This window comes from Leucoraja erinacea, chromosome 28 (genome assembly GCF_028641065.1).
Source record: "Leucoraja erinacea ecotype New England chromosome 28, Leri_hhj_1, whole genome shotgun sequence".
NCBI lineage: Eukaryota > Metazoa > Chordata > Chondrichthyes > Rajiformes > Rajidae > Leucoraja > Leucoraja erinaceus.
The window spans coordinates 15399633-15517177 of record NC_073404.1 but is presented as its reverse complement, the minus strand read 5'-3'; the positions used below and the strand labels follow the sequence as shown (position 1 = coordinate 15517177).

The 117545-nt window shown below is 41.4% G+C and overlaps 2 protein-coding genes across 2 annotated transcripts; one reads left to right on the top strand and one right to left on the bottom strand.

Annotated features, from left to right (window-relative positions):
- Positions 1-12423: 12423 nt before the first annotated feature.
- On the bottom strand, positions 12424-47954 carry eif4h (eukaryotic translation initiation factor 4h). The gene is given in 7 exon segments (XM_055657849.1): positions 12424-13467; positions 16103-16258; positions 20699-20759; positions 20762-20797; positions 33331-33395; positions 36270-36448; positions 47748-47954. Coding segments are annotated over 7 exon segments (702 nt in total). The 5' UTR covers positions 47813-47954; the 3' UTR covers positions 12424-13327.
- Positions 47955-48587: 633 nt separating this feature from the next.
- Positions 48588-113019, top strand: mybbp1a (MYB binding protein (P160) 1a). The gene is given in 28 exon segments (XM_055657847.1): positions 48588-48851; positions 50689-50784; positions 53634-53717; positions 55758-55832; positions 56552-56659; positions 58865-59055; positions 60400-60567; positions 62111-62228; positions 65437-65726; positions 67247-67357; positions 69044-69169; positions 69387-69593; positions 71780-71888; positions 72588-72684; positions 74936-75087; positions 76014-76115; positions 76647-76829; positions 78111-78284; positions 79596-79753; positions 81991-82125; positions 84503-84599; positions 88945-89076; positions 93319-93387; positions 103169-103282; positions 105703-105804; positions 108110-108225; positions 112404-112458; positions 112460-113019. Coding segments are annotated over 28 exon segments (3918 nt in total). The 5' UTR covers positions 48588-48602; the 3' UTR covers positions 112760-113019.
- Positions 113020-117545: the final 4526 nt, after the last annotated feature.

Below are 117545 nucleotides of genomic sequence, written 5' to 3'. Positions count from 1 at the left end.
CAGATAGGTTTAGGCAGACTGAGCGGAGGTGTTCAGCAAAATGATCGCTGAGCCTGCACTTGGTCTCTCCGGAGGGGAGGGGGAGCAAGAGCGGAGCAGCGGGGTATCGAGGAGATCCTAGAGGGCCTACTCTATGATGGAAGAGGGGATCCCCCGTTGGGAGTAGGGGATAGAGTCTCTACAGGAAGCAGGATGGGAAGAAGCGTAATCTAGATAGCTGTGGGGGTCAGTGGGTTTATAATGAATGTCAGTCGATAGTCTTTCTCATGTGATGGAGATGGTGAGATGTAGAGACGGTCCAAGTAAATTTGAGTGCAGGATGGAAATTAGTAATACAGCTAATGAAGTCAGTGAGTTCTGCATGGGTTCAGGAGGTAGCACTGATGCAGTTGGCAATGTAGATGAGATAGAATTCGGGGATTGGGCCAGTGTACTCCTGGAACAGGGATTGTTCGACGTACCCTATAAAGAAGCATAGGGATGCCTATGGCTACGCCTTGGATTTGGAGGAAGTGGAAGGAGTCGAAGGAGAAGTTGTTAAGGGTAAGGACAGCTCTGCTCGGCGGTGGAGTGTTGGTAGAGGGAAATTGGCTGATTCTGCAGTCGAGGAGGGCGTTAAGACCTTCCAGGTGGGGGATTGGGGTGTAGAGTGATAGTACAGATGAGGGAGTGGGGACTTGGAAAATGGAAGTCTTTGAAGAGACGAAGGGCATGTGAAGTGTCTTGGACATAAGTAGGGTGGGATTGGACCAGGGGGGATTGGATGGAGTTGAGGTATGTGGAATATAAATCAGTGGGACAGGAACAAGCAGAAACAATGGGTCTGCTAGGGCAGTTCAGTTTATGGAATTTGAGGAGTAAATCCCCCGTGCTGGGCTGGGTATCGATAAGATTGGAGGCTGTGGAAGGCAGACAGCCAGAAGTGATTAAATCAGAAATGGTCTGTGAGATTGTGGCCTTGTGATCATCTGTTGGATCGTGGTCCAAGGATAAGTAGGAGGAGGTGTCTGAGAGTTGGCGCCTTGCCTCAGTGCAGTAGAGGTCAGCTCGCCACCACGGCACCTCCCTTGTCGGTGATCTTGATGATAATTTCAGAGTTGCTGCAGAGGAAGGCTTGTATGTTCAGAGGGGGAGAGGTTATAGTAGGTAAGGGAAGTGGAAAAGTTGAGATGGTTGATGTCATGCAGGCAGTTAGAAATAAAAAGGTCTATTGATGGTAGTAGGCCGACCGGTGGAGTCCAAGAGGAGGGGACCAGTGGAGACGGGAGAAGGGGTCATCACTGGGTCGTGAGGACTCCTTCTCATAGACAAAGGCATGGAATTGGAAGCGAGGGAAGAAAAGCTCTTCGTCATGGTGGACACGGGACTCGTTCAGGTGGGGACGGAAGGGAACAAAGGTGGGGCCTCATTTGAGACAATCCTTCTGCCCTGACAATGTCAGAGAATGAAGTGTTGCCATGCAATTATAATTGGCATGACATAAAATTATGGTTGTTCTCTTTGGAACAGCGAAGGCTGATTTGATTATTGTCCAGAAAACTATGAGACGACATAAAACAGGACCCATTCCCTTAGCACAGGAGGGCACAGGCTGAAGTTAATTGTTCGAAGATTACGGGGAGCTGAGAAAAATGATTTCACAGAAGTGATGGGGTCTGGGACTCATTGCCTGAAAGGGTGGTGGGGGCAGTGATCCTCGCCGCTAATTAAAAGTAACTGGATCAGCATCCAAAGAACCAAAAACCTGCTGGACTTTGGATGAAGAGGCAAGAAATGGGATTAACAAAAGGCCATGTGGTATGGACCATGGACCAAATGGTTTTGTTCTTTATTGTTAATTTATTTGGATCTATATTCCTACCAGTGAAACATTCCGGCAGTTAAACAGGTCCAATGGGTAAATAATAACAGTTTGTTGTTCACGCGAAGAATAGGAGAATAGAGAATGGAAGATTAGAGAACCAGTGTACAGTAAATGAACCCTTTGTGGTCAGAGTGACTAAAAGAATTACACATCAGAAAATCTAAAAGTTGTTATATCAACAGACTTATTCTGAAAACTAGGCTTCTAAATGTAATGTAATAACCCTTATTGTTTCTAAAATTAAACAAAAAAACAATTTACTTAATGGAAAGCCCACTTGTTTACGGAACAATCTTTAAACCAACAGGTCAGTAACTAATATGTCAGTAGTTTCCAGGCTCACCACAACATGAATAGACATGCACATCTTTACGTAATGCAGGCCTTCAAAGACTTCAACCAATCTTTGTTGAACGTAGGGGTGCAGTGGGTGTAGCCATGTGGACATAAATATGGGGGGCAGATGGCTCTTTAGTTTGTTTAAACAAAATGAGTTCCATAACAAGGAAGGCAAAAGAGACAGCAGATGCTGTAATCTTGAGCTGAAGCCCGCTGAGTTACTCCAGCAGTTTGATTTTAGTTTGTTCTCATGGCAAGGAATACCAGCCTCCAGTAAAAACAAAATTTGGCTAGCTTCCCTACATTTATAAAAAAACTGCAGTTTTATTTTCGATTTGAAAGACTTGACTTGTTCAGTCAACTGAACATTTCTGATCTTTCAATCTTGATGTTTGACCAAGTTTCGTCAATGTTCAGGCGCACCACTTGCAAAATCAATTAACATTCGACCAGTGCCTTTTATGTCCTTTCAAGACATCCTGAAGCAGTCCAAGGCCACAAAGGGCAGCCTCCATCATGATGTAGGAGTAGAACAATAAGACTGTAAACATGAAAACATACCGTGAAACATGAAAACATACATTTAGACACACTAAAAATAACAAAAAAGTTGAGAAAGCACACGAGCTGCTGGCAAGGCTGCCCCTCGCGGCGCCACCCGGTGGAATTTTGCATACAATCCGGTAAAATCATATGGCAGACCTCACCTAGGCAGTATACAAGTGCACAAGTTCTCCCCTTAACTGCATGGGTTGTCACTGAGGGCTCCAGTTACATCTGAATGACGTGCAGATTGGAAGGATAATTAGCCGGTGTAAGCATCAGCAGCAAGCATTTGGGAATGTGGTGAGAATAAAATGAGATTAATGTAAATGGGTGCTTGGCATGGGCCTTGAATTGATTTACGAGGATGTTACCAGGACTAGAAGGTCTGAGTTTTAGGCAGAGGTTGAGCAGGCTGGGACTCTATTCCTTGAAGCGCAGGAGGATGAGGGGTGATCTTATAGAGGTGTATAAGATCATGAGAGGAATAGATCGGGTAGATGCACAGTCTCTTGCCCAGAGTAGGTGAATCGAGGACCAGAGGACATAGGTTTAAGGTGGGGAAAAGATTTAATAGGAATCTGAGGGGTATCTTTTTCACACAAAGGGTGGTGGATGTATTGAACAAGCTGCCAGAGGAGGTAGGGACTATCCCAACATTTAAGGAGCAGTTAGACAGGTACATGGATAGGACAGGTTTGGAAGGATATGGACCAAATGCTGGCAGGTGGGACTAGTGTAGCTGAAACATGTTGGCCGGTGTGGTCGTTGGGCCGAAGAGCCTGTTTCCACACTGTTTTACTCTATGACTATAATCAAGGTTCGTATTTGTGGCTCCATAAGATTAATAAAACCTTCAGATTCCATTGTGTAGTCTTACTGTTCTGCATTGTTCTGGTCTGAAACACCGAAACATTCATTAGTACTTTGGACTTTAATTGTTTTCCAATGGACGATTTGATGAGAATGTTAGGTTTATAAATGGGAGGATGGGCCTGGCTTAAAGACATTAAGCCTCTGAGAACAATTCAAGATTAGTAAGAATGACTCTTGAAAAATGAAGGCAATGAGGAGTAACACTCATTACTTTGCAATGCTTCAGGCTGATGGCAACTGAACATTCAGTTGGAGGTAGACAAAAATGCTGGAGAAACTCAGCAGGTGAGGCAGCATCTACGGAGCGAAGGAATAGGTGACGTTTCGGGTTGAGACCCTTCTTCAGACTGATGTTGAATAATTGTTTTTGAGTTTGCCCTTGTTTCAATGTCTGGCTGTAACTGAAAACAAACTGTCGACTTCAAATTCCATTGATGAGAACAAAAGTGTCTGTCCATTTTAAGCTAAGTAACTTCCTGGAAATCATTTTCAGATGCGGTATTGCTATCTTGTAAAGGTTAATGCAATTGTGGTTGAAATGACCGTGCAAGTAGTTTGCAATTAGTTTATTTGAGATGGTTATTGCATTGTACTTCCATGGTGTGAATATTCCTGCGATTCTATTTAAAAGCCCACACCTGAATATTGTATGTTTATTGCTTTGTGCTGGCAAATACTACATTCATGAGGCATTATGCATGGAATGTACTTTGCACAATATTCAGCAAACATCCTCATGCCTAAATTGAGGTTTAAAGTTGTGGGTAATAATCCTGGCAATATGGTATTGGATGGCGTAGAGTCAGAACCTTTTTTCCCAGTGAGGAAATGTCAAAGACTAGAGGGCACAGCTTTAAGGTGAGAGGGGCAAAGTTTAAAGAAAATGTGCAGGGTGTATTTTTTTTACAAAGAGTGTGATGAGTGCCTGGAACGCATTGCTAAAGGTGGTGTTTAAGAGGCTTTTAGATAGACCCATACATGTGTATAGGTATAGATCATGCGATAAGATTAGTTTATCTTGGCATCATGTTCGGCACAAATACTGTGGGCTGACAGGCTTGTTTCTGTGCGATACTGTTTCATGTTCTATGAACGCAGAGCCCATGTAGTGACACCATTTAGATGGTCCTGTCATGCATAGGGGTTTTGGGATAAAAGTCCAGTCTTAATCAGTTTTGCTTGTAACAAACTATTTGAAGTGCAATAAAACCTCGGTGTTCAACGTGAGCAGTGTGCAGAGGACGATATGAGTGTGTGACTATGAAGGGAGGTTTATTTTTGATTGTCTCTTTAAATAACAATATTTTCAAGTCTTCAACATTAGTAAAAAACAGTTCTTTGAGTCGTCAGTGACTTATTTTGAGTGTTTAGTTTAGTTTAGAGATACAGCATGGAAACAGGCTCTTCGGCCTACTGCGTCCAAACTGACCATCGATCACCTGTTCACACTAGTTCTATATTATCCCACTTCCTTATCCACTCCCTATGCATTGTGGGCAATTTAAAATGGCCAATGAAACCTGCACAGGATGTTGGAGGAAACCGGAGCAACTGGAGGAAAGCCATGGGATCAGAGGGAGAGCATGCAAACTCCACACAGACAGCACCTGAGGTCAGGATCGAACGGGCCTCTGGTGCTGTGAGGCAGTGATTAATTTTGAGAGTTGCCTCTTGATGCAGCTCTCAATTACAGATATCATTTGGATGAGTTTGATGGTGGAAAAACAGTGCAAGCAAACATGAAAATCTCATCTAAAAATGAAGACATTATATTACCATCTGCCACTAAGACACCTGGGAACATGCACTAGATTGCTTCACACCATGCTGGGGATTAGCAAAACTGATATGGATGCGCAGATCTGAGGCTGATCAATAATTGTGAGCTTAGATTGTATGCAATGCAGCAGAATAAGGTCGTCTGGGACAAATCGTGGTGACGACAATGATCAGAACAAGGAAAGGGCAGGTCGTGTGTCTGGGGCAGAGAGTACTTCCTTGTTCAGGAAGTACCTTGTGAGAGTTGGTGATAGCATTCAAGAGGACGTAAAGTTACACAAAAAAGCTGGAGAAACTCAGCGGGTGCAGCAGCATCTATGGAGCAAAGGAAATAGGCAACGTTTCGGGCCGAAACCCTTCTTCAGACTGATCGGGGACGGGGGTGGGTGGGGACAAGAAAGGGCAAAGGAGGAGTAGCCAGAAGGCTGGGGGATGGGAGGAGACAGCAGGGGGGCTGAGGAAGGGGAGGAGACAGCAAGGACTAACAAAATTGGGAGAATTCGATGTTCATGCCCCCGGGGTGCAGACTCCCCAAACGGAATATGAGGTGCTGTTCCTCCAATTTCCGGTGCTGCTCGCTGTGGCCATGGAGGAGACCCAGGACAGAGAGGTCGGAGACGGAGTGGGAGGGGGAGTTGAAGTGCTGAGCCACCGGGAGGTCAGCTTGGTTATTGCGGACCGAGCGGAGGTGTTCGGCGAAACGATCGCCCAACCTCCGCTTGGTCTCACTGATATAGATCTGCTGACATCTAGAGCAGCGGACGCAATAGATGAGGCTGGAAGAGATGCAGGTAAACCTCTGTCGCACCTGGAACGATTGCTTGCGTAAAGATGTTTTAAAAAAAGACAAAGACAAATAAAGCAGAACCTTGTCAATTGATCATTGATAATATGCATATTTTCACCACACATAACACTTTGCAGATGATCAGCTTAGATCATCAATTGAGAAAGATAATCAGATAAGTTCTCAACATTCTGACTAACACAATAAAGCTAATGGTTTCAAATTTTAAAAGTGTTTTCAAACAAGGCTTATCATTAGTCAAAGCAAATTAAGGTACAATACCACTGAATGGCTATGTTTCTCTATGTTACCCTCAGCTCAAGACAGGATATAAACAATCACTTCCAGTCAGTGACAAATCATTTAATAACATAGAAACATAGAAATTAGGTGCAGGAGTAGGCCATTCGGCATCTTCGAGCCTGCACCGCCATTCAATATGATCATGGCTGATCATCCAACTCAGTATCCCTACCTGCCTTCTCTCCATACCCCCTGATCCCCTTAGCCTCAAGGACCACATCTAACTCCCTCTTAAATATAGCCAATGAACTGGCCTCAACTACCCTCTGTGGCAGAGAGTTCCAAGCAGTAGAAAAATGTTGCTGCTGTTGAGTGAGGTACAAGTGTCGGCTACAGCTGGGTTATGATGCAAACCACAGAAAGGTTATTAAAACAGAGTGAGACCTTGATACAGAACCCTTTCTGAATATCTAAACGTGAGAGATACAGTAGATCCTCACTGAAGTTGCAACGCAGTTACATGGATTAATCCAGTGGTAACCTGACCTACGGCAGATCATCCAAATGTTGTTCCTCTCCAACCATGAATATATGTGAAACACCTCCAAAATCTCCACTTTTTGGAATAGGTAACATTTAAATAAAGGCTAGAAATAGTGCCAATGCTGTACAAAGACGGCATGGAAATGATTTGCTTATTGCTCTGTCAACCAAGCTTGCTGAGCAAACTGCTGTACGTAGAATATAGAACAGCAACAGGCCCTTTGGCCCACAATGTCAATGCCTAGCATGATGCAATCTTGCTGTAAGTGACTAAGATTGAATTCAAGCACCTATTTTGTTTTGTAACTTTCTTCCACTCATTGCAGTTCTCTGTAGAAAATACTCCTGTAGGAACAAGTTGTTAACGTTTTGTCAATCTTTAAAAAGTTATGATAAAATGTACTTGTATATACAGTGCCCTCCATAATGTTTGGGACAAAGACCCATCATTTATTTATTTGCCTCTGTACTCCACAACACTCTTCAGGAGTCAGGTGTGGATTTGTCAATGACCACTGTCCACAGAAGACTTTATGAACAGAATTACAGAGTCTGCACTGCACAGCCGCAAAAATAGGATGGCAGGGTTACAGTTTGCCAAGAAGTACTTAAAAGAGCAACCACAGTTCTGGAAAAAAAGGTCTTGTGGACAGATGAGACGAAGATTAACTTATGTCAGAGTGATGGCAAGAGCAAAGTGATGGAGGAGAGACGGAACTGCCCAAAATCCAAAGCATACCACCTCATCTGTGAAACACGGTGATGGGGATGTTATGTCCTGGGCATGTATGGCTGCTGAAGGTACTGACTCACTTATCTTCATTGATGATACAACTGCTGATGATAGTAGCATAATGAATTCTGCACTGTATAGACTCATCCTATCTGCTCAAGTTCAAACAAATGCCTCAAAACTCATTGGCCGGCAGTTCATTCTGCAGCAAGACAATGATTACAAACATTGCTGAAGCAACAAAGGGGTTTTTCAAAGATAAAAAATGGTCAATTCTTGAGTGGCCAAGTCAATCACCCGATCTGAACCCAATTGCGCAAACCTTTTATATGATGAAGAGAAAACTGAAGAGTACTAGCCCCCAAAACAAGCATAAACTAAAGATGGCTGTAATACAGACCTGGCAGAGCATCACCAGAGAAGACACCCAGCAACTGATGATGTCCATGAATCACAGACTTCAAGCAGTCATTACATGCAAAGGATATATTATATACTAAACATGACTACTTTCATTTACATGACATTGCTATGTCCCAAACATTATGATGCCCTGAAATGGGGGGACTATGTATAAACACTGCTGTAATTTCTACATGGTGAAATCAAAATGTATAAAAATGGCCTTTATTAAAATCTGACAATGTGCACTTTAACCACATGTGATTTTTTTTCTATTACAAATCTCAAATTGTGGAGTACAGAGGCAAATAAATAAATGATGGGTCTTTGTCCCTGCACATTATGGAGGGCACTGTAGACTATGCTCTCGGTCATACACTTTCTCTTGCTGATTCAATGCTGAAGTAGTGTTGTGGCAATAATATTCAAAAGCAAAATACTGTAGAGGTTTTAAATCTGAAATAATGGCAGAACAACATGCTGAAAATACTAAGCGGGTAAGATAGGATGTGAGAAGGGAGAAACATGGTTAATGTTTCAAGGCAGACCCAATGTGTTTAGGCTTGGGGTAAGGGGATTGAAACTGCGCATAATACAAAGCCTTCCATACAATATCAGCTTTTTGCAGTATAACCAGTAGCTCCCCTTCAGTATGACTTATGTCAATGGGGAAAAATAAGTGTGGCAGTGCAAGATACTTCCACAATGTTGTTGTGCGCAGAGATCAATGAAAGAATGAAATAACGGGTTGATTGACACGAGTTGGTAGGAGAGAGAACTCGAACAGCACAACACAGGAACAGGTCCTTCCGTCCACGTTGCCCGTGTCAAATGACAAATGTACATAATCCGTTGTAGAAAATAAAACATCCTGATCTCTGCACACCTTTCTTTCACTCTCCCCACGCGCCTGCCATCCAGTTCTTTTCCTGTGCTCCATTTCCTCCTTCAATTCATCACCCACCCCACACCCTCTGGGTCACCTATTCCATCCCTCACCTGTTCCCATCAGCCTAATATCCCTCCCTCTAGTTCTATATTTGACTCCTCATCTTCTTTTCAGATCGCATCCTACATCTACAGCCCTTTGAATTATCCATCTACTATCTCCAGCCTTTGTGACTATGCATCTCCACCCTTGGTCCCCTACGCCTGTCTCACGTGCTGATCAATTCAGATTCAATTTTAATTGTCATTGTCAGTGTACAGTACAGTGACAACGAAATGCATTACAACGAAACCATTACAACGAAATGCATTACAACGAAATCTACAACGAAATGCAATCCTTCCCTCCCTTGAATCTGCCTATTACTTGTGAGCTCTTGACCCACCTCTTCCCCTCACCTTTTTCTACCAGCTATCTTCCCCTATTCTACAGACCTGAGAAGGATCCCAACACAAAATTTTGTCTGTCCATTTCTCTCCACATATTCTGCCTGACCCGCTGAGTTCCTCCAGTACCTTGATTTTTTGAAAGCTGACCATGATTGGTGCCTAGCTTCTGTTAAAGTACACCACATGTGTCAGGACCCATGCTATGAAAACAACTATGCCCATAGTGATAACCTTCTTAGCTTCACCTTTCTCAGCTTCAAGTAGCCAGTCTACAGTTCAAATAACGTCCCAAAAGAGCAAGATGAATCCAAATAGATAATTACTGCCTCATCAATTCATTCTCAATCATCAGCAAATTGATGGAAACTGTAAAGTGGCAATTATTCACCATTAATTTCCCCATAGATGCTCAGTTTGCTTTTTACCAAAATCACTTTGTTCAAGATTACATCGCAACCTTGATCAAAACATAGACCAAAGAGGTGAATTTGATCAGGAAAGTGCGACTGAGCTTGGATTAAGGTAGCATCGAGGCAGCAAGGATCCCTGGTGAAACTGAAGTTGATGGGCAAGGGTAAAAAAAACTCCGATAACTGGAGTCACACCTTGCAAAAAGGAAGATGGCTGTGGTATTTGGAGGTCAATCGTTCTGTCCAGGACATTGCTGCAAGAGTTCCTCAAACAGTATCTGAGGCCCAAACATCTTTAGTGTTTCATCGTAGATCTTCCTTCCATTGTGCTTGTAGATGAAAACACAATGTTGCCCGCAGCCCGATTTGGACAGCATTCACGCCAGGACCGATTAGTTGAAAGTAACATTCATGCCACAGGCACTGACCACACCCAATAAACATTACCAACACGAATATCCCCACCATCACCATCATTTGCATCACAAGTAAGCACAAACTCTGCCTCACGGGGCTACAAAAGGAAGTCAGAAACTAGGTAACTGGAAGTGAGTGACTCACCTCTTGATACCGCAACTAAACATGCAAAAGGTCATATATTATGCCAATACCAAGGAGCAATGAAAGCAGATTACTTTGCCATGGTTCTGTCCTCTAGAGTGTTGGTGTGTGATCATCGTTGTGGCAAGTCTCGCCCTTCTTCACTTTACTGATACTATCTGATCTATTCCCAGCAATTTTTAGATTTCTAACCATATAACATATAACAATTACAGCACGGAAACAGGCCATCTCGGCCCTACAAGTCCGTGCCGAACAAATTTTTTTTCCCCTTAGTCCCACCTGCCTGCACTCCTACCATAACCCTCCATTCACTTCTCATCCATATTCCTGTCCAATTTATTTTTAAATGATACCAATGAACCTGCCTCCACCACTTACACTGTAAGCTCATTCCACACCGCTACCATTCTCTGAGTAAAGAAGTTCCCCCTCATATTACCCCTAAACGTCTGTCCCTTAATTCTGAAGTCATGTCCTCTTGTTTGAATCCTCCCTATTCTCAAAGGGAAAAGCTTGTCCACACCAACTCTGTCTATCCCTCTCATCATTTTAAAGACCTCTATCATGTCCCCCCTTAACCTTCTGCGCTCCAGAGGATAAAGACCTAACTTATTCAACCTATCTCTGTAACTTAGTTGTTGAAACCCAGGCAACATTCTAGTAAATCTCCTCTGTACTCTCTCTATTTTGTTGACATCCTTCCTATAATTGGGCGACCAAAAATGTACACCATACTCCAGATTTGGTCTCACCAATGCCTTGTACAATTTTAACATTACATCCCAGCTTCTATACTCAATGCTCTGATTTATAAAGGCTAGCATACCAAAAGCTTTCTTTACCACCCTATCTATATGAGATTCCACCTTCAAGGAACTATGCACGGTTATACCCAGATCCCTCTAGATTGGTGGTCTTTTGCCTTTATGTTAATACAAAAGTGAAATTGCTTCATTTCGCACTCTGGAGCATAGGAATTGAAAAGTTCTCTTATTTTCAACAGGTACAATTATATTTTGACACTCTCAATTTATACACTCTCTTTTAGGATTCCTCATCTGGTTCAATCAATGATGCTGGCATAAGCAAGAGCTAGCCAAGAATACCAAAGTATAACTGAAGTTGTGTGCAATGGCTTTCTCCCACATTTTTGGCCCCTGCTTAGCCAAATTAGATCATTCGCTTGAGTCCACCATTCGATCACGTCTGATCTAATTTTCTCTCTCAACCCATTCTCCTGCTTTCACCCCATGACAACCTTGCTAATCAAGAACCTATTGATCTCTACTTTAAAAATAGCCAATGATTTGGCCTCCACTGCCATGAATTTCATAGAGTCACATCCCTCTAGCTAAAGAAATTCCTCCTCATACCCATTCTAAATGTATGTCCTTTAATTATGAGGCTGTGCTGTCTGGTCCTAACCTCTCCCATTGCTAGAAGCATCCTCATCACATCCACTCTGTCTAGACCTTTCATTATTCGGTCGGTTTCTGTGAGATCTTTCTAAATTCCAGCGAGTACAGACCCAGAGCCATCAAACACTCCTCACACATCAACCCAATCATCCCCAGGATCAGTCTCGCAAATCTCCTCTGGATCCTCTCCAATGCCAGCACATCCTCCCTCAGAAATGGTGCCCAAAACTACTCACAGTATTCCAAATGTGGTCTGACCAGCATCTTATAAAGGCTCAGCATTACATTCTGGCTTTTCTAGTCTAGTCCTCTCGCAATGAATTCTAACATTGCATTTTTCTTCCTTACTACTGACTCAACCTACAGATTGATGAAAGACCCAAGGGTATAAAACTTTCCCTCTGGGAAATTCATAGGCACTATCTCACTTGACAATCACAGTTGGATTTAATGGTAAATAGGGAACCCATTGGCAGACAGGGTTATTGAAGATTTTTCTTTTATTTAAAAGGTCATTCACAAAAAATATATATTTTTTTCATATATTATGAAGTAATATGTAAAATTTTGGGAACCCATTTATCAATTGTGAAGTTACCTATGAGACCATCAATAATTTAGGGTGGTTTTCCATGTTCTGTGAAACTCATAACCTCCAGCATTCCAAAGATACTGTTCATTATGATATCTGTTGGATGTATGCTCTTCTGGGTTAATCGATAAATGGGATTCACTTACGGGACAACAAAAGGCCACACAGTGTGCTAAAAAGCACACTTTTTAATTGTCATTTGCCTGCTGAACGGAACCCGAGCGGAGAGTACATGGGTACATAAACACATCTTGAAACCTTGAGTAGTCAAGAACTGTGAGTGAGTCTTCAAAAGGAACTGGCCCCTGAAAAAATGACACTGGATGTGCTTCTTGATGTCTTTGCATGCAAGTTGTGCCCTATCTTGCTGTATATTTAACCATGCAGAGTCCCGAGTGCCTTTCAAATCAAATCTCTCCGCAATATCCAAAATCCCCAAACATATAAAATGTGTATTTATAATATAAATGTGTTTACTGTATACTTATGTAAATAATATATAAACGAAACATATGTGTAGGCACAGATTTATCTGAGACCATTACAAGCAGTTTGGACAAAGTTAGTTGATGAGAGCTGATGGTACAACATTGTTCTTATGAACCAGTGGTGTTTCTGGTCTTCAGAAACTCAAGACAGCAACATTTGCACGTACCTTCAGAAAATCTATTTCAAGCTCCTTTTTTTTAGATGGAGCAACTGCCATTAACAGAAAGCAAATTGTTCAAAGCAGAAAGTTGGTACGAGGCAGGTGTTAAACTACAGATAAGCTGGCGGGTTTGTTTTTAAAACCAAAGTCAGTGATGTGCGGACAAGTGGAAGAGAAGACAAAAGGAAATCCATGGAATGTTAGGAATGGAAGCTGCTGTGCCTACTTTCCACAAAGTCCGGCCTTGCTAAGGTCCCTCCTGCCCAGATTTTTCCTCCCGAGGCCTGGCTCCACCAAATATGGCTGAATTTGGATTGGCGACTTGGTTGAGGGGAGCAGCTACTGTGCGTGGTTTAAGTTGTAGCCTGGGTCTTTGTGCCCTCTCCTCTGTAAAACATAAGATGAAAAGAAAACGACATCTCTTTAATGTCGAGCACAAAAGATAGGAAATAAATTGAGTGGTTGCTAATAAACATGGCAGGAAAAAACTCTGCCATATTTGCAACATTTATCTCATCAATTTACCCACATCAGAGAAGTTTTACTGTAAATGGAAACAATACGATCAACTGGACAAATGACGTTTCTAATCGGGACCCTTCCTCAGACTACTGGGGAGGGAAATGGAAAAGAGAGAGAAGTGATGGAAGGACAAAGCCTGGTAAATGAATGCAAATATACGTGAGAGGAGTGGGAATGGTGGATTGATTGGCTGACGCTGAGGTGAATGACAAAGACTAGAGGTGAAAGGCAGACAAAAGGATGTCAGATCAGAAGAGAATAGGAGGAGTTAAACGTAAAGCCAAAGGGAGGGTTATGGGTAGAAAGGGACGGGGCGGGAGGAGGGGGGAGGTGGCGAAAGAAGGATAGATGGAGTTAAATGTAAAGCCAAAGGGAGGGTTATGGGCAGAAGGGGATGGGGGTGGGAGTGTGAAAGAGGGGGAATTAAGGAGTTTGAGGGGGATTCTGGGATGGGAGATGAGCATATGAAGGAGGGGAAAGGAGCAGGGTATCTGGGATGGCGAGAGAAATGTGTGCACAACAAGGTGGAGGTGTGGCAGGGGAAAGAGAGTGGGTATGGAGGGGGCTATGTCTTGCTCCAAATATATAGAGCCCTCAGGAGTCAGCATCTAGAATGGTGTCCAGAGATCTAGCCCAGATAAAGAATGACACATTTGCAGCTGAGGGAATGTTCGCTTGGTTGATTCCTATGATGGCAGCTTTAGGTAGAGATTAAACAGATTGGGCCTTTACTCCACCGAGTTCAGAAAACTTAGAAGCGACTTCATTGACATGCACAACATTCTTAAGTGGCTTGGCAGGAGAGCTATGGAGCTGATGTTTTCCCTGCTAGGATGTCTAGAAATGCTGTTATCTATAAATCTATTAATTCCAAGACGGGTGTGTTAAAACAGTGTGGTGCTTTCTGCTGGTGGTCATTTCACAAACCTCTTGCTGTAGAATTGAGTTTTAAATCATTGCCTTTTATGGCAACGGACAGAGTGCTCCAAAAATGCAAATTTGTGCATCTACTTGTACTTAAAAGGATTTGTGCAACACATATACTGCTGTAAATTGTAGAATTATTATAGAGTTATAGCTGTGTAAAGGTGGCTGACAATTAGATTAGTAGCATTGGAGTTGGATGATTAATCTCCAACTTTTTTCTTTGGTGCTACATATTACTTCAATCATTGGTGCATTTCCCCTCTGATCCCCCACTGACCAGTTTCACCAGGGTTATTCTTATCGAGTCCACACGAAAGATTAGAATTTGTTCAGCCAGAGATAAACACACTTCTTGGCATCTGCATACAATGGTGTCTGTCTTGCGCTTCTTGTGCTTCTTGTGCGTGGTGGTGGAAAGATTGGTGAAAACAGGGCCGAGACATGAATGCTCTTTCCATGACCCTGTTTCACCAGGGTGTTTTGATGCCACACTTGATGTTAAGGGCAGTAATTCTCAACTCATCACTGGAATTCAACTTTTAGAAATAGGTTGTAATGAGGACTGGATCTGAATACACACATTGGGTATTGGGAAGCAAGCTTCTGGAAAGTGGCACTAGTGGTGCCGTCCGCAACACATTCCATCACTTTGCTGAAGTTTAAGAATAGACTGATTGGGTATCAATTAGGCAGATGGGATTTGGTGTCTGTGACCTGGACAAAGCTGGGCAATGTTCCAGAATGCTGAGAAGATGCCTTTGTTGTGACGGTACAGATTGACCAGAGGTGCAGCTGACTGTTGATTGCCAATTTTCAACGCATTCTGCACACTGTCTGGACCCAAAGAATGCCCTTTCCAATGGTCTCAGATGTTTCTTAAAACAAGAATGGGTTCTGTGACATCAGAGCAAGTTCAGCATCGTTGACAATTCATCGCTTTGTCTTTAGCACTTACACATTTAATTATCAAGAGGCATGAAGATGATCTTAGAGCCCCTGTCTCCTTCTGTTCAACTGCCCACCACGATTCATGAGTAGATTTGGTGGTGCTGCAGAGCTGTGATCTGATCTGTTGGTTATGATATAGCTTAGCTCTTCCATACAATTGAAACTGGGGATACTTTCAATAGAAGAGAGATTAAAAGAAGGGTGAAATTATTTTATTTTTTAAATATGATTTTTTTTAAATACTGACTTTATATTAAAAAAAAATAATAATTTCACCCTTATTTTAATCTCTGTTCTATGAAAGTATCCCCAGTACTGACTTCTGATGACAGGCCAAATAAAATTAATTAGGCTTTAACTTTCTCCACCCAAGTAAGCAAGGGGCAGCCACGGGCAAAACTAAAATGGGCGAGGCAAAGGAGATCTTGGTAGAGATTTGGAGACGATGGCTTTGTGGATGGAAATTAGATGATAATTTGGGAACAAAAACATTTATTTGTCTAGGTTGGTTAAAAATCATTCTTCACAGGCATATTCAGAATATTTCTGAATACTGAGCAAATAGGAAACAAAATGTAAATATAAATCATGTATCAAATACAAGAAAACAAATAATAATTTGTACCTTCTGTTGCCTCTCTGAACTCCATACCAGAACCACGAGGAAGTCCTTCTCTGAAGCGACCTCCACCTCCTTGCCTATCCGCGGGGCGACCACCTCTGACTTTGGTTCCTCCAAATCCACCCATCGAGCGATCACTGTAGTCCTCATCTCTGAAACCTAGTTACAAAACAAGACACCAAATAAATCAAAGGTTTTCAAACAAGATCTTAACAACAACATCTCAGCACAGTCACATATTCTGATATGCAGAATTGACATTACAGTTATAATGGGTGACTTCAATCTACATATAGATTGGGTGAATCAAATTGGCAAGGGTGCTGAGGAAGAAAATTTCTTGGAATGTATGCGGGATAGTTTTCTAAACCAACATGTAGTGGAACCAACGAGAGAGCAGGCTATTCTAGACTGGGTATTGAGTAATGAGGAAGGGGTAGTTAGCAGTCTTGTTGTGCGTGGCCCCTTGGGCAAGAGTGACCATAATATGGTTGAGTTCTTCACTAGGATGGAGAGTGACATTGTTAATTCAGAAACAAGGGTCCTGAACTTAAAGAAAGGTAACTTTGAGGGTATGAGGCGTGAATTGGCCAAGATAGACTGGCAATTGATTCTTAAAGGGTTGACGGTGGATATGCAATGGAAGGCATTTAAAGACTGCATTGATGAACTACAACAATTGTTCATCCCAATTTGGCAAAAGAATAAATCAGGGAAGGTAGTGCATCCGTGGATAACAAGGGAAATCAGGGATAGTATCAAAGCAAAAGATGAAGCATACAAATTAGCCAGAAAAAACAGCCTACCAGAGGACTGGGAGAAATTCAGAGTCCAGCAGAGGAGGACAAAGGGCTTAATTAGGAAAGGGAAATAGATTATGAAAGAAAACTGGCAGGGAACATAAAAACTGAGTGCAAACGTTTTTATAGATATGTGAAGAGAAAAAGATTAGTTAAAACAAATGTAGGTCCCTTGCAGTCAGAAACAGGTGAATTGGTCATGGGGAACAAGGACATGGCAGACCAATTGAATAACTACTTTGGTTCCATCTTCACTAAGGAAAACATAAATAATCTGCTGGAAATAGCAGGGGACCGGGGGTCAAATGAGATGGAGGAACTGAGTGAAATCCAGGTTAGCCGGGAAGTGGTGTTAGGTAAATTGAATGGATTAAAGGCCGATAAATCCCCAGGGCCAGATAGGCTGCATCCCAGAGTACTTAAGGAAGTAGCCCCAGAAATAGTGGATGCATTAGTGATAATTTTTCAAAACTCTTTAGATTCTGGAGTAGTTCCTGAGGATTGGAGGGTAGCTAATGTAACCCCACTTTTTAAAAAGGGAGGGAGAGAGAAAACGGGGAATTACAGACCAGTTAGTCTAACATCGGTAGTGGGGAAAACTGCTAGATTCAGTTATTAAAGATGGGATAGCAGCACATTTGGAAAGTGGTGAATTCATTGGACAAAGTCAGCATGGATTTATGAAAGGTAAATCATGTCTGACGAATCTTATAGAATTTTTCGAGGATGTAACTAGTAGAGTGGATAAGGGAGAACCAGTGGATGTGTTGTATCTGGACTTTCAGAAGGCTTTCGACAAGGTCCCACATAAGAGATTAGTATACAAACTTAAAGCACACGGTATTGGGGGTTCAGTATTGATGTGGCTAGAGAACTGGCTGGCAGACAGAAAGCAAAGAGTAGGAGTAAACGGGTCCTTTTCACAATGGCAGGCAGTGACTAGTGGGGTACCGCAAGGCTCAGTGCTGGGACCCCAGCTATTTACAATATATATTAATGATTTGGATGAGGGAATTGAATGCAACATCTCCAAGTTTGCGGATGACACGAAGCTGGGGGGCAGTGTTAGCTGTGAGGAAGATGCTAGGAGGCTGCAAGGTGACTTGGATAGGCTGGGTGAGTGGGCAAATGCATGGCAGATGCAGTATAATGTGGAGAAATGTGAGGTTATCCACTTTGGTGGCAAAAACAGGAAAGTAGACTATTATCTGAATGGTGGCCGATTAGGAAAAGGGGAGATGCAACGAGACCTGGGTGCCATGGTACACCAGTCATTAAAGGTAGGCCTGCAAATGCAGCAGGCAGTGAAGAAAGTGAATGGTATGTTAGCATTCATAGCAAAAGGATTTGAGTAAAAGAGCAGGGAGGTTCTACTGCAGTTGTACAGGGTCTTGGTGAGACCACACCTGGAGTATTGCGAACAGTTTTGGTCTCCTAATCTGAAGAAAGACATTCTTGCCATAGAGGGAGTACAGGGAAGGTTCGCCAGACTGATTCCTGGGATGTCAGGACTTTCATATGAAGAAAGACTGGATAGACTCGGCTTGTACTCGCTAAAATTTAGAAGATTGAGGGGGGATATTATAGAAACTTACAAAATTCTTAAAGGGTTGGACAGGCTAGATGCAGGAAGATTGTTCCCGATGTTGGGGAAGTCCAGAACAAGGGGTCACAGTTTAAGGATAAGGGTGAAATCTTTTAGGACCGAGATGAGGAAAACATTTTTCACACAGAGAGTGGTGAATCTCTGGAATTCTCTGCCACAGAAGGTAGTTGAGGCCAGTACATTGGCTATATTTAAGAGGGAGTTAGATGTGGCCTGTGTGGCTAAAGGAATCAGGGGGTATGGAGAGAAAGCAGGTACAGGATACTGAGTTGGATGGTCAGCCATGATCATATTGAATGGCGGTGCAGGCTCGGAGGGCTGAAAAGCCTACTCCAGCACCTATTTTCTATGTTTCTATGTTAAAAGTGGCGACCAGAACGAACTGGACACAGTACTTGATGCACTAGGCAGTTGCATCAAAACTCTGCTTTTATACTCTATATCTCTTGAAATAAAGAACAATGTTCCATTATTGTTATAGATATTGGGTCTAATAAGCGAGATTTAATGATCAGTATCTATCTCCACAAACACTCTGTTTCTTGCTCTTGAACGGTTGATCAGTGCACATTCGGGAAAATCTGAAAGGATACAATCTTGAAGAGCTTAAACAGCACTGCATTGCAGTACATTGCACTTTCGCAGCTATTGAAACTCTCCTTGGCTCAAGATTTGTGTGTGGGTTTAATCTGGTGTACAATGCGCCATTGAAGAGATTTAGTCGAAGCACATGGACATGGTTATGGGTTTTCTTGAGGCATGGAAATTGGATATTTAAACTACAAATTATCATGCTTGAACAATAAAAGAAATCCATAAATGCTGGAAATACTGTGAAGTATGGTGGAGTACATGCACAAATTAGCATGTTGCTGTATCATAAGTTAGTGGGAAGTCTGGATCTTTCAACCTACCTCGTGACTGACACTGGACTCTTTCTCTATGACTGTAATCCTACAAATCTGTAAAACTATATTCTGTATTTTTCTCTTTGCACTACCTGTTGTACTGGTACTTGTTTGTACTCATATAGAGTATGATCTGATTTGATTGGATATCACACAATACCAGTGCTATCCTGAAACCTTCTAGATGAAACAGAGGATCCTTTCCAACCTTGTCTATTGCATTTGGTGGTCCCAATACAGCCTCCTCTATATCAGTGAGACCAAGTGTTGATTAGATGAACAACTGAGCTTTGTCCACCAAGGCCTGCTTGAGCTCTCGGTTGCTCACCATATGAACTCCCCTTCCCCATTCTCGCACTGCCAGAGTGGGGCCACACACAAACTATAAAAACGGCACATCATATTCCGCTTAGGTAGCTGATAACCCAACGGTATGAACATTGAATTCTCCAATTTCAAGTAATAACCCCCCACACCCCCACAGTGTGCACACATTTCACTCGCTATTCTCACTACCCTGTTCCTTTCCCTTCCTCATATCCTATGCCCATCAACTGTGAGCTCATTACCCTTTTATCCCCCTCTTTCCCCTCCTGCCAACTCTTCTATCCATATTTCTTTCCTCCAGCTTTACATTTCACTCCTCTTTTTTCCTTATCCCTTCAGTGTTCATCTTGTCTACACTTAGTCTCACCGATATAGACCAGGCCACATTGGAAGCACTGAGCGCAATAGAAAAGGTTGGAAGAGATGCACGTGAACCCCTGTCTCCTTTTCACCTCCAACCTTTGTCACTATCTCCAACAATTTGCCAATCACCCTTCCTCCATTGTACCATGCTATTGCTTGCCAGACTTTGCCCCACCCCAACCTTTCCTTTCCAGTTGTCTCCCCACCCCCCCACCTTCCCTATCAGTCTGAAGAAAGGCCGTGACCCAAAACGTGGTCTATTCATTCCCGCCAGAGATGTTGCCTGATCCACTGAATTCCACCAGCACCTTTAATTTCTGCACAGTATTTGTCCCATTTGTTTGGTCCATAACATGGGGAATAACCTGAATATTTTAAAATCTAGTAATCCCACTGATGAGATGGCATATTTTGGTATCAATCATCAATGCTGCTCGTTAAAGCTGAGCACTGATTGTTCACATTTTGTGAATGTGACCCAACTATTGACATTGTTAATATGGCAACATTATTATGTTAATAATGTAATATAGTTTCATTACAAACATAAGGAATCTTAGAATGTATTAACATGCAGGAGGGAACAAATTCTCACCTCCTTTCTCTTCTGATCTCCTGAAGCCAAATCCACTCTTCTCTTGTTTTCTGCCTTCCCTTCCGCTATATCAACCCGAAGAGACCGATCGCCAAGAAGCTGTGGGAACAGTCGATAGGTTTTATCTGTGGCATCTATCATTTCTTTTTCAACAATTTATTTAGTTTAATGGCAGTCCACAGTACTAGACATGCCTTAAAGCTTACGTGATCTCACCTACATGTTCTTCCTGACATGCTATACTGATTTGTCCAATAGCTCAAACCTTTATCCATCATGATCGATAGTAGCATTTTGTTACAATATAATTTCTTTTAGATGTGCTGCTTAGTCCAGCAAACCAACATCTTTCAAAAATGCTTGGCTTTTTCAGTGGGATTCTATTTATCTACCTCATGCCCTGGGGGTGTGAATCTAGATGCACTGATGGAATAAAAGCTTCTGCTGTTTTCTTGCTATCACAATTCTCCATCAAATTCATTAGGAATGCAATTCTTAGAGGATGACAACATATGGTCTGTTGCTAATGGTGCACAAAATGATTCACAAAAACAGCTTGAATGAGATGTTAGAAAAATAGATGACTACCTGGAAAATACCCCTCTTTACTTAGATCAGCTCACGGGGATTTCTTAAATGAATAGGTGGTTTCTTATGCAAAGAATGGTGGTCATTTTACTTATTGTCAATATAGAATAACTGTAATAGATCATATCCCGGAAGGGTTAAGCAATCATTCAAAATTCTCTGCATTCTGAAAGGGGCCCAGTTGATGAGAAAACAGCAAGTGATGCATCAAATGAACAATAGGCTAACATCAGTCATCTGGAGAAATGGCTGGAGTATGTTATGAAGGAAGTCATAAGAAGACATTTAGAAAATCGCAACATGAGACAGAATCAACATAGTTTAAGAGAAAGGAAATTGCATTTGACAACTTTGTTTTATGCTCTTTGAGGATGCACTTAGCAGGTTGAATAACGGAACTCAATAGATGAAATGTACCAAAAGGCATTTGATATTGGTATTCATTTATTATCGCTGCATGTGCCAGGATTCAGTGGAAAGCTTTGTTTGCATGCTATCCAGTCAAATCATGCCATACATCAGTACAATTTAGCCAATAACAGGTAGTGCAAAAGTGCAAGCTCCATAGTAAAGTCAGTTTTGAAGATTGGGACTACACCCTTAGGTTATGAAAGTAGTCCGATAACAGTGGGGACGCAGCTGCCCCTGAATCATTATCCTTGATCACAATTTTCATACCAATTACAACATATTCAATAAATTATCAATCTCCTCATTTGTGATTTATTGCCTATTCAAGCACATAATTATTAGGTTACTTAAAAATATCTCTTCGACAATATTGTTATGCAGCATGTAGTACATTATCACCATTTTTTGTGAACATGTACATAAGTGTGACATATTTGAACACTCCCCATGTGTGCATTAATGTTAGTGCCACTAAAACATTTACAAAACCTTTGCAGGGAGATTTTGCATTGCAATGTCATGAGAGTTATTTGAGCAGGTGAACCGTATCTTTAAGTAATCTTCATGATAGAATATGTTCAAAGCCTCATTTCCTCATTATATAACCAATCTTTAACCTCTCCTTGCTCCATTCTGAGGTTCTCACCTGCTTTAAGAAGACCACTATTATCCAAAGAAAAGCAAGGTAGTGTGCCTGAATGACTATCGGCCAGTGGCTCTGACATCCACATTCATGATGTGCTTCGAGAGACTCATCATGGTGCACATTAATTCCAGCCTCCCAGAAAGCCTTGATCCACTGCAGTTTCTCTACTGTCACAACTGGTCCATGGCAGATGTCATCTCCCTGCCGCAACATTCATCACTGGAACATCTGGATAACAAGGACATCTATGTCAGACTCCTACTTATTGACTACAACTCCACATTCACCACCATAATCCCATCAAAACTCATCTCCAAATTCCTGGAACTAGGAGTCATCAACCCTTCTGCAAACTGGATCCGTGACTTTCTGACATGCTGCTGGTGATACTTGCTTCTTCCCCACTGTTATCAGATGACTGAATGGTCCTCTCATAAACAAAGACTGCAGTCTGATCTCCCAATCTACCTCATTGCAGACCATGCTCTTTTTTGTTATTCTGCACTTTCCCTGTAGTTGTAATGCTATAATGCTGTAACACTATATTGTTTGATTGTACCCAGGTACTGTATATTATAGTTTGACTGCATAGCATGCATTTTCACTGTATCTCAGTACATGTGACAATGATAAATTAATACCAATAAATAGAAAGTAATTTCACTACATTCAGAATTTTGTACTTTATTTAACTCAAGGTTTCAGTTGGTGGATGCCTTGGCATATTGCAAACAATGAAAAATCAAACTTTACTTTTGAAAGACATTCAACGTTTACATCTTTATATCAGTTACAGTTTTAATCAATTCAATCGTTAAACAAGGTATGTAAGAAATAGTGAACCACAAAATCACCTATCTTGACATTTCTCAGAAGAAATTTATGACAAACTTGTATGCTGACAATATTTTGACTGCTGTTGACAGTAATCTTGATTATTCGCCTGGACTCCAGGAGTTAATCCTGGCAAAGTACAATTTATGGTGCTAAGTGATGCATATTTCCATGAGGGTTTTATCTCCATGAGGTTCAGGATTCTGTTAATGGCCACTGTGCTCAGGATCAAAGTGCGTCTATTTCACATCAACGTACTATTTCTTGGTGCCCAAGCTATTATATGGGCTGTGGCAGCTGGGCAGCACTTTACAAAGCTCCAGCTTTTCCCACGTCAGATTTCTTTCTCTCTGCTGCTTTACTTGCAGTTAATATCACTTGTACTATATGAGCAGGATCACAAGCATATACCAACGTGTACTTTTACATATAATTAGTCATGACTAGAGGAAATAAAAGCATTTTGGTGGGTCTTTCCATGAATGTGGCTTTAAGCCTGTTTAGACAGGTGGAATTCAATGAAAATAAGCAAAAAAGTTGGAATTTTTTGTTAACGCTACGTAGACATCAATGCATATTTACAACCAGGAAAATCTTTCATTCATGTAACTCCCCCATGAGTATGTCCCGGACCTTCATTCTGCTAATTGCAAACCAATTTCCGTTGGTAGAAAACAAAGGATTATTGCATTATTAACCTACAGTACCTACTGGTGCATTTGGTCCGGCAACATGCAATCATTGTTCAACTTATATTGTGGGGAGAGGCTGTGAAGAACCTTACTTGTGAGGGATATTTTATTTAGTTTTAAGATTTGACAGGATTGGTGCAGTGACAAAGTGAAAAAATATCAGGACATATCCTTAACTCTCTCAATAGGGAGTCTCTGTTTTTTGTTAGTTAAGGCAGGACAGAAAAATTAGTTTTGCAGCATGTCCGCTCAATGAAGCGGCCATGTTGTTCAGCCCTAACTGAATGAGGTGGCAAAGTAGAGTAAGACTGCTCAGAAAGCTGAAGTTTTCTTGTCTGACATTTTCTGCATATCAGATCTTTCCAAAAAACAAAATAAGCAGTGTTAAAAGTTCTGCCTGATGGTGAGGAAATTGTTAAGTGGAAATACTCATCTGAGGCATCACTTTTATACTGGCTCTCACTGGCATGTGGGACTAGTGTAGCTGGGACATGTTGGGCCGAAGGGCCTGTTTCTACACTGTACCACTCTATCTCTATGATCTGTTTTCTCACTGTGGTGATAGCACCTTGATATATAGGACAGGAGATTTTGTGACTGCAAATGGGACTCAAGGATGGTGTGTTGCTCTATCTGCTAGGGTAAAGGATGTATCTAAATGTGTGTAGAACTTTCTCAAGGGGGAAGGATGAGCAGCCTCGAGTCATTGTGCACATTGGCCCAAATGGCATAGGTAGAAAGAGAGATGATGAAGTGCAGAGCGAATATAGGAGTTAGCAAAAGGTTAAAAAAATGAACTTTGAGGGTAATAATTTTTGGATAATTCCCAATGCCCTTGTGCTTATGAGAGGAGGAATAGGAGGCAGATGAATGCAGGGGCAGGGGCAAGAGATGGTGCAGGGGCAAGAATTCCGATATTCGGACTATTGAGATCTTATCTAGGGCAGAAGTAACCTGTACAAGAGGGACAGCTTGCACCTGAACAGAGAGCGAGCAATATCCTGGCAGGGAGATTTGTTGGTGCTACTAGGAGGTTTAAACTATATTGGCAGGGGTTGGAATCCCAAGCTGCACTGAGGCAGTTTAGAGGTTGGAAATTAATACAGACATCAAGGCATGCAGGGAGCGAGAAAAGGCAGTTGGATTAAATTGTATTCATTTCAATGCAAGAGACTTGACAAGTAAGACAGATGAACTCAGGGTTTAGGTACGTGGGACTAAGATATTATAGTCATTACAGAAATCTGGTTCAGCAAGGGACTGGACAGGCATCTTAATATTCCAGAGTACGGGTATTAATTTGATTAAGGAGAACATCGTGGCAGTAGTGTGAGATAAAATGACCCAGGGATCATCTAATCAGACTTTATGAGTAAAGCTATGAAATGAGGATGATCATTATGCTGGTATTATACTATGGGTCCCTAAATAGCCAATGGGACTTAGAAGAACAAATATGCTGGGATATTATGTAGAGTTTCAAGAATAATAGGGATATCATAGTAAGTGATTTTAACCCTCCAAATAGACACTGGCAACGTGTATTGTTCACAGTTTAAAATGGTTGTAATTTGTTGAGTATCCTCAGGCAATATCGAGAGGGTCCTACTTGGGAGAGGACAAAGGTTAACCTATTCTTGGGAAATAGGAAAGGGCACGTGTCAGTAGGGTAACACTTTGGACCAGTGGCGATTTTTCTATTAGTTTCATGATAGTATGGAAAAGGGAAATAAAACTGGTCCACAAGTTAAATTTCTAAATTGTGGAGAGGCAATTTATGACGGTATGACATGCTTGCTAAAGTAGGTTGTTTGTGGGCAAAGAGACGGCTGGCAGGTGGGAGGATTTAAAAAGTGTAATAGCAAGAATTCAATGTCTACATGTTTCTGTTAGAGTGAAGGACAAGGTTGGCAGGAGCATGAAAACGCTAGATGACCAGAGATATTGACACTCTGGTCAGATAAAAGGAGGAATGTATCAGATTCAAGTAGCTGGGATCAAATGAATACCTGGAGGAATTTAGGGAATGCAGGAATATAGTTAAGAAGGAAATTAGGAAAGCAAAAATGGGGCAAAGAAAATGAAGGCGAATACCAAGAGATTTTATAAGCATATTGAGGGAAAAAGTGTAACTAGGGAAGAATAGGCCCGCCAAACACCAAAATAGACATTATAGGTGGAATCGCAGGAGATGGGCAAGGTGCTCAATGAATATTTCTCCTCTGTCTTTACTGTAGAGAAAGATCACAAGACTAGGAAACAGGAATGTTAATGGTTATATCTTGGGGAGAGTCTATATTACAGTAAAGGAGATGATGGATGTCTTTAAAAATATGAAGGCAGATAAGTCTCATGTGCCTGATTTGGTCCAAGAACACTAGGAAACTAGAGAAGAAATTGTAGGAACTCTGGCTGAGATAAATGTATCATCGTTAGCCACAGGTGAAGTGCTGATAGACTGGAGAATGGCTAATGTTGTGCCTTTATTTAAGAAGTAAAGGTGACTGTCATAGGTCGCCTAGACATGTGACTGGACCCCCCACCTATGACAATGTCTACGACAAGCTACAACAACCTGCCACCTAGTCGACGTCAAGCTACAGCAAGCGATCGACATTAGGACATCCACCTACGACCACACAGGCGACAACCTACGACAACAGAAGTCAAGCCACGACAAGCAACAACCCTGTCAGTGAAAACTGAAGACAATTCAGTCGCTGGTGTAGTGGCCATTTGGCCTGTTTTGCATGTCATTGTGGATGGCATGTGCCTTTAAATTTTAGACTGCCCATTATAATGTGGGTGGGATTTATGACGTGTCTTTGGGCGTGTTTGCAGCTTAACTGCTTGTGCAGAAGTTTAGTTTTTAGATTCGTTTTGGAGAGACGATGGAGAAGGTTAATCCTTCGACCATGTTGACCATGTCGAGCATGTCAAGGCATGTCATTGTTACGGAGGCACGAGGAGCTTTCTAATATTTGAAGTAATGAGCTGGAGTTCGAAGAAGATTGCCGTAACAAGTCGGAAAAACCTTGGATGCATCTTACTGTTTTCTATCTACAATAAAGAAAATATTCATCAAAAGACCGTGTGTTGAAGCTTTATGAATGGAGAAGCTCTGAGGTCTCTGAGGCAGCTTGCATGCATACCGAAGATATTCCCCTTATCCATTCTCATCCAATTAGCGGCTAGGGTGCTAATTACCTGAAAGATATGAAAAATCTGCCGCTACAGCCGGTACTTGTCGTCGTTTGACGTAGGTAGTCGCCAATGGATTTCACCGAAGTCAGCACCGGCGACAACCTATATCACCTGATGACAAACTACGACAGCACCTACATCAGGAGAAGTCAAGCTACGCTTATTGGCGTCACCGACTGTCGTCAAAAAATTTTGAACATGTTGAAAATCCAGTAGCGACCAGAAAGACACTACGACTCTTTGGGCGACTGAGGACACTACTCACGACCATACAGGCGACACCCCGGTGACTATGCAGCCTAGTCACCTGTAGTTGCCTAAATAATAGCCTAAGTGGGACAGGTCCTTAAGATAGTCCACTAAGTCTAACATCTATGGTATCTCAGTTACTGAAGAAGGTTCTGAGGTAATGATATACGTGCATTTGGAAAGATGTGGGTGGTTTCTTTTGCACGGGAGATGGTGTCTTATGCAATTAATTGACTTTTTTGGAGCAGAACCGGTGCGAGCAGAGCAGTAGTCGTGGACTAAATATACCTCAGCTGAGGCCTTTGATAAGGTTTTGCATGGTAGCTGCTCTGGAAGATTAGATCCAAGGAGAGCTAGCTAAATGGGTACATAATTGGCTTGATGATACGAAGCAGCGGGTGATTGTGGAAGATTTTTTTCTCGAGTGGAGGCCTGTGACTAGTGGTGTGCCTCAGAGGTCGGTGCTGGGCCCATTGTTGTTTGCCATCTATATTACTGATTTGGATTAAGATGTGCAAGACATGGTTAATAAGTTTGCAGATTACACTAAAATAGGTGGTTTCTTTGGCAGTGAAGATGGCTATCAAGAATTACAGCAGGATCTTGATAAACTGGGTAAATGGGCCAAGGAATGGCAAATGGAGTTTAATTCCTTTAAATACACGCTGTTGCATTTTGGGAAGTCAAACCAGAGTAAGATCTTCACAGTGAACATTAGGGCCCTGGGGATGTTTGTAGATAAGAGAGTCAGAGAAGTAGAAGTACAAGTACGTAGATCCTTGAAAATGGTGTCATGTATAGACATGGTTATTAAGAAGGCTGTTAGCATGCTAGCCTTCATTAGTAAGGGCACTATTGAAGTTGGGATTTAATATTGCAGTCGTACAATCACTTTCCCAACATTGGGGGAGGTTGGTGAGAGGGAAAAATGTTATAAGAATAGGAGAGGCAACTTTCCCACACAGAACGTGATAAATGTGTATTGAAGAACTTGCCGGAGGCAGGCAATATTTTAAACGACATTTGGACAGCTACATGGATATAAAAGGTTTAGTGGGATATGTGTCAAATCGGGCAAATAGGACTTGCTTAGATGGGCATCTTGAATGGTATGGATGAATTGGTCCTGTTTCCATGCTGTGTGAGTTTATGACTATCAGGCTCTCTGTCAAGATTGCCATATTGACTCTCTGCAGAATTCCTGTCACATCAGAAAATGAAAATGAAAATCCACGTCTCTCCTGTCTTCCCCGTAACATACAACTTCCCCGTAACTTACAACTCCTTCCTGGTTCTGATGAAGGATCTTCAACCTGAAACATTAGTTCATGTCTGTTCCTCTCTCCACAGATGCTGCCTGACCTGCTGAATGTTTCCAGCACTTTGTTTTATTCTTAATACATTACTCGTGCATGAAATGATCACAGCAGCCGTATTCCTTTAGAGCCTCGCATGTTTATGCAGCAGGTTAAAACCAAAAGGCTTTTCCAGTTGGTCAGAAATTATTTGGTTATTCCAATTCTTGGAATTGTATGCCACGTTTTCTTCTGTACAACTGCTGCAAGGCAATTTTATGAGGATACTATCCTTATCAAAAACTGACAATTGTTGAGTTGTAGATTTTCAGGGTTTCACTGATAAAATATGTTGCAGAACTTCGTGCGGCAGAGTAGCGCTGCGGTAGAGTTGCTGCCTGACTGCACCAGAGGCCCAGGTTCAATCCTGACTATGAATGCTGTCTGTATGGAGTTAGTATGTTCTCCCTGTGGCCGAATGGGATTTCTCCGGGTGCTCCGATTTCCTCCCATATTCCAAAGAAATGCAGGTTTGTAGGTTAATTGGCTTCTGTAAATTGTCCCTTGTGTGTAGGATAGAACTAGTGTATCGGTGATCGTTGGTTGGCACAGACTCGGTGGGCTGCAGAGCCTGTTTTATGCAGTATCTCTAAACTAAATTTAGCTTGATGTCCACACATTTTGAACGTAGCGGACCTGGATGTATAGAGTACCCAGCTTCAGAACAAACCAAACACAAAATCTAAAGCAGAGCAGTTTCATGTTGGCATTCCAGTTTGATCAAGGTGTCTTTTCACACTCTGTTCATCTGACCCTCAAAATCAAGAGAATAACAATGGTCAAGAGGGAAATAATCATCATGCTATGGGCCATTGGGAGGACTATGGTATCTCTTTAAAGTTGTGTTTGTGCGTGCATTTGTGCATACACATGCATCTGTATAAAATGTTCAAGAGTGATCAAAGCAAGAAATCCATTCAGCAAGGAGTTATTATCAAATTGGTCTGCAAGACCGGTGCAGGCCCCGCTGGATAGAAGAAGCCCTGTGGGAAATGAATGAATTAGAACTGTTAGGATAAGAATGCTTGTGATGGTCATGGTCATTTTCAACTCTACTGACTTTATCCAGATGAATGCAATGTGCTTGGATGAGGCAATATTCTGTAATCACGTGGCTGTAAGCCCCCCCTCGGTCTCCAAAGGGCTGTACATTCCATCATGCTGCCTCCTCTGCAGATAAAAGCTCTGATGGTTGATCCCTGGTTTCCCGTGCCCTCTTCTGAAAGGAAGAAAAAAAAAAGACCTGCTTTGATGAATGCAAACAAATGTCGAATGGGATGGATAGCAAGCATTTGTTCAAAGTGTCCATAAAAGCGAGCATGCAACTTTATATAGAGATTAGGCAGTATGTGGACAAATGGAAAAGGAAGTAAGTGCAGAGATCAAAAGGGATAGGTTCATGAAAGGTGCATTGGTTGGATGGAGTTGGCTATTGAAGACAAATCAGGAGATATTGGATATATATTGAGGTCACTTTAAGCACATCAAGGAATGTGGGAGTGCAATCCTGTTGTACTCTTTCTTGCAACCTCACTGGTGTACCCAGCAAGTTTTTTCCTCCCACTCTAAGGGGAGGCTATGTCCATACACTCCTTGTAGATCCCAGAGTAATATCAAGCAATTAGCCATTAGATTGTGGGGTAATCTCTATGCACATACCAATGATTTCAACTCCTTTGGGTCCAGCAATGTTAGCCATAAATTATCATGTTTGCAATGTGCTCTTGAAATGGAATAGAAATTGAATCATGTTCATTTTCTTTGAACCAATTCAGCTTGATTGGTCTGAAAATACTGTGACTGTGTTAAACAGCTGTGAGAAATATATGATACAATAATCTCCGGCCTCCTGAGCACTGGAGGCCACCTACTGGAAACTATTCCACAGTCTTAGTATGTGAAAACTGAAATTAAAACAGACTTGAACAAAGGCGCAGGCTGCTATTTGACCATCAGACTTCCAAAAAGTATGACTTTTCTCTGCATTGACGCATTTTTGATTTGCTGATGAGGTTGAGAGTGCAGTTTTTTAAATCTGCAGAGTTAAATGAAAGATATTAGTTGATTTTTCCAATATGCAAGGTGTTAATGGTTACTGAGGTAGCACAGGTAGCTCAGATAACTTTCGGGGATTCCCAATATGCATGTATGGAACCAAAGATTCCGATCTGTAACAGTCCACCTTATTGAACATGCAACACTGAGCTTTTATTAACATAACTAATATAAAATTAAGATCATGTGCTGTTGGTAGAATTCCAATTATGAAGTTTGAAGTGAGTGAGAAGATGTGTTTCATAACATTACTAGCTTAGCCCCAATCAAATGTTATTTCTGCTTCCACAAGAGCAGTAGATCCCCTTGCAATTGTCACCTTCTTGTATGTTGAACATTTTTATCTCATCCGAAAGTACCTTTAGAAAGTCCCTTTCTTAACATCTCTCAGTACCAAGCAATTAATACTAAATTGCACTCACATTTTTCCATTAGACATTGGATTTTAGAGATACGGTGTGGAAAAAGGCACTTCAGCCATGTCCATGTCAACTAGCGATCTCCCTGTACACTAGCACGATCTCCCTGTACATTAACACACTTGGGACAATTTACAAACCTGTACGTCATTGGAGTGTGGGAGGGAACTGGAGCAACCGGAGAAAACCCACGCGGTCACAGGGAGAACGTACAAACTCCGTACAGAAAGCACCTGTAGTTAGGACTAACCATGGGTCTCTGCCACTGTAAAACAGCAACTCTACTGCTGCACCACTGTGCCACACCATCTTTTATTCCAACCAGAAAAAAAAGTTTATTTTTCTCATTCTAATTGTATTTATTTCCCTGCTTCATACCAGCTATAGGTCTCTGGGTGAAGCTAGTTACCAATGGCTATCCTTCACTGCAAATCAGATTACTACCACTTCTTTGTACTATCATTTGATATTTCTCAAAATCATCTTTGTCCTTGCTCAAAGGAAATCTCCTCTTTCTCCTGGTTACTGCCTTTTAATTCCCCACAGCAACAATGTTGCTGTAATTATGAATATGTTCATAGTTCAGAGAATCCTGTATTTGTCCATGATTAGCATTGTGATGTTAATCTCACCCACCACTCTCCCTTCTTCCCCACCGGTTCTGCCTCTTACTTCTGATTCTTTGACAGGGTTATGGAGAAACAATAATGAAGCAAACTCAAATCTCCTGTTCATTATCAATTATTTGAATATGTTGTGTGAGTTTCAGACCAGATTGTGCACTAGATTTCATGTAATCTGTATGTGAATTGGGACATAAACTCAAATCTGCGTAATTGGCTGGGTACCCTGTGCACATTTTCCCCAATAGAAAATCCAGGCCAAAAGTTTAAAGCATCTAAACATTGAAGGAAAGAACAGCTGACAAATGTTTTAATCATCATCATATAAATCGATAAGCTCATAATTTAGATGTTTAACAAACATGCAAAAGAAATGTTATTGTGTTGCTGAAATATTAGTCCAATTGTGCTAGTAAATGCAACAGCTCCGCCTTACCTGATCAATGCCTGCCTTAGCTTGTAGGCTGAGCTCTGCCTGTGATTTCCTCACTATATACCACCCCTGGTCTCCACATGGAATCCAATTATGCTGAGATTCTTGACATTTATGCAAGGAAATCTGTTCTCAGACCATATGCCAGAATAAATATGGGGCTGCAAAGGGGAAAACTAAGAATTGATTGGCTTTGAAATGATCTCTACTTATTTTCATGTTTTTTTTTTAATTATTCCATTTAAGACTTAATGTATCTTGTTTGTAAAAATCTTTGGTTTGTTTCATTATTGAAAAGATTTGAATGGCCATAAAGCAGGGATAGGGACTTTGTTCCCTGCAAGGAGACTTGTGAGAGGTTTCTTCTGTCCATTGTAAGAGGCCTCACAACTCAGCCTGGGGTCATCTCAGCCTGTAGGTCCAGGGCAAGTCAAGTTCAAGTAATGGAGAATGGTAATTGTAGGCAGCAGGCCCCAATCAAGTAAATTTGAGCAGTTAAGAGTTACTACAATAAAGAAATACTCATAAACCTAAACCTACCCAGATTGCACTTTAATGGAACTTCCTTGTCATTCTAGGAGCCCATACTAAGCTCTAATTATATTTTTAAAGTCTGCGACCGTTTTATCAATTTAAATTATATCTACTGCATAGACTTTATGCAGTGTAGTGATTTTAAAATATAGTTTTAAATATAGCTCCAGAGCCAACAATATCATGAGAGACCCCTTCCACCCCTGCAACGGATTGTTCCAGCTGCTACGGTCAGGCAAACACCTCCGTTGCCATGCGGTGAGAACGGAGAGGTTGAGAAGGAGTTTCTTCCCAGAGGCCATTCGGACTGTAAACGCCTATCTCACCAGGGACTAACTCTACTGAACGTTTTTCCTTCCATTATTTATTATGTAAAAGAATATGTGTGTTATGATTGTGTTTATAGTTTGTTTGGTTGTTTGTCTTTTGCACAAAAGTCCGCGAGCATTGCCACTTTCATTTCACTGCACATCTCGTATGTGTATGTGACAAATAAACTTGACTTGACTTGACTAGTTATAAGAAAAAATGATTGCAATTGTATTTTTCATTGGACATCCAAATGACCAAACATAAAATAGATACTCACAGCACCGTCATACGTCAAGGCTTCTTTAAGAGATTCCAGGTCGTGAAATTCTACATAGCAGAAGCCTACAAAATATTTGAGTTCAATTTTACACATTTAACTGATCACTAAACCTAGCTTGTGCTTGTAAACACAGCAAATTAACAGGTTTTAATTCAAATGCAATGGAACCACTGGTAAAAGTCATTAAAAATTATTTTTAAAATGACTTTTTGGCTGAGTCAATAGGTGTTTCAACCACCAGAGGCTTAGTGGCCATTGTTTACAGGTGCACTTCCCAGACAAAGTCACGTAATAGCAACTAGAACTGGGAATTGTTAGAGCAGGCTAATCCAATCTATTCTTTCTGTTCTTTCCCTGAGTCCCTGCTTATATCCAAGCTGGATTCCCAGAGACAATCAGATATCACCCTCCGCGCTACCTCCAAGAAGACTAACACGTTGTTAACATTTAAAAGCCATTTGGGCATGTAATTAGCTGGGAAAGGTTTAGAGGGATATGGGCCAAACTTGGGCAGGTGGGTAGATGGGGCATCATGGTCAGCATGGGTAAGTTGGACCAAACGGCCTGTTTCCGTGCTTTATGACCCTATGATTCTACGATTGACCACATTTCCTTCAATATAAACATGCTGGAGTATATTCACTTCCAAAGGAGCCAATTTCCTGCTAATTAGGGTACAGCAGCCTTCCTTGAGGATTCATTTCAGCTCTTCTGAAAATTTACCTGCCACCAGGGAATCTGCATTTACCAACTCCCGTGCCAGATGACATTGTAGAGGTGTGTTTACTCTTCAAATATTCAAACCAGCCATTACTAGTTTTAACGTATTGGCACTTACAGAGGGTCCATTACCCCTCTCACATTTACTCAAGCCTTGCCATAATGAACTAGATTGCTCCTGGATTGTCAAACTCAGAAGCACATGCCATTGATTCTGATCCTCCAACATGCTTTTCCATTTTTCCATTCCCTTCATTATTAAATCTATGCCATCCTTAAGATTCAATGCACTGCCACAAACATTACAAATTTATTTAAAATAGCCTATAATGTTATGGCCCATTTGTGTGAAAAGGCTGCATTTTTTTTAAATGGTCTGCATAAGCAGGTGCCTATTTTAGCATAGTTCTCAATCCATTAATAGTGACTTTTATTAACACATCCGTTCTTAAGTTTTAAACTGACACTTACTTTAAAATTGACATAATCTTTCCTTCTGGCCCTTAACATTAAGGAGTGTTAGTTATAATGATAAGCTCTGTAAATCTAGGTCATGTACTCTGATAGAGATAATTATATCAAAGTGAAATCATTTGTAAACTGAGGGACTTTAATCTTTAATCTCTGAATGTTGTTTTCTACCTCTCAAGTGCCTCTTTACCTTTTTTTATACAATATGATGATCAGAACTGCATGTGGTACACCAAATGTTGTCTAACCAAAATTTCTTACAAAACACCACACAGCTCCATTGACCTGGATTTCATCTTCACTTCACTTTGTGTCTTCATGGAGTTTTCAGGTTCTTCCCATGCTGTGTGATTTTCTTCCAGGTGATTTTCCTCCAACATCCCAAAGATGCGCTACTGGGTTAACTGACAATTATAAACTACCTTTAGTGCAGGAGGGTGGCAGGAGAATTGGGGTAAGATGACAATAAGGTATGGGACTGATGGGATTTATCTGAGAGCAGGCATAAAATTGAGGGTCTACTTGGCTCCTTCTATTTTATAACTATGAGAAATCTGATATGTTTAGTAAAAACCATTTTAAAATTATGTGCTCTGGAGATAAATACTAGTACTAATCTTACTTTTATTTTTACATGGCCATATGGGTCTACATCATTATATTTGACGTTTTAGAGTTGGACCCTTCAGACCTCATCTAATCTGATTTGCCCATTTATACTGACTGAATTTGCCTGCGTCAGGACTGTAAAGGTTTTGACAAAACCTGGACTTATTAGAGGCAGTTAGCATGACTTTGTGCAGGGAGGATCCAGTCTCACAAATTTGATTACGTTTGTTGAAGAGGTGACAAGACGATCGATGAGGTTAGGGCAGTGGAATTTGACTCTTTACCCCTCACCCTTGCTCTACACTTTATATGTACATGCTTTCTTAACCCCAAGAATGTTTTAATGTCCTAATGATGAGTAAGGTGTCAAACCTTACTGGGAAAGGCCCACCATCTGGAATCACAGCCATATACACAAACTTATGTGGTCCTGATGCAGAGAGCCTGTACAAAACGCATTGAGGATAATGTTGGGGAGCCCTAGCATTAACGTAACACAGGATCCTGGACCCTAATGCCTCAGCAAGATTGAGTTCCACTTCTGAATTAATTGGGCAGTTCAGCAGTGGACATCAATGACAGATTGTTATCCAAACTTGGGCAATGACCCAGGTCTTCTGGTATTTTGAATAGGTTATTGTCACTGATCAATTTAGCATTCACCAGCAAAATCCAGGCTATTATGATCTCTTTTAGTGTTGTACCATTTTTTTCCTGCACTCTGTTGCACTTTTCAAATATTTGCATGATGGTTCTCCATTAATACTTGCTAACATTGCCATACATTTTATCTTTCTAGGTACTATTGTTAATTCTTCAAATTTTTCTTCTTCCCAACTGATTACAATCGTTATATATTCTACAACCTTGACAAAAACTATTTTGACATTGAATCAAAATAATCTGAAATCAAGGTTTAAAAAGTTAATGTGAAAACTTAAAAATTATTGTTATATTCACAGGAATCTATTGGAAATCATTTGGATACTTTAAGAGATAGGAAGCAGGTGTAAGCATTGTAAATTGTGACAATTCTGAAGTTCTGAATTTGGATTTAAATAGAGGGCAGCTAAATCACATATTTAAAACTTATAATGTTTCATTTAAAATTAAAACCAAAGTTTTTTGTACTATACCTTTAAATTTGTCTGTCTCTTTGTCTCTGACTAGTCGAACACTCATCACATTCAATTCTTTAAAAATGGCATCAATATCTCCTTGCACAGTATTGAAAGGTAGATTTCCTATATAAGCTGTATATGGGGGTTCTGTTGGTAATTCCTTCTGTTTTCTGGGACCACTTACTCGAGATCTTCTGAAATAAAAAATTAGATCAAGCTTCAGTCTGGCCAGGTGACATTTATTCTGTACTCAAGTTGATCTTTCTATTTAATAAGCAATTTAAAAAATGTGGAAAAGCCATTTTCAGTTTTACCAGAATCTTGCAAATCAACTTACTTCTAATCACTCACATTTAATCGACTCTCTACCCAAAATTATACTCCGTTATTTAAATGTTATTTCAAGTCAACTATGAAATGTCTCTTATAGATATCTAAATATATATTAAAGCAACGAATTTGTTGGAAATCTAATTGTGGTCTTTGCTTCTTAGGGCATTTATGCAGTTTCAGTGCTAAACCGTGTGGGTTCGGGCAACAATGAGAATTTTAAGGTCTCACCAGTTGGTACTACATTGCCAAGCTATAAATACTTAACACAAATCTCTAGTTAACAATTTGCACTATCTTGAATTCAAAAGGAGGGTGCAGTTCCAATATAAAGAAGGCAAAGAGAAGAGTGCTGTGGTAATTTTGGCTATTGTATTTATTTTAGTGGAAGCAAAGTATCGTTGTGTGTGTGTGTGTGTGTGTGTGTGTGTGTGTGTGTGTGTGTGTGTGTGTGTGTGTGTGTGTGTGTGTGTGTGTGTGTGTGTGTGTGTGTGTGTGTGTGTGTGTGTGTGTGTGTGTGTGTGTGTGTGTGTGTGTGTGTGTGTGTGTGTGTGTGTGTGTGTGTGTCTCGGCTCACCTTTGCATCATGATTATTTAAACATTTAGTTTATGGAATATGGGCACAATTGGCAAGTACAGCAGTTATTACTCAAACCAAAATGAGTCATAGAGTCAAACAACACAGAAACAGGTGCTGCAGCCCACTGACTGTAGGTGTTTAATGGTTCACGTCGACTTCCAAGTACCCAACTATAATAACACCATTTATCAGTATTTATTTTGTTGCCTTCTGTGTTTCGGATACAAGAGCTTGCCCAGATACATCAATGTAGTGAGAGTCATTTAGGCCCTTCAGCCACCAAGTCCACGCCGACCGATCACCTGAGCATGCTAGTTCTGTTATCCCACTTATGCATTAACTCCAGGCAATATCATGGTGAATCGCCTCTGCACCCACTCCAGCGCAATAATGCCCTTCCTGTAGTGTGACAACCAGAACTATGCACAGCTCTGGCCTAACCAATATTGGATAGATTTATAGCATAACCTCCCTACTCTTTAATGCTAGGCACCCATATGCCTTTACATTTTATCTACATATAATGTCACCGTCAGAAATATTTGAACAATGACACTAAAGTTCCTCTGGTCCTCAATAGTCCCTTATATACCATCTTGTGTATACACTATCCTTATTAGTCCTCCTAAAGTGTATCACCATACACATATCAGGATTAAATTCTACCATTGCATCAAGCTCCACTTTTGTGGAAGAACTGGCAGGATAATATTACGATGTCAGTCTGAGTTGGTGATGGAGGCAAGTGGGCAAAATTAGAGCACATGATATTGGGGGTAGGGTATTGATATGGATAGAGAATTGTTTGGCAGACAGGAAACAAAGAGTAGGAATATACGGATCCCTGTAAAAATGACAGGCAGTGGCTAGCGCAGTGCCGCAAGGCTCGGTGCTGGGGCCGCAACTACAGTGCCCTCCATAATGATTGGGACAAAGACCCATAGTTTATTTATTTGCCTCTGTACTCCACAATTTGAGATTTGTAATAGAAACAAATCACATGTGGTTAAAGTGCACATTGTCAGATTTTAATAAAGGCCATTTTTATACATTTTGGTTTTACCATGTAGAAATTACAGCTGTGTTTATTCATAGTTCCCCTCATTTCAGGGCACCATTAATGTTTGGGACCCAGTAATGTCATGTAAATGAAAGTAGCCATGTTTAGTATTTTGTTGCATATCCTTGGCATGCAATGCCTGCTTGTAGTCTGTGATTCATGGACATCACCAGTTGCTGGGTGTCTTCTCTGGTGATGCTCTGCCAGGCCTGTATTGCAGCCCCCTTTAGCTTATGCTTGTTTTGAGGGCTCGTCCCTTCCGTTTTCTCACCAGCATATAAAAGGTATGCTCAATTGGGTTCAGATTGGGCGCTTGACTTGGCCACTCAAGAATTTACCATTTTTTAGCTTTGAAAAACTCCTTCGTTGCTTTAGCAGTATGTTTGGGATCATTGTCTTCCTGTCGAATGAACCGCCAGCCAATGAGGTTTGAGGCATTTGTTTGAACTTGAGCAGATAGAATATGTCTATACACTTCAGAATTTATTATGCTACTACCATCCGCAGTTGTATCATCAATGAAGATAAGTGAGCCAGTACCTTCAGCAGCCATACATGCCCACGCCATAACATCCCCACCACTGTGTTTCACAGATGAGGTGGATCTTGGGCAGGTCCTTCTCTCCTCCATACTTTGCTCTTGCCATCACTCTGACATACAGAAAGTTAATCTTTGTCTCATCTGTCCACAAGACCTTTTTCCAGAACTGTGGTTGTTCTTTTAAGTAGTTATTGGCAAACTATAACCTGGCCATCTATTTTTGCGGCTATCCAGTGGATTGTATCTTGCAATGTAGCCTCTGTATTTCTGTTCATGAAGTCTTCTGCAAACAGTGGTCATTGACAAATCCACACCTGACCCCTGAAGAGTGTTTCTGATCTGTCGGACAGGTGTTTGGGGATTTTTCTTTATTATAGAGGTAATTTTCTGTCATCAGCTGTGGAGGTCTTCCTTGGCCTGCCAATCCCTTTGCAATTAGTAACCTCACTAGTGCTCTCTTTCTTCTTAATGATGTTCCATCTGATTTTGGTAAGCCTAAGGTTTGGCTGATGTCTCTAACAGTATTATTCTTGTTTCTCATTCTCATAATGGCCTCTTTGACCTTCATTGGCACAACTTTGGTCCTCATGTTGATAAACAGCAATTAAACACACCTGAGCAATTACAATCACCTGTGAAGCCACGTGTCCCAAACATTATGGTGCCCCGAAATGGGGGGACTATGTATAAACACAGCTCTAATTTCTGCATGGTGAAACCAAAATGTATAAAAATGGCCTTTAATAAAATCTGACAATGTGCACTTTAACCACATGTGATTTTTTTCTATTACAAATCTCAAATTGTGGAGTACAGAGGCAAATAAATAAATGATGGATCTTTGTACCAAACATTATGGTGGGCACTGTATTTACAATATATATTAATGATTTAGATGTTGGAATTCACTGGATGAATTTAAAAGAGAGTTAGATAGAGCTCTTGGGGCTAGCAGAATATAGGGGTATGTGGAGAAGGCAGGCTCGGGTTACTGATTGTGGATGAACGGCCATGATCACAATGAATGGCGGTGCTGGCTTGAAGGGCCGAATGGCGTCCTCCTGCACCTATTTTCTGTTTCTATGTTAATCATTTTACTCTCTTAGAAAAAAAATATCTTGGAAAAAAATCTAGAGCTTCTTCGTATGACTGATTCTGTTCAATAAAATTTATTCTGAGAGGATACATAGCAGCAGGATTGTAAAAATACAAATGTATTTTTTAATCCATGCACTTGGCCCAAGGAAATTTAGTTCTCCCAAAACCTTCTGACCAATTCTAAAATGAAAGATACAGCAGCAAAACATCAGTAATTGCACAATGTTCTATGCATCCCAGGTGGTTATTAGTCCACTGCAGAACCAGAGTCTAGCAACCAATCTCGCTACCAAAACCTGAAAACATAATTTAATTGTGATAGTTATATGTACAGCTTTTTCTATCCCTGAGTTCTGCAACGGGGAAGATACTAAGCACTATCATAGATATAGCTTCAGTGACACTATGCAAAGTAATTATGTGAGACACTTCAATGTCCATATGGTATTCATATTAATTCTGTTCTGTACTGGTGTTTATAGTTGCAACATTCAATGTGTAGATGAAGATGATAATTTCCTGACTTTTTATGAGCACCAACTTCCTGATGATGTGAAGTTCCAAAAAGCAGTACACCACAGAGTAGATGAAACAATAAATATCATTACATGGATTGAGTGAAGAACTTATTTTGAAAGCTCCATTTGGAGATTAATTTGTTGCATCTTTCTTGAGTTTGTTGTTGGTAGAAGCTCAGTCAGTAGCAAATCAGGTGCTGAAAAGCCAAATGGAAAACATGTTCCTTTGGCGTTGTAACGAGTCCTTCTTGGTATTTTACGGACTGTTGTGGGAGTAGTCTGGATGATAAATTGCCATGTGTTTTTTTGATGGCACACACTATTATACCTTACTGGGCTGGTGCAAAGGAGGGTTCAGAGCGGCAAATGTGATGCCAATTAAGTAAGCTGCTATTTCCTTATACAATGAGTTTCTTGAGCATTTATGAAGCTGTACACATCCAGGCAGATGCAGAGAATTTCATTATACTCTTGCTGAGCACCTTGTGATGGACGCTAGAGTAGCTGTGCAGCTACAGATGAATCACTTGCTGCAGAATACCTAGTCTTTAACCTACTCTCATAACAGCCATATATATTTTGGTTGTCCAGTTAATTGATAATAAATGGTGGTTTTTAAAATGTTGACGGTGGTTAATGATAATGCCATTGAATGTCAAGAATAAATGCTTGGTTTTTCTCTTGTTGGAGATCCAGCGATTTTCTGTTGGGGGCGGGTTGTTACAGGTTCCTAAAATTGGAGAATTCAATGTTCATACGGGTGGGTTGCAAGCTGCCCAAGCAAACTATTTCCTCCAATTTGCTGTGGTCTCATTCTGGCAATGGAGGAGGCCCAGGACAGAAATGTCAGTATGGGAATGGGAAGGGGAGTTAAAATGATTAGCTACTGGGAGATCCAGTAGGCCTTGGTGGTCATTAACATTCCAACTTCTGACCCAATGATTGAAGGTCATTGAAGTGGCTGAAACGGTTGGGCCTGAGATTTGCCATGAGGAAATTTTACTGTGGTGTCCTAAAATGGAATAATCAATTTCCAACAACCACAATCATCTTCTTTCTGCATACCATAGGAGCGCTTTCCCCTTAATGCTCAATGACTTTAGTTTTACTAGAGGTCCTTGGTAACACATTCAATCAAATGCTGTTTTGATGCAGTCACTTTTACCTCACCTGCAGAATAAAACTTCTATTTCCATGTTTGGCCCAAAGTTGTCAGAAGATTCGAAGCCAAGTTGTTCCCGACAAATGTCTACTAGGTATTGATAAGCAGGTTATTATTGATTAAATACTGTTGGATGGAACTATTGATGATGCCTTCCATTATTTTGCCGATTATTGAGAGTAGATTGCAGGGGAGAGGACAAACTACCAATGGAGGACAGTGTAAAGTCTGAGGTGTAACCCCACCGGGTTCAGGAACAGTAACATTCCTACAATCACCAGGTTCTTGAATTGACCTACATAATCCGTTGTTTCTAATTGTGTTTATTCCGTAATTTCCTATTTTGCAGTCTCGTAGAATTTATGTTTCTGTATGATGCCTGAGTCGACATGCTCATAAGGCTGCTGCAAGTTTTTAATTGTACTTGTGCCTCACAGTACATGTGCATGTGAAAATAAACTCAATTTGTAAAGCTTGGAGCAGTACAATGACTGGTATAATTCATATTGTGTAATTATCAGTCACAAAACAATCACAACACAGAGTGCAGTATATATCTTTATTTTCTAACCATTAGAGAAGACACCATCCTTAGATTATATTCTATGATCTCATTGACAGTAAGCTCATTAGTTAAGTATGTACATTGAGACATTTTAACAATGCAAACTAAAGTAAAAACGTATTTAGCAGATTAACTTATTGTCAGTAATAGATTGCTTATTGAAATAAACAGGATAACTGATTTTCCAAGATATACATAATTATTGCTGTACAAGGGCCACAGGTTCATAATAATGAAATTGGAAGAGTGTAACTTATTATTTTGCAATATTTGTGAACTATATTTCATAGATTCATGTTTAAACCACCTGAATGCCCCAAAAAATTATTCAATGATAACTAACCATGTTGATATAGAAAGTCAACACCAAGCAAATATTATGTGGAAAAATTAATTTAAAATGCAATAAGTAGTTGAATCTGCATTTTTTACATTTTCTCCACGAATATATTTGATGGATGAATACAATTTTCAAGGTATTGCTAATTAATATTTACAGTGCAAGGTAATATTAAAACCTAAATCAACTGATTTAATAGTAAAACAGATTAATTTAGGTTAAATGATATTCAAATCAACAATTTAACAAATGTGAGAGAATTACTTTAAAACTTTTTAATAGTATAAATTTGAAGAAATGTACTTTCAAAATTAGTTCAGCATATTTCATGAGGTGCTTTCTTATAAAGTTTTTTTTTCTAGAGCACCGATGCAAAAACAAATAGCAACTTGTAATGTTTAGAGAGTACAGTAAAACTCTGATAATCCGGCATTTGATTGTTCAGATATCCTGATGGTCTAGAGTCTGGCACTCCTGAGTTCAGATTATGAATAGGATACCAGATAGCAAGGCCAGAGCTGGGCATCTAAGGGGTGTCCCCAGAGGGAGCTGGACTGTATGCCGAGTCATATGGGGGTCCACAGCACCAGGGGACAGCGCCGTGGGTAGGTTTGCAGTTGGGGTCAAGAGTGCTTGTCCATTCTCTGCTCCCTTTATTTATTGCTCCCTAAAATGTATTACATTACCATGTCAAATGTTTGCAAAATAAAAAGGAAGTATGTTTGGATATTATTTGGAATTATTTGGAATAATATCCAATAATGTGACACTCTGCTGGTCCGGGACCCCAAAGTCAAACAATGCCAGATTGTCAGAGTTTTACTGTACTTGCATGCACACTATAATCATCAAAATCTTTTGTGAACAAAATCTTAAGGATCACGGCATTAGTAACCATTAATGTTTATTATAACAATTGTCCATATCTTTAAACACAAAAATACTGTAAGAAATAGTGGTAGAATATCTTACTTGTCCCATGTTTCTATCCAAATTTGCTCTGCGTTGCTAGTTTATTTATTGGCTGCCTGCACAAACACTGTAAATGTCAATAATTTGTGTCACAGTATAACACTTAGTTTTTGCACCATGTTCATCAAGATTAATAATTTTGATTTAATTCACATGTGGCCATTGAATCTAATTTTTTTATTGCAGATGAATAGTCCTTCAGTTTTCTCCAATGGAGTTCCCCACCTTAACGTGTGCCAAATGAATTTAAATGCTGCGGGAATTCAAAATCCTGATTATAGGCAATATGGTTCAAACATGAAATTGGATTTTGCAGGTAAATAATTTAACTAACAATATGCAGAGAAGAATGAAAATCAATTGATTTAAAATCCACCTGCAATTTTAAAAATACCAAGTCCCCTCAACAAATATTCTTTATGTTTAACTGTTTACAATGATTGCAATTTTTTTCTACATTAGAATAGCTCCTCACTTGTTTCTAACAAATATTGAAAATGTGCCCATGTCATGCAACTGCTAAATTATTTCTTTCCAAATGATTTTCCTCAGATTTTTTTAAATTCACGATATAAAGTTATAATTGGAAAGTATTAGTGAAATATACCAATCAGATTCAGGGCTTCAAACTACATAATGTTAGTATAAAGCAAAATAAATAATTTAATATTTTAAACTCTCAGCAGGTTTTGGTATTTCTTTGGATTCGAGAACATGGTTTTGCAGAAAGATTTGTTTTTCAATTATATGCTAGACAATCTCTCCTTCTGGCCACTGTCCACTCCAAAAATACATTGATCAAGTCCAGATGACCCATGATAAAAAAGGGGATAAGAAAATGCATCTCACTGCTCAAGATGAGATAAAATCCTTTGATGTAATAATGCTGGCAATTCTGCAGAAAATGACATGAGAAAGCAGACTCTTCCGAGAAAATATATCCCAGCTGGTCCTGAGGGAACTAATATGTCAGCAGTTGCACACTGAAGCATTTAATCCTGCATAGTAATCTATTTAATTTAATTCTGTTCTTTACTAATTTGCAAAATGTTTAACTTATAACTAATTAATAAAGAACAGCTGGTCTTAAAATCTCAATTCCAATCTATCACTGCTGATTCTCATTCACGTTTAGTCACTCAAGACTTCTTGAACAATTTATGTGAACAAAGATCATGCGATAGGCAGATAGTCCAGACAGCAACTAAAGCTTTTCCAAAAATTTAAACCATCAATACACTTAAATATCTGTTTCTAATCCTTATATTTGAACGGGTAGTGTGAGAGAAGCAGGAGAGAGTTGTTAGAATATCCCCAAAAGCTGAAACAATAATATCCTCCAGAAACAATGAGCGAACACAGCAACCGTAAAATAATGATGCTTATTCATATATCTAGTCTCAATTATTTTTACAATAAAGATTCAAAGAAACAGAATATGCCAAAACAAAATAGGGAAGGAAGAAGAAAATCTGGATTAGATTCTGCTTCTGAAATATTCTGTTGTCCATGCATTTCTTTTCATGTCTATTTCATGTGATGAGTATTGTGGCTCAAAAATACTTCCCCTACTCGATGTTTAGCAAAAACATTTTGTGAGTAGAATCCTACTGATACTAATACACTCACAATGCCTTTAGAAAAATAATGCATGATTCCCTTTAGAAGTGAGAAAAGAAGCTCGTTTTCAGTTGTTGTAAATACTTGTTCGAAATTGTGCCAATTAATGTGATGACTAAAATAAGGTGTTCTAGGACAAAATTGATAGACTCTCAAGTGCTTTGTGTTTGAATCGGATCCTCAAAAAAAAAACTTCTGGCAAAAATATGAGACATTGCTGAGAATAAAGCATATTTTGGAAGAAACATGGCAGCCCAATTATCAAGCCTAACCTTTTAAAATTTGCCAATGGAATGTTTCAATAAGAATAAATAAATAATAGCCATTTTTATCTTAAATTTCTACACCATTTTTAAACTGCTGTATAAAAACAGCAGCACCTGTACTATGAAGAATTCCCAATGCTATCTATAATTCACTGTATCTATTCAAAGTAATCCTCTCAATATAATAAATATTATTCATCTGGTGACCAGCAAAGAATAGTAACTGGAGATTTAAAAGATGTCATCATTTAGAGCCTCTATACACACCAAGCACTAACACCCTAAATCCCATACCCAATTACTCTTTATAGCAGCATTCTCAGTCATTCGCTCTGAAGGATAGTGAAGTACGTGTAAATGGGTAAGTGAGAAATGTGATGTGCTTTAATAACCTTTAAATCAGCAACCACAGAAACATTGTAGAACTAGCAAAAGTTAACTCTTTTGAGGCCATGCTGACACTGCAATGGAGAAAATAAGCGTGCTCCACTGAGTGTAAAGCACAATTTTATTCAGAAATAAATATTTGCCTCACTTAAGGAGGGATGTATTTTACAATCTGAGGAATACTCAGCCTGAAATTGTAGATGTTAAAATTGTTATCCTTAAAGTTTCAACTTGCAAAATGAGCTCTCAAATTAACGTCATTAAACTGGGCTTCGGCAAGAACAGAAGTGAAAATCGGCATCAGTTTACAGAGCCATGTATTCTGGTAGTTTGGGGAGGCAAGGAACATTACAGAGATTGACAAAGTGACAGAAAGTGCTGGAGTAGCTCAGCAGGTCAGGCAGCAGCATCTCTGGGGAACATGGATAGGTGGCGTTTCAGGTCGACTCCAGTCTGAAGCCGGGTCCCGATCCGAAACATTGCCTATTCATGTTCTCGAGAGATGCTGCCTGTCCTGCTGAGTTACTCCAGCACTTTATGTCCTTTCATGTATTAACCATCATCTGCAGCTCTTTATTCTACATTACAGCCGAGAGTCAAACCTACATTAATGCACACAAGAGCAAACAGAGTCTAATCCTGTGATGGACACAAAATGCTGGAGTAATTCTGCGGGACAGGCAGCATCTCTGGAGAAAAGGAATGGGGAACATTTCGGGTCAAGACCCTTCTTCAGATATTGGGGGGGGGGGGGTGAAGGATGCTAGGCTCAGTGCTGAGGTTGCAACTATTTACAATATATATTAATGATTTAAATGATGGAATTAAAGGTAGCAAATTTGCAGATGATACAAAGCTGGGTGGCAGTGTGAACTACGAAGAGGATGATAGGAGGTTGCAGGGTGACTTGGACAGGTTGATTGAGTGGACAGATACATGACAGATGCAGTATAATGTAGATAAATGTGAGGTTATCCACTTTGGCGGCAAGAACAAGGATGCAGATTATTATCTTAATGGTGTCAGATTAGGAAAAAGGGAAGTGCAACAAGACCTGGGTATCATTGTACACCAGTCACTGAAAGTAAACGTAGACAGCAGACAGTGAAGAAAGCTAATGGCATGTTGGCCTTCATAACAAGAGGATTTGAGTATAGGAGGAAAGAGGTCCTTCTGCAGTTGTACAAGGCCCTGGTGAGACCACATCTCGAGTATTGTGTGCAGTTTCGGTCTCCTAATTTGAGGAAAGACATCCTTGCTATTGAAGCAGTGCAGCGTAGGTTTAAGAGGTTAATCCCTGGGATGGCGGGAATCTCATATGAGGAAAGATTGGAAAGACTGGGCTTGTATTCACTGGAATTTAGGAGAGGGAATCTTATAGAAAAGTATAAAAGGACTGGACAAACTAGATGCAGGAAAAATGTTCCCAATGTTGGGGGAATCCAGAACCAGGGGCCAGTCTAGGAATAAAGGGGAGGCCATTTAAAACTGAGATGAGAAAAAACGTTTTCACCCTGAGAGTTGTGAATTTGTGCAGGCCGATTCACTGAATGAATTTAAAAGAGAGTTAGATAGAGCTCTAGGGGCTACCTGAATCAAATGATATGGGGAGAAAGCAGGCACGGGTTACTGTTTGTGGATGATCAGCCATGATCACAATGAATGGCGGTGTTGGCTCGAAGGGCCAAATTGGCCCCCTCCTGCACCTATTTTCTATGTTTCTATGATATAGGGAAAAGGCAGGAACGGGGTACTGATTTCAGATGATCAGCCATGGTCATATTGAATGTCGGTGCTGGCTCGAAGGGCCGAACGGCCTACTCCTGCACCTATTTGTCTATGTTTTCTATATTATGTGACTTGCACCATCCAGCTTCAGCGCGAGTCCTGTGCGAGCCTCCTCCGGGGCCGCGACCCCGCTGCTGCTGCCGGACCCTGAGCCCTCGCCCCTCGCCCCTCGCCCCGGCGGTGAACCCAGAGAACCGACGGCCGCCTCAGATGGGACCCGCCGCCCTCCGTGATCCTTTCCCCCCTGAGCTGGCCCCCGTACCTACCCCCGGCCTCCCCCGAAGCTGCTGTATTGCTGCTGCCGCTCATCGTAACTGTCGAAATCCGCCATGTCCTGCTGCTCAGACAGACAAGACCCCGGCGCCAAGGCAACCGGGCTGCCCCGCACCGCCTCTGTCAGGCCGGCATCCCGGGCTCACCCCACGCAGGCGACCTCCTTCTCATTGAATAGCCTCTGCTCCACGACTACAACGTATTTTAGATTCACAACCTATTTTAGTGCCTTCAATCCATTTCATCCTTCATGACATTTCAATGATCTGGTTTATAGTACAGTTAGTATATAGCTTGAAATCGATATCGCAACAATTATAGACACAGAGAGACAACAAAGATTCCTGCTGGTGGCAATAGTCCTGAAAATCAAAACGTTGGAGAGGTTGGAAATGTAAAAATAAAACAGAGAACGCTGGCAGCACTCAGGTTTAGTGGAAAGGAAACCACTCAGCTGGACAGACAGCTTTAGTGGAAAGTGAATATAGTTAAAGTTTGAGGGTCGGGACCCTTCATCAGAAGATGCTGACCAAGATCTTTGATGCTGACCCACCATCAGACGACCAGCGTTCCGTCCTCTCATCCCCTGGACCAGGGTGTAAGCAGATTGACCCGCTCGTTTGCCACAATGCTGCTTGTTGTGTTGGGTATATTGGCAGGCAGCCGGGATTTTTACACACAATGTGACTACGGCAAATAGACAATTATGAGAATCAAAATCAGTGCCTCACGTACAAATCTATACAAACATAAATTGTTTTGTAAAGTTTGGCAAAGCAGAGATCAGGCGGCTCTCCGGGCAGCGCTCGGGTGGTGACCTCGCGCGAGGACCCGGCGGCAGCGTGTTGATGGAGCAGAGGCCGAGCATGGTTCTGTCTCCGTCTCCAGCACCGACACCGACACCGGCTCCGGCTCCGGCTGCAGCACCGGCTCCGGCTGCAGCTGCAGCACCGGCTCGCACAAAGCTCACGCACTCCGGGGGAGTTCTGCAAAAAAACCGAGAGTTCCTTGACTTCTTCTGGGACATCGCCAAGCCCGAGCAGGAAATACGTCTCATGGCGATCAGCGGGCTGCTCGAGTACCTGAGGAGCAGCGAGGTAAGGCCGTGGGCTTTGGGCAGGTGGAGAGACTGGACATGGGGCTTCCTGCCCGGGAGAAGTGTGGGGGTCTGGCTTGGATCGACCGTGTGGTGGAAGTGACCAGGGCCCAGCATATGCAGCAGCGAGTGCTAGATTTCATCGTCATGTAACTGATATAACTAACCCAAGTGTAACTGATAATTTATTGTATTATTGTTTATTGTTGTTGAGTTGCGTTAATCTGCTTGTAAAGTTGTACCAAGCAAGAATTCAATTGTTCCATTCCCAATGCCAATGACAATTGAACAATCTTGACTGTTGACCTCGGATCAACCCTTCAGAAGCTGGTCACCAGTTCTCCGCCCCCTGATCTAGACACTGGGCATCTTCTATGTGTCCGCAAACTCTTATAACTAAATTCGCTGATTCAGACTTGAGACTTTGCTTCACTGCATCCACCTACAGAGCTGGATCTTCCTGTCTGGCTACAGACTCTGCAAACCTGATCCAGCCTCTCCATCCCATATCAGATATATATTTGAGTCAAATTTCTGCTTCAGGGCTGAGAGTTGAGGGGAGATGGTTGGTTTAAAGAGATGAGAGGGAGTTGGTGGAGAATAGGTGAACCAGGGTGGGGGGTGGGGGGGGGGGGGGGGGAGAACGGTGGAGATGAAGAGAGAGAGTGGAAGTCGATGTGGAGATAACAAAAGACTAGATTATGGAGTTTAGAGGGAACTGCAGATGCTGGAGAATCGAAGGTTACACTAAAAAGCTGGAGAAACTCAGCGGGTGCAGCAGCATCTATGGAGCGAAGGAAATAGGCAACGTTTCGGGCCGAAACGTTGCCTATTTCCTTCGCTCCATAGATGCTGCTGCACCCGCTGAGTTTCTCCAGCTTTTTTGTGTAACACTAGATTATGGAACCTGATAAGATTTGATCCTCCCACGCAGACCTGGCTCCATCTAACCATCACTCCCCCTTCATCTGGAGCCACCTATCACTTGCCTGTTCCTGCCTCACCCCTCTCTGGCACCTCTTCATACTGGTTCCCTCCCTTCTACATTCTTAGTCCTGATGGAGGGTCTCAACCTGATATGCTGACTAGTCATGTCTCCCCTATGCTTACTTCTCTCCCTGATGTAAGCCCCAATCCTCAGTATCTGGACCATCACTTCTTTCTCTTCCTGCTTCCAGATTCAAATCCGGAGAGATCCTGACATGTCTGCAACTCTTATGCCACTATTACCCAGAATCCAGCTGTTTCATCCTTGGATTGAGTCTATCTCCTACCAAGATATGGACAATTGTGCTTATTCTGTCCCCCAACCTCACTTGCCCATTTGATTTATTTTTCTGCATCAACCATTTATTCATCTATATTTTCTTATTTCTTCGTGAATCAGTCTTTACATTCATCCAGTTCTTGTGTAATTGTCAGGTGCATCTAATAATGATCTTTGGATACCATAAGCTATGGACTATTTGTTGACCCAGCACCCAGGGGCGACATGGTGGCGTAAAGATAGAGCTACTGCCTTACAGTGCCAGAGACCCTGATTTGATCCTGACTGGTTTGATCTTGTCTGTACAGAGTTTGTACATTCTCCCTGTAACCTGCGTGAGTTTTTCCTGAGATCATCTGTTTCCTCCCACACTTCAAAGACGTACAACTTTGTAGATTAATTGGCTTGGTATAAATGTAAAATTGTCACGAGTGTGTGTAGGATAGTGTTGATGTGTGGGGATCGCTGGTAGGTGCGGACTCGGGTGGGCTGAAGGGCCTATTTCCGCGCTGTATCCACGTGAAACCAAACCAAACTATTAATTTGGAATAATACTTGACTCTGTTTGCAGGGTGACGACCTTGAATATACTATCCAACGACTTATTGAGGGCCTGGCAGCAACTCGTGAAACAGCTCGTCCTGGCTTCAGTTTGGCCCTGGCACAGGTTAGACATTGCTTAATGCAGGAAATGGGCAGAGGATAACACTAATCAGAACTGAATTTTAGTCAGTCTGAGTCTGTGCATGTGATGCTGCGGCGAACAAGATTTTCATTGTACATGTACTTCGCCAAACTTGGGCATATAATAATCAACTCCACTTGATTTGATTCTGCTCTTAGAGGCACAAGGTTGGAGACTAAATTACAGAACAATAAATTCTCATTAAGTTCCTTCTTGTATTTTATTTCTCTCTTGTTTTCATTGTTAACAGCATTTCACCAATGTGAGCTCCTTACAGACTGAGATGGGAAAATTTGTAACGAGGAATAAGGATATGACAGTAATTAAACTATTATTAGGCATATTTTTTCAGAGAATAATATGCACAAAACCAGCTAGATATACAAGAGAATCAGATGTTTAATGGGAATGAAGGAATTAGTCAAAAAATACTATTGGAGATGTTGGAGGGCTTGAAACCAAGTTAATCTAGAACCTGGTGATCTACATCCCAGAGTTTGAAACTCTGGAGGGTTTGGAGATGGTGGGTGCACTGGTTATTATCTTTGAAAGGATTGAGCAGAATCAACATGGCTGAAGAAGGGTTTCCGTCTGAAACGTCGCCTATTTCCTTCGCTCCATAGATGCTGCTGCACCCGCTGAGTTTCTCCAGCATTTTTTGTGTGCCTGAAAGGAACATTTGCTGTAGTTGTTTGAGAAAGCAACAAGTAGAAAAGATGAAGAGGGCCCAACGGATGTGGTGTATTTGGATTTTGGGAAAACCTTTGATAAGATCAACAAGCAAAGAATGGGAATAAAGTGTTCCTTTTGGTAAATCGTGGGTCCATTGTGGAAATGTTCAAAGGGAGCTAGGTGTGCTTTTTCACAGGTTATTGAAGGCCAACATCAGGTGCAGCAAATACTTAGGAATGGAAATAGAATGTGTGTTTATTACAGAGAATTTAGATATTTTTCATATATTTCATATACTACGAGGCATTTAGCCCATCACACCTGTAGAGGCTCCCTGAGCAATATTATAATTTTTTTTTCCCCCAACTAATTTTACTTTTCTCTCATGCATGCCATCCTATGCCACTGTGTATATGGATTGCACAGTGACACAGTAAAGCCACTGCCTTATGGTACCAATTGCATGGGTTCAATACCTCCCTCAGATGTTGTCTGCATGAAGTTTACACGTTCTCTCTGACTTCATGGGTTTCCCCATAGGTGCTCCAGTTTTCTCCTACATCACAAAGGTGTGCTTGTTGGTACGTTGATTGTCGGCTGTAAGTTGCCTCTGGTGTGTCAGCGAGTGGTGGAATCAAGATGAGAATGTGGGTAAATAAAATAAATAGAGATTAATGTAGGAGTAGTTCAAAATGGGTGATTCATGGTCAGTGCAGACTCTGAACGAAAGGACTGGTTTCCATTCCCCCGTACATTAGACGAGTTTCACTGGACACTTATCAATCTGCATTTCATTGGGATGCAGGGGAAAACAGAAACAACTGAGGAAACCCACTCAATCACCAGGAGAATATGCCAATTCCACATGGATAATACCCAAGATTAAAATCAAACTCCGTTTGAAGGAGTTGCGAGCAGCAGCACTCCCTGCAGCACCATTGTGCTGTTCTAGGGATAGGGAAGCCTTACTGCAATTGTCCGCACCTGGAGTTTTGGTCTCCTTGCAGGCAGAGGAGATTAGTTTAACTTGGCATGGACATTGGGAGCCGAATGGCCTGTTCCTCTGCTGTGCTGTTCTAAGTATTGTGTAAGGATGTCCTTGCATTGAGGTGCAGTGCTGACTGACTGGATTTAAGGATGAAGAGTTTGTCCAAGGAAGAGAAATTGAGTAGATGAGGTTTATATGTCTCAACATTTAGAAGAACGAGGAGAACTCCTTGAAATGAACAACATTCTTTCAGGACATGTCAAGCCAGAAATAGGCAAGTTGCTTCCCTCGAGTAATGTGTCAGAGGGTAGGGTGCACAGTCTCAGGAAAAAAAGGGTGCCCTATTTACGGCTGAATTGAGGGAAAATTCTTCACTCAAGAGGGTGGAGCATCTTTGGGATTTTCAATCCTCGGGGATTGCTGAGCTTCTGAGAATGGATGATGTGGAATCAATGGATGGTGTGGAATGACACCGAGGTAGAAGCTCAGCCATGATCTTAATAAATAGTGGAGCAGCCTTGAAGGGCTGCAGGGTCAACTCCTGCTCCTATCTGTTGTGTTGTGGCTGGAGTAGCTAAATCTGTTGCTACTCAACTGATTCATCAGCAGAGCACAGCTTGAACTGTCCCTTTTTTTGTGATGCCTCAACCTCTGTTTTGGTCTTGTATAGCTCTCCTTAAACCTACATCTTTGGCTGGAGCTTTTATTTGCCTGATTTAATTTCCCCCTTTCTCGCTTCTTGTCAATGATGTGTTTATGTAGAACACTTAAGGCATTTAATCCTATGAAAGGCTAATTCAGTAATGATTGCAGGAAGAAGCTGTAATGACTTTGAGGGCATTCAGTTAATAAGTGTATCCTGGGATTGAGTTAGCATTTAAGATAGACACAAAATGCTGAAGCAACCGAGTGGGACAGGCAGCAACTCTGAAGAGAAAGAATGGGTGATATTTTGGGTCGAGACCCTTCTTCGGACCCCTGGTTGAAATAGTTAATTACCAGTTGTGTACCCGATGGAGCAAGGTAATGCGGTATGCTGCAGCTCAGCAGAAATAACTGTTGAAATGGTGGCCGTAGTGGTTGTTGCCCACTATTTACATTCTTCTGCTATTGATGCCTTATATGAGACCTATTTAGGAGTTTTTTTTCAATTCTGATTTATCTTTAACAGGTCCTGCAATGCAAAGAGACGATCCTTCTGCGGACTATCCTGGAGCAGATCAAAAAGAAACATGATATAAACATAACCAAGAAGGTGTGTGGTTGAAGAGAATAGAGCATGTTTAAGTTTTGTGACAGTTTATTGAGTATAGAAGTCTTGGTGTAATGCGGAATTTCTGCTACCTTTAAAACAGTGTACAATCTGCGTGTTATCATTTTCTCTGCAATCAAGTATAAGAAAGAGGAGATCATGGTCGCATTATTAGGCAGACAAATATTAGATATGCAAAATAGGAGGAGAAGTTTATTTTAGGAGAAGTAAAGGAAGGGCATTTTGAAAGCTGAGGTAGATAGGTTCTTGTTTCGTAAGGGCATCTAAGGTAATGGTAAGAAAGCAGGGGAATGGGCTTAAGAGGGAAAAATAGATCGGCCATGATCGAGTGGTGGAGCAGGCACGATTGGCCGAATGGCCTAATTCTGTTCTTTATGGTCCAAGAACTTGTGGATTGATCCCAAATAAATATCAAATATCAAGTTGAACAATGAAACATGAGGATTCAGATTGCAGTAAAACTTTGAAAATCTTTTTCCAATATTCGTCATCTGGCTTACTCACTAAGTCCTCATCACCTGGAAACCACCTATCTGCTAACATGTAAGGTCAATCTTCTGCAGGGACAGTGAGTCGGGTGTGCGAACAGAGTTGGAAAAACCGAGCTTTTGGAATATGGGTAGGTTTTCATGCAGAACTGGGATCTAGAGTACTTGTATTTTTCAGTTTGTTGAATGAAACTCATCGGGTTCTGTTTCCTGGGATCCCTTTAGACTTGGTGGTGCTCAGTGCTCAGTTTCCTACTCCCTTTAAACTTGCCTGCTTCATTAAAAAAATATTATACCACTGTGTAATATGTTTAAAAACAGATGAAATATGGGTATCAAGGATGCTGTCAAAAATATCCAGTAGTCCAAAAGATCCGCTGGTCCACACCAAAACCTTGAGGGTACCTGATTTTCATAATTTTACTGTAACACATCTTTCAATGTGGGAGGACAGAGTGGTAAAGCTGTGGAATGGCTGAGAGGTGGGGAGAGCCATTTTGGTGTATTCAATGGACTGCAAGTACAATGCAATGTCCAATTTGATGTGTTGCTTGGGGAAGGTATAAACATTCAGAGCGATGATGAGAGGCTATAATAGAAAGCATATTTGAGAGAAATTGGACCTTTCATTGTGGCTGAACAGATTGAGCTTATCTAGTAAAAGTTGCCAGAAATTGTAGGACTTTGGTATGTAGAATCTTGAAAATATTTTCTTCTGACCAGTGTGCTGCTGTTTAGAGGGAAATATTTATTTAGGTTTGTGTTTAAAGTTTATTACTGTCAATTAATACAATGAAGTATTTATATATAAAATGTTTCCATCATTAACTACTTTCATTAATATTAGTGAAGTGTTTTAGCCATGACGAGGAAGGGTAGACAGTGAGAAACATTTTATCTTCGGAGAGGTGTAGAGAACAAGAGAACATAGTTTTAAGCCTATAGGTTGGAGATATGGAAGGATTTGAGGAAGCTAAAAACATTAAGTAGTGAAATAAGCATTTGAAATGCCATACGAAGGTGGCTCTGGACCGAGTGGTCCAAAATGGGTCTTCTATAAATAGACACTCAATGGCAAGCAAATATACTTTTTTTTGTAATCGAATATGCTGATAAAACAATTGAATATCAGCAATGGATGCAGAATGTAAAGTGAAGTAGATAAATAAAAATGCATGCATGCTAAAGGAAGGGAATTGAGCAGGTAACTCCTCCAGAGAACTGATACAGATCAGATGGCTACTATGCCCTCTTCCAGTGTCGCAACGTAATGTGGTTGTAAGTTTGAGTTGCAGTTATTACGGTTGTACAACCTCCTTTGCTCCATCAACAGAACATTGTATCATATCCTTTGAGAAGTGCCCAACAATTTTGCACAGAACTACTGCACTGTTAAGCTGCCAACCATCATCTGTCCTTGGTAGACAGCAAGTGATGGGTGCAGGAAGGGAAATATACAAAACACAATTTACCCTAAACCAAACAACAAGCCATTACATCACTGGGTTAACTCAAATGTGTTTTCTTATTCTAGAAATTCATCAGAAATGCTGTGTTTGGAAACTTCTTTGGTGTCCTGGCACTTTCACAATCTGGAAGACTAATAAAGGTAACTGCGACCTCTAAATGCATCTGGAAAAAAAAAATAATGTCAGTTGGTTTATGTATGAATGACAGCTTGAGGGAGGTAGCACTATGACCTTTAGGTAAATATAAGAAGTGGAAAAAAACTAGAACATTAGTAGTGGAAGCTATCATTTACCCAAATTAAAATCTGATTCAATCAGTGTGGAAAGTTGTAGACGGCATGGAAATCGTAAAGTGCATTCAGGAGATCTCTGACCAATATCTAGCAAGCTCAATCTGTGATTAAATGGGTTGTGAAGGGAGTAGTGCAATTCGGTATTTAGAATTGGGAAACAGCTGAGCAGGTGGTAGGAATGTTATTGTAACGCGTACCCGTATAAAGCTTTGTTTGCGCGTTATTCAGTTAAAGTACACTATGCAAGAGTACAAGTAACAGAGTGGAATGGTTGTAAGTAAATCCTCTTCTGGAACAGCAAGCAGAACATCGCCACACTTCAGCCTTTCCTTAACAAATGCCTATTTCTCTTTTGTACACTTCTGACTTGCTCAGGTTTTGCATACTTTCATCAAACAACTTCCCAAACAAGTGTTTATAAAAATCTATTGTGAAGTGATGTCCAATTATGACAGTCTGATTAAATGAGTAATGCTGCTTTTTATTTGGGGATTATAAAGATATATGTTCGTTTTTTGTATTTAATTTGTTCGTGGAAAACAATATTTTTTATAAATTGTTGCCAGGAGCCAGACATTCTTTTGGAGTCAATCCAACTGCTGCAAAGCCTTAGTAAATATAGGCAATACCTCCGGGATCTGCCAGCAAAAACTATTATGGACATCCTATCAGAGGTAAGGTTTTGGATTAGACTAGTTAAATGTGTTTCTAAATTCCACATCTGTTGAATATGTTTGACACACATGGCCTCATACGTTAATCAGAGAGCCATACAGAGCACCGGTTTCATCATAATTAAGTTGAATGAATATTTGGAGAAATATACTGGCTTAATAGATTGGCAAAAGGGCTTGGAATTTGTCTGTATGGGATTCTAAAAGCAATGTACTGAGGATAGTTTACAGATCATAGGCGAGAATAAAACAATACAGAATTGAAGTTTTACTTTTATGATATGTGTTGGGAGATGTAGGACTGAGAGACCATCATTTGGGAGTGTGACAAATGGTATTCTCCAAACATGCTATTGGGACCACAAGGTTCATTAATATTGTCCATAATTTAAAAAAAATTCACACTATGACACTTGTCCTTGAAAGTGGTAATGAGGCTCCTCAAACTACAGCAATCCTACTGGTGAAGGTAAACCAGTGGTATTGTTCAGTAGAGAATTCTAGGTTGTCAAATCAGGGACATTGAATGGACAATTCCATATCGTTATTTTGTGGGATTTGGAATAGATCTTGTAGGTAGCAGTGCTCATGTGTTTACCGTTGACCTCCAGGTGGTGCAGGTTTCAGGTCCTCTTGAAAGACCCTTTGGGGAGTTACTGTGTTATGGTACATACTGTATCATTGATGTTGAAGAGATTAAATGTTTAAAGTGTTGGATGGGTGCCAATCATGTATACTATTTTGTCGGGATGGTTTGATGGATCTTGAATGTTGTTGGATCTCACTCATCCAGGCAAGTACATTGCTGATGGGTTCGGAGGCAAGTCATATTCTGACCTGCTCTGCCATAAGCCTTGATGTATATGGTCTAATTAACTTGTTGATTATTGCTATTCTGTCTCCTCCATGTTTATGATGGGCTGATCAGTGAGGGGAAGAGAATGGTAGTTGGTTAGACTCTCGTGTTGAGAACGTCATTGCCCAGCATTTATGTAGTGCTGATCTTACTCGTCATTGAACAGCCTGAGCCTCAATGTTATTGCTCATAGACTGCTTCATTATCTGGAAAGTTGAGAATAGAATGCAATGCATTGTAACCATCAGCATATGTTTGTATAATGATGGAGTGAAGGACATTGTTAATGGACTAGAATACTGCCCTGGGTAGTGACATTTCAAATGGAGGATATGCTTCTCCTTAGACAGGCACAGAAGGCTGAACTAACTCAGAAGCATCTCTGGGGAAAAGGAATAGTTACTACAGCCTTAAGTGTCTGCCTTCGGTTTAAGCCAGCATCTGCAGTTCTTCCCTACACATGTTTCTCCATGTTCACATCGACTGACTGAAACAGAGTTTAGACATTTGAACTATAAGACTCAGCTGTCAGGCAGCATCCCCGGAGAACATGGATAGATGACGTTTCAGGTCGGGATCCTTCCTCAGACTATAAGAGAACAACCATAAGAGAGTTGATTGATGTGGGGAGAGAGAGCAAGAAATTGGTGTTACGAATCAGAATGGTTCAACAATGATCTGATTGAATGACGAAGCAGGCTGAAGGGGCCTATTGGTTTACTGTTCTGGTTCTGTTCTTTATGAGTTGTTAAGAGGCAAAGTAATTTATGGCAGTGAGATCTAGAAATGTAAAATAAAAATGGGCATAGCTTAAGTCATTGAGATTAACAGCAGAAATGAGGTTTAATGCGAGATCGCCAACTTGTGATTCGGGGGAAAACGCTAACATTTTCTTAAAGGTCCAGGATTTGGAGTTAAAAAAGAATAAAGATGTTAGGGTATACAACATGCACAGAAGCATTAAGAATTCGAGTATGGGGCATCATGAAGGCTATTGCAACAATGAGCTTTATTATTTGCTGTATGCATGCATTTCTTTTGGGAACCTAGTAGAAGATTTATTGGCCTTAGATACTAGACTATGCACATTTACAGTGCTCAAAAGATTAAATTTATTTTGTTACTGCTTGAAATTCAGAATGATGAGTGATATAATTGTAATATTCAAAATGATGAAGTCTGCTCCCATCCCTTGTGGATAATGAGGGCTTGGTGTAGATTTACTGCAATTAAGGTAATGGAGAGCAACTATCAAGCAATTGATATCTTGAGGAACTGCAGCGCTGACAAGAACATACTGTGCAGGGTAGTTTGTAATCGTCTTTAATTTCTGCTTTACGTTGCCATAGACCCCAGAGAATGTCTTTAAGAAGATCTTGTTTGGAGCCTTACAGGAGGACATGTCCTCTGCTTTCAGCACCCCAGCACAGCTACATTTGCTCCTGGTGGCTCTCCAACGCTTCCCAAAAGTTCTGAAACCTAAGAATCTGAAAAAGTTGCTTGGATCCTCTGCCATTTTGTCACCGGAAAATGTTGCCAAGTGAGTTCTCCATATATTTTAACAATAATGAAAGATTTCCACACACAGCCAGTTTTCAATCATGTCAACACATTTCTTCCAATTACTTGAGCTTTAAGTATATGCACTAGCCTCTTATGTAGCAGCTCTCAAATGCCTTTTGAAAATGTAAATCCATGTACAAGTTACTTTTTAGATTTGATTAGTTTATTGTCATATACATGAGGATGCAATGAAATTCTTTGTCTACATGAAGCTCGCAAAGTAAACCGTATACACACTGTAATGATAAATACGACAATAAATATAATGGCAAGTGCAAAACGGCAGAAGGGTGCAAGATTGTGATGGAAAAGAATATTTAAATAGAAGAATGGAATAATCAAATGAGTAAAGTTTTGAGTAAATATGTGACAATGCCCTCTTTCCATATACCCCAAAAATTCAATCAAATCTAAAACACATTTACCGTTTATAAAGCAGTTTGATGATATTCAGCTTCCTAAGTGATTAGCTGTTTCCTCTAAGATTATTGTCTAGCATCTTGCCAACAACAGATATCGAACAAACTGGTCTGTAGTTCCTTGCCTTATTCCTCTCTTTCGAACAAGGGCCACATTGGCTGTTTTCCAATTTACTGATACTCTTCCTTAATTCAGCACGTTCTGTGTAATTTTAACTGATAGTTCCATTCTCTCGGTGGACATTTCCTTTAAAACCTTTGGGTTTAGACTACTTGTCTTGCCATTAGCTCATCCATCTATCCATGTTTATCCCTGTGAGTTTTTCCTCTACTTTATCTCTTGTGATCTAAAAACTTTTTACAAGTTCCTCCCTGATATTTTATATTAGAATGTCTGTTATTTTGTGGAAATATTGCAATGTCCTCCACAGTGCAGACTGATGGAAAAAATTGAGTTGATGGAAAACAAAGAGATGGCAGATATGTTATAATTCACTGGCCGTACTCACTGTGGTCTTCCCCGTCGGGTTGATTGCATTAGTTGGAAACAGGGCGGAACACGTGAAGGTTGCACTTGTGGTCTTGTAACTACCCTAGCCATTGACTTCCTTTTTATTTATCTTTTATTTTTTGTTTTTCTCAATCAATTTTCTCCCTCTTGAGTTTTTATAGATTTCTGCTTTTTTTTTTGCTGTATTTTAAATCTTCCCTTAATTCTCACTGTTCCATGGAAAGCAAAGATATCACCGCTAATCTCTACACCAAGCCCACAGTAATAGTATCTGTGTGTCTCGTAAGATCTTTGCACCTGTCCATCCGAAGGTGTACGTACTATTGGCAATAATGCTCAAATCTGTCTGCATGGGTTCCATATTTTACACCAACCTTTTCTTTTGATGCAGGTTAATTGAGTTGCTGAAAGTTGCTGCTAGGTCTGTGAAGAAAGATCAAACTCTTCCACCGCTTGCTCTGGATCTGGTGCGTGTTACCTTACAGGAGGGTACATTTGAAATGTTCTGGAAGGACGTGGTGGAGAATGGCTTGCTCAAAGAGCCCTCTGGGCCCACCAGGTATGTTAAATTTATAGCATTGATGTGCAGCCAAAATGGCTGCAGCTATCAAAGGAGATGTTTGCATTTACCTTGCACCTGTTGTGAACTCCACTTCTCGACAGTTTTAGGCATTTAAATACTTTTGAAGTGCAATCAGTGTTGTAATTTAGGAAAGGCAAGATAATTTCTACACAGTTATCTCCATTATCACCATCTTTTGTATGACACCATAAATCTCTCCTGCCTTCCATACTACTTGAGACATTTCCTATTTTTTTTTGTCCCTTCCACATAGAGATAGTCAGACAGCATGGCAATGTGCCCTGCCGCCCAACTCGTCTAAACTGAACCAGGTACCTTCCTGAGCTTGTCTCATTTGCCTGCATTTGGTCCATATTACTCTAAATCTTTTCTATCCAACTTGTCCAAATGTCTCTTAAACTTTGCACTTGCCTCCACTACTTCACCTAGCAGCTTGTTGCATATTACCCACAGTCCTCTGTGTGAAAAGCTTGCGGCTCGGGTCTCTATTAAATCTTTCCCCTTTCACTTTAACTTTGTGTTCACCAGTTTTAGACAGTTTTTAGCGACAGTTTAAAAAATTAAGTTTTTTAACATAAATCTAATTTAGTTTAATATACTTTTGTGTAAAAGTTCCCATATGCCAGACTATACAGTTGATGCAAAACGCACAGGTCTGTAGATCACAAAAGCTGCAGAAGGCCGCTAACTGAGGCCCAGTTCTCTATTTAACCACTTACTTTTCGGGGACCTAAAGAGAACCAATTTTATGGGTCGAAGGTCAGTGTATTGCCTCAAATGGCACAGGCATTTGTGCTAGGTTCAATTCCTCCGTAAATTGCAATATTGTATGTTCAATGAATATCACCAGATATTCATCACAAAAACAAAGATGTGCACCTCGAAACACTGCTTTAGAGCGCATCCATGAGGTTTCCACTTTCAAACTCGACTATTCCAGCTCATTTCCACCCAATGGCAATAAACTTGAACTCTTTTGCCTACATCCCAACGTGCATGAAGTCCTGTTCATGCATTGCCCTGTTCTCATTTAACAATCTGGCAACAGCTCAGTATGAAAATTCGTACTCTTTCTGGTTAGTTTCCTTGGTCTCACATCACCCATGTCTGTAACCCATTCCTATAATTTTGTAGACATCTGGAGACACGAGGAACTGCAGATGCTGGACTCTTGCGCAATGTGTAAACTGCTGGAATAACTCAGAGGGTCAGGCAGCATCTGGAGGGAATGGATCTTTTGCCATCTATTTGCTTCTTGAATAATGGCCTGTTGCATACCCAGTTTTAACTACTCCTGCATCATTTGGCCTTTCACCTGCTATCAAGGCTCTCAGTATTGATTATCTGCTTTAACAGTATATTTTGCAGCTGCTGTTAAATGTCGCAGTTCTTTGGCGATTTCCTTTAAACAGAAATTATTTTGTGTTGTGTTTCAGTCCTGCTGTTGAATTGATTTGTTAGATCTCAATGTAACAAAGCTGTGTTCTCTTTGTAATCTCTTATATTCTCTTTTAATCAGCTACTTTTGTTTCCGGTTACTTGGTGCCTCGTTGCCGTTGCTAAGTCTGTCGCAGCTCAACCTTGTTCTCACAGGAGAAGTGATGAGGCAATATGGAGACCATGTGGTTATAGCTCAGGTATAGTCTTCTCTGTTATGATGATTAGCATCAGAATTTTTGATTTTCTGCAGCATCTCGCCATTTCTAGACTAATATTGTGGATGCAATTGAATATTGTAATAAATAAGAAGAGTGGTTCCGCTTGAACAGCATTATGTAAGGCAGGGAGGTGATCCTGCTACTTCAGGCACTTCGAATATTATTGGTCCACTCACGTTTAAAAACAGACATGTAGAGATATTTGATAGGGCTCTGGTGAGACCACATCTGGAGTATTGTGTACAGTTTTGGTCTCCTAATTTGAGGAAGGACATCCTTGTGATTGAGGCAGTGCAGCGTAGGTTCACGAGATTGGTTCCTGGGATGGCAGGACTGTCATATGCGGAAAGATTGAAAAGACTAGGCTTATATTCACTGGAGTTTAGAAGGATGAGGGGGATCTTATAGACACATATAAAATTATAAATGGACTGGACTAGCTAGATGCAAGAAAAATGTTCCCTATGTTGGGCGAGTCCAGAACCAGGGGCCACAGTCTTAGAATAAAGGGGAGGTAATTTAAGACTGAGGTGAGAAAAAACTTTTTCTCCCAGAGAGTTGTGAATTTATGGAATTCCCTGCCACAGAGGGCAGTGGAGGCCAAATCACTGGATGGATTTAAGAGAAAGTTAGATAGAGCTCTAGGGGCTAGTGGAGTCAAGGGATATGGGGAGAAGGCAGGCACGGGTTATTGATAGGGGATGATCAGCCATGATCACAATGTCAAGTCAAGTCAAGGCTCAAGGGCCGAATGGCCTCCTACACCTATTTTCTATGTTTCTATGTTGAAAGTGGCAATTCCTTCCTGCACAAGTAAAACAACCAAAGCATTTATAAACACATGTAACAGTGAAAATTTTAGTTAATAGAACTAAGAAGGAAATTATGTTTTGTACAGCAAGTCCCTGGTGAGAAAGGGCGTACATAAGTTTTGAACCTAAAATATAAACTTTTTCTCAACCTATCCGTTCACACTAAAACGTTTGGTTTATTTAAACTATTAATGTTGGAACAGTTCATATACATAAAATTACATTTTTAGCGTTAGTGTTTTATGATGGTACATCCAACTAATCCTTGAATCTTTCTGACTTGGTGGTCAATAGTCAGTACATCATCTCTACGACCTAAACTACAACTGGGCACAACCTTCTTCACCACCACCTTCAACCTGGACAGGGTCACTCTCCTTGAATCATTGGGGCCTTTGCAGGGCAGCACATGCTAAATAGGCAGTGCAAACTAAAAACTCTCTCCAACCTCCTGTGCCTAAGTGCATAATCTTCAAGGTATTTTCCAAAGAGAACACTTAGTAGCTACCTGAAATTGTTGGCAGGCTTTCTTATTTCCATCTGCTAGGCTGGTGAAGTCTGGAAAGCAGAGCACCCTGTGAAGGATTTTGGACTGTGTGTGGATTCAGAATTCTATTATAGTTCAGAGTAGTTGTCAGTTTTATTCTGTTGCGATGGCAAATCCTGGCTGTTGGATCCTTGATCATTGATTGTTGATAACAGCTTTAAAATCAAAGGCAATTAATAAAGTAAAGTCTTATGGGTCCACAGAGGCACAAAAATGTTTTCAATGTTCATTCAGGTTTTGAATTGTGTGGCTATTTAGCCACACAGTCTTGTGGCTGTACATCCATGATGGCTGAAAACCCTGGGGCGATTTGTGCTCAGGGTGAGGGAATGAGGATCCCTCCCATCTTGACTACTGTGGCTGGCATTGTGAAAGTACATAGAGGCACACATAGAAATTTCCAGCAGCTTCCCGGCCAGTCTGGTGGGGAATGGCGGTTCGGCCCTTCGAGCCTCCTCCGCCCTATTCAATATGTTCTATGTTCTGATGTGCATCTAACTCAAGTATCCTGTACCTGCCTTCTTTTTCATGTGCCCTCTGATTCCAGTTAACAGAACAAGAACCAAATCTAACTCCCTCTTGAAAATAGCCAAAATACATAAGTGGAACCTCAACTAAACCTTTGTGGCATAGAGCACATCCAGAGATTTGGTTTATTTGTGAAAAAAATGTTATTACATTCTACATTTAAAATTACATTTTTAGCGTTAGTCCTTAAGCTGTGACCCAACTTGTCCTGGACTTTTCTGACATCGGGCACAAAGAATTCCTCAGTACTCAGCCTACGTCCTAAACTACAACCCCTTAACAATTTTCTTAAGTTTCAACTATACAGGGTCACTCTCCTTGAATCTCCTAAATTCTAGAGAGTACATGCTAACCAGGCAGTCTATCCAAAAACTCTCTCCAACCTCCTAAGTGCCTAAGTGCATAATCTTCAAGGTATTTTCCAAAGAGAATCACTTGGTGAACCTACTCTGAACTCCCTCTATGGCAATAATTCCATCTCTTAGATTGGTGAAGACCAAAAGCAGAGCACGCAATGACTCCAGGACTGGTGTCACCAAGACCCTGTACAACTATAGTAGAACCTCCCTGTCAGTATACTCAAATCTGTTGCTATGAAAGCCAACATACTGTTCGCCTTGATCTTTGATGCCTGCTAGCCCTGCATGCCAAAGGCAATGAATGGTGTACCTTATGGGTCCACAGAGGCACAAAAATGCTTTCAATGTTCATTCAGGTTTTCCCTTGTGGTATTTATGGCTCATCTTTGGCTGTACATCCATGATGTAAATTGGGTTTTGTTCCAAGCAGAATGAGGATCGTTTGACCACTTAGTGGCTGCACATTGTGGTACAACTGTTAGCTTGGTTAATCTGTGTGTTGTACTTAACTGCTCATGTGGGCTGCTGTTGATCTAACTAGCGTGATCTGAACCAATTGACACAACTCAGACACAACCCCAGGAGGCTATCATGCTCTAACATTGCAGCAGCTTGTATTATCTGAGCTTATGATTCTTGTACTGTTTTTTTGAGCTGGGTTGAATCTTCAACCATTGCACCTTAAAATCTACTTATTTTGCCAAGCTTATAAGCACCAGTCCTGTGTGGATGATATGTAATCCTGTGGGGCATTGTTTGAAAGGGAATTAATTTAAAGATTTAAAAATTACTTGTGATTTTTAGATTTTGTAGCTTTGATTTGATGATGTAGAACACAGTTCTAGTTCAGTGATGGTGGACTTACTTTGGTTGCTGTGGAAGAGGGCTGTTTATTACGGGGACTTGTTCACCAACTGAAGATGATTTAATATATTTTTCAGCTCCCAAAAAGGTTCAGATTTGGACCTGAAATGACAAACTTGGTTGATTCATTCCTTGAAAGCACCCAGGATGAGGCAAAACAATTCATGGTGATAAAAGGTTTTTCGAGCCTCACTAACTATGGTCACCCCGTAATTCCCAGCTACTGGAAAGTAGTCTGTCGTTTGCAGTCCTCAGTTTTGGTGAAATACGTCGATTGGTTGAAAAACATGTTCACCAGCCCAGATTTCGACATTTGCACAGAATTCAGCACCAAGCGGCAGAAAGAGAACAAGCAGGCAATTGACAGGTGAGTTGCTTGGAACAATTTTGCAAACTGTATTGTTATGCCATTATGAAGCAAAAGATGGCATTAGATGGGCAAGGAACACCATCTGAATACACGTGATCCATGAATAAGAAAACATTTTCAATTTCATTTTGCAGTTTGTACATTGTCTAATAAGGGGTAAAGATCCAATGCAGATATCTGAAGAGTTTATGAATTTTTACAGTGTACTATTTGTTTACATATTCTGTTGTGCTGCACCAAGTAAGAATTTCATTGTTCTATCTGGAACATATGACAATAAAACACTCTTGACTCTTAACTTTGAGCCTCTTTAGAAACTTAAAATCCTCAAAACATTAGGACATTGGTTTGAGTTTTTTTTTTAATAATCCATGTTAAGACTAAGACTAGGAACAGAAAGATCCAATTTGAAGGCTCCAAGCTGTATTTTACTTCATCTCTATCACATTCTAATTGAAACATCTGAAAGCTTTTGTGCATTTGTAAGAGATTTTTTTGTTGCATCAGAAACAAGCAATTTCAATGACGGTCGATTTAACGTGAAAGTTCAGTTACAGTATCAGAATGCCCCATATCCAATGGCTAGTTTTGATAGCGTTAAGATGTCAGTGGATGGTGAATATAGTTTACGTATCGATAGAAGATATTGCCATGTCAGTTTCCAAAGCAAATCTCCCACTCTGAAGCAGTAGTCGTGTTCCTAACAGACAGCGGTGTCTGTTTGACTACTGTGGGAAGGCTACATGTAAACGTTTTTTGTTTTGATGTCTGACTTGTCTTTTGAATTAACTAGCAGTTACCCTTATTCAATAATTCCTGAAGATGTATGTATTTCTGTAACTAGCTTTTCTATCTTGAAAAATTATTTTAAACATATCTGGGGGAGAATTTCTGAAAAGCTGGATTTCTACAAGTCGGGTGTTCGTAACCTGGGGGAGCTCCTGTAACGGGTTTACATGTTCTATTTGGATTCATGCTGACTTGCACCTTTCCAGCAACTCCTGTTTGACAAGATAGGGATAGTGATTGTGTTGTGAAGACTATAAAGGAAGACAGACCACTGGGTGAGTTTTGGAAGTGCAGAGCATGATAATCTTTGAGCAAATAGGTGAAATTTGACGAATGAAAGAGCAGAAAGACAGTGAAAATTTCATCCTGTTTATCCCATTTTCTTTTTTCCACTGGTTTCAACCTAGAAGAGAGATTTACAACATTTGGTTATTTGCACCACCAAGATCTAATTTTGTAATTCTGGTGGCTAGATTAGAATTCATCAGAGAAAATGTAAATTAAAGTGTTAATCTGGGATGGGTAGAATTTGGGATGGGTGGAAAGGGATGGCAGAGTTGGGAGATACCTTGACTGTCCACTATCATGTTGTTTGGTGTCCTATGTGGTTACTCCCAGGTAGCCAACAAGTACAGAATCGATCTATCTTTAGGTAATTAGGGAAGAGTTTTGTAATGAAGAACCATGATGAGACTGTTCACACTGGCCTTATATATGGCGTTTTGCAGAACTCAGCACTCAGTGATACGACTGAGGTCATGGATTGTCGCCCGTCTGATCTCGATTGTGGACAATTGGCAAGTGAAGAAAGAGGAGGATCTGGTGATGGATATTGCCAGGTGAGTAAGGCTATATTGAGGGGAGATTGTGCCATAAAGTCTTGCAGCATTTCTTTGTAATAAATACAATTCCCAAAAGAAAATTATTACCTGTGCTGAAAATTTGAAATAAGATAGAGAATGCTGGGGATGCTCATCAGATTGGGCAACATCTGTAGAGAGAGAGAAAAAGAGTTAAAGTTTCAGATCTTTAATTTTTCATCAGAGGTAAAAAATAAAAAAGACAAAATAAATATGAAGATGCTCTTTCTTTGCAAGTCAACTTAATTAGTTAGGCCCTCACTTCTGGAGAAGCAAGGAGATATTTCTGGAGAAGTGTAGGACCTGCTGGGCTAATGCAAGACTTTTTTCTTATACATGCAATGATATAGAAACATAGTAAATAGGTGCAGGAGTAGGCCATTCGGCCCTTCGAGCTGGCTGCTCTTAAAAAGGAGGCGCAGTCGTCTTTCTTACAGTTTGGCTTTCTTCCCAACCAATTGTTCAAGCGCTTTTGATTGCAACATGCGCCTTAATTTAGTTCAACAAAGAAACTGACAAGTTACTAAAGAACTGAGTTCTTTATGATCAACATGATCATGGTTGATCATCCAACTCAGTATCCTGTACCTGCCTTCTCCCCATACCCCCTGATCCTTTTAGCCACAAGGGCCACATCTAACTCCCTCTTAAATATAGCCAATGAACTGGCCTCAACTACCTTCTGTGGCAGAAAATTCCAGAGATTCACCACTCTCTGTGTGAAAAATGTTTTCCTCATCTCGGTCCTAAAAGATTTCCCCCTTATCCTTAAACTGAGACCCTTTGTTCTGGACTTCCCCAACATCGGGAACAATCTTCCTGCATCTAGCCTATCTAACCCCTTAAGAATTTTGTAAGTTTCTATAAGATCCCCCCTTAATCTTCTAAATTCTAGCGAGTACAAACCTAGTCTATCCAGTCTTTCTTCATATGAAAGTCCTGACATCCCAGGAATCAGTCTGGTGAACCTTCTCTGTGCTCCCTCTATGGCAAGAATGTCCTTCCTCAGATTAGGAGACCAAAACTGTATGCAATACTCCAGGTGTGGTCTCACCAAGACCCTGTACAACTGCAGTAGAACCTCCCTGCTCCTATACTCAAATCCTTTTGCTATGAATGCTAACATACCATTTGCCTTCTTCACTGCCTGCTGCACCTGCATGCCTACTTTTAATGACTGGTGTACCATGACACCCAGGTCTCTTTGCAAATTGTTTTTACAATCCGAGGTAATCATGAAACCATCCGATTGTCATTAAAGATCTGGTGCACGACTATCCTGCTAGGAAGAAAGTCGTTTCACTATTCAATCTTCACCTTACAGCGCTCCCCAATTTTTGACCCCACATCCTTCCCAACCTCTGCCCTGCTCCACTTTCTGCCTCATCCCCGTTTCTTTTTTCCCACTACCTTCCCAAAACCAGCTCTTTTCCTTCGCCCGCTTCTCGAGCTCATACCTCTGCCTCTGCCTAACTTCACACTCGCGTCCCAGCTCTGCTTGCCTATCTGCCACTGAATGATTCTCCTTCTCTCACATTCCCTCTGAACCCTACAACGCACTCCTTGCTCTCCCATCTCCCATTCTTCTTCCTTTCTCATTCCCATGTGTTTTCTCCCCCTCCTTCCCAACTGTTCACATTAATACTAATTTTGCTTTGGATCTAGGTTTATTTTCTTCCATGCTTTCTTTGGAGCTAAACGTTATACATCTGATATTCCCGAGACTGAAGTCACGCTGACCATTCCTCTGGATGAAAAGACACGGGATATGATGGAAAACTCCTTCTTTTGGTAAATATTGGGATATTAATGTTGTGTATTGAGTTTGGTTTGCCACTGTGGTGCATGTTTTAAAAAGTACAGCTTTTATCACCTATATTTGGATTTCCTAAAATAGGATTAAATTGCCTTTCATCTTCTGCTGAAATTACTGATGACTGATGAAAGTGTGTTGCTAACCCTGTGGCATATTGTTTAATCGGTGTGTTTTTCTTCTTAATGTTCCTAGTCTATTGAACCACCTGAATTCCCTGCCTCCATTGGGCGACTCTGCAGAATTGGGGGACAAGAATGAGAAGCGTGTGTTCGGTGTTACAGCGGATGGGAATCTGTGGATCTACTGTTTGGTTCAATATGCAAGTGTCCTGCTGTCACAGGAAAGGTCTGTCCAAGCTGTTAAACCCTTCACGCAAATCCAGAGAAAAGCCTGGGACCGGTATGTAACACAAATTTAATTAAATTGGTCAGCAGGAAGTCATTTATCTGCGCTCCTATCCTGCCTTTATACAATTATTTCTGGATACTGTCCTTGAGTATCACTACTGGATGAATATGTTGTTATTCAGTATTACTTTGTCAATAATATTTGCTCTGCTGCTTGCATTATTCATGTTGCAGTATTCATTACATAGTTAACATAGAAGATTAGGTTATTTAGTTTGGTGTTTGTGAAAACCTGCACTATACAACTTTGTACCTGCATTCCAGAATTAGCTACGTCTAGCCAAGCTGTTTCTAGTGAAGCTACAACAATTGCATCTCATGAAATGTAGGAAGTTATACAGGCAATTGATATCAAATTAGTTATTTGGTTTATATGGGATACAGAAGATGACTTGAGAACGGGGTTCTGAGGGCAAAAAAGAATGATGAAATGTCTGGCAAGCAGGATTTATGCAGAACTCAAAATGTTTTCCAAGTATTTTAGAATCAGGAGGATAGCTAGGGAAAAGGCAGGCTTCTTCAGGGACGAACAGGAAAATCTATTTTGATGAGCAAGGGGATGTAAGTGGGATCCTAAATGAATAATTCCCATCAGTGTTCACCAGGTAGATGTGGAGGAAGAAGAGTAGGGGATATGCTGATATTCTGCAACATGTTTGTATCAGGAAGGAGGAAGTGTTAAGAATATTGGCACCCATTAAGGTGAATAAATCGCTTGGGCCTGATGGGATCTATTCCAAGATGCCATGGGAAGCAAGGGAAGAGACTGCTAGGGCCCTGGAGACATTTGCATCTTCGTTAGCATCAGATGATATATCAGAAGACTGGAGGATAACACATATTATCCCTTTATTCAAAAAGGACAATAGAGATAAGCCAGAAAACTACACACCCGTCAGCCTTGCGTCAGTGATGGGGATAGTAATGGCAGAAAATCTAAGTGACAGGATTTATTTTCATTTGGAAAGCAGGAACTGATTAGGAGGGGTCAACAGGGAAAATCCTGTCTCAAGCCTGAATATTTTATAGATAATAATAATAATAAATGTTATTTATGGGCGCCTTTCAAGAGTCTCAAGGACACCTTACAAAAATTTAAAAGATGTAATTAATAAAGTTGATAAAGGCAGGGCTACAGACATAGTGTATATGGACTTGAGCAAGCCATTTGATAAGATTCTATACGCTTGGCAATACCAGAAGGTTAAAGTACATGGGATCTTTATGCCTTTTTTCCCCCTAATACTCAGGATTACCTTGCTTCTCCTAACTGTTTATAATAGCAACATTCCCACTAACATGAAGTAAGTACCCCATTAATGGTATAATTGGCCGTCCAATTTCACCGGACCAGACTTTCTGGAAAACAAGTGGCCCAGACTTTCTAGGTCAAGTCATGAGGCTCCATTGTTGTCAAACTAGATTAAAAATTGGCTGGGTGATAGGAGGCAAAAGGTAATGGTAAAGGATTGTTTTACAGACTGAAAGTTTTTAACCAGTGGTATACTGACTGGCTATACATTTATAGCCAGACAAGTGCTGGGACATTTATTGTTCATGTACATAAATGACTTGCATGAGAATTTGGGTGATCTGATCAGTAAGTTTGCAATGACAGGAAACTTGAAGCTGTAAAAAGTGAAGAAGGTTATCAAAGTATACCGCGGAACATGAATTGGCTGGAGAATTGGGGGGGAGTGGTGGCAGATGGAATTTAATACAGAACATGGGAGGTAATGCTCTTTGATATATCAAATACTGGCTGGACGGACAATAAATGGCAGAGACCTTATGAGTGTAGATGTAAAGAGACCTTGAGGTACAAGTTCATTGTTCCTTCAATATAGTGACATTGGTGGATAGGGTAATGAAGAAGGCAAGGGGAAAATATAGTGCCCAAATTGACAAATTTCACACCTGTTGGAGCTGTTAAATCTATGTACTGCGAACTGATTCATTCTCTACAAACATTCTGTAAACAGCCAGTGCAAATGAGCTATGATTGTTCATATCAGCAAGCATTTATTTCATATCTTGGACATTTTCTCTGGGCTTTTCAGGTTTTAAGTGTGTGAAAATTATCCATATTTTGGATACCTGTACTAAGTAGATGTCCACTTTACCATGTTTGGTTATCATTGACCGTTTATTGCTCACAAGTCATTTTTTCAATCCTAGAATGCTTCAGTCTGTAGAAGATCTGCAAAAAAAATCAAAAACTGCTCGGAAACAAGAGGCCTCTGCTTTCCAGCTGCTCTTCCTGCTTGTTGGCATACAGCTCTTCAAGGTGTGTGGAGTACATGCATGGATGTGACTGAGCTCTGTAATTCCCTGATCTTTATCGTGATCCAAAAGAGAGTTTGTAATTGGTTTGTTTTTTTGCAATGTAAAGCTGCACCATCTATGCATGTATCTAGAAATGATAGTTTACAAAAAAAATAGTGGCTATATTATTTTTTTAAACATAAATGTTGTGTGCGTAAATCTTATTCTGCATCTCAGATTTTCAGGCAACTTTCCATTTGCTATTACTTTCTTTGCTGAAGCATAAAATTAATTTCAATCACTGCTCTTGGGCACCAATCTTCATGGATGATCCCATCAGTTCATCGTTTGTTGGCCTTGAAAGATATACCATGGAAAGAGGCCCTTCAGACTACAGAGTCCACGGCGACCATCGATCACATGTCCACATTAGTTCCATGTTCTATAAAAATGAGAAATTCATTTACATCATGACAGTGAGCATTTTCTGATTGCTGCATTCTTGTTCCATTGCTTTTGCTGATGAATTCCGTCATTAAATGCTTCTTTCATGTGATGAATTTAATAATGTGTATGAGCTACTTTGGCATTCTCTAAATTAAGGGCAAGCAATAAAAATAACTATTATAAACCTACATTCAGGTAAATGGAAATCCTGGCAGTAATGCTCTTGAATCCCCCTGATTCTCCTGTCTTCATCTTTTTGTTTTCCTCTCTCTAGGTTGGAGAGGATTCTCTGGCACTATTAAGTGACCTGCACAAGTGTGTGGAGGAATGGGAGCAGAAGAAAATCAAAAAGCATTCAACGCACGTAACAAGTCAGTACAGCTCATGGCAACAGCAATTGACATATTTTATTATTGTAGCCTTTAAAATTCTGGTGATAGTGCTCAGTCCTCAACTACAACAGTGAAATGAAAACTAGCAAAACTGCGTACAATCTGTCCTTTTGAAAACTCATTATGTGGGAATGGTCAGATTTGCTTCCATGTGGAGTGTTAGATGTTTAGCATTGATGCTTTCAGCAAGAACCATGACCTGCACAAAAGAAAGGAATTGAGTGGGAGTTAGGAAATGCAGAGAAGGTTCACTAGGTTGAATGGAAGGTAGTGCAGCGTGGGTTCACCAAGTTCATTCCTAGGATGAAGGGATTTGTGTATGAAAGATTGAGCGACTCCTGGAGAATAAAAGAATGAGAAATTATCTCATTTATATTTTTAAGGTTCTTCCTGTCCACCCTGTTAATCCTCTTGAAAGGATCCCCCCCCACCCAGAGGAGCAATCCAGAATTTGGGGACATTTCAGATGAGAAGGAATTTCTTCTCTGAGGGTGCACCTTTGGAATTTTAGTCTCTAGAGAGCTGTGGGGATGGTGGCAGTGAGCATACTCAAGCTGGACATTGACAGACTTGAAATACAAGGGAATTGAAGCGTATGGGGAGAGAGCAGGAAAGTGGTAATGAGGCCAATCTTAAGTTATTCATAAACCTGTTGAACGATAGAACAGGCTGGATTGGCTGATGACTAACTTTGCTCATGTTCTTAGCTCATCCAAGAGCTAAACTATTGTGTTTACTGGAGGACTGCAAGACTTTGGGCCTTGTAGTGCTTATTAACCACCACTGGATGCCACCAGAGCACTTGTATTAAATGTAATGACATATTTCGCACTATTTGAGAGGCAAACGTCTGGACACTTTTGTGTTGTAAATGTTTGTGGTAAATGGAGCTTCAAAACCTAAAGCCAATTCCCTATCAATAGTAATTTTTAACTTCTGATAAGAGACTTTTAGACATGATATTACTGCTGTGACAAAGAAATCTTGAAACACAGGTCCCTTGTTCTATAGACCTTCTTGATGCAATGATTCAGTATTTTGGTGTAACACATGGTATGAGACCTTGATCCCCAAAATATTTTAGTTGTTGAAGTAAATTATTTTGAAATTGTTCCCTGCCTCAATCAGAAATATGTAAAGATGTTCTTTCATTAATTTAGATCAGAACTGCTCTGCATCATTTCCATCTGATTTGCTTCCATGTCCCTCATAGTTTTTTTGTTAGGTCAGGTTATCACTTTTCAAATTATCTCTTGGCTTCAATGGCTCTTTACAGGTTAAATTTCCAGATTTCTACTATTCTGTCTAAAGAAATGCTTCCTCATATCAGTTCAATGTTCAGACTAGCTCAATGTGCACATTTCAAATCATGCCTACCCCCAACCTGTGTTCAAAGCTTCCACTGCAAACAAAATAATAATCATACTATTTTATTCACCTGGATTAGATCATAGTGTAATCTGCTATGCTTGAGAATGCAAGACTCTGCAACCTGTCCTCATTATTTAACCTTTTTAAGCTTGGTGTTATTCTGGAGAATCAGCAGTGCACTTCCTCCAATACCAGTTCCTCCAAAACATTGCTTCCCGAAATGTGGAACTGAACAAAGTACTCCAGACAAGGTCATTGCAGAACGCTGTACAACTGTAACTCCACATGCAACTCTTTGTATTCTATCCTGTATGGCACCAGGCTAAAGCCCAGAACATAGCGCATTGCTGAAATAATATTGGGTATCTTATCTGATAGGCTTGCAATTTCAGGGCTTCCTTTTGCAATCATAATTAAGATTGGTTTTGCAGTGGTGAACATCAGATGAAGTGCTATCCAAAGGAGAAATTACCATATTCTGTAACCAGGACTAGAACTGTTGGTAGAACTGTGGGTGGTAGAATTGCTGGGCAAAGCTGGGATAGCCAGATCGCTGTCCGGGCACAGTAGAAAGGAACTGCAGGTACTAGTATATTCTGAAGATAGACACATTGTTGGATAAAGTCAGCAGGTCAGGCAGCATCGCTAGAGAAAAAGGATGGGTGACGTTTCAGGTCAGGTTGCTTCTTCAGTGACTGCAAGGCTTCCTAAATGCAATCCTACCAAGTGACAATGGAGTTGAGAAATTAGACTGCTGTTACTTCCTATATAAAGAGAGCACTTGATAAAATGTGTTTATTTTCGCATACAGTAGGATTGTGTTGTTGTACATTTTTTTAAAACTGTGTTTTATGTTTAGGAAAGGAAGAACCAGATTGGGTTGAAGTGATGGTCGAAATCTTGCTCTCCTTTCTCTCTCAACCAAATCGTTTGATGCGGCAAGTCTCAAAAATGGTGTTTACACGAATCTGTCCCCACGTGACAAAGGAAGCACTGCAACTCATCCTAGATGTGAGTAATGTCCATTAATTCACATTATCCATGTCTTTTTTTCTTCCTTTTCTTTTCAGCTTGGTGGTGTCACTCTCCTCTTAGTCGGAAAGAAGTGGGTTCACGTTCCATTACAGAGATTTGAGCATTTTATCCAATTTGGTGCAACATTAAAACGATGAACCCTCTGGCAGTTCAGGCCAATAATATGTACCCTAGACAGTTTGGAAAAAAATCATTTAATGCATTCCACCAAATTTAAATTGACCACTTTATTTATTGGCTCTGAAATGCTTTGAGAAGTAGGAAACTTGAGAAAATCATCCCACTCACTGGGTATTGGGATTTGAAGAGTCAGGGTGTTTCTTTTAAACAATCCTTAGACTTTTTTTTAAAAGCAAAATAAATTGAGTGTGAATGTAGTATCAATGGTCTGAAACATTACACAAAACCATTGGCCTAAACATCCTGCATAGCACTAAGCTGGTATGACTTTTGGTGTTCATTGATATATTCATAGATCTGTTGAAAACCTATAGTGAGAGGCTCATTGCAAGTATATTTGGTATTAGTTTATTGTCATGTGTACTGAGATTCAGTGAAAAGCATTGCTTGTGTGCTGTCCAGTCAAATCATACTCTACATCAGTAAAATCAAGCTATACATATGTACAACAGGTGGTGCAAAATAAAAAATATCAGAGTACAGAATATAATGTTACAGCATTATAGTATTACTGCTGTAGAAAAATTGATGTTAAAAGGAAAGTGCAAGTGCATTTAGGTAGATCGGGACTATACCCTTAACATATGAGATGATATTTGGGAAGAAGCTGTCCCCAAGTATGTTGTTTGTATAGTCTTGCTGGTCGAGATGCCTCAAGGTGAAACCAAAGGAGCACTGGTCATTCATCTGAATTGGTACTAAAATCTCTTTCCCTTGGACAGGTTTTTAACCCAGAATCTGAAGAAGGTGAGGAGAGTGCCTTGATAGTAACTGAAGACTTTGAGAAATCGCAAACGAAAGCCGACTGGTCGAATGACGATGAGGTTAGACCCTCTATAGAATTACTATGTACTATTTTTAAAGCAACAATCTGTGCTGAAGTTTTTTTTGTTCAACTGGTCATGACTTGTACCAAGTACATTTTAATGTCACGTCTTGCACCTTGCTTTTAAAAATTGGTTTTGATATCGACATTAGTTTGACCCTGTTCATCAGTATTTTAACTTCTAATGATACCCATTCGCTACAGCTGTAGGCTGTATATGAGTCAATAGTGACTCTCTCCAATGCTTCCTGTTGAAGTGTAGATGTTCCCAAGACACTCGTCATAACAGAGTAAGGTGCTGAGATCCAGCTTCAATTCCTTTCAAATTGATTTTTACAAGTAGTTCCAAAGTTTTAAGTATTGCTTATTGTTCATGTTAGTTTAAAAATATAACATTAGAATTTTTTATAGAATTTATGATTGTTAAAAGTTTTTTTTTAAATCCTTAATCTGTCCGGTTTATTTTAATCCGTGTCTCTCTGAAGTTCTGAGAGTGCTGAGTTTTTGCATGTTCGATGGCTTATCCTAGATGGAGGATGAGAGCGACAGTGATGAGTCGGAGGAGGAGGAAGACAACAATGACAATGATGATGGTGCTGATGACAGTGATGAGGACAAAAGTGAAGAGGATGCTGAGGAGGAGAGGGAGGAGGCTGTAGATGAGAATTTCCGCATGGAATTGATGAAAGTCCTGCAGACAACCAACGCTATCGTAAGTTTTGATGTTGGGAAGTTGACAAGTTACAAATTTGACTTTGTCGATTGTTTTATATCTATCAATCAGCAAGGACTCTCAAACTGAAATCAGATATTAAATACACAATTGTTTTAGCGATGTCAATTTTGGGATGAATGCTTGCCAAAGGAGTGATTTCTTCACTGGCGATGAAATTCACCCACGTTGTTAACGTGCCAGTGTAGGCTTTTACTGTTCAAGGAAAAAGATGTTTGCAGATCATGTTCTCAAACCCAATGCTGAGGTCATGGTCTACCGGGCAACAGTGATTCCTGCCCTCCTGTGGGACATGGACTGCCTACGGTAGGTACATCCAAATATTAGAGCGGTGCCACTTGCACTGTCTCTGTAAAACACTCCAAATGAACAGGAAGGATAAGCAGAGCAACATCAATGTTCCCACCCCGGCTATCGTTCCCAGCTTCAAGGGACAAATTATATCAGCCACCTTGGATAGCCAGCCACGTTATTCAGGTGCCTATCACTACATTCCTGAAATGGTGATTCTTTTCTGAACTTTATCATGGCAAGAGTTTGACAGATGAACCGAGGAAATGCTTTAAGGATGTTTCATGGAAAAAGTTTAATCTCCTTCCAGGCCCATGGGAAAATCTGGCTCGAAATAAAGGAGCACTTAGTGCGGCAGGCAGAAACCCAGCACAACAACTAAAGGAGCATGACAATTCCAAAACTACCCCCCTGTCTAGTGCATCAAGCATCTCCAGCCCCATCTGTGGCAGACCCGCGCATTGGCTGCCCTGGAAGCCATGGAATGGGAGGAGAACCAAGCAGTGACTCTGAAGCAAAAACACTTGCCAATCACTGGGGAAGAATGTCTGACTTTAGTTCAAGTTATTCAACCTCCTTAAAGGCAGGCAGGTACTTGGTTAACCATTCATCCTGACGTGTTGTCTCAGAGTATGCAGTATTCCCTCAATATAGGTTGAATATGTAACCTGGAGTATGGGCTCAAATTGTGGAGCATGATTTGGACTCCCAGTCTTGACGACTATATAAAGGGAGAATACCATCAATGCCTCACCCAGACTGCATATCTGATGCTACCTGCTGAATTTTATACTTGGCAGAAATTGAGTAATCTCACAACTTGTCGAATCACAAAAGTGGAGCTGACTTTTGGTGGGAGTTGGGCTTAGAATTGTTGGTGTCCTAGCTCCTCAGTTCAACCTAAAAGTAACCTTTTGAAATTAAACTGCGGTTTTGGTCATTGCAAATGCCTTTTATGTTATTTCGCAGTCGAAGGAGGGTGAGAGCAGCAGTGACGAAGAAGCAGATGATGAAACAATGATGGCATTGGACAAGAATATCGCTGCCCTGTTCTCTGAACGCAAGAAACGACTTCAGGCCGCAAAAGACAAGAAGGAAAAAATGATGAAAGAAAAGGCACTAAGGAAAAATTTTAAAATAAAGGTATATAGGCAAAATATTTAAAATGGGTACAGCAGGAGTATAGGGGCAAAGCAGTTGTGAGTCAGATGAGGGAAATATAGTAGTTAGGGACAGTAATTTCAGTACATTGGTTAAGCAGGAGCATGGCAGGGAGCAAAGGAAGTCTGATGAATTAAATTTAATTTATTTCAATGCAAGAGGCTGATGGGTATGGGCAGATGAGCTCAGTGCGCAGATAGGAACATGGAACTGGGATGTTGTAGCTAACACAGAAATGTGGCTGAGGAAGAGGCAGGACTAGCAGCTCACTTCTTGAGGAGTGAAAGACATGGAGGTAGGAGAGGATTGGTGGTTGTATTTTTAATTAGGGAGAACCTCAAAGTGCTACTAGGATATTCCTGAGCGAATCGTCCAGTGATGTTATAAGGGTAGAACTGAGAAATATGGAGCCAGCAAGTTCCGATTAGAGTAAAGGCAAGGTTGGTAAAAGAAGGGAACTATGAATATCAAAAGATATTGAGACTCCAGTCAAGAAAAAAAACCCCATAGGACTATTGGGGGGGGGGGGGGGGGGGGGGGGGGGGGGGGTATTTTAGGGGGAAATCAGGATTTTTAGATATTCACTAGATTTATTAGCCACCACCATCTTGGGAACAGTTATGAATAAGAAACTCCATTTAATAGTCACCTACTCCTTTTCTCCATAGATGCTGCCTCACTCGCTGCATTTCTCCAGCATTTTTTGTCTACTTTTAATAGTTGGCTGCTCAGTTGAGAGGTTAACAGTAATAGTGAAGTATGCGTTCTGTCAACTAGGATGATGCCTATTTTGCCTCACCATTCGACAACACTCAGACAGAGTTACAAGTTTCCATTTGAACTTCCTGGCTCAGAATGGCCATTCCAAATCATCTTGGTGATGCACTAACTTTGAACCTGTGCTGTTTTCATCTGTAACTGTGCAGGCCACCAATAGTGTGAAATAAATTGCTTGTTATAACTGGGGATTTTCAGCTCTCCCAACTGAAGAGCTCTTTTAAGAACAAGTCACATACCATGTTCTTAAGAAAATGGGCTTTCCTACCACTGTGGCATTTATATGACTTTCGGGCCACAAGGTTTGGTTTACCTTAACTTTCCTCTGAAATGACCGTACAGTGCATGATGTTCAAGAGATGGGTGATAGGTGGTGTCCTTGTTGGTGATGCCCACGTGCTGTAAATGAACTTCAATTAGTTATGACTCGATGCACTTCATGCTGAGGCTCGGTATTCCCAATCTCCTTTGGTTTCTTCTGCAATTTCTAATAGATTTTCTTCTGATTTCCTTCAGGTCTTGGACCTCATTGAAGTCTTCCTTGCGAAGCAACCCGAGAATCCACTAATCTTCGATATCATTGAGCCTTTGATTGCAATCATTGAAGAAAACCTGAGCTCTCATTCAAATCAGCAGGAGCAAGACTACCTTCGCAAGGCCGCAGACATCTTCAAGTTAGTGATTACATGTCCTTAATCAAATTAAGGATCAGTTTGATTTTATATTTTCTTTGATTGTGTTTCCATCAATTATTCTGCCATGAAATAGCCTCTGATCCTGTGTTCTTGGCCCTGATAAGTGTGTAAAAGAAAGGAATTGTGATTGTATGCTGCTCCTATGCTGCTGATATGCAATTTAAAGTGGTCAGTGGCTGCAGAGCACAAACTCCAGCAACTCAGCAAGCTTTCTGAAATATAGTCCTAAACTTGAGGCATCAGCGACTGAAGATGTTGGAACCTTGAGCAAAAAACTGTGCTAGACAAGCTCATCGGGTCAGGCAGCATCTGTGAAAGGAAATGGACGGACCACCATGTTTCGGTCAGGACCATACTTTAGTCTCGTCCCCAAACTCATTTAACTCTGTTCCTTTATGATGAATTGATGAGCAGTTGAAGAAGTGGTCTATTCTCCCATTGTCGAAACATGTACTTTGATGAACATCTACTGGTCTTTGGAAGCGATTTAAGCATAGAAAGGATAGAACATAAAAAATAGGTGCAGGAGTAAGCCATTCGGCCCTTGGAGCCAGCACCGCCATTCGATATGATCATGGCTGATCATCCAAAATCAGTACCCCGTTCCTGCCTTCGCCCTCTATCCATTGATTCTGTTAGCCCTAAGAGCTACATCTAATTCTCTCTTGAATATATCCAGCGAATTGCCCTCCGCTGCCTTTTGTGGCAGAGAATTCCGCAGATTCACAATTCTCTGGGTGAAAAAATTTCTCCTCATCTCAGTCCTAAATGGCCTACCCCTTATTCTGAACTGTGACCACTGGTTTTGGACGCTACCCCAACATCAGGAAGCAGAAACCTGGTGTACCAAGTGTTGTTGGTCACAACAGTTTGATGTTGCAGAGTAATTGTTTTCTCTTGCAATTGATACGATGAATTCAATGGTGTTGCAACAAAACTTGTATGAAACATTGAAATTTGGTGGTGTTATACTCATGCATAATCTGTTTATCATAACACGGATTATCGAAAATCATTGGAAAGCTGAATCTTTTATTTAAAACATTCATTTTTTTAGATATACCGTAGGCATTAGTGGAGAAGCCAGCATTAGTTGCTCATTCCTAACTCTTCCAGAAGTGGTTGTGGCTAATAAAGCTAGAGGGAATCTCACAACTTATTGGAAGCAATGAGAAAAAAGCTGGAGAGTGAGGCTAATTGGACTGTTCTTAAAGTGCAAAAGATACTTGTTGCCCAAACCAGCTGCTTTATTTATACCCATGTTATTAGTGGTTGCCCACCACAGCCCCTGATGTCATGGGGTCAAAGTCATAAAGATGTACAGCATGGAAACAGGTCTTTTGGCCCAATCCATCCATGCTGACCATGCTAGGCCCATTTTCCAGTGTTTAGCCATATCCCATTCAACCAATTAAATGGGAAAGAATATGGAGTGGTTACCTGAAATTGTTAAACTTAAAGACATTTTTCCCAAGTGCTGCAATGTGTCCTTGGAGAAGATGAGGTGCTGTTCCACGAGCTTATTTTGGGCATGGTTGGAGCAATTTCAGAAGCTCAAGACAGAGGTCAGAATGGAAGTGTGGCAGAAAATTAGTGACAGCTAACTGAAAGCTCTTTCAGTTGACGGTGGCATTAGTTCATGTGATAGGAGCAGAATTAGGCCATTCGGCCCATCAATCCCTCTTAACCCCATTCTCATGCCTTCTCACCATGACCCCTGGCAACCACAATTACTGCTGCTGCCCCAGACTCCAGGGACCCAGAGTTGATTCTGACCTTGGTTAATCCATTGCTGGAGTTTGTATATTTTCCTATGACCATGTAGGTTTCCCTTGGGTGCGGTGGTTTCTTATCATATCTCAGGACGTGCTGGAAGGTTAATTGCAAGTATATTACTTGATAAAGGTAAGTAGAAAAGAAATTGAGGGTAATTAATGGGCATATGGCGAAGAATAAGTTAAGAGTATAGAAATAAGACAAAGGGGTATGGGACCGATCATTTGCTTTGCTCTAAGTCAGCATGAACCCAGTAGGATGAATGACCTCCTGTGTCAGGATAATTAATTGAAAGAATCGGGTGGGGTCCAGAGCAGATTAAATTGTCCACCTCTGCTATATTTAACTTGATCGTGTAGGTTTTATCATGTCTCCCTGTCATCTGTAAATTTCCTACAATTTAGTTAAACATCTTCACGTAGAAATCTGTTGATCTGCAGGAATCAGCTCTGCAAAGCCAAGACCTACTGCCAAAACATCTCCGAGATGAAGGAAGATTTGCACAAGTTGATGGAGCGATTGGTGTCTCGAGCCTCCAAGCAATCAGATTCTTCAGTATCACTTTACTGTTTCAGGTAGCGTGTGTTACACAACAGGGATCACAGGCAGGGTGGTCGAGGCTGCAGGGTGGCGTGGACAGGTAGTTTCACAGGCTGAAAGATGGGACTGAACTGCTTGTTTAGGATTTTGTTTGTATGTCAACATCTTTCAAAAGGGAAAAGTAACAAATGCTTTTTTGTAACTAGAAGGACTTGTATTTACATAACACCTGCCAGTATTCCAAGACATCCCAAAGTACTTCAGATTGAGCAAAGTTTTCTTTTAAGTGCAGTTCCTGCCACGGTGTAGAAAATTCGCCGGTAATATCACAGAAATGAATAAATGCCCTAAAATGCTGTTTCGTGACTTTACTTCAAGGATATAGATTGGCTCAAGAAGGATTTCAATTTCTCTGCTCTCTAAAATCATTTGCACCCATCCAGTTGAAGAAATCCTCAGTGCAGAAATAGAGGACAGACGTGCTGCTTTGGGGTGGAGTTGCACGAGTATCTGGGTAGTTCGTGAACCCTCAATCTTCTGACTAGTTATTGCTTAGTGATTACAATAAAATCGACTTCTGTCTTTACCAGAGTCAAAATTTTGTAAAAGCTCTTGCTTTGGAGCAGGTTTCATTTTAGTAAGGAACCATTTTTGTTCCAATTTCCTGTCCATTGTTTGAGAACGGAGCATTGTCCACGTACAGAAACATTTCAGAGACCAATGGGTCTTCCACTCATAAAACTCATCTTTGGATGTCCAACCTGTTGATCCACTCAAGGTCCCCCAAAGATGGATAAATGGATAACTGAGATGCCTCTTACAACAGATCTTAACTAGCAGGTTGATGTGATATGTTCCATGGTTTGGGACTTTGAGCCAGCAAGCCTCTTATATTTATGGAGCAGGGTGCCTAGTTCTCCTTGATGTCTGTGGATTCTGTAGATGGTTATCTGTTGGTCCGGGAGATGACAGACCCAGTCGATTCAGTGATCATGTGTTTGTTCTTTGCATTTGGTAGGACCTGCTGTACTTGTCATCTAGGTGGTGGGTCAAGTCAAGTCAAGTCAACTTTATTTGTCACATACACATACAAGATGTGCAGTGAAATGAAAGTAGCAATGCCTGTGGATTGTGCAAAAACTACAGAACAGAATAGAACAGAATCAGTATTTGCATGTTAGAAGATAGTTAAAAAAAAAGACACAGCACAACAGTAAATTAGTCCCTGGTGAGATAAGAGTTAGTAATCACAGCATGGGTGTTGGTTGCTATTTCCCCAGTAGACAGTGGGATTTTTGCATTGGGTGTGATGAGGGTTTGGCGGGTCTGTGTGAGCTTGGAGACTGAAATTGTGCGTAATCTTTTTCCCCTTCACAGGATCCTGCTGAATGGCAGGTGAATAATGTGGGCTTAGGCATTGTGGCAATAGGTCCCAGTCACAGTCCATGCACATCTATGTACTGTGTAGCTGCAGGACGACGAGGTGATGCACTGCACAATACACAAGCACTGTGTTCCTGTGCAGAGTGTTCTAGTTATGCTTTCTGATGCCAAATTTCCAGACCAGGCCCACACTTTTTTCTGCTTTTTGGTTGGTTTGGGTTAACTGAGTAGATTATGCGACACCTTTCCGAGATGGCAGTATTTGGGAGCCATCGGCAACTTACCTGTCGGCAGCTCGTGTTTGCCAATTTACTAGCTTGTGCTCTCAAAAATGTGTCCAGTGATCTCTCAGCAGATCACTGCATGAAAGGTGAATCTCTACCACAGATTACTGTGGGTCGCATACACATCCTGCCCCTGAAATACTTTCATTCTTTGGGAAATGTGTGAACCCATCACCTGGTTTCACCTTTTTAACATCCATGTCAGCTGTGGCTCGAGGACATCATGCTCTCGGGAATGAAGGTTATATGGGTCAAAGTCCCACTTGAAAGAGCAAATCTCCAGGCTGGCAATCCAGTGTGGTTCTGTAGGAATGTTGTTGTGCCTGAGGGTGCTTTCTTTTGATTTAAATGGTAAATACAGCCACTGCCTGCTCTTTCAGACTAAGTAAAGGCCCACACATCGTGAAAAACATTGCAAGAGGTCTCTCTGCTCAGCATTTATCCCTCGACAAACATCACTTCAGAAAAAAACTTTCTCAAGCTATTTTCAAATTGCTGTTCACAGGAGCTTGAGTTGCAACGGTGCATACACTTCAAAGATACTCTATTTGGCTGAAGGTTTATGGAGCCATTCAGCAGTTGTGAAAGGCAGTGCATTAATGCAATTGTTTACATTTTCTATCAACTATGACAGTTGTATTTCTAATAGCCAAAAGTTGGTTTATTGTCGTGATTAGAGAGTCAGGTTGAGGTGGTTTTGCATGACATGGTTATCCCTAACAATCTTATTATTTGTGCTTGGCAGTGGAGCCCTTTATCTCCTCAGAGTTCTGAAAGGAAAAGCAATCAACCCAGCAATAACTGACAAGACTGAAAAGGGGGAAAAAGCTAAAACTGGGCAGGTACGTGAATCAAATTTGTATTGCCAATCCGCTACTAGTGATACTTGTAATGTTTGCTTGAAGTGTTCATCAGATTGGCACCATTCACGCTACCAACAGCCAATAACAATCCAATAAGAGCTGTAATGATTTATGTAAAACGTGCAAGCCTAGTTGCTCATATTTAAAAATCTATACCTCTTTAGGTGAGAAATGAGAAGTGTGGGGGAAAGACACTCTAGCACCCAAAAATACATTAGAAAACCATAAGTCAGCCATTGCACAATTGAAAGAAGGCTTTCTGGCCTAATGGTACATTAATTCAAAAGCCAGGAACAATTTCCACTTCCCGTGTACAATTTCTTTTTTCCAACAGCTGCCATTTGGCTGCCTTGTCGCTCTAAGTGAACTCGTGGGCTCAGTTGCATTGAGTATATAACAGACTATACGGCCACTTGGAACATTGTGAAAGGAGCCTCACGAAGGCAAGACTCATCAAGGAGTTGATGAGACCATTTAATTCTCTTCCTTCCTTTATGCACCCGATTTAGATGAGACGCCTTTAAATTGAGGAGAATGAAGCAAAGTAAATCGCAAGATAATCCCATGTGCACAAAAAACTACTCATCTGATTTTCAAAGTGTTATAAAGTGTAGCGGCCTGGACGAAGATGAAGTAATGGGAAGGGGCTATATTTTATTGACATTGGCTGAGAGGAAAAGGATGATGAGAGGGAACTGCACATGGTTTGTACCTTAAAACCACCCTGAGTCAAAAGTTGATGAAATTTGGTGTACATTAGCTCTTGCTCCACAAGTGCAAGGACGTACAAATCAATACCCTACCAATCACTTAACAATCCAAAACTCCAAGTATACTAAAATATTACATCAAAGTTGATTGTGTAAAGTATTGGTGTTAGGGTGCGATAAATGCGCAATTTTACACATTTATTATTTTTCCCTCTTGTGCCCACTCCCTCCACTCTAGCAGACTCTCAAATTATCCCTCATTCTCTCTCTGACTGAACGCCAGTGGTGAGAGTTACTGTAGGGTCCCACAGATGTTAACATTAATTGGTTGACGGAGACACGAGACTGCAAATGCGTGCCAGGCTGCTTCTGTGGAGGGAAAATAATAGGCAATGTTATCGTCTTGAATGTACTCTGCAGCTGAACCTCCACAGTCTCTTGGGTGGAGATTTCCAAAATTCACTACACTGAAGAATATTCTTCTCTTCTCTGGATGGAGCTACTAATTATTCCCTCTCACCTTCCCATCTCCCACCACAACCTCCTTCAGGCACCCCAGCCACAGCAAAGATCAGCTGCATATCTGCCTTGTCAAGCCCTGCAGTGCTTCTCAGTAACAAAGCAAGGGGCATTGACCTGGAAGTTAATCGTTATTCCACATCTAGTTCTCAATTTCATCTCTGAAAGTATATATACAAGCCTTACTTCGTAATTTCCAACATAACACCAGTGCAGAAATTTGATGGAGCCTGTAATTTTCCTTTCACAGCTGCTTGCCTGTGCAGATGTGTTTTGTGTGTCTCAAACACAGAAATCTTCCCCCTTTTTTGTCTTGGCCATGCACGTGTGGATGAAGAGAGATTTTTCTCAAACGTCAGTGAGCATGGGTGATGTCTATAACAGCCTGAATCAGCGATGCTCTTTTTTTTGCTTTTTGGGAAATGATTCTTGTGGATTTGGGGTTTGATGGTGCAGTGTTTCACTGTGCACGTTTCCAAGAGGATAATTATTTACCGATTGTCCTTCAATCCTGCTGTTTATTCACAGCGTTCTACTTCCTTCCAATTCAGGAGATTTCAATTTGTGGTGGTACGGTATCAGATAATCTTGCACAGTGTGATTGATTCTAAACCTCACCATGCAGATCCCAATAACTGATTAGTTCCTCAGTGTAAATGAACAGTAACTGGCCACTATAGATAAACAGCATGCTCTACCTTTCAACTTAAATCTAAAGAGAAATTATTTTTATTTTCAGCACACACCGATTGAAGTGTTAATTGTTCCCATCAGCTCATTACTGAATATTGAATGGAAAAAATATTTTCGTTTATATAGTGTCTTTCGTATCCATTCCAGAATGTTCCCAGCTACTGAATTGCCTTTTCGACATGAACTCCGTTACAATGGAGGAAAAATGGCTGTGAATTCACACTCAGCAAAATTCCACAATGGATAATGACCAGGAAATATGTTTTAGTAATGTTAGTCGAGAGAGAGAGTTTAATCAGGGAAACAAGCCTTTATGTGGTTAAAAAAGCTTTTGGCACTTTGGCCTTCATCAGTCAGAGTATTGAGTACAGAAGTTGGAAGGTCATATTGCAGTTGTATAAGACGTTGGTGAGACGGCATTTAGAATATTGTGTTCTGTTCTGGGCACCATGTTATAGGAAAGATATTGCCAAGCTTGAAAAGGTTCAGAAAAGATTTACGAGGATGTTGCCAGGACTAGACGGTGTGAGCTATAGGGAGAATTTGAGTAGGCTGGGTCTCTTGTCCGTGGAGCGCAGGAGGATGAGAGGGATCTTATAGAGGTGTACAAAATCATGAGAGGAATACACCAGGTAGATGCACAGAGTCTCTTGCCAAGAGTAGGGGAATCGTGGACCAGAGGACATAGGTTCAAGGTGAGGGGGAAAAGATTTAATAGGAATCCGAGGGGTAACTTTTTCACACATGGTGGATGTATGGAACAAGCTGCCAGAGGAGGTAGTTGAGGCTGGGACTATCCCATTGTTTAAGAAACAGACATGAATAGGACAGGTTTGGAGGGATATGGTGTGGCTGGGACATTGTTGGCCAGTGTGGGCAAGTTGGGCCGAAGCGCCTGCTTCCACACTATCACTCTATGACTAATGCAGCAGATGAGATTTAACATCTTGTTCAAAAAAAGAGCTTCTGGCAGTCTGACAGTACAGTACAGAAGAATATCTTGTACTGTACTGGAGTGTTGGCCTGCTGAAGTCTGGGGTGGGACTTGAACTTTAACCTTTTGACTCGGAGACCACTACTCGCACTGTTTTGGTGCAAGCAAGCTCAGTTTCCTAAATGTGTTTGTTATGCGGTGCTGCTGGCTTACCTATAATAAGGAGTCTGCTCCAAGAAAGGCTCTGCGAACTAATGATTTGGTCTTTCTTGCCCAAGTGAAGGTTGTGACATACAGGAGTCTCCATAATTTGGCGCCATTTACAAAAAGTCCAAGGTCCAGTCCACGCGCTCGATGTATTGGAACAGCTCCCGATCCTGGTTAGCCCCAGGCTGCTGCCGAGCCTCTTCTGTCGCCCTCAACCGGCTAGGCCTGCGAACCGACGTCCCTCTCCTCACCGGCTTTATCCCCTTAAGTTCTCCTGGTAATGTCTGAAGATGGGTCCCGATCCAAAATGTCTCTTATCCATGATGCCAGAGCTGCTGAGTTGCTCCAGCACTTTGATCTCCAAAGATCTGTAGCTTACCTTTGCTGTTCCAAACAGCTTGCACACTGCAGAGTGTGGAATACCCAAGTGTGTTGCACACATGAGTGACCAGGTTTCCTTACTGGCTGCGCTTCAGTCTTTTCTCCAAATAAACATGTCATTGATGGTGAGCAATTAACTGCATGTAATTGTCATTGTCATGTAATTGTTAGTTAAAGCCCAGTTGTAAATCGGATAATGTGGTACAACATGCTCACCTGTAACGCTTGCCTCGCCATCTGTCTCAGTACAAGTGGGGGTGTGGGTAGACATGCTGAACAGGGTTCTATCATTTACTGTAGGAAGAGGGAAAGCCAGCTCACTCTTTAGGGGAGGAGCCACTGCAATACTGAGAGGGCAAGGATATTGACCATGTCAGTCAACTAAATGCAATTGGCGGCACAGTAGCGCACCGGTTAAGTTGCTGCCTTACCGCACCAGAGAGCCGGGTTCGATCCTGACTGGGAGATGTCTGATGGGAGTTTGTACATTCTCCCTGTTTCCTCCAGGTGCTCCAGTTTCCTCCCACATTCCAAAGATATGCAGGTTTGTGGCTTAATTGGCTTCTGTAAATTGTCCCTAGCGTGTTGGGCAGTGTACGGGTGATCGATGGTCAGTGCAGACTGGGTGAGCCGAGGGGCCTGTTTCCATACTGTATCTCTAAACTAAAGAAGTCAATTGGCTTGGGAAGGGGAGCAAATGGGGATGAGGCTGGAGAACTTCCTCATCCATTAATACATCAATTGATGTTGGGGGGGAAAATGCAACTTGTTTCGTCAAAAATTCAATGTAAAAATAATTATTTTTGATTTGCATTTTTCCTGGTTCTATTAGTGGACAATCTGGTGTGATCAGATTTAACCTGATGTCCATTTGTTGCAGGTTGATTCATTCGGAAACATGGATATGAAGAAAGTGACTGAACTTTATCAGGGGGCCCTGACGCTGTTTATGACCAGGCGGAAGTGTTCCCTAACCGGATCCATGTTCGGTAATCTCTTCAGTCGTTTCCCGGTAAGTGAAAAGGAGCTTGAATTTTAAGTAAAGGTGTGCTGCAAACTATGCTGTGAAAAGAATACTTGGGCTTCGTGAAATGTGTCTTCTGCTCCCTGTCCATTCCTCCCTCTAAAAGCATTGATGCCTGTGACGGGCACATGTTTGCATGACTTGCTGCTAATTTGGTGGCAGAGCGACTCACTGTTGCAGCGGCCCCTACAGCCTGTCTGTCTTTTTTTTATTTTTTGTCTAGTTAAATGTAGTAGTTTGTGTTTTTTAATAGTGTTTTTAACTGTGTATATGTGGGGGGAAGGGGGAAACCTTTAAAAATCTCTTCCCTGTACGTGAGACCCGACCTTTTTCCTGTCGGGTCTCCGTTGTCGTTGGGGCCTAGCGCCGTGGAGCGGTCTCCAGCCTGAACGACCTGGAGGCTCCAGTCACGGAGCCTGCGGAGCTGCGGACTTACCATCGTGGGGCTGGCCGGTATCGGAGCGTGGGGAGCGGTGGTGACTCGCTGCTGCGGCTCGACCACGTAGCCCAGAGGTTCCAGCTGCAGCCGCAGGTCCTGTGGACTGACGGGACATCGGGAGCGCGTGGGTCCGGGTGGAGAGACCGCTTTCCGGAGCTCCCGCAACGCGACTTCTCTAGCCCGTGTCGCGGGGTTGGAACGTCCCGGAGCGGGGCCGTACATCGCCCGACGCGGCTTTAATGGCCGTGGGACATTCCAGCACCCGCCGGGGGCTCCAACTTTGTGGCATTTAGACTGGGAGCGGGGCCGTACATCGCCCCGCGCGGCCTAAAATGGCCGTGGGACTTATCATCGCCCGCCTGGGGCTTCGACATCGGGAGAGAAATGGAGAACAGGGGAGAGAAAAGACTTTGCCTTCAATCACAGTGGGTTCACTGTGATGGATGTTTTTGTAAATTGAATTGTGTGTATGTCTGTAGAATATTGTCTTTGTTTGTATGGCTGTGGAAACAGAGTTTCGTTTGAGCCTCACTGAGGTTCAAATGACATGTAATAAATATTGAATTGAATTCATTAATGACCTAATGACCAAAACTGTGACCAGCCAATTGAACACGGGTTCAGTTTTCAGGCTTTGTTTTGATTAGCCGGTCTAGGTGCTTTATTTTGCCTGAAAAGCACACTGTTTGATTATGGAAGTAGACTGATAATTATGATATATCAATGGGAAAGCCCGCATTGTCTAATCCCATCCTAGTCTGGACCAACATGCTTTGTATGTCTGCAAGTGTCAATCAATGGAGATTGGGGCAAAAATTAGCCTGTCATCTGATTCAGGATGGGTTACCCGAACTTGGATCTTTCTACTTGATTACTTTGTAATTGGTACCTTTATTGACTCTTGCACCAAACTGAGCCTGCTCATGACCAAGCAGGGAAGATATTCATAATTCATAATGCATGCTCTCCAGTTTATGATGCAAGAATCCATTTGATCCCAACAGTTCAAGAATGTGTCCCTTCCCCATATCAATACATAGATCTTTCAACAGTTCAATGGTCCTTTATTATCACATGTATTGAGCGAGGTACAGTGAAATTTGATTTACCATACAGTCATACCAAAAAAAGCAACAAGATACAAAACTACATAAAGATTAAACATAAACAGCCACCACAGCGGCGCGTGAGAACCCCTAGGGCACACAACATAAGCTGATACCCACAGCCATCAGTCCAATGTTCAGGCCACACACACTTTCCTTCACTGTGATATGACCAGAGTTGTACCGACCGCTGTTATTCTCTCTGCAGTGCCTGTCCGCCCGAACATTCAGAAAGCCGTCCACACTCGCACCAGACTCTAGGATGTCCCCATGGCGCGATGTCCCCGCAAACACCAAGATCACTGCACTCATGGCAATCCCTCCGAGTCCCCACCAGCGCGGGCAGCACGTCCATCTTGCTTTTCGGCAACCTCACATTCTCCACTGTGATGGAAGACAAATAACCTTTATCTTCTTCCTCCTTTTGCCCCGCGGTCGGGGCGATCGAAACATCTGCAGTCGGGGCATTCGAAGCTCCCTCACTCTGTGATCGAAGCTTCTGTAACAGTGCGATCGGAGCTCCTGCGATCGGGACGGTCGAAGCTCCTGCGGTTGGAGCTCCCACAGTCGATCCCTAACAAAGGGACTGCCAGCTCCACGATGTCAAGGCCACAGTGCAGACGGAGATACAATACAGAAAAACTTGCATCTCCGTCAAGGGAAGAGATTTTAAAAGTTTCCCTCGACCCCCTCCCCTCCTTAAATACCAGTCTACTTCAAAGAGGTTCCTGCCTTGGCTGCGTAAATATTCCATGTGGTATCTGAAGTGTAAGTGCATCCCATTGTGAATCTGCTTCACACCATGCTGTCCATCTGTCCTCAGCCTGACTGTGAACATACTGTGGAGCAGATAATTTGCAGTAAATTTAGACGAACATCTTGTCAGCGGAAATTTGGTTTGTGAAGATTAGCTTGATCAGTTTCTGTAAGATGCATGGAGGACATAGAGGAAGTGTGATTGTTGCTTTCTACAAAAATATATACTGACTCCCATTGTGCAACCTTTTAATACAGTAAGACTAAGTTTTCCATTCTCCTGTTTTTTGGAGATCCTGATGGTTTAGGGTCTGGCTCACTTGATTCTGTTTCCTGGGTACCCTTTGAAATCATGGGTGTTCTAGTTCTGCACTCGTAAGCTCACCAAGGACCCTATTCCATACTTTTAAGTTTACTGATGTGTAGTATCCTGAGCCCTTTTAATTATCCAGCACCTTTTCCTGTCCTTTTCAACTCACTGGGACAATGATTCCCATGCTCTCTTTAACCTTATCTTGGTTCACTGAAATTGTTATTATATAGTCATTGACTGGTAAGGAGCAGATTCTGTTTTTACAGTCATTGACTTTGTCTGTGACGGGAAAATACACAAAAATCACATGATATGGTAATCACACCTTCACAGTATTGTTGTGAATGGCATGAAAAACAAATAAAACTGATAGGAATGAACAATTACTAAAACTGGAGAGAGAGGAAACTAGTTCTGCTTTTTGTAGGAATGAATATATGTACATATGTTGGACGTTTGAATTTAATATTATGGGAACTGGTTCGTATATAAAGGGCCTGTCCCACGAGCATGCGATGTGCATGCGGCAAGCGCGACCAAACCGGAAGCGGGGGCCGCGCGGAGGTCGAGTGATCCCCGTACAGGGCCAGTCCCACCAGCATGTGCCTGCATGCGGCGAGCGCGACCAAACCGGAAGCGGGGACCGCGCGGATGTCGAGTGAGTGACGTGAAGTTGGAGCGAAGTCCGCGGGAGGTTCGCGCGTGACGTACGGCGTCAAGACGCTGCGTACGGCGTCAAGATGCTGCGCACGCCCGTCGAGGCGGCTGCGGGCCGGCTGGCCGTTGCCGCGCGGAATTTATGAACACGGTCAGTTTTTCGGAGCCCCGCGCGATGTTGAGACCAGCTCCGCACAACTCCATATGGCTCCAGCGATCGAAGTGGGACCAGCCACGGAGGCCGTACGGCTCAAGCGACCACGTTAGGTCGCACTTGCCACATGGAGTCGCATGCTCGTGGGACAGGCCCTTAAGTATTCAGTAAACCAGGAGCCAGTGATCTCCCTTTACTAACATGTGGTACATTAAACATATATTTGCATTTTAACATTAATGTTTATATTTTGAGAATTAATAAAGATGTACAAAATCATGACTGGTTTAGTGGGGTAAACAAGGAAGTGGCTCACATCAGCAGATAGATGAAGAACCAATTAGAATACATTTATAATGTTGGCCCAAAGATATGATAGAGTTAGACTAGTGTGAAAAAACATTTCTCTCTCGGGACAATCGTGATTCGCTGCATACGCGGGTGGTGATAGTACAGTCAGGACTTTCAAAACGGAATTGGATTAAAACTTTGCAGAGTTTTGATGGAGGAGCAAGGAAATGGGATGTAATGGATTGTACTACTAAAAGCCTGTGTAGGTGGGTAGGGCCACCTTCAGTGTTACAACAATCCCATGACGGGAGCATTTTACTGAGAGCTAGCAATATGAGCCCAAGCCCGTCCAGAACTGTGCAATTACCTTCATGGTACGTTGACAGGCAGTTCCATTGCACGTTTCCAGTACAAGATCTACTTGCAACATCCTCAATATGGCTCTTTCTAGGCTGCTCATTCTGTTCTCAGACCCTGTCTTTAGTGTATTCATTGTTCTCCCCATCTATTTCAGGTCATGTGTGAACGGCTGTTGCCACTTGCCATTGTGTCCATAACTGATGGAATCCGAGAACACCAGCGGGTAAGAAATGATACATTCGGGCCCTCTCACTTTGTTGAACCGTAGCAGATTTCATTCTAATGAAGCCTTATGCAGATTTGCTCCCTGGTCAAACGATAGGAGGACAACTATTGGGAACAGTTATAGTTTCACAATCTTTCAATGTGGAAGGTGCTGTTTTACCATCACGCCCATCCCATCTCTCTAATTGTGCCTACTAATCTTCATTTTCCTGGTGGGCTTTCAAATTTATCCCTGTTGAAATGATTGTGTTTCCATCATATTATCAATTTACGAAGTAAAATAGTAAAATATCTACGTTGGCAGCTTGCCACCCTTCCCATACTGTCAAAGGCTCTTTAACACTTTATTAATTTTCCCCTTGATCACTGATCTAAAATGAGCGATCCCAGCATTACACGATGCAAGTAATTTTCTTCATCATCCATTCTCCCTTGGTCTAGTCTCTTCCCAATTACATTGGTGACGCTTCGGATGATGTGATCTCTGCCATGTGGACAGTTCTCACATCTATCCTCCTCCATCAAACTCATTTCCTCATCTTTTTCCCCCTGCACACTCTCATGGGCATGCTTTTAATGTATGTTGCCCACGGTACTTGATTTGATTCTTTGAGACTGATCAAGTGCCTTATAATGGTTTATGTTTCTTTTTTTTTGTGTTTTGGCATTACTGGCAGGGCCAGTATTATCTATCCCTAAGCACTCTTAAGAAGATGAGGGTGAACTGGCACCTTAAACAACTTCAGTCCTTCTAGTAAAAATATGCCCACAGTGGCATTGGAGAAGCGGTTCCAAGCTCTTGACCCAATGGCATATTTCCAAGTAAGGATAGTGTGCAACTTGGCAAAGCTGCACTTGGTATTGCCAAGCACCTGTTCCCCTTGTCCTAAAGTGCGCTACGTTTTTGGTGTGCACTGTAGCCGCAGTTGCAACTGATGGAGGGAATGAGGATGGTGAATTTGGAGTCAGTCTTGGATAACGTAGAATATTATTGAAGCTTCACTCATCGAGGTAGATGAAGGGTTTTATATTTTCATACATTTTATTTTCATTCCAGTTGTGGTTTGGATGATGGAGAGACATTGAGTGTTGGAGAAAACTCACTTGCCAGAGTGTACCCAGTTTTTGACACACTATTGTGAGCACAGGATTTATGTGGCTGTTGTAGTTGTTTCCATTCAAGGATGGTGAGGAGTTGACAATGGTTAAAGTAATTGTTTACGCAGGATAGGTAGTTGGTGTCACTCTTGTTGGAGCTTGGGTACTTTGTGACATGAAATTATCACTTATTAGCTCATGCCCAAATATTGGCTCAGTCTAGCTGCTTACTTTGTTGAGCCACAAATTCATTTGAACTTTGTGCGGTTATTAACAATTTTATGATGGGAGTAAGGTTATTGATTTAGCAACTGATGATGGTTGAGCTCAGGACATTGCCCTGAGGAGCTTGTGCATTGATTATCTGTGGCTGGGATGATTAAACTGTAACAACCACAGCCAATTTGCATTGTACAAGGTTTGATTCCGTTAAAAAAAAAATCATCTGATGCCATTGTTTTACCAGGGCTTTGTGATATCACACTGTGTCAAATGATGTCTTGATGTTAAAGGCAGTCAAGTTTACCTTGCTTCTAGAATTCAGTTCCTTGGTCTACTAATAAAGCCTACAGTCCTATATAGAATTAACATAAATGCTAGATGAGTGAGGAATATTTGATTGAATTTGCCACCTAGCACATTCTAGTGGTGATAACATCTGCGGCCTGGCAATCTTCAGCTGCTAATTCTTCATTTCTTGACTGGTCCTCCTGAATGTTTGTCAGTTGCCAGCTGGGTTCCTGAAAGACTGTGCTTATTGGCTTATTGGAATAAGGCATTGAGCTGCTTAAAACCTGGGATACCAGGCCTGGTCAGCATGAAACCTATTTCCCAAGGGATATCTCAGTCTGAGGAAGGATATCGAGCTGAAATGTCACCTGTTCCTTTTCTCCAGAGATGCTGCCTGACCTGTTGAGTTGCTCCATCATTTTGTGTCTATCCCAAGGGATATGATCCAGGATGCTTGGACTTGGGGTGTCAAGGCAGGGTGACCTACTTCACCACTCCAATCTGTGCATCTTATAAATCGTACTGGTTCAATAAGCCATGCACTTTCAAGTTATTGAGCTCTCTTGGACTTCCATGGTGTACGTAATTATTGCTACTATTAAAAGAGAGAGGCTTCATTGTTACATGTTCCTGAATGTAGACTGTATTTACCATAAATAGCAATCAAACATAACTGGGAGTGTTTCATTTCTTCAAAGAGGGAACCTGCCGATCAAAGCATTGTAAGAATCAAGGAGCCCAATTGTAAACATAAAAAACAGTTAATCTCATGACTAGACAAATATACCTCTTAGTGACTTTGACTTTTATAATTTCAGGCAACCAGTCTTTCCAGTTACTTTCCATGGCTCTGCAATTAAACCATCTTTCTAATTTTAATCCTAGTTCTAATGAAAGGTCAAAGACTTACAACTTTAATTAAATTTTTCACCACAGCAGCTTCTTAACCTGCTGAGCATTTGGAGCAATTTTAATTTGGAGTCGCATGAAATTAATTTCACTGTACCTTATGGTGCATGTGACTAATAAATTTGAATCTTGAACCATTAGCAGTATCGTGTTCGGTTCTGGTCACCCTACTATATGAAAGATGATGTTCAGCTCGAAAGAGTGCAAAGATTTACAAGGACGTTGCTTGGACTTGAGGGTCTAAGCTATAGGGAGAGGTTGGGCAGGATAGGACTTTATTCCTTGGAGCACAGGAGGAATGAATCCAGAGGAGGGAATCTAGAACCAGAGGACATAGATTTAAAATAAAATGGGAAAGATTTTATAAGAACCAGGGGCAATCAAGCTGCCCAAGGGCCGACACTATAATAACATTTAAAAGAGATTTGTACAGGCCAAACAACTGCCATTAGAGGAGATGGGCATCTTTGTTGGCTTGGGCAATTTGGGCCGAAGGGCCTGATTCCATGCTCTGTGACTCCATGAATGAAAGCATTGATTGAATGCAAAAAGACTAGTAATTCCTTGGAACAACTGAAGAGCCTTTTTTATTTTTGATGCAATGAATTATCTCAAAAGTATTTAGAGCATTGCCTATTTGCTTGCAGTATGATGTAAAGTTAAACCTTGCCCTTTGAAATGTGCAGCTCTCGCCTTTACGCATTTTCCTTTTTCGCTTTCGCAATTGGCAGTCATGTCATTGCCTGTCTACACCCTGAGCTTCCTAAACCCATTCATCTCTAACCTGCTGCTTAATATCAATTTCTCTTCCTTACTTTTCTCACTGGACCTACTGTCTCCATATTGGTTCAGTTCACATCAAATTTCTGTCAAGCAACTTATGAAAATATTGACAATTCTAAAAGAGCTAAATATAAGTCTATTGTAAGTGATCACACATCTAAAATTAACCCAACTTCTTTCACTTTCCACCTTAAGAAAAAGGGGTAAGCCATATAGAACAGAGACGAGGAAATGCTTTTTCTCACAGAGAGTTGCGAGTCTGGAATTCTCTGCCTCAGGAGGCCGGTTCTCTGGATACTTTCAAAAGAGAGCTAGTTAGGGCTCTTAAAGATGGCGGAGTCAGGGGATTTGGGGAGGAGGCAGGAACGGAGTACTGATTGCGGATGATCTGCCATGATCACATTGAATGGCGGTGCTGGCTCGAAGGGCCGAATGCCCGACTCCTGCATCTATTGTCTATTGTCCATTCTTGAGCATATATATGTGCATGTAGCCACACCCCACTCCAAAACTCCCTGACTAAATCTAAAGATGGGTCCCAAAAGAAAATGAAAAAAAAATAACCATATAACAATTACAGCACGGAAAAGTTGTGTTTCTCAAGTTGTGTTTCTCAACCATCTGTGATTCCTTTGTTATCCAGGTTTGTGGCTTCATTCGGCAGTGTAATCATTTTGTGCTTAATTCATTCGTGCTGAGGTTGCATAACCCAAGAGCATGCTGAGCACAGAGAACAAGAATACGGCTTTTTGCAAGTTCGTTTCATAATGTCTGACTAAATAGCCACAGTTTCCTAGGTCACCACTGTTTCCAACTCTGGATTCTTGTGGATTTTAAAGTGATGATCCTGGATGACAAAGTTCAGTCAGTGTTCAGATGTCCTTCATCCCGCTGCTGTGACAAACAGCAACAGTACACCACAGGAGGCGTGTATTGGTGTTATTTGTGTTTAACAGCATTTTGACAATGGCGCATCTTGTCGGTTCCCTCTGCTACAGTAAAGCTGAGAAGGTTGTCTCAGTCTCTGCAATTTTTTAATATTGCATCTACCTGGTACTAATCAGTTAATGCATGTCTGCTAGTGATGTGAGATGTGGGCTATTTTTACCAGCTCCCTACTACTGAGAATTACACTTTAGATATGGGGCTATAGTTCCCAGGGTAAGATTGAAGTCTCAAGCCATCTGATCATCTGTAATCTGATAGATATTGCCCCCTATCATTTCTGCCCAGTTTTAAGATGACTCTCCTACCTACTTTCTTCCACGAATGGACTTTGATGCGTTAATAAGAGGGATTATGCTTAAATTCCTGTCACTGCAACAAATCAGAGTATGTTCTAATTAGCTAACCTTGTTAACTATCAAGGGACATCAGTGCTTTAATATGTAATCATGTTGTGCCACTGTTGTACTGCAAATATATTTGCAATTGTACATCACGTCCACTAGGAGGAAACCAGGTATTCTATATCCTACAGCATGCTTTCTCTTAAATGATGTTGTTGAATCAGTCATTAAATTGAACCTGGTGCTGTACAATTTAATGCTTCTGTACTTCCTGCCCGATCATAACAGCGAGAAGGGGGCCCGGATGATGAGGTTCCTTGTTGATAGATGTCACGGCCTTGATGCAGAGGCTCATGTAGATGTTTTCAATGGTGGGGAGGCTGTGTCTGCCATGGACAGGGCCAAGTCCAATGCTATTTGCAGCCTCTTGCATTCTTGTGTGTTGGAATTGCCTTACCAGACCATGATGTAGCCAGTCGAGATACTCTACAGGATATCTACAGGAGTATTTGGAGATTTACTGAATCTCTTTAAACTTCTAAAAATGGAGTTGCTAGCATGCCTTCTTCATCATTATACTTTTGTACTCTACCCAGGACACGACATGTGCAACATTAATGCCCAGGAATTTGAAGCTGCTAACTCACTTCACTGCCAACCCACCGGTGAAAACTGGCCTTTTTTTTTGTTTATTTCCCTTTTCTGAAATCACTGATTAGTTGCTTGGTAGACACAAAAAGCTTTGGTTTAAACCAGCATCTGCAATTCCTTCCTACCCACTAGTTTCATGGTCTTGTTGACGATGAGCGGAAGTTGTTGTTTCGACTGCACTCAACCAGATGTTCAATCTCTCATCTGTATGTTGACTCATCATCACCTGTGATTTGACCAACAGCAATGGTGTCATTGGCGAAATTATAGTTGGAATTGGAGTGTTACTTCGCCTCGTAGGTGTAAAGAAAGTAGAGCTGGGGGGGTTAAGTACGCGGCCTTTAGGAGCACCTATGCTGATCGTCAGTGTGGAGGAGATGTTACTGATCCACACTGATTGAGGTCCTCCGATGTGGCCATCCCTCTTTCTACTGTCTCTCCCAACATTGTGACCCTACAGACTTAGTCACTAACTTCCAATTAGTCTGTCAAATCAATATTTGGCAGATACTTAGATCAGGTAAATTATCATTCATAATTACCTTGTGCATATGTGCATGACTGTACCTTTTATAGCCAAACTCCGATGACATAACGCTAGACACAAAATCCTGGAGTAACTCAGCGGGACAGACAGCATCTCTGGAGAGAAGGAATGGGTGACGTTTCGGGTCTGAAGAAGGGTCTCGACCCGAAACGCCACCCATTCTTTCCCTCCAGAGATGCTGCCTGTCCCGCTGAGTTACTCCAGCATTTTGTCTACCTTCGCTTTTAAACCAGTATCTGCAGTTCTTTCCTACACATCTGATGACATAAATATCTTGGTTCCATCATCACAGTTACCTAATTATTATTAACGTAAGGGTAAAAAGCTCAGTCAGATTTGCTAATTATATGCTTGGCATCCTTCCACTTCAACACAGGCATGTGAATCTGTGCAGTCATGCTGCATAATTCCTGGCTATGTACCTGTGCGTGTATACCTTTTGTAAGGTATACAAAAAGAATGCGTGCAGTTATTTGACTACGTGAGTAACCAGGAGTTAATCTGGCTCAATTGGAAACGTTCCTAAAATGTATCTAAGATGAGCTCATGAGTAATTTAGTACTTACTCCCTTTTCTGTAATTAGAACATAGATCAAAGCACAGGTTCCTTTTAACTTAACCCTTCATTTCCTTCTGGTACCTTGCTATATTTATCTTTAATTCATTCACTTAGTTTTATAGTCATGCAAAGATTAGGCATGGCAACGGGAAGATCGTGCCAGAAATCAGTCATCATTTACACCAATCCCACTTTTTATTCTCCCAATGTTCTCATCAACATCCCCAAGATTATACCACTCATTTACAACATACAGTTAACCTATCGATCCATATATCTTTGGGATGTGGAAGGTAACAAGACCACTTGGGGGAAAAAAACGCACAGTCACGGGAAGAACGTGCAAACTTCACATGAACAGCACCCGAAGGCAGGATTGAACCCTGGGTCACTGACATTGTGCAGCATTTGCTTTACCAACTGCGTCTATTTTGTAAGATACAGTGCCCTTCATAATGTTTGGAACAAAGACCCATCATTTATTTATTTGCCTCTGTACTCCACAATTTGAGATTTGTATTGGAAAGAACCATTAAAGAACAATAGTCTGGTTATAAAATGTGCTGGAATCATCTGTATTTGCAATGAAATCCACCCCAATATCTTCAATGTCCTTCACTTATTTCATGACTGTTACTGACACCTCAGGAAGACAGTTATTACGTTCAACCTATGTAGCTAAAATACCCAAAAAGCTGAGAATCAATTATTTTCTGATAACTGAATGATGCAGCTGTTATGATGTAGTAAAAGCAAGATGAAGTTGAATATTATTCCACGTATTGCTGGGCATTTTCATCAGGGTGCAAAGAAAATTTGCTGTATCACTTTGAACGGGTGAATTGAGTCCTGGATGGGAAGATAACATTAACCGAGACACACTTTTTCTTTCTTTAATTAAGCAGTGCAATTTCAAGGAAAGTAAAATTACAATAAGGACGTAAAATCAGAACATTTGCTTCATAAATGGCACCAATCTTCATCTTCATACCTCCTCTTTGTGATCTCCCAGATAGCTATTAATTTTGGTGGCATGGGGAAGTGCAAGAACAGAACAGGAATGAACGGGTTAATTTTGGGTTGGAAGGCTGTGGCCAGTGGTGTGTTGCAGGGATCATCGCTGGATCCCCAGCTATTCCATTTTGCAGGTATTACTGGGAAGATGTAATCTTGATGTGTCAAACTCACACAGGTATATAATTGCAAATGGGACATGAACTATGTCTTTAATTAAAGTCCATCATATCACAGTTGGGCATCCGTGCAAGGTTTGTTGTTTCTAACAGACTTTGGTAGCAAATTTGGAAATCCTGTGTGATGCTGAACCCACCCACATCTTTTAACCATTAAAAGAGGTGGGGCTTAATTGTTAAAATAGTTCACAGGAGTGCCTGGAGGTTACAAGCAATTGCAAGTTGCCACCAGACTATTGAGAGACATACAGTCTTTACATATTTTTTGTTTCTGTAGGATATTGACTTAAAAATAAATTTGAATTCCATCCATTCCAGTGAGATCCTTGTTGCTGAATCAAGAAGAGCACTAATTATTATACATGTTTGTTGACTTGATAATGGCGATGGCCATTTAATGCAATCAAGAAGTTATTTAACAAAATGAGTGTGCACAGTTTTGGGGATAGTGTACTTATATAAAGTGGCATGTCAAATTTTATTTGTATCCTGATCCTGATGAAAATCCCCACAATCTAGGGTATGTTTATTTAAACTTCCAATTACTTTTACTTCATCGTGTAGTAAAGTAATTACCAGAAAAAATAAATGTTTTGCAGCTTGTTGGGTATTTTAGTTTGTTATGCTGCTTGACCTGCTTTGTATTTCCAAACCTGTATAGCATTTGGGAGTGACGTTTCTTCAAGCCATTGTTTTTGTATAGTTTATGTCCATCTGAGAAGGCAGGTGCAGCCTCACTTAATTGTCTTGATAGCACTTCAGATATTGCAAAACTTTCTCAGTATAGTTATCAAATGGTACCTGTATCCTGTGTTCACCTTAGAATGGGGTTTAAATCTCCAGCCTTCTGAGGTAAGTAGAGCACCACTGATCGGCAAATACTGCCATTTTCTATTTACATTTTCAATTGGTAGCAACTGCACTAGTTGACTTTTACCCTGCCAAGGCCAAATTGTAAATAGCAACAAAGCTGGACACAAATCGCTGGATAAACGCAGCACGACGGTCAGGCAGCATTTCTGGAGAAAACGAATGGGTAACGTTTCAAGTCAGGACACTTCTAGAAGGATCCCGGCCCGAAACGGCACCTGTCCTTTTTCTCTAGAGATGCTGCCTAACCCACTGAGTTACTTTAGCACTTTGTATGGTATAAACCAGTATTTGCAGTTCTTTGTTTTTGTACTTGTTTGGTCAATAGCAACATATGTTGATACAATGTTGTGTCTCACTCAAACCACTGCCAGTTATTAATCAGTTGGTAACACTCATTTCAGTGAAACTTCCCTCCTGCAATGGGATATTGGTTTCCATCAAATAATCTATGGCTTTCTTGAACTGTGCTTCGACTGGTATGTGTGGCATGAGTGAGAGAGACGATTTATTTTAAACAGCACCATAGACTCGATGGTTCATTCACAAAGTTAGTAAATAATTGCCTGGCTTTGTCCTGCCCCCACCTCTTTTTCCATCCCCCTGCTTTTTCATCCCCCTGCTACAATGAGACTGAAGAAAGGTCTCCTATCCATGTCTTCCAAAAATGCTGCCTGACCTGCTGAGTTATTTTAACACTTTGTGTTTTGCACAACATACTAGCATCTGCCGTTCTTTGTGTCTCCAGCATATATCTCATTATCCAATTATTCTGCGCAGGGTGAAGAGCAAGAATGTATTTACAAGGAGGATAATTATATAGCAACAGAAACATACAGCAGCAAACCTGATGGAATAATCATGTGATGAGCAAAGATCAAATTGTTTCATAAGTTTAAATACAGTGCCCTCCATAATGTTTGGGACAAAGATGCATCATTTATTTATTTGCCTCTATACGCCACAATTTGAGATTTATAATTGAAAAAAAATCATGTGTGGTCATAGTGCACATTGTCAGATTTTATTAAAGGCCATTTTTATACATTTTGGTTACACTCGATGTTAGGCCGCAGTGCGGACGAAGATACGGAAGAGTCGCATCTCCGTCGAGGATAGAGATAAAAAGTTCCCCTACGCCCCACATAATACAAAACTAAAGATACACTAAAGCATACATTTAACAGCAGACTAAAAACAGCAAAAGAAGAAAAGGACGAGGATGAGACAGATCATTGGCTACCACCTAGTGGTCCTGTACTCAAGTTTTTACTCAAGCATCCTTGAGGAAGGGATGTGTGGGATTCTTTCTTTTGATGAGAGCTTTTGATGTGGTCGCTGCATTTAATCAATCTTTACCAATTTTGCAGGGTCAGGCCTGCTGTCTCGTCCTGCAGGCTCTCCAATCCCAGGATGTGAGGCAATCTTTCCCAGGCGACAAGTGGAACGAGCTCATCACTGAAGTTATTAGTCAAGTCACACAGGTAATTGAATTCCTCAAACCGTTGATTAAGCAAATAACCAAAACCAAGATGTACTCGGGTACGGTTCATCAGAATTTACTGTTGTAGCAATAGTGAATCTCATGGTTTATTTGTAAATTGACCTGCAACGTGCAGTTACTATCAGGACATGTTGCTCTCCCTGAGGCGAAGAACATTGTCATTTAACATCAGCATTATGCCCTAAGATGGTGCTGAAAATTAAATACTACACCACAGAATGAGGGGAGACACAAATGCTGGAGAAACACAGCGGGTGAGGCAGCATCTATGGAACGAAGGATAGGTGACGTTTCTGGTTGAGACCCTTCTTCAGACTGATGTGGGGGGTGGCGGGAAGAAGAAAGGAAGAGGCGGAGACAGTGGGCAGTGGGAGAGCTGGGAGGGGGAACGGAAGGAGGGAGAAAGCAAGGACTACCTGAAATTGGAGAAGCCAATGTTCATACTGCTGGGGTGTAAACTACCCAAACAAAATATGAGGTGCTGCTCCTCCAATTTGCTGTGGGACTCACTCTGGCCATGGAGGAGGCCCAGGACTGAAAGGTCGGATTCGGAATGGGAGGGGGAGTTGAAGTGCTGAGCCACCGGGAGATCAGGTTGGTTAATACGAACTGAGCGGAGGTGTTGGGCGAAGCGATCGCCAAGCCTGTGCCTGGTCTCACCGATGTAGAGCAGTTGGCACCTAGAACAGCGAGGTGTTCTACTCCACAACAAAATGAGGGGGTCATTAACCTGCCTGCCTCTCCATCGATGCTGATTCTCCGTAGATCTGCTGAAAGTATCCAGGATTTTAGGGGTTTTTTTTTGCTTTTCAATCGCTGCACTAGGAAGTCTTATTCCTTCAGATGTAATTATGGATTAAAAAAAAATTATAATTAAGATATTTTACTCTTTTCAGTTAAGTCTTTGCCTCTCTTGGACATTTGTAAATGAAATTGAATTCATTACCCTTTACTTCCTCATCAGACTGTTAACTTCTCATTAGCAATTTAATATGTTTGGTTAAGAGGAAAAGTTTAGCCAAAAGATATGCCCTGAGTGCACAGTTTCAAGATGCCTTGACGAAGCTGCCGGATTAGTTAGGTCCCTTGCTTCCAGCAACATGTAATTTGTATTGCAAATAACAAAGAAAATTAATGGGATATTGTATTTTTCATGTAAAGCAGTTTTATTCATTAACTGAAATGCAGCAATTCTAACCCAATTTCAATTGAGCAATTTCAACTTGGTGCAACCTTGTATTCTATTCACAGCAGAAGAAATCAAATAGACTGTCAAATCCATTATCCAAAAAAAAATTTACATTTTGCTTTCTCACAATGCAACCCAAATTATTCCATCTCCTGAGGAAACACTCGACAATGCAGGATTTCTTGCTTCCCCGCAAAATAAGTTGTGAAGACTGCAAAATATTTATCTAAGTCTGCTTTGTTCCCAAATATTTATCCAAACTGTTTTTGCTATTGTCAAGCAGCCTTTCATTCCTGGTAAGGTGCATTGTTCAAGGTTGTTTATCGCAACAGAATGAGGCATACGGGCGGCTAGTGATTTAACTTACTTGGCACCCTGCCAGTTTTGGCATTGGCTACTTAATGTGCACTGTCCAGACGACCTTCTCATCTACAACACAGGTCACTCTGAAAACTGAGAATGTGCTGTTTTTATACTGCCAGATCACCCAACAGTCTTGAAACAGCAGGATCATTGCAGTGTTTTATCATACAGTTGTAACACTAGTGGAAGAAAGTCTGGGGAGAAAATAAAGGTCGAAATGTTTTCAAAATAATTCAATGCCCTGCTTCTCGATTACCTCTCCAGCACTCGTTAGGATTGCTAACCAGAGGTCTCTGCTGGACAAAGTGCATGTGTGAGTCTTATCAGTTAAATAGTTTACGCATGGACTTTGAGTATCGCAGTCCAGTTGGTCAAGACAACAGGTGGTAGACAACATCATTGAGGACACTCTGACACTCAGCATGATAGAGTCAGGAGTGCCAGTACCTTCGCTTCGCTATCCACAGTCAGTGATTGTGTTTAGATAATGTTGCAAAATGTCTGACAAAACCTGAAATAGAACCCAAAAAAATAGTTGAGGGCAAGCGACAGAAGCTTGGTCAAATTTATAGAGTTCAATATGCAGAAAATTAGTTAATTAGACTTGCAATAGAACTAACTAATTGGGTTCTAGAATGTCATAGAGGCACAAAGCCATGCAAAGGTTTGAACTGGGTGAAAGAATTTGCAACTCCAGACAATGCTCTCAAGGAGCTGAACAAGAGGTAGCAGAGGGGGTGATGAGATGCCTCGGCAGTGTACGAGGGCCAAGCATTTGTGTATAATACACAATATAATGGTGTGTTTCTAGATGAATGCCTTACTTTGTTTTCATTCCTCTGCTACAGTGTTTGAAGACTGTAACTGCTGTCAAACTAAAGGTGGAACAGGAGGAAGTTAGAAAATGCTTGGAGCTGGTTCAGTTCCTTGTCAAGACTGTGACTCAACAGGTAACAGTGAAAAATACGAAATCATGATAATATTGGGTTGTTTCTGATCTTTGTTGAAATCTCTTTCCTATGGCTGAAATGGTTAGAAAGCAGATACATTAGAAATGACTGCATGGACACCTGAAACTGCTCTACCTGTCAAAGTTTGTTTCTTAAAAAGCAGATAGCAACAAAAACTGTTAAAGGTAGACCATGGCAATCTTTAATTGATACGTCAGACGGGAGTGGCAGAGATCTACAATGAGCACAAACGTTGCTCAGTGCTTCTCGGGCTCCCACTCACAGAACAAAGGAGAGTTAGCACAATTATACATTTTTCTTATCAGTAAAACACACCTACCAAGTCTGAATATGGCATGACTGAAAGATTCTGTAGCCTTTCACAATATAGGAAAAGCTGGGTCCAAATCAAGCTCATCCAATAACAAGTTATTACTTATCTCTGGAACGTCAGCTATTTTTTTTCCAATCTTGGCTTCTTTATGGCCTTGAAAAGAAGCACATGTTATTACACAGGCTGCCATCAATGTCTTTATTGAAAAGACAACCTGTCCTCCATATTGTGTTCCATATAATTTACAAAGTCATTCAGACTTGGCACCGAGCCATTCTTTTGTTCTACTCGATCATGCTTTTGTAGAAGAACGACTCCATTTTTGACTCTTAGCTCTTTCATACCTACGTGTCCTAATTAGTCTGCATGTGGCTCATCTGGTTTACCTTAGGAACAGAAGAATAACGGCAACACATTAGCCATTTGTTGGAGAGTCCCTTGAGTTATTCAGAGGACTGAGTCCATAAATCAGCTTCTTCCAATTTGTAGTTTACACTGTTGTCAGTAAATATGTTGGCCTATTTTAAGTTTTGATGAGTACAGATCGTTTATAGATTTGCCGACTTGAAGGGCAGTCCCCTTCAGTTAGATACTGTATGTTCAAGGCCATCTGCAGTGATTTGGGCATATCATTTTGCTGTAGTGCTGGGAGTGCTACTGACTGGGGTGGTATCTTCAGGAGTTTAGGGTCCTGCCGCTACTGGACACTGAAAGGCTGGGCCTTATGTGACTGCCTCTCAAATACTTCATGTGTATTTGGTTTAAGGCAAAAACATTAGTGGCATAGGGCATTATAAGAGAACATATTGGATTGATGATAATATGGGTATACAGAAGGAAGTGTCCTATAATATATTGCTAATACTTTGGCAGTGGGGGTCTGTAAAAGCTCCAATACCATGAGTAGAAGGATTGGTGTCCTGGTCAATAGTCATCCCTTGCTTAGATTATTATAGCAATGACCATATTATTGCATTATTGGTTGTAAAGTTCTGGGAAATCATGTAATCGAGGGCAGTCTTTAAATTCAGCTCTTCAATTTGTCACCGTGCTACAGTTTCATAATGAGGACAGGTGGATTGCAGCTTTTCCTTTTACCTTAAATTGGGCAACACTAAGCCAGTGTTATAATGGTGATTTTATTTGTAGAAGCTTTATAAGCTTGCAGGTTTTGCCATGTAATAAATACAAATTAAATGCCCAGTCAGCCTGCTTTGTGTCTCATGGGCTCCCATGATATCAGTAATGAACACCCAAACCACTAGAATGGGTGGATAAGGCTTGGGTTTGCTGCTCCAGATCTATCTCTTTTTTTTTATATAAAAACAAAATTTATTCAATTATTAAAAATAATATTTACACTACAATAAAACAAACCAGAACCCACCACCATAATACAATACAAACATGTATCCGTAATAAACTACTATACAACTATGATACAATCCTTATTGAGGATACATTCAACACCCTGCGGAGCCCAGCGGTCCCGAAACTCCCTCAGGGTGCCCACAGACAGGGCGTATTCCCTTTCTAATCCCACCCGGGCACGGACGTAACCCCGGAAAAGGGGCAGGCAGCTGGCTCGGGTAGAGCCCTCCACCGTCTGGCGCCGTGACTCGCGGATGGCCAGCTTGGCCAGGCCCAGGAGCCAGATCTATCTCATGGGCTGCTCTGCTAACACATTGGAGTGAGAGCTTAGAATAAGTCTGCTTCTTGTAAATAAATTCTATCGTGCATTGACTGGATCCAAGAATACCACACAATACCAGGTAATGTTTTGGAAGTATTTCAGAAATCGTAAAGTGGCCTGAGGTACTCCGAACTTGTATATAAGTGATCGATCTGATGGTTTTGCCTTTGTGGACATTTGTTATACCAGGTTTCCCCCCCCACATTCCCTTTACATATTAAGTTAGCATTTCAGTTAAGTATTGATGAGTGTGTATGTGTGTGTGTTTTGCACTGCAGAGGCTTGATATCTCGTTAGCCGAGCTGACTTCTGTCCTGCAATCGCTGGAGGAGCTGGAAGATGCCTGCAAGATCTCTGATTTATATTGGCACGTAATGAAGCTACTTGGATTCAAGTAAGGATCTCATCTCATTGCCATTCTGGTTGGTTTCTAAAACTCCACAGCAGAGGGACTATGGGTGATATTGCTTGGAATCAGATATAATGGGGACGACTGGAAATGAGGCTTTGGAAAAATTGGGTCTTAAAATAAAGATTATTAAATATTTAGAAGAGATTGTGACGTATATCGGGGAGGTAGAATAGGTGTACTTATTAGTGATATGGCAGTGGTAATATGAAACATGACACAGGCCTCGGTGAGGCTGAAATGAGAATCTGTGCATAGGGGCACATGAAAAAATGTTTAAGACAGCAACATTCAGATCAAGAAATAGTGGAAGAGTGTTGAGGAAAGAACGACGCAAACAAATTCAAGCAATGGCTTTTTGTCTACAATCTTATAGGATTTCCCCTACCCTAATATTAACTAGATAGATGTGGTAAGAAGGAATGACGTTCTTATGGTTATCTCTGGAAATAACATTGTACATAAGAAGCACAACATGGTGGCTTTGCCACTGCACCTAATGATGGAAACTTTAATTGGGGCATGTAAGAAAATAAAGTAAGGGGACGATCATTAGTGATCAGTGTAATAGTGTGAAGACAAAGTGTTTTTAAGGGGTTGAAAATTAAATTTGGAGAAAAATGAATCGTAAAAAGAGAATAGCACTGGAAACATTTAGCATAATGTTGAACGGGGAAAACTGGTACCAAATATTCCAAGGATACACGACAAGGTTGGAATAGAAATCGGATCACAAGGGGCAGACGGGACAATATCAAGGGCAGTAACTACTCTGATTCAGTAGGCTCCAGGGAGACAGGTTTGGTGGAAATGATCTTGGAAATTATGTAATCAGATTTGAAATAAAAACAGGAGAAATAATAATGACTGATTAAACTTGAGCACTTTTAAAGCCCTTAGTTCACTCAGATAACATCCATGTTAAGGAAATCTTGGGAAGAGATCCCAGATGCAGTGTTAGAGCACAGCCTGATATCCGGAATATATTTAGGAAAGGAAATGGACAGTATCTAGAAACAAGTCAGAGGAAATACAAAATCGCTCTGTAAACAATGTGAACAGGAAAATGGTGTTGAGGTACAACGTCAGGCATGCTCTTGTTGAATGAAGGAATAGATAAAGGCTGGGATCAGTGTGTATCTCAAAATCAAGGTTTAGTTTGGCCAATCTGGTTAATTTCTGGAGTATTGTGTGCATAGCTGCTCTATATTATAAAAAGAAGCATTGAGGAAAAATGAACCTGTGCATATAGCTGCTGGGAGACACTGATTTGGTTAGGAACTCCTGACAAGAGAAAGCTGGGAAGTAGTCTGTTGAAGTCTTTAAGCGAGGTAAAGAGTTGAATGTTCAAGTAGGAACTGCAGATGCTGGAAAATCGAAGGTAGACAAAATTGCTGGAGAAATTCAGCAGGTGCGGCAGCATCTATGGAGCGAAGGAAATAGGCAACGTTTCGGGCCGAAACCCTTTAGTAAAGAGTTGAATCTTGACAACTGTGGACTGAAGCATTGCTGGAAACGCCCATCATTTTGCCATTTCGAAGAGCTCTGGACTTGCACTGTGAGTTCGGGACCCATGGGCAGTTCTGAAATATCTAACCATTATTATTAGATTCAGCAAGATTCGGCCCAGGAAACCAGAGAGTGGTAGCTGGGAGCTTTAATGTTAAGTCTTTAGAGGAGTGATGGAAATTAGGAGAGGAAGAAGAATAGAATTATTAATAGAACACAGCTTCATCAATGAAAAAAAAAATTCATTAAAGGTGAGAAAGCAGAAATGCAATCTGTAGAATTAAAGATTAGCAAAGGATATAAAATTGTAATACATCTATCTACAGATTAATAGTTTAAAATAATGGGCCTGGAATTAGAAGTAACCTTTTAATATACGTTGGTAATTAAAGTCACAAAGTTATACAGCAGGGAGACGAGCCCTTCAGCCCAACTTGTCCAAGTAGACCAAGGTACCTAGCGACCTCGGTTGGGAATTGGGTGATAAAGAATAAGGGTAAAGAGAATGTTTTAATTGGGTGTGAACAACAGTGCTGAACAGGGATCATTTTTGGTTGCATGAACTTCATCTGATTCAGATGGGGTCAAGGAATGAGCGTTCATGTCGTGGCCCTGGTTTCACCAATCTTTCCACCACCACGTACAAGGAGCGCAAGACAGACACCATTGTATGCAGATGCTGAGAAGTGTGTTCAGCTCTGGCTGAACAACTTCTAATCTTGTGTGTGGACTTGATAAGAAGAAGATCTGAAGTAGATGAAGTTGGAGAGAATTAAAGATTCATATAGTGATAGAAAGAGGAATTTAAGAAATGGAATAGGTGCAGCAAAGTGTTGGTTACCTGCTTCAAGGGCGAAAGTGATCAATTGGGTACTTATAGGGTGGGAAGATAAGAGTTGAAGAGCAATGCGATTCCAGTGCCCAAGCAGGCAGGCCAGTAGTTTTTAGAATGAAACCTGAGGTTTTGTGAGGCAAGGATGCAGAGGAACGTGAAGTGAAAAAAAAGTGAATAAACGAGTTCGGTATTCCGACTGCGCACACCCAGGTCATAGGTCACTTGCTATAAATAGTCTCGGTAGTCTCAGGCTTGCGTTTCATCCGTGTTTGAGGTAGGGCCTGGCTCTCCGGTGCTGCTGAGTTGCTGCTGGGTCGCCCCTGTCTGGAGGTGTCCGGGGTGTCCCTGGGTTGGCGGGGCGGCCCCCGGACTTGTGGCCGGCGATGTAGCCGCTGGCTCCAGCTTGGCTCTGCCTTTCCCACCGGGTTGTCCGGCAGCTCTCCACCTACACCCCCCTCCCTTCAGTCCGATGCCAAGATCCTGCTGAAGATGGGCAGCCGCCAGCCCTCCTCGAAGACGGGCGACTCGGAGCCGCTGTTGCTGGAATCGTCCTGGTCGGAGAGAGAATCTGCGGACGGGCTCCTGCGGGCCATGGGCAGGCCGGGTGCCCGCTGGAGCTGCTGTTGGTGCTGGCGGCAGCAGGAACCTCCTCCCCCTCCCTTGCCCATCCCCAAGCCCAGAGTCCGGGCCAGCTCCAACTCCAGGTCAGTGCTGAAGGCCGCCTGCAGCGCAGCCCAGTCGAGCGCCAGGCTGGAGGAGGCCGAGCCCAGGCTGGTGCTCTGGCGCAGGCGAGGCCGGGGCCCTTGCTCAGGGTTGTGGATAGAGTGGCAGCGGGTACCTTAGGAGCAGAAGCCGATGGTGTGGAAGGTGGGACACGGCTCCGTCTTGTACTTGGGGTGGCGGCTGAGGGAGCACAGCTCTGCCAGGCCATGGGCGAACTGGCACTTGTCGCCGTAGCGGCCCATCGGTAAGTGTGTTCCTCTGTAGTTGGAGTGGGGTTGGGCTGGAGTTGGTGCTTTCTCTCCATGCTGGCTGTGGGCCTGTGGCTGCTGGTATCGTCGGTCCAGAGCTGTCGGTTGGCCCGGTGGGTGAGGTGGAATTGAGCTGGGATTGGCGCTTCTCCGCGCTGGCTGGGGGCCGCAGTCCCGTGGGTTCGGATGTCTCCGGATGCCCCCTGGGCGGGAATGGGACACTCGAGGTGGGGGGGTGGTCCAGTGGCGGTTTAGCAGTGACTGTGGCGCTGGGGACCCGGGTTCAATCCTGGCTGCGGATGAGGCGCAGCTACCGAGAATGCGCGTGCAGCTGTGGAGAATGTCTCTACTCCGGTCCAGTCTCCATCCCTACACGCCCCCCCCCCTCCACTCGCATCTGCCCACTGACAAATACAGCTTGAAAAAATACAAAAAATTGGACCCAAACTCTACCCACTGTATCTGCAGCGCTTTGTTCGATTTTTCTTCATAGCATATGACCTTTGACAAATCTCATGATTCCTTGCGTTTTTCAGAATACCGAATTCGCTTATTGATGTACAGTTGAGACACAATCTGTTGGAATTGGAGCACGGTTTTGGACATAGACCAGACTACTACTGTTCTAATGTGGCAAATTTGTCAGCGTGAACTGTGTTGCATATTATTTTTCTGAAATGACTTAGTCGGTTGGTATTTTCTGGGGTTTTCATCTTTTAAAACTTATCTATGCCCGTCGCGCTCCTGCCAGCCCAGAGCGTGGCACCATCAATAAACCTTTTGTACCATTGCAGCTCGTGGGAGATGGTTTCTGACCGCTGGACTAACCTGTTCTTCATTCCCACCAGAAAACCGCAGAAGGTGAAGGTCAAAGCGCAGTTGCCAAATCCCGCAGCAGCACCTGGGAACTCTTAAGAAAAAGAAGGGGTTTCTCCCAGAAACCAAGAAGCGGAAGAACTGGAAGAAAAAGAAAACCCCAACCCTGGAGAATGAGCAGATTAAGAAAGAAAATCCTGATGGAAAATCTGATGAAGCTCCAAAGGCCACAAGTGACAGAATGGACAAAAAGAAAAAGAAGAAGTTTAGGAAACGGAAGAAGACTCCAAAGGAAAATGCAGCAGGTAACACGGAGAAAACCCAGGAACCCCCGGCTAAAAAGTCCAAAAACAAATCTGATGGAGGCAAGTCCAATCAACTAGGTTGATTGAACAATTGAAGGTGAAGTGTACACATGACAGAATACCCAGAGACAGAGCAGCAGAGTCATTGTTGAAAACTAGATAAATGAAGAGTGAGGAAAGTTTGATTCCAGACTTTCTATGGATCTTGAGACCTGGACGACAGGCATGAGAACTCGGCGACTGAGGATAGGTTTCTAATGGATCCTCAATTTGAATATTGCATACCAAGGACTTGTAATGGACAGTCAGCATGCACATGAAATATTTTTATTAAACATTGAACCCCATGGTCCAAAAATGTGATATAATATTTACAGTGCTGCAGGTTTCTGCACCATTTTTCCGCTGATGTTTTAAATCAAAATATTCCTTTTTATAATTCTATGCTGTGCCTTAGCTGGTCTTGTTCCACCTTTAATTATCATTTCAGACACAGTGTGTGTCTCAACCAGATAGGTAGGAGAGCTGGCTGTGGTTATCACTCCTCTTTCCCCCCCCCCCCCCCCCAAAAAAAAATGCTTTGTTCATATTGGACTTTAAAAAATAAAAGCAGTGGTCATTATCTTAGTCTGCTCCCTATTGAATGTGAGGAAGCTGAGGGATGAGGAGCAAAGCAGCTCGGTGGAGGTAAAACACCAATCAGTCCAGCCATGGTGGAATCGTGCCTTGAGGGACTGGACAGCCTCTCCTGCTGGGGTGAGGCAGACTCCAGGGACTGACTTACTAGTTCCTGCCCCCGGATCAAGGGGCGTAATGGGCCTTTTCTGTTTCACATTTACGGGCTCGAGCGACTCTATATTCCCTTTGTTTCCGTGTAGGTGTGACATTCCCGAGGCCTGGAGGTTTACAAGCCGATTTCCATTCAATGTACGTGACTGCAGATTGGGTATGCTTTTGCCAGTATTATACCAAGCAGAGTTGGCTGGTTCTGCATCTCCCCTGCATCAGTCTCAAGAAGGGTTTCGGTCCGAAACGTTGCCTATTTCCTTCGCTCCATAGATGTTGCTGCACCCGCTGAGTTTCTCCAGCATTTTTGTGTACCTTCTGCATTAAGACTGTTTGCCTGTGGTGCTGAACGAAGTAGGAGCCAACTTCAGTAATTCATGCGCTAAAAGATCTGTATGTACAGATATTGCAGTTATGTTCATTCAGAAATGATCCAAACCAGGAGAAGCATCTGAACTGCATGCTTGAGCCTCTCCATATTCTTTCTGCTCTACTTATATTACTGAATTTAGCCTTGCTGGCCAACCATGCATTAATTGCCTATTTCAGTTTTGTCTATACTGTCTGCAATGCTAGTGCAACTAGTGGTTTAGTATCTGGCCCCTAGAGGTTTTAATTAGCCCTGTCATCATTGGCTCAAAATGACTGTGCAGCTGCAATTGATTTTTAGTTACAAAAGTAAAGTAGAAGAATGTCAAATTTAATTGTATGCTTAAATCTGATAAAAGACTCAAGTTCTGAAAGCCAGGCTGTGGTGCCCGTGTGCAGTGATGCGGGTCACCAATGTCAGTTGTATTTCTCTCTCGTCTGGGACAGCTGCAGGTCTGCCTGAATTCGGAGGAGACGGTCGGCTTTCAGTACATCCAAAACGGTGAATGTCTTTGGGGAGATGTCTGACATTTGTGTCTCGATCCAATGCACATCACTGCACTCTGAACGTACTGGGATAATAAAGCATGCAACTCCCATCAAAAAGGACAGATCGGTCAGTCTGAAACTGGGTCGACCTGTGGTTCCTGGCCACCTTCAGTTGTAAATGACTCCTTAATGCTAAGGATGTCTTAAAAGTCATGGTACAGGCCTATTAGCCCAGTGAAGTCCTGCCCCACACAAGCCTCCTCTCACTTCAACCCTAGTTTTTATCAAACAATAATGGTTTATCTGTCTGCAAAAGCAACAAGGGGTCAGATAGCATTTGTGAAGGGACATGGACAGATGGATGTTTTGGGTCTGGACACCCAGTCATCGGCACGTTTCCCTCCACGGATTCTTCCTGGTCTACTGAATTGCTCCAGTAATTATTTTGTTCAAGATTCTAGCATCTACAGTACCTTGTTTCTCTGGTATGTCTGCCTGGTCTATTTCTTAAATGTCCCCTTGGATTTAATGCCTAATTGATTTTGAAAACGATGCTGCAATGGGCTGCTAATGGTACCAAATCCAGCTGACGTGTAGAGATCAGTGGCAGCCAGAAGTGGGGTGAAATAACTCTGGCTTCAGTTTTTCAGTGTTTATATGGATGAGGGTAGGTAATGTTATGAAGCTTTAGCTCAGTGTTTAAATCCAACTATTATTTGGGTGGGTTATGTGATCCCAGCCAACATACACGCATCCTTTGAATTATCCATTAAGTAGCAAAGGAACAAAGTTGCTCACTGGTGCTGGATGCGAGCATGGAAATAAGTTAAACTATATATTTATCATATCCCCATCCAGTGAGATTATTCTGACCTGAGATATGCTATTCCCTTGCTGCATATTGATTTCATCACCTACCATCCCTGCGTTGTTCTCCACCACTACAGCTGTCCCATTCCTGCTGTTATGCCGGTGGAATATCTGTCCTGGTGACAGGGCCTCTCCTATTCGCAGCAAAAAACAAACTGGGGAAATCCAACAGGCCAAACAGCATCTATGGAGGCTGAGAGACAGTCAATGTTTCAGGTCGAGACCGTGCCAACTACCTACTGAATGGCTTTGATGCCGTTAGTATTTCAGGTGTGTGACAGTCAAAAACCAAAGTCCGTTTCTCTCTACGCTCTTTAAAAACTGTTCTCATATGCAAGTCTCTGTGTTGGTGCTATTTGTCATAGTCTCACACATCCTTTGACAAAAAAAGTCATGATCACTGCTTATACATTTGTTGTATCTAGTCGGAGACTTGGGTACAGACCACACCTGTTTACTACGTTATGTTTTGAGTGACTAAGTTCTTCATGCTTAAGTCTTATAGGTTTTCTAGTCCTACTAAAGAATTGAGGAGGGAGCTAATGATGTAAAGGTCTTGAAGAACATTTGTCCTTTTTATAAAAGCATTGCATGTGTGCATCGAGAAGCAAAACAAATCTAAGCATTGTAAGTTAGGTGTAGAGAGAAACAGATGTGTATTTTAGTTTGATAAACTGGAAAAAAATTGGAATAAAATATTTAAAGTAAAGAGAACAATGGGAATATCTGATAGGGGGGACAAAGAGGGATAAAGGGAAAGTTGGTAGTGATGGCTGGGCCTCATTAAAGATGGGGGTGTGCATCATTGAGGAGGCAAATACTCAGCAGGATTGATCATTGGTTCATTGATCATAGTGTCATCTTTCCCTACAGATGCTGACTCGCTATTTTCCACAATTTCTCTTTCTTTCCCGTTTCCAGCATCTAGTATTTTGCTTTAGCAGAACTGGTGAAACGTTAGTACTTTGGAGCTAAGGCTGTCTGCAGAAAGTACAGCTGAGAACACTCATTGTCCTCTGGAAGAGGGGTGGTTTGTGCATGATGACCGAAGTCTTCCAACTGGTCTCCCTGTTGCTTGGGCACTGAGAATGTGGGCACTGAGAATGGAATATGTTCATTCCTAACCATAATATGTACATATTTGACCTTTGGTTGCAGACGTACGTTCTGTATGTGCTCCACTTCTATTTATAGAAACACGTTCATCCTGCCTGTGCAGACGCTTCCTGGTGCCGCTCATATGGTGCTATGTTGCCCAAGTTTGCAAAGAAATAATGAGTTGGGGATTTAAATTTTAAAAACTATCATCTTTTGACCAAAATCACCTGTCACATTTTGAAACATGCTTATAATATTTTGTATATATAATAATATAATAGTTGGACAAATGGTAAGTGTGTTGGTGTTCACAATAAATTCCACAATATGCCCTTTGAAGATTCTTAATATCACTTGTGTGTGTGTTTGGGGATTACAGCATGATAGGTTGCTGTGATGTCACTTAACATGTAATTCAATTGCCTACAGAGCCACCAACTTCATCACCATTACTAAACATCTTCTGCTTGCTTTCTTTAAATATCCTGGGCAAGCTCCAACTGCCACATTCATATTTCTAAAATACCTTGGCTTAGAGGGTGACTATGAGCTCCTGGTGCCTGTGCCAGATCTTTGATAGAGCTATACAATTTTATACATTTCCTACTTTTTATTTATAGTTATGTGAACTTCTCTTCTAGTATTTATCCAATCCCTTATGAAAGCCAGTGTTGAATTAGCTTTTTGACAGCCCTGTCAGTTAGTATACTCCAGGACACAACTTGCTAATAGAATAGACAAGTCTTCATCTCTATTGGCCTTATTGCCTGTTATTTTAAATCTTTGTCCTCTGATTAGACTTGCTTGCTGGCTGGGCAAATAATTCCAGTTTGTACTATGAAAATGCTTATTGATCTTCAGCAGCTTCATCAGATCTTCCTTCCTTACACTCAGAAGAATGAACCCTAGCTATTTTAGTAATCAGTTGAAGCAACTGGGGCAGGCAGCGTCTCTGGAGATAAAGGATAAGTGATGTTTCATGTCGGGACCCTTCAGACTGAAAGTTGGGGGAGAATTGGAGGCGAGAAAAGACCAGGGCAATTTAGGGCAGGCAACACATGACCTCTGGCAGGTGGTTCCCTGCCTTTTTAGTTACAGCAAGTAATGCATCAGTTTAGAAACATCTCCATAGTAGCAGTCGAGGCAGCATTTGACAACGTTCTCCCCTTGTTTGTTGGGTATTGTACATTTCTAATATTACTGTTGCAACATGCCCTCAAAATACAAACATTAAGAGGAGTAAAGTTGCAGCTAGTT